General features: G+C 40.9%; 3 protein-coding genes and 1 long non-coding RNA gene across 5 annotated transcripts; 2 read left to right on the plus strand and 2 right to left on the minus strand.

Annotated features, from left to right (window-relative positions):
* The first annotated feature begins 24,149 nt into the window (after positions 1-24,149).
* On the plus strand, positions 24,150-49,758 carry LOC137891100 (uncharacterized). The gene is made up of 4 exons (XR_011105331.1): positions 24,150-24,444; positions 36,808-36,841; positions 49,281-49,505; positions 49,675-49,758. It is a non-coding gene; the product is annotated as an uncharacterized lncRNA (long non-coding RNA).
* Positions 49,759-50,654: 896 nt separating this feature from the next.
* Positions 50,655-62,220, minus strand: cndp1 (carnosine dipeptidase 1). The gene is made up of 12 exons (XM_068735536.1): positions 62,125-62,220; positions 61,564-61,674; positions 60,263-60,406; positions 58,202-58,364; positions 57,382-57,470; positions 54,305-54,502; positions 54,079-54,163; positions 53,095-53,255; positions 52,840-53,004; positions 52,574-52,715; positions 51,397-51,544; positions 50,655-50,926 (listed from the first exon to the last, which is right to left on the minus strand). The coding sequence occupies exons 2-12, from the start codon at positions 61,672-61,674 to the stop codon at positions 50,848-50,850; spliced, it is 1,485 nt and encodes a 494-aa protein (XP_068591637.1). The 5' UTR covers positions 62,125-62,220; the 3' UTR covers positions 50,655-50,847.
* A 23,173-nt stretch (positions 62,221-85,393) lies between these two features.
* mc2r (melanocortin 2 receptor) lies at positions 85,394-87,041 on the plus strand. Its single transcript, XM_068735845.1, has 2 exons — positions 85,394-85,746; positions 86,480-87,041. The coding sequence occupies exons 1-2, from the start codon at positions 85,394-85,396 to the stop codon at positions 87,039-87,041; spliced, it is 915 nt and encodes a 304-aa protein (XP_068591946.1).
* A 2,200-nt stretch (positions 87,042-89,241) lies between these two features.
* Positions 89,242-118,331, minus strand: LOC137891295 (melanocortin receptor 5-like). Of its 2 annotated transcripts, XM_068735843.1 has the most exons (5): positions 118,258-118,331; positions 106,303-106,531; positions 104,939-105,045; positions 97,725-97,913; positions 89,242-92,570 (listed from the first exon to the last, which is right to left on the minus strand). In XM_068735843.1, the coding sequence occupies exons 2-5, from the start codon at positions 106,468-106,470 to the stop codon at positions 92,000-92,002; spliced, it is 1,035 nt and encodes a 344-aa protein (XP_068591944.1). In that variant the 5' UTR covers positions 106,471-106,531; positions 118,258-118,331; the 3' UTR covers positions 89,242-91,999. The 2 variants fall into 2 exon arrangements, with proteins under 2 accessions (XP_068591944.1, XP_068591945.1); XM_068735844.1 differs by lacking the exon at positions 118,258-118,331 and having other exon boundaries at positions 106,287-106,330.
* Positions 118,332-144,179: the final 25,848 nt, after the last annotated feature.

Here is a 144,179-nt window from a genome sequence, read left to right on the forward strand (position 1 = left end):
TTTTTAAATGCAATACACACTGTTGATGCCAGTAAATTACCCAAACAAACAAATGGTGGAGGGAGGCTTCGGCAGACTACGTTGATGCAGCGTGTGGGAGAAGTATAGATAAACAAAAGCAAGACAAGCTAACAAATGCCACAGCGAAGTGGATAGCTACAAACTGCAGACCGACTAATATTGTGGAAGATGTCGGTCTGAGGAACGTTCTTAGGATCACAACGAATGACGGCACGTATGAGCCTCCTCAAGACGCACCATCACAAGAAGAATCCACGAGTTGTATGAAAAGGAGAGGACCACAAAAGCGACGGCGTTACAACGTGCACCAACTGTTGCTCTCGCTGGAGACTACTGGACATTGCTGGTTAACCATAATTACTTCGGAGTTACAGTGCATTATATTGATGAACAGTGGGAGCTGCATTCACATGCTCTGACTGTCATGAAAACAGAAGACAGTCATTTTGCTGAAACGTGCGCGGAACATTTTATTCATGTTGCACAGCAGTGGAACGTTTCAAATAAAGTCGGCACACTTAGCACAGGTAGTGCAAGAAATATAACTGCTACTGTGTAAAGGGAATAGTACTGTTAAAAAGCTCCTTATTTGTTTAAAGTGTTTACAAACCAAGTGTTATTGCACTTTTGTTCATACAGCAGCACTTTTAAAATAAAAGTGCGCAATACACTACTTTTGAATTCATTATTGAACTTTGCGCATTACAATCGCGATTAATTGCAGAAAATCATGCGATTAATCGCGCTAAAAAATTGTAATCGTTGCCCAGCACTAATTTAAAGTCTTTAGGTTGGATCTGGACACCTTACAAATGTTATTCTAGGACAACGCGGCCATTCTACAGCAAGGATGAATAAGTCCTACATTTATTAAATCACAAAAAGTCCATCTTCATCTTACTGTGTTCTCCAGCCACAGAAACTTACTGGAGGATGTTGTTGTTGATGATGATGATAATAATAATGATGATAGTGATGATAGTGACAACCAGGCTGAATCCCACTGTATGACTGATGATGAAACATGCACGAACAGAGGCTGGTGTGCTTACGACACTGAAAGAGAACGAGAGAGTGAGAGATGAAAAGACCCGGCTAAGAGGGGAGGCTGACTCACCGGTAGGTAAGCAGGTAAAGGGGATGACAAGTGGACAGCTGGTGGCTGGTGTCTGGTGGCTGTCATATTAATGACGATGGAGACTCAGAGACAGAGGAAAGTTCCACTGGCAGTCTTCACGGAGGGGTGTTTGCGGAACGTTTTTTTTCTTATTCTTTGATGACGGCGAGTGCAACACCGATTACAAAGACCGGTAATATTGATGGGGAGGAATTGGTCCTTGTTAAGGGCCGGGTCGGTTTAAGCACCAGGGTCAAGCTGATGTAATTCCCTTTGTTTCTCTGTCAGCTTTATTAAACCAGCTGTGGTCACACTATCCTACCGGTGGTATAACACAGCATTTCCACTGTAGTAATCTTTCATTAAGCTGCAGTGTTATGAACAATCATAAAACATATTTAAAGGCCTGAATGTAATGAACACATTTTATGTTAACCAGAAGGGCAGTTATCTACATGTGCTGATGTGGCTTAGAGACCACGGTGTTTCCACTAAGCCCTTGTCAAACAGCCTACTGCAGTAATGTGATGACCCTGCGGTGGCTACTTTTCAGTGCAAATACATTACACATATACATACAGCTGCACCCCCACTGTTAGGCCTGTGGGAGCAACTTTATGATCCCACAGAGAACTTTAGTATCTTGTTCTTGCTTTAAACTAAAGTGTCTTGATAGCTGTACTTAGGCCTGCTTTAAACTAGCTTGCTTTAAACTGTCTCGATAGCTGTACTTAGGCCTGTCTCAGTGGCCTAAGTTGTGAAGTGCTTTCTGAGTTTCTGCTTGTTTGAGCAAGCCTTGATTGCTGATTGCAAAGGCGGAGCTTCCACCTCTCAAGGATATAAGTCATCCAGTTTGAGTTTTAACTTCAGTGTATCCATCTCCTGGAGGAACAGCTGAACTTCTAAACTGACCTGCATTTGATAAGTATCTTGTTCTTGCTTTAAACTTAAGTGTCTTGATAGCTGTACTTAGGCCTGCTTTAAACTAGCTTGCTTTAAACTGTCTTGATAGCTGTACTTAGGCCTGTCTCAGTGGCCTCAGTTGTGAAGTGCTTTCTGAGTTTCTGCTTGTTTGAGCAAGCCTTGATTGCTGATTGCAAAGGCGGAGCTTCCACTCCTGGCAGACAATGAGCAATCAGTAGATAACTGTACTTAACCACTGCTGGAAGCGTCAGCTTTCAAGCGTCTGGCAAACGAAGGCAACAGGCCGACTTCATCAAGCCCGACTTCATCAAGCTAAGACTTCTCGAGCGTGTACTATCATGTGCTTGCATCATATTTCTGTCCGTTCCTCTGCCCGGCGGTCATGTAGACATTGGGCAGCTTTCAGGAGCCGTGACCCCACTAACCTCATCTATCCTACTCTCTCAGCTCGGGGCAAGCAAGTGGTGGCAGGGGGGCTCAGGAACTGCCAGTCGGCAGTGCCGAAAGCTGAGTTCATCTCAGGTTACGCTTCCTTGCTCTCCATTAACTTTCTTGCTCTAACTGAGACCTGGATCACACCAGAAAACACCACCACACCCGCAGCTCTGTCAGATGTGTACTCTTTCTCTCATACTCCCAGAGCTGCGAGGCGGGGTGGTGGTACTGGCCTGCTAATTTCCCCAAAATGGAAATAGTCTCTGTTCCTCAGTTCTCCCCGTCCTCTTTCAAATTTCATGTTGTTACTGTCACTTATCCAGTCAAGCTCACCATTGCTGTTGTGTACCGCCCACCAGGGCCTCTTGGTGAATTCCTGGAGGAGCTCGACACATTAGTCTCGCACTTCCATGACGATGGCTCGGCACTCATCCTGCTCGGTGACTTCACCATCCAGACCGATAAGCTTGAACCTCTTCTTTCCTTCCTCTCCTCCTTCGACCTTTACCACTCCTCTTCTCCTCCTACCCACAAGGCCGGCAACCAGCTGGATCTTATCTTCACTAGGCACTGTTCTACTGCTAACCTCTCTGTCACTTCCCTCCAGCTCTCTGACCACTATTTCATGTCCTACTCCCTCTCCCTATCCTCTTCCCCATCACTTCTTCCACCTACCCACATGGTTTCTACCCGGAGTCATCTCCGCTCCCTCTCCCCTGCTGATCTTTCCTCTTCTGTCACCTCTACTCTCCCTGACCCTGAATCCTTCTCTCTCCTATCCCCTGATACTGCTACTGATCTTCTCCTCTCCACCCTTACTTCTTCTTTGGACAAACTCTGTCCCTTCACCTCCAGGCCTGCACGGCCAACTCCACCTGCCCCATGGCTGTCAGACTCAGTGTGTACTGATAGACGCAGCCTAAGAGAGGCTGAGCGTAAATGGAGAAAAGGCAAACTCCCGGAGGACCTTCATAACTTCCAAGCTCTTCTTTCCACTTTTTCCTCCTCTCTATCTACTGCTAAAGCTGCGTTCTTCCGCTCTATAATCCTAACCTCTGCTTCCAATCTTAAAAAACTCTGTGAAACTTTCACTTCACTCCTCCAACCCCCACCCCCTCCTCCTACTTCCTCCCTTCTCCCTGATGATTTCGCCAACTTCTTTGACAAGAAGGTAAACGATATCAGATCCTCCTTCTCTCAGTCCCTCTCTCCCTGTCCACCCTGTCCAACCCTGCCCCCACAGCTCTCCCTCCCATCTCCACGCCCCATCTTACCCTATCTGGCTCCTCTTTCCCCTAACGAGGTCCTCAACCTTGTTACGTCGAACCGTCCCACCACGTGCTCCCTAGACCCGATCCCTTCCCCTCTTCTTCAGTCTATTGCGACTGAACTCCTTCCTTTCCTCACCCACCTCATCAACACATCTCTTGTTTCAGGATGCTTTCCCACGGCCTTCAAGACTGCCAGAGTCACCCCCCTTCTGAAGAAACCATCACTTGACCCCTCTGATGTCAAGAACTTCAGACCGGTTTCTCTTCTACCCTTTCTAGTGCTGCCTTTAACCAACTGTCTTCCTATCTCCACCAGAACAGCCTTTTGGACCCCCACCAGTCCGGGTTCAAAGTGGGTTACTTGACAGAGACTGCCCTCCTTGCGGTGACAGAGTCGCTTCACACTGCGAGAGCTGACTCTCTCTCCTTTGTCCTGATTCTCCTGGACCTGTCTGCAGCATTTGACACGGTGAACCATCAAATCCTCCTCTCCACCCTCAAGGGGATGGGCGTCTCAGGCTCTGCACTCTCCCTGTTTGCATCCTACCTGACGGGTCGATCCTACCAGGCCCCCTTCTCTTCTCGCTCTACACAACATCTCTAGGTTCTGTTATTCGCTCGCATGACTTCCCCTACCATTGTTATGCCGATGACACCCAGCTGGTCTTGTCATTTCCCCCCGGTGACACCCAAGTGGAGACGCGCATCGCTGCATGCTTGGCTGACATCTCGAAGTGGATGACGACACACCACCTCAAGCTCAACCTAGACAAAACCAAGCTACTGTTCCTCCCGGGGAAGGGTTGCCCGCACCTGGACCTGTCCATCACCATTGATGATACCATGGTGACGCCAACTCGGACTGCGAGGAACCTGGGTGTGACCCTGGATGACCAACTGTCATTCTCAGCAAACATTTCATCCGTTACACGCTCCTGCAGATTCCTGCTCTACAACATCAGGAGGATTCGTCCCTTCCTCACTGACGAGACGGCGCAGGTTCTCATCCAGGCTCTTGTCATCTCCCGCCTGGACTACTGCAACACTCTACTCGCCGGAGCCCCGGCGACGGCCATCGGACCTCTGGAGCTTGTCCAGAAAGCCGCAGCTCGCCTGGTGTTCAATCGCCCCAAGTTCTCCCACACAACTTCCTTTCTCCGTTCTCTACACTGGCTACCTGTAAAAGCTCGCATCCAGTTTAAGACTCTGGTGCTAGCCTACAGGGTAGTGAAAGGAACAGCTCCTTCGTATCTCCAGGCCATGGTCAAGCCCTACACCCCCGCCCGACCACTTCGCTCTGCTGCCTCGGGGCGATTGGTCGCCCCTTCGCTCAGAGGTCCTGGCGGCCGATCGACCCGGTCACGGCTGTTTTCTGTCCTGGCCCCACAGTGGTGGAATGAACTTCCCACTGACGTCAGGACAGCGGAGTCGCTGCCCATCTTTCGGCGCAGGCTGAAAACCCACCTCTTCAGGAAGTGCTACCCTGAGCCTTCCACTTAGCACTTATTGTATTCATACTAGCTTGTTGCACTTATTGTATTCGTATTACTTATAGCACGAACTGTTTTTCTTGTTTCTGCACTGTACTTTGGCTCTGAGTTATGCTCTGCTTCATGCTCTTAGATGCTTGTTTGGAAAAGGGAATGTACTTATGACTTCTGTTGACTAGTAGTTCTTTTGATTACCAATGTTGAATGCACTTATTGTAAGTCGCTTTGGATAAAAGCGTCTGCTAAATGACTGTAATGTAATCTTGTAACTTTGCTAGTTTTGAACATTTGAGCTAGCATGGATACGAAATGTAGTTATATGTGGCATTTTTAGTAGGCAATTTAAAAATTACATTTCCTGTCAATAACTCCAGAGACACCTGTCGCCTGGACATCGCTGCTCTGCGACGTTGTCGGCAGCCATAGACTGTATGAAGATAGTCGTGACGTCACTCATTGGTTTGTGGACTGTTCTTTTTTTGCTGTCGCTATCTTGTTTTTTTGCAAACAACTACACGTCACTTCTCTGCATTCCAAATATGGTAACTTCTGTTCATTGGATACAAAAAAAGATTACATGGCGACGGCCGTAATCCAAGATGGCAATGGCGAAATCCCTGAACTCGAGGCTTCAAAACTGCAGTCCACAAACCAGTGGGTGATGTTACGATGTCTACGTCAACTTCCTATACAGTCTTTGCAACACACATTATTATTCTGGTGTACGGGGGGGAACGCTCGGGGCTTGTTGGTATTTCCTTAAACCAATCACAATTGTCTTGGGTGGTGCTAACTGCAGGTTGCAGCAATGGTGCCCTTGCAATATAGATAGCGCAGTGTTGGGAACGAAAAAGAGCGTGTTTGAGTTATCCAGCATTTAAGAAAACTAAATTATTGACATCAATAAAATTATTAATGTCAGTAAGATTATTAATAATAACTGGGCACCACCCTGCGAACAGGGACCAATAAACAAACGATAAACTAAGTCTCATAATTAGTATTCACTCACAATGTCAATCGTCAGAATACTATTTCACATTCAGAGTGAAAGTGAAGGTGTTGCGTACGAGCACAGACCTCATATCCAGCTATAATCACAATACATGCACAAAGTAATCACAGACAGCTGCTCTTTAAATATAACAGAGTTTATTAAGTTCCAATAATAATGATCTAGTCAACTAATATCTAAAACTAACAACAACTATACATTTATGAGCACGCTATCTACAATCAACAGACTATGGAAAGGGGGGAGGGGGGGATATGTGTGTGTGCGTATGGGGGAGGAGCGAGAGAACAGGTCAGATAACGTATGACGTAATCTGAAACGTGGCGACGTCTCTCGCCAGACCACAAGATGGCGGTAGACAATAGAGCTCTCGTTAGCTACACGTGTCTGAAGCAGTTAGCTAAACCCGTAGCTACATTAGCTTAAAGCTATATGTGTGTGTGGGTTAGTAAAAGAAGAGAGAAAGCAAACAAAACTAAATAAATCCTTCAAAAACAAAGATTAAGATCCTCCACGCCGCGTTGGGATACGGAAGATTGTTCTCTCAGCCAGAGGCACACAACTGACGACTCTTTGATTGCACAGCCGCGGTTCTGACCTCTGAACTGATGAGAAACAACCTCTGGCCGGTCTAGCTGTGAATTATCTTGACACGATTTCCGTAGTATGAAATACACAGTAACTTCTACACAATATTAACAATTTTGATCGTAAATCTTGGCGATTATTGAGCACACACCACGTTATAAAAACGACAGTACTTTAAGCAACACGAAACAAGATAATGAAACACAATATCTAACTCTGCCCAGACTCTATTCTCCTTACTGTGAGTCGCAATCGTGGTGATTGATGCGGTTCTCCAAGTTGTCGGTGGAACTCAGTCAGCGCTGTGATAAAACTCTCTGTGCGTCAGAGAGTTTCTTCGGCTCGGTAAGGGAATTTCAGTCCTTACGGCTGGAACAAAGTCGACTTGGGTGGAGAGGAGAAATGTGGTTCTCTCTCTCTGAAGAAGTCAGAGTTTCTTCACTTCTGCAGGAAAAGTGTTCGCTTCCTCGTCCAGGATGCGAACAAAAACAAAACAAACAGTCCAGTCGATTTGTCCAGCGAATATAAAACTGTTTATAAACCTAGGAGTTTCTTTAAAAGCAGCAACGTTGCAGTCGTGCTCCCTTGTCGACCGAGATCAAGGGAATACCAAGGAGCTGAGAGGGGGAAACTGTTTTATGGAAACAAGGCAGAACTGCAGGGGGTTGATTTAGATTTAACAAACGCGTTGCGGTCCAAAGGGGCATTTTTCAGACCATTGGGGTTTGGGAATAATAGAACAAATCTGATAAATTACTTGTTGTATTCTAAAAGACCCTTGATTTTGGCAACGTGACTGTGTGCATGCACTAAGTTGACTGAAATGCAGCAATGCCCCCCAGGCTTCCTGGGGAGGGAGATGAAACTAATCTCAAGCAAACTCCCCGTCATTCTGACATCATAGCTACGTCTGCGGATGATGAAAGAAAACCTGCTGCTACAGCTGGCTACAGTGGAACGGAGAAACTGGGCAAGTATTGTGGACATTACAGATATGCAAATATGTTTTAAAGGGGACATCTTGCTCATGCTTCAGGTTCATACTTGTATTTTGGGTTTTATTTGTTAAAAAAACACATCTGGTGGTACTTTGGTGGCAGAGCAGAATGTGGTATGTAGCGGGTCATTGACTGCAGTTATGGTGGCTATAGCGTGCAGTCCTAAAATATCATCTCTTGACTAGAGTGCTGCAGGAATGACTCCCAAAGCCTGGAATGAGTTAACTTTTTTTTGCACTTCCGGTACCCTTATCTCAAAGTCGATGGGTCTTTTGAATGGGTATTTTGGTAGGATGACTGAAATAAGGTCTGTGGTTAACACAAGTTTCAGAGATTTTAACATTTTGTTCTACGATATAAAAAAATAGTCAGTTGATACCTCTCAGGAATTTTTAAGCTTTTATGTCCTAAAAAGTGGCTAAATGAGACTACTAAGCGACATCCTCCCGACTAGTTCGCCTTTACAGCCTCATTGCGTATACCCACTCTCATTTGACCGGTGTGTAGTTTGTTTATAGAATAACGTTAACTAAAAACTATTATGTCTTTCGGGAATGACGTCATGGTGACATCTGTACATCTTTCCATGTACAAACGATCACAACATATTAAGTCCACAATCAAAGATTTAAAAAGATTCTTCCTGTTAAATTTGCATACTGTTGAGCAAAAAATACTTTAAACTACTTCATTTCAACTCCTTTACGATATTGGGTTCACAAGACCACAGTGCGTTAAGTGAAGATTTGTGTGTGAGGTGAAGTGTGTGTTTTAGCATATTAATACAAGCTAATTAATGGTGTCATTACTAATTTCTGATTCATATATCACTGTAGCAGCGAAATATTAGGCAGTTCAAGTCCATTATTTTTCTCATTCTTGAAATTGGACAGGTAGAAAATAAAAAACTGGATGAAAACACCCAAATAAAAGAGAAATGCAGCAGGGTTTCTTTGTTTCTAAAAGGCAGACATTTTGTTTTTGCACAGAGGCTTCAGTAAACCAATATGGCTAATTTCAATAAGAGAAAACCTTTTAGACTGCTTTCAGTAAACACAATAAAGGCCAGGAAACCAATTTGAAAACACACTTATTTTTTTACTCAAAAGCCACATTTGAATGTGGCAAAGTCACATAAACAGCCCATCATCAGGCAGTCTATCATTACAGCGTTTGCGAAATCTTTCTTCATCTCGCTGCTCTTTTCTCCGTCCCATTAGCATTGTTGGGTATGCTGATATAGTGGCTATCTTATGTAATCATAACACAGGCAAAGGAGTGGGATTACAGCCTCCTAATGGCCTCATCAATGCAAATCTCCTGGATAATAATAGTTAGAAGATGAAATGTGTGGACACACAAGTTAATGCTGCACATTAAGAACAAAATGATTGACGCACACACAACATGCTTTGGTCTTCTGAGTTTGCCCACATGCATACTTCAACTGAAATACTGATATTTCAGTATACACAATTTTGTTGTGATTTTGTGTCAGATTTAAAATCGTCACATCAAATCTATATTAGAATTCAATGAAAACATATTGTAATGGACTGAGTGACATGTAATGTTAACCTGTTATGTTATAAGCGTTATTGTGTTTACAAGAAGAAGTTCCAGATAAGATTGGTTATTGGATTTACGGAGGTCAGTGAAGATCTCATGCCCTGTGAAGCTGTAAAACCTGTCAATCATTCTAGCTACCTATGGGGGTGGGTGGCACACATGACCGTACATGGGATTGGCAGAGAGAGTGTGGGTAGATGTTGTTCTTTGTGCTGCTAGCTGGTGGAGAAGCAGACTATGAGCGCGAGCAGATCGTTAAGCAGGTTGTGCACATTTAACGGTGTTGACTGTTGTTTGGCGTAGGCTACGGCCCACAGTAGCCTGTGTACTGTCCTCTAATAAAAGACACAAATGTACAGTAACGTCTCGTAGCTTTCCTTACCAAGGGTCGCTACAATATAGAAGAAAACCATTGTTGTTGATGGTTGGTTACTATACAGTGGCTTGCAAAAGTATTCATACCCCTTGAACTTTTCCACATTTTGTCACATTACACGCCACAAACATAAATATATTTTATTGGAATTGTATGTGAAAGACCAACACAAAGTGTCACACAATTGTGAAGTACAAAGAAAATTATACATGATTGTAAATTTTTTTCACAAATAAAAAACTGAAAAGTGCAGTGTGCAAAAGTATTCAGCCCCCCTGAGTCAATACTTTGTGGAACCGCCTTTTGCTGCAATTACAGCTGCAAGTCTTTTGGGGTATGTCTCTACCAGTTTTGCACATCTAGAGACTGAGATTTTTGCCCATTCTTCTTTGCAAAACAGCTCAAGCTCAGTCAGATTAGATGGAGAGCGTTTGTGAACGGCGGTTTTCAGATCTTGCCACAGATTCTCGATGGGATTTAGGTCTGGACTTTGACTGGGTCATTCTAACATGAATATGTGTCACAACTTCAGCCAGGCTTTAGTTTTTCATTTGTCTGTCTCCTGTTTTGCCACACTAACTCTCATGTCATTTCAGAATCTGCCACTCCCCCCCGCTCTGCACTAATTGCTGATTTCATTTCACCTGGCCTGCCCCACCTCCATACTCACCTGCTCCTCATCAGCAATCAGCCACTCAGTGTATATGTACCGGTCCATTTCCCTCAGTTCTCTGCCAGATTGTCTAGTGTGTTTCCCTTGCTATCCAGCAACCTGTCATTCCGATTCTGATCCTGATTATTTGTGTATTGACCTGCCTTTTTGGACTTTGGACCTTCCCTTTTGCCTGCTCCCACTGGATTTGTTTGCCACGCGGGTTACTACCTGGTTTGACATCTGCTGGTTATTAAACCCGGTTTCTACACCTGAACTGTTTTCTGTGTCGTGCTATTGGGTTCTTGTCTGTCGTTTTGTGATACCTGACAGTACAATCTGGCCAAAAATGAACCCAGCCGACATGGAGAAAATAAGGCAGGAAATGGCAGCACAAGCTGCCGCCCTACACCATCATGAGAAGCAATTCACCGCTATGGCGACGGCTCTCCAGCAGACTTCTGCACGCCACAACCAACATTTGGAGGCTCTGAGCAATCAGCTTCAGCAGCTCATACAGCCCAGACAAACGCCAGCGGTTTCACCACCCACCAGTCCTTCTGTTCCCACTGTTCTGGGTCCAGAACCCTGCTTAAGTGCTCTGGAGCGCTTTTCTGGAGCTCCAGGTACCTGCCGCTCTTTTCTGACTTTGTGCAAATTGACTTTTGAACTTCAGCCTCTCACATATCCCACTGAGAGGTCAAGAGTGGCTTTCATGATCACCCAGCTTACTGGGCGGGCTCGGGACTGGGGCACCGCTGAATGGGAGAAGCAGTCGGCTTTCTGTTCTTCTGTGACTGCCTTCTCTGAGGGTCTTCGGAAGGTGTTCGATCATGCTACCCCTGGTCGAGAGGCTGCTCGTGGACTGTTAAACCTGGTTCAGGGGAACCGGAGAGTGACTGATTATTCCATTGAGTTCCGGACACTTGCTGCGGAGAGTGACTGGAACGCTTCCTCCCTGACTGACGCTTTCTACAACGGCCTTTCTGATGGCATCAAGGATGAGCTGGCGGCTCGGGATCCTCCGACTGATTTGGACACGCTCGTCGCCACGGCCATCCGCATTGACGGGCGTCTCCAAGAAAGGAGACGAGAGAGAGCGCTGATCAGTACTGCCCGGAGCCTTCCACGTCCTCCATCGTCGCCTCCCACTTCAATGTTTTCTCCTCCCGCCGGTGCCTCTGGAGACCCGGTTGAACCCATGCAACTTGGCCGAACCAGGCTGTCAGCGGCTGAACGACAGCGGCGCCAAAGGGAGAACTGCTGCATGTACTGTGGGCAGGGAGGTCATTATGTGTCTTCCTGTCCAGTAAAAGACAGGGCTCACCAGGAATCCAGAGGGCGCTGGTGAGCCATATCATGAACTCTGAAATGCCCTCTCGTCCACTACTTCACGCCCAGCTCAACTGTAATGGACAATCACACGCTGTCTCTGTCCTCATTGACTCCGAGGCCGATGCCAACCTTCTGGATCGTGGTCTTGCCATGCAACTGGGTATTAACCAGGAACCCTTGGTCGAGCCTATCAAGGCGACTGCTCTGGATGGGCGCCTCCTCTGCACAGCAACCCACTGCACTGTTCCTCTTCATCTGGGCATATCGGGTAACCACACTGAATCACTTACCTTTCACCTGATAAATACTCCTCAGCACCCAATCATCCTGGGGTTTCCTTGGTTAATAAAACATAATCCACATATTGACTGGGGGACTGGTTCCATTCTACAATGGAGTGAACATTGTCATGCGGTCTGTCTGAAATCTGCTTTGCTACCTGCCTTCAACACCTCTTCCTCTAATGAGCTCCCAGATCTCTCAGGTGTCCCATCCGAGTACTATGACTTAAGGGAGGTGTTCAACAAAGTACGGGCCACATCGCTTCCCCCACACCGCCCGTACGATTGTGCCATTGACCTCCTCCCTGGCTCATCACTGCCAAGGGGGAGACTCTTTTCTCTGTCAGCCCCTGAAACCAAGGCCATGGACGACTACATTAACAACTCACTGGCAGCAGGCATCATCCGTCCCTCTTCATCCCCTGCTGGAGCCGGATTTTTCTTTGTGGATAAGAAGGACAAATCCCTCCAACCCTGCATCGATTACCGCGGTCTGAATGATGTCACCATTAAAAACCGGTACCCCCTCCCACTCATCTCTTCTGCATTTGAACTGTTACAAGGGTCTTCTGTGTTTACCAAGCTTGATCTCAGGAATGCCTATCACCTTGTTCGCATCCGGGAGGGGGATGAGTGGAAGACGGTGTTCAACACCCCTAGAGGCCACTATGAGTACCTGGTTATGCCTTTCGGACTCACTAATGCTCCTGCAATATTCAAAGCCTTAGTGAACGATGTGCTCCGGGATTTTCTCAATGTGTTTGTGTTTGTATATCTTGACGATATCCTCATCTTTTCAAAGACTGAACGGGAACATGTGCAGCATGTCCGCAGTGTTCTCCAGAGACTCCTAGAGAACCAGCTGTTTGTGAAAGTGGAGAAGTCTGAGTTCCACGCCACCGAGGTGTCGTTCCTGGGATACATCATTTCAGTTGGACGTATTCATATGGATCCCACCAAGGTTAAAGCAGTGGCGGATTGGCCGGTTCCCACCACTCGGAAGAAGCTTCAACAGTTCCTTGGGTTTGCCAATTTCTATCGTAGGTTTATCCGCAACTATAGTTCTGTGGCAGCTCCCCTGACAGCCCTCACCTCCCAGAAGATAGCCTTCCAATGGTCCCCTGCTGCAGAAAGGAGGTTCAAGGAGTTAAAATCACGGTTCTCTTCTGCTCCCATTCTCATCTTTCCAGATCCTGAACACCAGTTTGTTGTGGAAGTGGATGCGTCAGACTCCGGGGTGGGGGCAGTCCTGTCTCAGCGGACCAAAAGTTACACCCATGTGCTTTTTTCTCCCGCAAGTTGTCCCCAGCAGAAAGGAATTACGACGTCGGAAACCGGGAGTTACTGGCTCTCGAGGAGTGGAGGCACTCGTTGGAGGGGGCAAAGCATCCGTTTGTGGTGTGGACAGACCACAAAAACCTGGAGTACATCCGGTCAGCCAAACGGTTGAACTCCCGTCAGGCCAGATGGGCATTATTCTTTAATCGTTTTGATTTTACCCTGTCTTATCGCCCAGGTACAAGGAACGTCAAACCAGATGCCCTGTCCCGTCAGTTCCAGTCAGACAACTGTCCCACACAGCCTGAGAGTATCCTCCCCACTAAGGTGGTCATCAGCGCAGTTACCTGGGACATTGTGGACAAGGTAAAACAGTCCCAGGCCGACCACCCGGCTCCCAGTGCCTGCCCTGATGATCGTCTGTATGTGCCTGTGAGTCTCCGCTCTCTGGTCCTCCAGTGGGGACATTCTTCTCGCCTTGCCTGTCACCCAGGGGTTAGGCGCACCCTAGCTCTGCTAAAGCAACGTTTCTGGTGGGCTTCCATTGAAGAGGACACCAAGGAGTTTATCGCCGCTTGCCAGATTTGTGCTCAGCACAAGACTGCTCGCCATGCCCCTTCTGGTCTTCTTCAGCCACTGCCTATTCCTCATCGTCCATGGTCCCATGTCTCACTTGACTTTGTCACCGGACTGCCTCCCTCAGAGGGTAACACCACCATTCTGACTATTGTGGACAGATTTTCTAAGTCTGCTCAGTTTGTTCCGTTGCCTAAATTACCATCTGCCAGAGAAACAGCTGAACTTATGTTACATCATGTTTTCCGTCTGCACGGCCTCCCCTGTGATATTGTCTCAGACCGGGGGCCACAGTTCACTTCTCGTTTCTGGACAGAGTTTTGCCAGCTGTTGGGGGCCACGGTCAGCCTATCCTCTGGGTTCCATCCTCAATCCAACGGACAGACGGAACGGATGAACCAGGAAATGGAGACTGCCTTGCGTTGCATTGCATCCCAGACACCGACCTCCTGGTCCAAACAGCTTCTGTGGGTGGAGTATGCTCACAATACGCTTCCAAGCTCAGCAACAGGGCTTTCTCCTTTCCAGTGCTCTCGGGGATATCAACCTCCACTGTTCCCGGAGCAGGAGCGAGAGGCCAGGGTCCCATCTGTCCAGGCGTTCATCCAGCGCTGTCGGCGCACCTGGTGGTGGGCCCGTTCGGCTCTCCTGCGTTCGTCCAACCGGTACCAGAGAAATGCCAACCGCCGTCGGATCCCTGCACCCTGCTACACTCCTGGTCAGAAGGTTTGGCTGTCCACACATGACCTCCCACTCCGGGTAGAGTCTAGGAAGTTGGCCCCAAGGTTTGTGGGCCCGTTCTCCATCACTAAGGTCATCAACCCTGCTGCAGTCCGTCTCCGCCTTCCTCGCTCCATGAGAATTCATCCCACCTTTCATGTCTTCAAGATCAAACCCGTAAAGGAGAGCCAGCTCCAGCCCTCCTCCAGACCCCCGCCACCCCCCCTGCTCATTGACGGGGGTCCTGCTTACTCTGTCCATCGTCTCATCAAGTCACGACCGCGGGGAAGGGGTTTTCAATACCTGGTCGATTGGGAGGGTTATGGCCCTGAGGAGCGCTCATGGGTTCCAGCTCGTAACATCTTGGACCCTGACCTCATCTCAGCTTTCCATAGGGACCATCCTGACCAGCCCGGTGGGACGTCAGGAGCCGTCCCTAGAAGGGGGGGTTCTGTCACAACTTCAGCCAGGCTTTAGTTTTTCATTTGTCTGTCTCCTGTTTTGCCACACTAACTCTCATGTCATTTCAGAATCTGCCACTCCCCCCCGCGCTGCACTAATTGCTGATTTCATTTCACCTGGCCTGCCCCACCTCCATACTCACCTGCTCCTCATCAGCAATCAGCCACTCAGTGTATATGTACCGGTCCATTTCTCTCAGTTCTCTGCCAGATTGTCTAGTGTGTTTCCCTTGCTATCCAGCAACCTGTCATTCCGATTCTGATCCTGATTATTCGTGTATTGACCTGCCTTTTTGGACTTTGGACCTTCCCTTTTGCCTGCTCCCACTGGATTTGTTTGCCACGCGGGTTACTACCTGGTTTGACATCTGCTGGTTGTTAAACCCGGTTTCTACACCTGAACTGTTTTCTGTGTCGTGCTATTGGGTTCTTGTCTGTCGTTTTGTGATACCTGACAATATGTTTTGTTTTAAACCATTCCATTGTAGCCCTGGCTTTATGTTTAGGGTCGTTGTCCTGCTGGAAGGTGAACCTCCGCCCCAGTCTCAAGTCTTTTGCAGACTCCAACAGGTTTTCTTCCAAGATTGCCCTGTATTTGGCTCCATCCATCTTCCCATCAACTCTGACCAACTTCCCTGTCCCTGCTGAAGAGAAGCACCCCCAGAGCATAATGCTACCACCACCATGTTTGACAGTGGGGATGGTGTGTTCAGGGTGATGTGCAGTGTTAGGTTTCCGCCACACATAACGTTTTGCATTTAGGTCAAAAAGTTCAATTTTGGTCTCATCTGACCAGAGCACCTTCTTCCACATGTTTGCTGTGTCCCCCACATGGTTTCTGGCAAACTGCAAACGGGACTTCTTATGGTTTTCTTTTAACAATGGCTTTCTTCTTGCCACTCTTCCATAAAGGCCAGATTTGTGGAGTGCACGCCCAATAGTTGTCCTGTGGACAGATTCCCCCACCTGAGCTGTGGATCTCTGCAGTTCGTCCAGAGTCACCATGGGCCTCTTGGCTGCATCTCTTGTCAGTGCTCTCCTTGTTCGGCCTGTAAGTTTAGGTGGACGGCCGTGTCTTGGTAGGTTTGCAGTTGTGCCATACTCTTTCCATTTCCGGATAATGGATTGAACAGTGCTCCGTGAGATGTTCAAAGCTTGGGAAATCTTTTTATAGCCTAACCCTGCTTTAAACTTCTCCACAACTTTATCTCTGACCTGTCTGGTGTGTTCCTTGGACTTCATGGTCCTGTTTGCTCCCCAATATTCTCTTAACAAACCTCTGAGGCCGTCACAGAACAGCTGTATTTGTACTGAGATTAGATTATACACAGGTGGACTCTATTTAGTCATTAGGTCAACATTCAATCATTCAGCAGTCATCAGGCAACTTCTGAAGGCAATTGGTTGCACTCAGAGAAAAGGGGGCTGAATAATTTTGCACACTGCACTTTTCAGTTTTTTATTTGTGGAAAAATTTTAAAATCATGTATCATTTTCTTTGTACTTCACAAATGTGTGACACTTTGTGTTGGTCTTTCACATAAAATTCCAATAAAATATATTTATGTTTGTGGCGTGTAATGTGACAAAATGTGGAAAAATTCAAGGGGTATGAATACTTTTGCAAGCCACTGTGTGCATGTATGCATAGCTTAGACTGTGCTTAAAAATGGACATCATAACAGCTCCCCAAAAGTGAACCCTAAACATCTCGATTGCCCCCTGGTGGTTAGCTGCAGTGTTGATCTCAGACCCCGCCCCCTCCATGTTAGCACATGGGACATTGGCCACGATTGACAACTATGATTCACAACTGCTCATAACCATTAGGACTCACTAGTCACTCAGGACCACCAGAGTGTCAATTTCATCATAAATATATTCATAGAAATATCATGGTGAGTCGTTGCGTCTCTCTAGACAAACAGCTACAGTGGTGCTAACATAGTAGCTAGGCTAAGAAGCTGCAACGTTGACTCGGGTGGGTGTAAGGGCGATACCTCAATACCACTCGGCTTCAACCCCCGATTGCTACTGCACAGACTCTGGCTCCAAATCCAAAATATCGTATCTGGTATATTTTGGCTTCCCTTTTATACAGCGGTATGAAGTTAATATGCGTCTCCATCTACATATACAGTCTGTGATGGATGGAGACAGACGCAGAGCGACGGTGAGTGTTAAAGCTCTGTTTATAAGTGTATCAACGGCCCATTTCAAATTAAAAGCTCTTCAACTGCAATGGCTCCATTAGAAATTTCACCACTTGACCTCCATTTTACATGATTATTTAATTGTCCAGACTTTGCTACACTTGAAAAAGATATTTGTAGCTTTCACAAATTACAATTAATACACTATCAATTGTCAGTCAACCACCGATGACATGCAACAGATTCTTAAAGCTTAGATGCTCGCCTATGGTTAAGGTTTTTTGATTAATGAAAGCACAATTCCGTCATTCAAGTTCATATTTCCTTACATAAATCTCTTTCATTTACCAAATGCCTGCTACTGAGTAAGAGGAGTATTATAGTGTGTAACTTACGCTTCACCTTGTGTGTGTGTGTCGAAGCGTGGTCTGCACAAAGAGAATCGTGTACACTCCCCACCATCTGCATAATTCTCTGACTGAGACAAAGACGGCCGCTGTGTGGATGTGTCAATGTACATGTGTGGACTTAAAGCTGTAGCATTTAAAATGTAGCAGTACGTAAATAAGGAGCAGCTTCCATAATGGCATGGTGTTTTTATTTTATTTTTAACATTTTTATACTGGAAATATAGCATTTTAATTCTCTGAGAAAATGTGAAGCACGCTTTGAATTCTGCGGCACAATGCAGTCTGGAAGGGAACACAAAGTACATTTAATTTGGGAGCTATGTTCATTATGTTATGTTTTTACCAATCTTGAACAAATGTATGCATTTTATATTTAATATTTTTACTGTTATTTTAATTACCTTACCTTACCTTACCTTGTTATTATTAAGTACCATAATTGCTGCTGTAGCGAAAGATTTTTCCCTTGCGGGATTAATGAAGTAACTATCTATCTATCTATCTATCTATCTATCTATCTATCTGTCTATATATGTATCTTTGTGTGTGTGTGTGTTTCTGTCAGTTCAATTGGAGTTGGAGGGTGGGGGGGCAAGGACCAGGCAAACATATCTGGAGGCTCACATCGCATGTTGTCATATATGCTCATATCGCAGCTATGCACAGACATATACCAGTACCGTGCATACACCCACACCTGGTTGGATACACACTAGGCAGTTATCTAATGTGAGGATGAGGGATCAGGGAGCGCCTCATCTCACTGAGAAGACAAAAGGCTGAGAAACAGCAGCAGCTACACACGCTCCGTCGTCTGTCCCAACGTTGTGTCAATTAATTTAAAGCTTTCGGGGAAAACGCTTCACGTTATCAGAGCGGAGAACTGTGTTGTCTCCATTGTGGAGAGTTACTTGGCTCAAAGTGCTGCTCGTGAAGCTAAAACAGGATCAAACAAAACTATTTATTTTTTTACGCGAGAGTAAAGCAGTGAAAAAATGGGTTTTCTGAACTGCGCGGGTTACTCCACTTGGGCAGCGTGTAAATGAAGGCCGCGCTGGAAAATATGGCTCAGTCCTGTCTGCGTGGGCTCCTCTGTGCATCTGTCAATCACGCAGCCCATCGGAATGAGCCCCGGAGCCTATTAGCCTCGCCGTATGGTACTAGAAGCTGCAGGAATAGGCTCTGTGCATACTTGTGTGTGTGTGTGTGTGTGTGTGTGTGTGTGCAACATACACACACACACACACACACACTCACGCAAGTATGCACAGACGATCCAATCTGTCCACCTGGTTTCATCTTAGATATAAAAAAAGAAATAGAGCTAGCTTTTCGTCTGTTTATCTACCGAGTGTGATTGCTAACACTGAAGCTAAAACCAGTACAGTTAGTTGATTGATTGAAAATTAATTAAGATTTTTTGATAATCATTTATGTTGTGTATGAAGCAAAATGCCACACGTGCGCTGGCTCTAGCTGCTCACATGTGACAATTTGCTGCTATTCTCTTGATTGGAAATTGGATTTATTTGGGTCATTTAAAGATGTCATGGCATTGAGATGGGACTCATTTTGGACATTTTATAGACCAGACCATACTTTTTAAAGTATTTTAGTAACGAAACTAAAATGGAAAATAGGAGTGCCTATGGTGGAAATGCATTTGGAATATTTGAATCAAATTCAATAGGAATTTAGTAACAACATGTTGTCATTCCCAACTCAAAGGATACTGATGCTTGGTCAGTGGCACTACCATTCAAACTATGATGCTCTAGGTTCCCCTCGCGTGTCAATTTCTGCTTGTATGCATGGTGTCTTTTAAAATTCAAATTTCCAATGAGGGTTACTTAGTTTTACGGTTTACTTAGTTAGGATTACAAAAATTCTTAGTTTTGGGATCGCAATTTGGGTTAATAAAGTTGGCTTGTTATGCAAAGAGAGTAGGCTTGTTACCTTACATATGCAGCTCAAGTTAAGCACATAAGTTACGTATCAAAAGTAATGCAAAGTAGTCAACGATGACTTGGTTTCACACGGGACACTAACAGCAGTCTCGAGGGTGTATGTCCAGTGTTGGTTTCACCAAATCATCCACCCTGGCCTCCTCCCCACGCCTGGACTTTCTCGCTCTATCGTGAGGGCACATGGTAGAAAGGTCTGTGAATCCATATCTGGCACATAGGTTTGATGAGTGATATGTCTTAGGTAAATACATTTTTTTAAAACTGTCACCGCATATTAGCAGGTTGAAAAGAATACTTCATTATTGAAATCCGTTCAGGCGGGAAGCCTTCTGCTTTGATGAAGACTTAAATGGTAGATGTAGCCGAGGAGGCTATGAGCCTATCCCATTTCACATCTTTTATCCAACACAAAGGAAATAATCGTCTTTTACCTCAAAGACTGTTTGCTTATGTGTTCTCTCTCCACACTAGACAGTTTAATGCCTCTAAGACTATTTTTAATGTATTATGTATGTGATGAAATATGATGAACTGATTATTTCAAATGTATAATTAGAGGTATTGACGAATTAGTCATTGACGGAAAATAGATATACATCTGATGCACAGCTTTATATTCAAAGTCTGTTTTATACACTGTCGCTGACAGGCAGAAACCTTGTATTTCAATATTTCTTATTTCTTTTAAAAAATCAATGCTATTGGTCACCCTTTACATCTATGTTTGTTGTTTTTTACCCATATGTAACTAATGAAAAGTAGTCAAAAGAGCTTGTGACCAAATTTTTGTATTTTGTATTTGTAAACTGTTGCCAGAACCTCATAGCTCCACCCTACCTCCTTCTTGAGGTGGCGTGCTGGCCAGCGATGTGACCTCATCAATGACAGAAAAAAACCACGTGTCTCGACATTATGTCGAGACAAAGACTTCGTAACTCCGTTTGAGCTTGATTTTGGTCAAATGTAAAAAAAAATAATGACACATGCAAGATCTAACGAGACACAATCGCAACTTTGGCGACACAATTTTCAATTATTTTTCACTTCCTGAAAAGAAGAAAGTTTCAAACAAACAAGGTTTGTGCCTGAGAGCGATGATAAACGAAGAAAGTTTCTTATTTTATTGAAGGCGAAATAGTATGAAACGTAGAAGCACAAATTCTCCAGATACATTTGTGTACAATGTGCTATGTTGGCGTTTCCGCCGATCCGGCCATTTTGTCTGCCCTTCGCATTGAGAACACTTAACCAGGCAGACAGTTGAATCCAGCTGGAGAGAGCAGCTCAAGACTTCTGACACACACACACACACCTTTGGCTCACCTTCCTTCATGGTTCAGTGGTTATTCATTTCGATCACACCGGCTTCGCTCTTTCAAACACGCACACATACACATGGGCACATTGACACAGCCACGTCAGCATATCCCACTCTAGCATAGAGTCAGCCTCCTATAATGTATAGGTAAACAAACTCAGTCAATTACAGGACATTAGAATGTGCTTACATTTATCTACATGGGCAGTAATGTGGAGCTCAGTAGGCTCTGACCCCATTCTCCATGCTGCATTATAGTCTATTGAAAATGCATGAAAATACAACAGTATTTCAAAGAAGTATAAAAACATTATGCACAATTTCAATGCCAAATTATCGTAAGTCTGAATTATGCAGAATATTGTGTACCGCATAAAAATATCCATGGCATTGAAATTCATGTGAAGTAGTATTAAGTGCATATTTTATGTTTATGTTTATTTTATGTTTTATGTTGTATTATATTTTGTCTGAATGAAGTGGACTGCTCAATGGAGGATAAGGTGTCGGTGCTGAAAACCAAGTGCTGGACGGATAGTCAAACAGCGTATGAAAACCTTTCCCCCATACCTGTCTTACTTGGAATTGGGTGGGCAGGTGTGAGGTGAGACCATAGACTGTATATAAGAAGTGGACGTAGTCATTTATGACATCACCCATTGGTTTGTGGACTGCCGTTTTGAAGCCTACATGTAGTACCATAAAGTATACTCTGCTTTATGGTCTATTTTACTCTACATGGACCATAACTTAATAAGTGAACATCATGCTGTATTGAAGACGACTTGAAACTAGAGATTGAGACCATAAACTCATATTTACAATGTTTACTGAGGGAATAAATCAAGAGAGAAGTAGAGTCATTTTCTCATAGACTTCTATGCAATCTAAATTCTTATTGCAACCGGAGGAGTCGCCCCCTGCTGGTCAGTAGAGAGAATGTAGGTTTAAGACATTTCCGCATCGGCTTCAGTCGACAGAACCGGACAGAACAAGGTATTCAACGTCTTCTCTCAAGCTCTCCTTTTTATTGTCTTGTAAAGGTGGAAAACCTCTCCTTGCAGGAGGCCGTGGACCCCTCACTCTGATGTTCCCTTGAGCAACGAAGTCGCACCAAAAAGTCAGCTGTATCCGGTTTACAATAAAAAAGTATTTAATAATTCACAGAAGCTAAAAGACAGTTACAAACTGAATTACACTATCGATAGAAGGATTCGCGAAGCCAAGTTCAAACACTCCCCAACAGCCCGACAAAAAACAGCTATCTGTAAAAGAGGATCGCCAAGAAGTAAATAACTTCTCTCCGAACAATGTTTTTATACCCGAAAGTCAGTGGTTTACTTTCAAAATCCAGTATCAGCTTCAGTGACTGGCTGAAATTCAATTGTCTCCTCCTGGCCTCAGACAATGCTCACTATTGGTCTAAGTGATGATCTGGATAATGTCTGAATAGTGTCCGCTGGTCCGACCTGTCCACCTCCTCGTAAAACTGATGCACCCAACACCCTTGCTTGACCACGGTCCTGTCTACACTTGATGCCGATTCCACTCCAAATCATCTTAACTCCATATATGGTCATGATAGATCTCTGAAACCCTCGCTTTTCCTTCTGACTCTAAATATTCAGTAACTATACTTCTAATCTAATGAATTCAATGGTTATGATTTTATGGTTTAACACTTCTGTAAGTAACATATGGTACACATATACTATCCTCTACAAGTGAATATACTGTAAACATATAATACATTCCATAAGTGTATATTTTGTGACATTTTTATACTTTGTGATATTTTATATTTTCTTCAGGTGTGCTTTTTATCTTACTAATATACTTCTAAACTTAAATTCCTCACAGTCTTCATACAACTACCTCTGCCACTTTTGGTGTGTACACTATGAATACTATAGAGAAGAGATCATCATTATACCCATTTGAACAATGATCGCGTCTTGCTGCTCTCTATGCCGCAGGCTTCTTGTGGCCAATGGGACAACAGCTACAAACACGATATTTCCCTTGACATAACCAAGCATTTTAGTTTCCTAACTTGAACCGTGGCTTCACCATAAAAGTTGACTTATTTGTCAAGCAACTTTCGCACTTAAGTAACGCCACTTCCGTAGTTATTTTATCCCAAACCCCAATCTTATCCTAAATCTAAACAAAAAACTTTTGTTGCCTAAACACTGGACATTCATAGGAGAACTAACATTGTTTTAAGCATTGTCCAAGTATAACTTATAGGGACAATATCAATTAATTGAATTTCTCAGGAATTTCTTTGATTGTATGCACAATAAACAATTATTCATAATTTAATGACCATAACCACAATAAAATCCTTTAATACAAAATTTTTCTAGTTTGAATATCAAAATATCGTCTTGGTGGGTTACTGAGTGTAGTGAACCAAACCATAGTTGCCTTGGGCACTTGGTTGGGCAAACCTCTCATGTCCAAAACTGTTGAAGAGTGGCATCTGATTGAGGTGAAAGCGAGGATGAATGGACGGCAATTTGATCATCTGTGGGAGGGACGGCGGCGAGGCAGAGCGCCGGTCATCCATCCTCAGACCTAACCTCCGTCTTTCCCTGGCTCTCTGTTCTAAACACACACACTTACACACACAGTCTGTGGCGCCAACTGTGCGGCTGGGTTGTAACCTAAAGTATACAGCATCACAAATTCATGACCGAGCTCTTTGTTCATTTTTGATCATCTGTTTGATTCTTTTTATACTTTAAAAATATTTCCCTGAGCTAAGAGGCTTCATTGATTTGGTCTGCAACCCTTCAAGGCATCCCTCCTCACCCTCCCTAGCCACCCACCGCTCATCTTCCCTTTCTTTCCCACACTTCCACTCCCAATCTCTCCCTTCCTTCCTCGCTCCATTCCTTCCTCCCCTCCCCTGCTCTTTTTCCTGAAGCCTCAACGCGCAAGGGAGGATGTAGCGAGGCGAGACCTCCCGTTGTCGGTGGGAAAAAAGGGAGAGACCATCGTCAATGCAGACAGAGGGGGACGCAGCCAAAAGGTATAGGGTTGGAAGGTAGCAGTATGGGGCCCGCTCGAGTCCTTCCCTCCCCCTCCCCCGTTCTCTGTGCCAGGGTGGTACGACCTGCAGGATTACAAAACAGCCCTCCCATGTGTCTGCCTGCTGTCTGTGCCATCCGAGAGACAAGCGACACCAAGCTCTTCCGTCGGAGTGCTGGTGAGGGCGATGGAGAGGAGGGAGGAGAAGAAAGGGATGAGGGAGGGAGGGAGATGAGAAAGAAAGAGGGAGAAAGTAAAAAAAGAGTAAATGCGAGAGAGGAAGGAGAAAGAAAGAGACACAGAGCACAGGGAGACAGGAGAAAGAGTGAGTCTGGGAGCAGAGAGTTTTGAGCGATAGCCAACACGCACCGTAGATGAAAGCGGGACGCCGAGAAGCACCGGCGCTGTCAGAGCATGTTCAGCCCTCAGGGGCAGCCGGAGGGGGGGAAGGTGGTAAGTCACACACTACTCTCCGCCAGACATGCAATGTGTGCCTGATACTCACACACTCATTCATGCATTTACTCGCTTAGGCACCCAAATATATGTCCACTGCACCCCTTTTTCTGCGAGACCTAGAGGCTAAAATCAACACGTAGTGGACACTTTGGACAATCAGAGTGTAGCAGATGTATATTTCTATGGGATGATGATGATGATGATGGTGTTGATGGTACAGCTGCTCTTATCCGGCCAAACCTGCAGGTCAAAGGCTTTTTAAAGAAAGAGGATCTGAAAATAGCGTTCATGGCTGGACTTCCACTCCAAAAGTGGTCCCCCCGACCTTTTTCACTGCACTTTTTAATGTCCTTTTTAACGTCCTCCGCTCTTATCATTGCTGGACCCCTTGGATGGTTCGAGGTGGGCTGTTTTCACAAGGCGATAAGAGAGACCGGCCGAAGGAGAGCGGAGTTGTCGGGGGATACGGATAAGGGCGTAGGAAGGGATGGGGGAGCTTTTGGCTTGTGCGGAATCAATTTCATATGATGTTTGACAGGCTGTCATGGATTCATTATGCAACCCCCCCTCCCTGGAGACAAAGGGATGCTTTAAGAGGCTGTGTGTTTGTGTGCGTCCTTGTGAGAGTTTGGGTTTGCACTTCGGCCTGAATACGCCACTCGTGCATTCCCGTGGTGCACAATCGCCCTCTCATTTTTGCGTTGTCCCAGCAATTGGGCCCTTAACCAGGTTACAGCGGCCAATCCAAGAATTTTCTTTTAAGGGTTGAGTTTTCTCCAGGCTACGAGAGAGAGAGAGAGAGAGAGAGAGACAGAGAGAGAGAAAGAGAGGCTCCAGTTCCACGGGAAATGTTCGGGTGATGTTCAGTAGCACTGTATACTCAATTGATTTACTGTGTCGGCAGGCGAAAGGTTGCTTCACAGGGGAGGAACCGTGAGGATGGAGTGGGTTTTATTGTCTGAATGAAAAAGCACTTCCTCAGGTTTAGTCGCTTTAATCCCCTTGGGGGGGGGGGCTCGGCAGCGGCCATATTAGCTCCGTTAAAGGTCTCGGGAGGACAGCTGGGTGACAGAGGTCGTCATGGCGAGGGAGGGGGGTGGAGGCCATGGTAAGTGGTTGCCATGGAGATTGCGGGGACCCCTGCGGATGTCGCTCACCTTGTCCGAAGGGAGCATTATTATAATTTTTTACCTGCAGCTGCTTTTTTTTTTTTTTTTTGTTAACTTCATTACGTTCCGAAGTTCATTTCTCTTCGAGTGTCACACAAAAAAGAAAACAGTCACTCCGCCTTAAAATGCGTAGTCGGATGCCAAAAAAGGCGGGGTCTGAGGTTTATGCAAAAAGAATAAGAAGTGTTAACATAGCTTTGTCGTGCGCTTATTAATCCACAACTAAACTGAATTATGCCCACGCTCAAGGCTGCGCTGCGTTCATTCCATTAACTTTGGGCTGCATTCAGGCAAAAAAAACAACGTTTTTTAACCCTCCACAGAACAAAAAAAAAAATACGCACATCCGTTTGAGCATACGAGGGTTCTCATCGTAAGGGACATATGATTAGTCTTTGTGCTGAGGTTCATTCGGCAGTGAAATAGCGAACATGTTCGGAATGATTTTGTGCTTAAAATTGCCTCATTTGCATCGAGTGGCAGAGCCAGGAGAAAGTGTGTGTGTGTGTGTGTGTGTGTGTGTGTGTGTGTGTGTGTGTGTGTGTGTGAGCTGCCATTACAGAGAGTTGCAGCTCATTAGCAGGCCAGGAGGGAGCCGTTACTGTATATGTTCCCCCGGTCCGTCCCCTCTGTCTGGGTATTTCTGGACTCACACACATGTGCACACACACACACACACACACACACATACTGTCTTATCTTGTTTTCTCTCCATCTTTAATCTTAGTTGATGTTAGTATACCCCCCCCATTTACCAGCTTTTTTTAGGTGCTAATACATACCCAAAGCTTTGACACTCACAGCACGTGAGTTTTGTGTATTTGCTCTGTTTTTTTTAATGGCAATAATTTGAATATCTAAATGCCCGAAGCAGTTACTACACGCAACCGTGTAATTCAACAAACTGTAGAGCATTATCAACACAACCTCCAAACTCGCGCTGTAAAACATCTGTATATCTCTCATGAGTTCATCTTATTCTGCTTCTTATTCATGCAAATCTGGGATCCACGTTTTATAAAAGTCTTAATTTTATGAAAATGATCGGCGTCAAAGCAGCGAAAAAAACGTCCCCAATTAAATTAGTGTAGTGCGATTTGATCTGCAGCCATTCATTCTGAACGCTTGGTCATTCTGAGCGCTTGGTCATCCCTTGCTCGCGGCCTCATCGGGTTGGGGATGGTTTCTGTCTGCAGTGAATCATGTGAGGATACAGCAGTAGAATCATCGCACACGCAGCTCCTTCTCAGGTTTTTACACGAGCAGTGTGTGCGAGCTGGCCATGGAAGGAGAGGGGTGTAGCGTGCACATATAGTGTGCACGAGTAAAAGGGCCATTGGGTGTGGCGTTCGCTATATAGCACGGCAACATATTTGTGTCAATTGCTGTGACACACAGGTGTGTTTAATCGGTTGATTTGCAAACTCTAGTCACGTTTGGTCTGGCTTGTATGTTACATAAGCTGGAAAGAATCTTCATTATGTTTATACATGCACTTCTTCAGATGAATAGGCTTGTTGAATTCTAGTTTTTCCAGATTTATAAAATGCATATTTGTGAAATACTATGGTCCATTTTAATAATCTGGAAACATTTTGTAAATCAAACCAGTCTTGACACAAATACATACGTTGGTAAGTCATATTTTTTCATTGTGTCTGGTAACAGTTCCTAATCTTGGCTGTGCTGAGGTACTTTAATGCTAATTTGTTTTTCACTGCATTCTAACAAGGATAGCCATCAACAGTGTCAGTTGTATATTTTGTGTTTTAATGTATTTTATAAAATATGACCTTTTATTTTCAACATTTTATTCATTTGTTTTTTTAAGTACAAGAGATGCAACATTTTTTTGTATTTATTTTTATTATCTTTTTGGGCGTTTATGCCTTTATTTGACGAAGGATGGGGGCTGGCCCACTCAGCCGTCGCCATGTTGAGAGCCGCATGGAGGCAATAGCTGCGCTCTGATTTCCATACAGAGAACCTTTTTCACGATTCTTAACCAAAAGTAAAACATTTCACATGAGCTCTCAACTGCAGCTCTTATCAACATATAGCGGACCTTGAGTTTCGATTTTTTTTTTTCCAAAGTTCTATTTCCCCGGTCAGTAATGACGTCTCATACTCAACATGTACCTCAGTATTAGCAGAAAGAAATTAACAGTATGTTTGTATTTTTACACTTCAATTAATTTCCATCACAGTGTCTTTAAGAAAGAAACCACCATGATGGTGAATAAACGGTACATCAGCTGCTCAATGTGAAATGTTATTTTTATGAATACATATGCAAATACTGGAGCGCATCAGGTCCATTAACATTAACATTACACTTGTTCTTGTTTTATGTTTCTTCGTTGTTTTGTATTTTAGTAGCTAGTTGTTCAGAGTCTGGCCTTTTCAGACAAAGGCAACTGGGCTATTGTTTTAATACAAGAAAAAATAAATACAAGTTATGAATAATTCCCCTTCACCAGCAATATAACGCACACATCAGACCGCGCGTGTGCATATGTGTGTGTCACTTAGAGGACGTTTAAGTCCTTTGTTCTTCATCACAGAGTCGATAACAAAGACAGTCCAGTTTAATTAGATTTTTAATGAGCGGTTTAACACATCGTCAATTGCTTCAGCGGGCGCCGAAACATGTTGTAAAAGTTGTTTAAATTTTAGTCTCATTGCCTTGTTGCTGATCGCAAATGGGACTTAATTTGCAACCTTTGATTTTAATTAATGACATATCCTTTGAGAAGTTGTTTAACAAAACTATTAATGACGGTGTGAAAGCATATCAGCTGGAACTTTAATTAATTTAGTCTCATAATTGAAAAATACAATTAAAACATTGCAGCTGGTGAAATATGATTTAATTTGAGGCTTCAAAGCGGCAGTCCACAAACCAATGGGTGACGTCACGATGACCATGTCCACTTCTTATACAGTCTATGATCATAACCCTAACTGCTACTTGCCTAATCTTAAACCTAACCGTGAACTTAAACCAATGTGACTGTGTAAACAGATTTATGTCCTCACAACTAGAGTAATAAACACACACACACACACACACACACACACACACACTTAAATTCTCACATGCTAAAAAGAAGCAGTCCACTGTTTTTAAAGATTTATGTAGAATTTAACTGTTGACACCAAGTGTGCATAGTCAGAAAATACAGACAGCTAACTTGGCGAGTTGGCTGGACTGAAACACCTACAGTCAGCAGGAAATAACTGGCCTCGCTCAGAGCAGCACAACTTCTCATACAGTGTGATTGCCCTACTAAAACATGTATTAGCTTCTATCTTGTAGAAGGCAGCCTGGTCCAGTATTTGGCCCACCAATATAATACTAATAGTATCCTTCATTCCTTGTTAAAACACCTCCCTCCCTTCTTAAAGAACAGAAATTGGCCAACCAGGCCCAGCGGAGCTTAATTCCTCATCAGCTTTGTGTTAAAACATCCTCCAGCATCCTATTCTGCTGTAATGGCACCATTACCAGCCATCAATAATGCAGAGGGGGTAAAGTGCATGTAGCCGTGCTGCCCCCACGGGATTAATAGAACGGACGAGAGCTGTTTTCCTTCCCGATGGCCGGGCAGAGGGGTTGTAATGGTGCCTGTTTGTTTATCCTGACGCTGAACCCCTTTGGCGAAAAACCAACATGTTCTCACGCCCAACTCATCAAATACCGACGCACTCAGTTTAAACTGTGACGCTCTAGGGACGACGTGTCAGTTCCGTCTCCTTTCATGCATAGTGTCTTTTCAAAATAAACTACCGTGTTCACAGGAAAAGTAGTTTTGGCTCGTTACATGCATAAGGTGTTTTTTCAAAATAAACTTCCAAAGTAGGTTTAAGATTATGGTTTGGGTTAAAATAAGTATGTTTACTTAAGCAAAACACACACACTTAGCGTTGTTTTTGGACGAGTCAGGGACGTTTCGTTACATGCATATTTTCAAAATAAACCTACATGTTCAAAGGAAACGTTACTTCTGCTTGTTATATATTATGGTGTCTTTTCAAAATAAACTTCCAACTACTTAGTTTTTAGGTTTACTTGATTGGGTTCAGGCAACAAAAAGTACTTGGTTAGGTTAAGGAAAAGTTTATGGTTTGGATTATAATAAATATGTTTTTTACATATCTTACACAACACACATATTTGCATTAGTTTTGGACCTGTCAGTTCCCTCTTGTTACATGCATACAGTGTTTTTTCAAAATAAACTTCCAACATAGGTTTACTTACATTACATTACAGTCATTTAGCAGACGCTTTTATCCAAAGTGATTTACAATTCAGATTCTATCACATAGCACAGCTACGGGAGCAATTTTGAGGTTAAGTGTTTTGCTCAAGGACACATTGACATGCGACTAGCGGAGCCAGAGCCGGGGATTTAGTTTTGACATAGTTTTGAGATTTACTTGATTTGGTTCAGGCAACAAAAATTACTTGGTTAGGTTAAGGAAAAGATTATGGTTTGGATTAAAATAAGTGTATTTGTTACATAATTTACGCAACACACATACTTAGTGTCAGTTTTTGGACGTTTCAGTGACGGCGTGTCAGTTCCTTCTTGTCACATCCATAGCGTCTTTTCAAAATAAACTACCGCGTTCAGAGGAAAAGTAGTTTGTGCTTGACACATGCATACGGTGCCTTTTCAAAATAAACTTCCAGCTTAGGTTTACTTAAAAAAAAAAAAGTATATTTGTTACATAACACGGCATTAAGTTCCGTAACAAAAACACGGTAAAATAAGTCAACGTTGACTTTCGGTTTTAATGTTTGTATGACCCAACCATCCACCTCAATCCTCCGTAAATGGACTTTCTCACTCTTACACTGGAGTTAGTTGAAAGCCAGTGTGTCTCATATAGAACCTAAAGGGTGCCTTGGTGCGTCAGTATCAGACGCCGCGGGCCAATTGCAAGATCATCGGTATTTGCCAGGTTGGGAGAGAGAACGGGAAGGAAAGACACACGCACTCACATACCCCATGTATGAATATAGTATCAATGTGCACACACAGGCATTGTGTGTAGCCATGCACACATGCACGGATGACACAGACACATCAGACATTACAGTACACGCAAAATAGCTGATGAGGAACAGGCAGTGGAAAGACATGCTCAGACCACATGCTCTCACATGAATGCATGTCTCGCGCATCACATGATCGCACAGTCCGTGAGTGGGAGTCTTTGTGTGCCGTGAGCATATACGAGTGGAGAATGAGTGTGTGTGTTGGAATTTCTGGAGAACAGGGAGGTTACAAGAAGATAGACTGTCGATGCTGCATGTTTTTTAGCCAGACACTGTAAGATTATTTCTGTGTGTGTCTGTGTGAGTGTGTGTGTATGAGTGCTACTCCTACATGTTTCCATCCAGACACAGCTACACGTCCGCGTGGGAGGGGTTATGAGAACAATGATGGGTTCCCGTTTCTCCCTGCTCGCACACGGTGTGTGTGAGGGCATGGGAGCGCATGTGTGATGACCGTGTGTGTGTGTGTGTGTGTGTGTGGGAAAAGCAGTGGACTCACACATGTGGCTGTGGAACTGAAAGGTAAGCCCTTTTCTTTTTCTTTGTCTCTGTGTCACTGGATTCCTTTAGTGATTGGCTGAATTTGATCGCGACATGGATTTAATATATATTTTCAACACTTAGATTTCTTCTTCTACTGTCTCTTTCTTGCGTGGATATACCAAAATCCCAACTATCAAAGTGATGGATGATAACTGTACGCTCATGTTTCTTTGTTCCCATCGCCCGCCTTGCGCTTAGCGCCCTGCTAACCTCTATCTACTTTGAGCACTTTGGTACTTAGTGTGGCTTAAAGAGCTTATTGGCTCATAGCAGCTCCATCATCCACACCTACCATTTGTCATGTGTCAGTTTGACGTGTGTGTGTGTGTGTGTTTGCCGTGGGCTGCGACAAACCCTCGGAGACAACATGCCCTCGGTCCCAATTTGTCAAAAGCTGCTTATGACAGGGTTCCCTGAGGATACACCCCTCCATTTTTCATTGTCTTCCCACGCTCTGCTCAAACAGACACAAACACACACACAGCAGCGCACACGCATAGCACATATGTATGCATCCCGCACGGCGGCATTTCCATATCAAAGATTGTCTCCAAAAGCAGCTGTAATGGGCGGTAAACTTTCCGTTATAATTTGTAGCTGCTGGCTGTATGTTGGGAGTTGGGATGACATGTGAGGGACAGAGAGGGAGAGCGTGAAGGGGGGGGGGGCTTTGAAAAGAGAAGAGGATGAGAAGCAAAGGGTTGAGGTGAACACGTATGAAAACAGAAAAAGATGGAGGAATAAAAGAAATAAGAGCACAAAGGAGTCAGGATGAAGGAGAGAGGAGGAGTATTTTTTCACACGCCTGGTTGCTCCCTGCAGACAGCACCCCCCTCCCTCTCACCCCCACTCCTCGATCCGCACACAGAGCCACATCTCTGTCCTACCTCCCCCCCACCAAGCCCGGTTGTATGGACGGCTGGCAGGCAGGCGTAGCGGCCCCTTTGTTTGACATATAGCCGCACACAAAGGCACGCCGAGCTCAAATAGTGGCGGAAAGACAAGGCACTGTCTCACACGCTCACTCTCATCAGGACCACTTCTGATTGGTTTACATCGCGGGCTCGATGCAGAGGCCAGAGAACACTACGTCCGTCGGACAACGCTTTTGGTTAAATAGTTAATTTGTCAGTTGGCTTTCTGATTACAAAAGAGACTCTTTTGTCGTCACTTATGATGATGCTGCTTCCAAGAGCAGCTGTATAGCAACCTTTCTCCTCAGACAAAAGACGTGGTATCGACTCCAGAGGCGATGCGGCTCGAGTGTCTTCAGGAGTCTCGTGGAGACACGGCATGAGTCGTTGCAGCGATCAATTTTTTGTTTCCAGTTTTGTATTCAGAAATTGGAGCTGGAGCGTCTGTTGCGGAGGGGAAAGAAAAAAGATTTGATATGTATAGATTCTCAATAAACGCAGCATTTTAGGGCTGTATTTGGTGCAGTTTGCAGACTGGAACAATTGCAGAAAGTTTGTGCTTAATTTGGTCAGAGTGAGAGCAGAGTAATTTAATGTGATTGATGCACCAGCCTGTGTTGTTTGATCAGGTCAGTCATAGGTTAAATGCTTGGTACATTGCCAGGGCCTGAGTGCAGTGGCAGCTACACTCGCGCTGATATAAAAGACATGATAAACCCCTCACTTACGCTTGTTAGTGTTCCCATGCCCCTGGGGACCAGGGCTGCATGAAGTCTTCCGACACCTTTTATGAGAGATTAACCCTTCTGTGACAGAGCAGCCATCTTTGTTCACTGCCAGGAGACACTTCGTTCTCACAGGACATTGAACAAGAGACAAAGAAACAGACTGAACTGAAAAAAATGGGAGAGAAATATGGCAAGAGAAGAATATCATCCTTTTTTTTGTTGTTGTTACATCTACAGTGAAGGCTTCTCCCATATTTCAGGGGGATCTTTTTCAATGAGATGACAAGCTTTCTGCAGGAATCTGTTGTAAATGGATTTCACACCGCGCTCCTCCTAACAGGGGATTTAGGGCGCTGGCGGGCAAGAGAGCAATATCTGCCACCGGAATGTCAGCACTTTCCAATCCGCCAATTGAACTGCAAAACACTGTGGAAAACACTGTACGAGACAGTTTAAGGCATTAGCTCCGCTCGGCATCATGGAATGTTAAAAAAAACATATATATATATATACGTATATATATATATATATACGTATATATATATATATATATATATATATATATATATATATATATACGTATATATATATATATATATATACGTATAAAACAGCATGCTGGTATTTAAGCATGATAAATACAACTAAAAAAATTATGTCTTGGTTTCAGTCTGGAGATATAAGTGTAAGGCAATTCTATTTATAAAAGTCTTTGTGAACACGCAGAAGCCCAATCTTGCATTTTTCAATATGGAAGTTATTACCACAGCACCTAATCCCACACACTCTGCTTAGCTATTTAGAGGGCTGTGGGGTGGGAATGTGTGTGTTGGAGGGTGGGTAGAAAGAGGTGAGGCATTAATTCCAGCTGAGGATGGCAGGTATGTTAAAACCAGATAAACCGAGACATTAATTGAGTGACAGAGTTTGCTTGTGGGTTTTATCAGAGGGTGTGTGAGTGTATGCGTGCGTGCAGGCTACTGTGTGTAAGAGAGAGGATTTATGCTTGTGGTCTTAGCAAGTCCTCCTCTCCTTCTCTGTCTCTCTAGTTCAGCCTTTCTCCGCTGGTTTTCTCCCGGTTTTGGTTGAGCCCCGTGTCCTGTGGGAGGCTGGAGGGTGAGGCAGGATGAAGCAGGTGCACGGTCACATCGGGAGCGTCGGCGTAAATGGCTTTCTGAAAAGCCTCTTGATTCTGACAGAAAGTTGAAATCAAAAGGATTTGAGAAGGGGAGGAGGGGCTTTATAAGGAGCAAGATCCCTTGTTTGTCACTTTTTTAAAGACTTGAATGATTTCTGTCAAGATTCTCAGATTCTCACACAGTTTGGTAGAAAGAAGAGCAAAAATCAATCTTTTCATAGAAGAATGTGTGTGATGCCTGAATCGAGTGGTAGTTTGTGAGTCAATACCGAAATGCTCTGTCACTTCAAAGGGATGCGGTTGAAAGCTAATGCATTGTGCTATTCAAGGCCTTGTGTATGTGTATGTGTGTGTGTGTTTCTTGTACGGGTTACACAATGAGGACCGTAACAAGAATGCAGACTCTTTTTTTTTTGGAAAGTGAGGACATTTTGGCCGGTCATCCCTTTTTCAAAGGCCTGTTTGTAGAGTTAAGACTTGGTTTTAAGGTTCAGGTTTTGAATTATGGTTTATAGCTGGATGTAGAGGTACAGGGATGTGTGTGAATGTGCTGTGCATAAAAGCGAGCAGCCTTTGCCTGGTGCTTTTAGCAGAGCTGTGAAGACACATTTGCTTTCATTTGAGGAGCAGACTGAGGTAATTTTGACCAGACCCCAGAGCCACAGCGCATCATATTTCTATTCCAATCTCTTTTTTAGGCTGCCCTGATTCCATATCCTCATTTCTTGTGGAGGAGGTGAGGAATTGTTGTAACACAAAGTGCAGCATTCAGCATGACTTCTCCAGAGATACATTTGAATGCAATACGCCTGAAAGTGCAAGATATATATTAAGATATACTTTATTATAGTTCATGGATTGAATATAGCTCAGTGACTTTCACAAGGTTTAAAGAGTCAGTTCACCTACATTCTGAATAAACATATTTTCTTAGAATAGTCAGTGTATTACCTGCAGTAGATGGTCAGATAGATTATATAGGGATATTATTTGGTATAAATGAGTTTCAGGGAAAACTGTGGATTATCCATACCAACTGGGATATTATATTTCAAATGAGACATTATTGTAGATCTTTTTACATATACTTTTTCAATGCTGTGAGAGCTACAAACTGAATTCCATTCACTGGATTTGCATCCTGGTGGAAGCAGAAATGTTAGAGACAGACATCCCAAACCAAAGCTGTGTACATGACAGGATAGCACTAAGTGTAAGTGAGAAAATATGCGTCATATTTGATTTGGGTGAACTGACTCTTCAACTATTAATATTAGGGAAGCATTTTCAGGTATTGAATTATATATAAATTATGTATATGGCCTAATTCATGTGTTGTTTGTGTGAACCATTTAAATGGAAAAATAAGGTAATTCCTTGTATTTTCTAAGCCAAATGTATTGCAAATATGTTAATTAAAGTACAATAATGGAAAGAGTAGACCAATAGGTTAAAATCCTATGCATTTAAATAGCAATACATTTTTGCCTTATTTTGATGTAGTATTCAGTTTGTTAAAACTCATTTCAAATTATGTAAATTAGGCAGTTCTTATGTTCTGACTTTTTTAATTATTGCAACCTATTATTTACAAACATATTGATGTTGCATAGCAGCATAAGTGTAACATGTGGTTTTATTATGTGCTCAAACAGCAAAACAATTATTGAACTCAACGCAATATTGCTAAAGATGCATGTATTTAACCGAAACCCATAAATAATCAATTTACTGTCTTTTCAGCAAGGATGCACAGAATTAGATTCAACGTTTTTTTGTCAGACCTAGGTTATATGTGTCAAGCCCTTCAATAATGATTTTTATTTTGTAATAAGTAGTTTTAGGAAATACTTTTCTTTCACATTACCACGATTTTGTACCCATGTTAATCCTTGCAGTTGAGCGTTTTCTTCCAAGTGTTATTTGCAATTATTATATTCACATACTGTTATAATATTCTGAATAAGACCAAAACCTGCACTGAGTCCATCCTGTGTGGATTTATCTACCACTGTCTCATCTCATCTCAACATTGGGATTCCATTTAGTCTCCTTTCATGCTTAAATCAATAGCCTTCGCTCGTCTGCTTTTTCACCCCAACAATCTTTGCTTCCATTGGTTCATAAGCAGCCGCTGCTTTCTTCCGAGCCAATCAATGTTCATAATCATAGCTGGGATATGGATGGCGAGCTGGGGGCCGTATGGCTGCATGATTAATAAGCTTATTATCAACGCAGAGTGGACTTCGTCACAGCCGCACCGCCTGGGAGAGAGACAGTCAATGGGGGAAGGCATGCACAGATACAATGCACATGCACATACACACAAGTAATGAACACACAACCAACCACAACACACATGCAAAAAACACAAACATGCATCCAATGCCTGTGTGTATTCACTGGCAACTCTTAGGTGATGTATTGCACTGCATTTAAAAAAGCTACAATTTATGCATGCGTGTGTGTATGCAAGTTCCTATACTTGCTACATAGTGAGGACCCGAACAAGTTTTTCTCAAAAAAATGGGGACATTTTTGTAAAGTGAAATTTTAGCCAGTACTCATGTCTTCAAAGGCCTGTTTGAGGGTTCAGACTTGGTTGTGAGGTTCAGGTTAGAATTAGGTTTAGATAAGGAAATTAGGGTAAGGGGCTAGGGAATACTTTATGTCAATGAGGGTCTTCACAAAGATAGACGTACGAGGATGTCTCAGTTCATCCTGTAAAACACACAGCACTGTGTTAATCTTAAAGGAAAACAAATTAATTACTTTGATATTTGCTTTCTTCCTGCAGGCCGGCCGTCAGCAGCCCTGGATCCAGCTGAGAGGTAAGGAATTACTGCACATGAAACTGTGTACTGCCTTTCTGTTGCCTGTTTACATCAACAGTGTAGAGACAAAGGTCGGCTTCATTTGGGTTTGATTGCGCTGATATGGTAGGGCTGAAATTAGTTTGATCTTCAGTTTCTTCTTTTCAAATTTCATTCAGAAGTTAAGCCTTTGTTTCTAACATGAAAATATTTAATTACATTTTGTTTTTAATTGAATTAAGGATGACCTTTCACAGATTAGGAAAGAGAGTAACAGGGCCTGTTGTACAGAAAAGACAGCACAATAATCTTAATCGTGATTAAATAAATTTAGAATTAATCCAAAGCCATGTTTCTATATATTTAATATAACAATTTAAACTACACACCTGTTATCCTTAATTCTTACCAAACAGGTCCATGTCACTCTTTACATGTCTCCCTGTTTATCTAACAATAAAACTGCCTGTTTTCTCAGTCAGGGCTGGTTTTCCACTGCAAATTTAGAGGTTTCGTGGCCAATAGCGTGAGGCAGCAGTGGTTCGACTTCTCTTCCTGGAAACTCATATGACTCAGCTGAAACGTGGCAGAAAATGCTATTTAAGGGTCCCTCTGACATTGAGTTGTCCCTTTATTGTTAACAAGTAACATGAATAAGCCACCTTAAGGTTTCTCAAGATGATGTTAATGGTTTAACTGTCAAACTGCCACATATATATATATATACTGCATATATGTATATGAAACTTCCCCTGTGAAATTTGTGAATTGTCTGGAATGCAGCAGTAGTAGCAAGTGGCATAGCCCTTCACATTAAATTTCCTAAAAAGTAACAGTAACACACCAGGAAAATACATAGATTCCTTAATTAGATTATATTTGTAGAACCTAAGAAAAAAACAGATTCCTTTACTTTTTATTTTTGATGACTCCCCTTTTCGGCAAAAATCCAGATTTTTCTCATTCTATTCATTCTGAGCATTTCATGTACTAAAATGTCAGACATAAATAATTTACCCAGTGAGTTGTCTGCTGTCAACTGACCCTGACAACGTAAGGCATCATGTACAGTATATGAACCTGATGCAAACATATATCCTGATTGGATTCTGGATACGATTTCCAGAATTGTGACATACATACATAGCATCGGGGCATATAGTTTGAAAATTTGATTAGCCATTTACCCTAAAATGTCGTATTTTACATTACGGGAACCTGCATTCTGTCCTCAAAAGAAATGTGATTCCCCACAACGTAGCTGTGTAAACAGATGTGTGTCCCCACAACATGAGTAATATACACACACAGTCTCTTTGGAACTTGCCAGACATCCTACACAGTTACATGTAAGTAGAGGGAATAAGCAAGCTGACTCTCAAAGGACGCCTTAGCATAAAGCTAAATAATCCTTCGCTTTCCCTCGTGTCACTAAAAGTTCTTACTTTTTTGGCCACGTATAGAACAAACTTGTTCATAAAGACTCAGAGATAAAGCTCTTGAAAATGTTTTAATTAGTTTATAGACTTCTGGGTTGGACTGAATCTGATAATCCTGCCTCTATTTGTGTGCACCTTCGTAGCAGGCATGAGTCATTGTATTCAATTTGCACCCTTTGAAGTATTTAAGCAAATTACATAATTGCATAAACGTTAATATCTTTATATATTCAGTTGCGCAACTCACACATATGGTTCCTTGTGGGATTAATCATTTAATCGCCGTCCAATTTCCCCTTTCTTCCATCGTTTCCACATTAGGATTAATATAGCAAGAGCTTTTGTCTGTCACCTGGCTCAATCAACGGCGCTATATTTCAGTCTTATTACAGATCCTATCATTTAATGTGGCCTGGAAATGACTTCAGCCACGGTGTAGCCTTAAGGTACTTAGCTCCCGTTTAAATGATTGTGGTTAGTATTAGCGACACACACTTTGGGACGCCGAGCCTCCAAGTTCACGTGGAAGCTAATTAGGAAAAGTAACAAATTTAATAGGTGCTGATAATTTGGCACCACTGGATCTGCAGATGACAACTCAATTTGGTCCTCATACACACACACATACACAGAGAAATGGAATGCTGGGGAGCATCAACTGCATAGACAGGTTTTACCAAATGTAATATCCCAGAGCGGGATATTACATTTTTCAAGCCTTATTCTCCCTCTTTTCTCCCTTTATATTTATCTTTCCATTCTTTCGTTACCTTCTTCATTTGTTTCCTAGCTGTTGCTCCTTGCATCCTCCTCGTCTTCCTTCCTGTCTGTCTGTGGATGCCAGCTGGTTCGGTGCTGCTGCAGTGTGCCACGCCTGCCAAACATTCGGTCTGAACCAGCGAACGAGTCTAGGGTCACTACTCCCCTCTCTTTCTCTCTCTCTCTCTCTCTCTCTCTCTCTCTCTCTCTCTCTCTCTCTGTCTCATTCCCTCTTTCTGTTTTTTCCCCTCTCTCTGCAGCTGCAGTACAATAGTTCCCTTATCATGAGACGATTGGTGGCTTAACATCACATTATAGACATCTGTATATTCAAATTCACATTATAGACATCTGTATATTCAAATTCATTGACATAAGTAACTGTAGAAACATCTTCAAGGCATAGAACTGTTTACCACAATAAATGCATGATTAACATAGCATCACTTGTCCTATCCCATATTTTGTATCCACTTCTTAAATTACTGACCTACGTTGTGCCACTAACGGAATTGTACAAACTTTGACTTTGCCCTTTGTTTGTCATATATTATTTTTGTCTAAATGTGAACAGTATTGTAATTGCACTATCCATGGAAATGCTTTTTTTAGTCGAAACCCAAGACAGGAACTTGAGGAACGATCGCCAGATATAATTTGATTTTGCAGAAACGTACAAGGCCAACTTTTTTTTCCTAGTGACTGGGCTGATGTAAATAGTGCATTTGTTGGGGGGCTATTTTCTGCAGTGGATTAATACACATTTGCTTCTCTAGTGAGCATTTCAGACTTTGTTACCTCTGTACATGAGATTATAAGAAAAACATAGAGTATCTTTCTTTGTAGGCAAGGTTTTGTGCGTGCATGCGTGCTCATATATGAACCTATAGCTCCTTAGTGCATCTGTAGCTTCCTCTAAGCCACAGAGACTTTGAAAGCAGCCCATGCAGAGCGACAGACACAGACCAGTGGCTTCTTCTAATGAGCAGACTGTTGTTGGTCTACCGTGGGGACCCTGCTTTGGAGCTGGCACTCCCTACAAGATTTTAAGAACTAATTAAACACTAAAAGTTGCCTTGTTACACAAGAAAGTCAAGATTTATACGGAGCTCAAAGAAAACTACTATTTTTCTTCTTCTTTTTTTCATCCCTGTCTTTCATTTGCGTTCGGATACAGTGCGGTAAGAGACTGGTTCCAGTTTGGACTATCTAGCAGCCCAGAAAGTAAAGAATCTCCTATTTATAGACATCAATTATTCCTCCTGCTCCTCTGCCACTGTCCTGATGGACCTGCAGATACTGTCATCTTCACTTTGGAAAGTAAATGCGGATCGTTCCTGATTTACAGATACTCCAAACTCAGCCTGCAGTCTGAGGAGCCAGTTGTTTGCTCAAACTTTCAAAGTGTGAGTGTAAAACTACTTTGCCTCGCATTAGTACAGGATGTGTTGTTTGTCAATTAAGGGTGCAGATAATGACTTTCATTATCAATTAATGTGCAGATTATGTTCTCATTTTCTCAGTTTCGATTCTTCACTCATGTAAAACTCAACATATTTTTGTCCATGGTCCACAATTTATTTAAATATGGTGACAAAAAACAACAAAATGTAGTTATAAAAGGGGAACTGTTCAGATCTTTCACTAAAGTAGAGGTACCAATATACAACAGAGTATAAAAGATAGTGTAGTGCAGTATAAAAGCAATATTTCAGCCAGGATTACATTTGTATTTCACAAATAGGTTTCTAATCAAAGTCCATGTAAAGTAGTAAGATGGAGTTGATGGGTGGGTCAAACAAACACAGAACCTTTTGTTCTGTCTGAGTAAAACCACAAGTCAAGGTTGACTTATTTTAACAATACATTAAACATTAATTCAACATAAGGTACATAATTTAAGTTACGTAACAAGCATACTTATTTTCTTTAGCTTAACCATACCAAGTATTTTTGTTATGTTTTTGTTTTGCTTTTCAGCTCACATAGTTTACCACATGTTTAAAACTGTGACCGTAATCCGGGAATAAATACGTTTGCCTCAAAACGTAACAGAGAATGCAGTTTAATTGCATGGAAACGTAATTATTAGGAGACAAGGTTACATTTTTTCCTATGAAATGTATTGGAGTAAAACTATAAAGGAACTTAAAATGGAAGCCTTTAAGTAAAGTACAAATACATCAAAATTATGCTTAAGTAAAAAGTAATTTAATGTGAGATCAGGCTCTCTCCGTACATCTTAAACACATTGTATCAGTCATTGAAGATGGCGGTTTCTTTAATTATAAAGATCCCATATCATCGTGCCTGTCGAGAAGCCTAATCTCTCTGTTACACAACCTGTGAACAAACGCAACACACCCAAATCTCCAAAATCAGCTGAAATTCCCTGCTCACGTAGCTTTGACTTTAGGATGACCGCTACTTTCTCCGTTCAGCTACTTTGAAACGTCTATCATTGGTCTCTTCCTCATTCCCCCCCCATCTTCGCTCTGGGAATGCAGAGAGAAGTTGGATTGGCAGGCCGGGGCTGCTGTCAGCATCATCTCTTTCACCTGTCCTGCTTCGGCAGCCAGCTGCTCCTCCTGCGATAAGACCGGAGTATTATTCTGGGGCTGAAAGTACTGGACTCAATCTGGCCGTCAGCCGATCGCTCAGCCTCTGTGTCTGACTGCTCGCAGCCCATATTCCTCGCTGTCAATCAGCCAGTCAGGGCCAAAGCTGATCAAGCTTGTTTGTAAATCTCTTTTGTGCCCCCCCCCCCCCCATTTACTTTGTTACTCAGTGGCTTTGAAATACCTTAAATTCGTACTTGGTGGTAAACTTCAATTGAAAGACTGTAATTATATAGAGTTATACATTTAGTTTATATGTAAGAAATAATGGGATTAATGAATGACTTCATTGAATGCAGCATCCCTGTCGCTCTCCTCATATCTCAAAGGTGTCAGCCACCTTCATCTTCTTATTTTCCTCCTCCTCCTTGCAAAATGAATGATGTTAAATCGATGATGCCAGCGGCAGGCGCCATCTGAATGACTGATCTGAATAAAATGGGCATGGCACCATTAGGAAACAAAAAGCTTGCTTTTATCCAGTGGCTGGCAGACTCGGCTTCTCTCCCCGGTTCTTTTCTGTTCCACTCTCTCTGTGCTGTGTAGTGCGGAGTAAGCACAGCTGTCTGAAAGCAGCATGAAGGATGGACGGCTCTAACAGAAGGGGGGAGAGGTGGGGAGGCGAGGACCCCGGGGGACGGCAGCGTTGACTGGGTGTGGCATGGCCCGGTTGCGTTTTTTTGGCTGCACTGAGAGCAGATGTGGCCAAGCTGCAGGCTGCCACTGAGTGTCTGGCTGTTGGCCACGAAATGGAAACCCTGTGACCTAGCCAGCTACACAGATGATTTTGACTTTTACCTTTACTTATTCAGGGAAAGTTTAACGCACTTCTGCAGTCCTGGTGCTAAAAGGCTCCACAGCTAAAAGATAATTCTGGTTTGTTACAACTTGGCAGTGCAGGAAGAAGTATTCAGACAACATCTTAACATTAAATTATTCCTCGAGTGCAATTAAAAGTCTTGCATTGAAAATCCAGCCCAGATGCAAAAACTTTTGCATATATGTTAACGTTATAGTGCTTGTTGCTTTTGGTATTTCAAAACTAGATTCTTATTATGTTTAGATTTAGGGAACAAAACCACTTGGATAGGTTTCATAAAACACCATTAAACGTATTTGTGATATGTGATGTACAAATGTAATGCGGGACAAAATACATTCCTTTTAAACTGTAATTGACTATTCTGTTTCATTGTATGTTCACGTAATTTTTAGGAGATCAGGCTACAAAATTAATTAATTATTAATTTTAGTGTGTTAAGTATTAGGCAGCAGAATGACCCCTTGTAATGTGTTGCATTATTTAATTACTGTTATGAATGTAAGCACTGTGTACGCAGCATTTGATGTTCTAGCTGGTCGAACTAAAGCTTATTTTTATTCATTGTACTCAAGTGTCGCTGAAATCTAGGAATATGGTGACATTACTAGCTCAACAGGGCAGGTATGGAAGCAAAATAAGGGCATTAGAATTACATCATGTAAGTTAACTGACTACCAAATTATGAAAGTTACTCACTACTCAATATAACTTTTAAAGTTTAAATATCAAAGAAACATCTATCTGAAATGTTGTGGTTTTAATTCCTCTCTTTGAATAATGTCTAGCACATTTTCAGTTGCACCACAAACCAAACAAGATTTTGAGTATTTTTTTACAGTTTGTAAATTCAAAAAGAAAACATAAGAAGTGTCCAGTACGAAAACAAAACAATATTGATGTTGCTTAAATTGGTTAAAATTAAAATATGTAATTAGAATTGGTGAATTCAGGCACCACAATTCAAGATGAAAAATTCAAACTAGAACACAACCAATTGAGACAGAATGGAATCAATCAAACCTCTTTCCTATCAGGCTACATTGAGTTAGTCACATGAAGCAAGAAAGAGAACGGGTAACGGTAAAATACTTTTTTAAAATGTATTCAACAGTTCAATTGAGTATTGACGACTTGCCATTAATAAAGATGTTTAGTGTGTAACAGGTTAAATGTGCTGCCTGTCATACACTGCTATATTCGGTTATACTGGTAGAAGGCATTTGATTTTGACTTTCACTATTTCGCCTCTATTCAATTCTTAAAGTCAAATCAAATTTGTTAAAGGAAGAATTTACCACAATATGTTGAACACTGAGGACACTGCATGTGAAGCAAATGAGCCTGCAATTAAAAAATAGTGCTTCAAAAGGATGGGTTGGTTATAGTTTTTGCTCCTACACCTAAAACGGTAAATGTCGTATTAGGCTGAAAGAGGTGTGGATCCACTTCCACAGATAAAAAAGAAAAAAGATTTACATCTGGACTGGGTGGATGTTGATTGTCATGAACCCCGTTAATAAACAAAACAAGTGCAAATAGATAAATACAAATTATACATTTGTGTGTCATCACCTCCATCAATGAAAAACAATCAATAGGATTATAGGACTGTAGAAACATTAGTAAATCCACACTTTTAACTGTAAAAGACATGCATGAGTTAGTTATTTCATGTGCCCTTTTGCAATAAATATAGCATAATAAATAAGCATCACGCTCACCTTGAGAATACATTGCTCTTCAGATCCTCTGTTAAATTAATTGACCCAGTGTTGTTGTACATTGTTGTTCGGGGGGGGGGGGGGGGTTTACTAAGCAGAATATTGTGATGACTGAAACACAAATGAAACCGGCAGAAAACCTGTTAGGCCTGTCAGGGAAAGAGAGGAACGAGGCCGAGCGGGTTTTTCCTTCCCAGGGATTAAAATCAGTGTCCATCACAGACAGACCGACAGACAGCTGGTTTGATGTGTAAACAAAGAAAAATTTGAATTGATAGATTTCTAAATACAGAACGCTTTTGACTAAAAATGTAGGAGGAATTGGAAAGGAATAAAAACATTCTTGTTCTTAGCTTGGATGCTGTGGGATTGGAAGACAATAGTTGCTCTTCAATGTTTCAGGGGGATACAGTTGACTGCGTTTTCCAAAATGCAGCGTGCACTACTTTAGTACTTTTCTATAAAAATTCAGCTCAGTTTTCACAAAAAAAAAATCGAAATTAGAAGACCTAAGTAGAAAACAGGATTCACGTTACTTTGGCATTGTGCTTTAGATAGAAACAAGACAATAAAATACAATCCAGGAAGTCTAGTTGGTAATCCTTAAATGTAAAATCTTATCAGATGCCGAAATACTGCACAGCCTATGAGGAATGATTAGTTATTGTGGTGTAATCCTTAATTTTTTGATTGCGACCAAACCCAACCAAGTTCCCCACACACCGTCTCTACTAACACCAATGTAAACCCATCAGCGTCATTGTTAGATGCTCAGTGCAACTGACGTAGTGAAAAGGGCAATATATTTTGCATTGGGTGGGTGGGAATGGAAGTTGGATGGGTGAAACAAGCACAGAACTTTCACCTGGGACACCACTGTTTGTGTCCCGGGTGAAACAACGCAGACTTATTTTACCGTAGTTTTTTTACATAACAAATGTATTGTTTTAACCAAACTATAAACTTTTACTAAACCTAATCAACTAGTTTTGTAGCATAAGTTAACCTAAAAACGTAAGTAAACCTACTTTGTGAGTTTGTTTTGAAAAGAGTCTGTAGCAAATAACAAACTGTATTTTTTCCCATTTCCTCGGAACTCGTGACCAAGCAGCTGTATTTGACCACTTGAGGGTAAGAATGTGTTTCTACCTCCGTTGCACTCCATAAATGACCTTGAAGCTGAACACAGGCATGCTCACTAAAAATAAATTTCCAGACTTGTCGGATCAAACACAATGGAAATCAATGAACACCTTTAAATAAGATATTGCCTGAAAGCTTCAAGCTCAGATCCTAAACTGCTTTCACCTTTTCTGAAACCATGATGTACTTCTTCAAACAACTCTCTGTTTCCATTCCCCAAAACACACACAGCCTGCTCCAGCTCATAATCCCTCAGGCGAGTTTTGATTGTTACTTAAATCGTTGTGCTCCTTCCCCCATGAAAGAAATCAAAAACCCTTGGCTCTGAAATTAGCTAGATTGTGTGAACTCCTTGGCGGCACACAAGTTGATATTTCCCCCATGCTGCCCAGGGACATTGACAGCCGCTCTTTGTCCCATAAACATCTCTGCCCCTGACGCCTGCTTTTAGCTAGATTGAATCCAACTCATGAGGCTATACCGCTGCCTCAAAGTCCAGGACTTTCTGCTGTAACAGAAAATGCATGTACTGTACCGTGAATATGGTGTAACTCAAAACTGGGTTGGGTCATGACGGCGGATGGTGTTGTTTGCCAACTCTATATTGACAATGGCCCGTTCCAGTCCATGGGTGGAAAGATAGTTGCCTTCCACCCTCAGGAGATTATCTGGCAGTTTTGCAGATGATGCAAGAGCATATTCTCTAGTCTAAATGTCCATATTATGGATGCTACAGTATAGCAACTCAGGTTCCAACGCCTAGACAACCTAAAATTTGGACCTTAAATAGATAGGGCAGGACTTTCCGCAAAATCGGTGATGGAAAAAGTAAAGAATAATGCAGTGAAAACAACGCAAAAGCGAACTCCTTCCATCACACTCTGAACTGAAATACAACTGCGACCCCGTGAGAGGCAGCAATGTGCCGCAAGACACCCTGTCTGCCAGAAAAGTAAAGAAGTAGAAGTACTTCTGCTGGAATTTTAATGCAGACTGCCATGTGCATTGTAATGAATCCCACTGCATTTTCTTTGCAAGACCCGCCATGTGTAGCATTCAAGCGCCAGGATTTGCCAGTCCTGATCCTAACTTCTCAAGGACAATGCCTACCCTTCATAAATAATAATTACGCTTGCCACACAGTCGATCCGATCAGCTGTGACGAATCACTTTCCAATACGTACCTACCTCTTCTGGTCTCACGTGTTTTGCACTTCAGAGCCACTCTTGCTTCCGCACCTTCTTTCCGCTTTTCCTCGCTGAAGTGTTTCTGTCCAGTGACATTCTTTGTCTGAAGGACACTGGCACTCAGCCAAGAGCTTCTGCTGGGCCGTTTAATTGAAACAGTGTAAAGAATTTTCTTTTGGCACGAAAGCTCGACCAGAAAGGCCAGCAGACCTGATAAAAAGGGATTAGGAGGAACGCGTTGCAGGGAATATTATGTTGAGTGTGACGCGGCAGCTTGTGGAGGAATTAGTAAAGGCCTGACCCACCCAGGATGGGTCAGGCAGAAGGACAAACCAATGATTAATGGAGTGGTCAAAGGCTACACTTAAAACCCATTTCACAACAAGAGCTGTGGAACATTAAACACTGGTCCACCTCGGCACCACCAGTGGTACAATAAACCACCTCACTCACCTGCAGTCCGACCCAGTACTGTCTGCAGAGATCATCACAAACAAACCTCAACAGCACAAATCTTGAATTCATGTCATTATTATGTCATAGTTAGATTATTTTTATATTCATATTGGGTTTTTTGTACTTTTGCATAAGGTTGAGTCTAGAAAATACAATTTGCTAAATATCAAATTTCAATGGTTGAACTTAATTAAATACAAATCCAATAAATAGCTTAGTGTCTGCTAGATGTGCGATGTATTGGCCAAATCTTCTTTATGAGGAGAAATATAATAATATATATATAATAATTTATTTACAGTGTTCCGTTGCCCCTAAGCAGTTAAAAATCTATTAATGCAGCTTAGCAGTTTTTCACAATTGCTAAAAAACTATTTTGGAAACTATAGGGCCCTCTTTGTCGAAGCTCTACAAACAAAACCCCCAAACATTTACACAAAATGTCTTCTATTTTTTCACCTCATTTGAAACTAAATAAACTCTTCTAAAAATGGTATTTTTGCATCAGAACTTTACACACAAACATTAAACAAATAATAATAATAATAATAGTAATGCATTTTATTTGTAACACACTTTTCATTCAGAGAATCTCAGAGTGCCACAGAGCCAGTACATAAGAAAAACATAGTAAAAACATAGTTAAAACGTAGTTAAAACAAACTATAATAAAAAACTAGTAAACATAAGCATAATAGAAAACAGTAAATGAACAGAAACACAAAATAAATAGCTGACAGTGATTTAACACAAGGTCAGAAACACCTTCCTGAATAAAAAGGTTTTTAGGCCAGTCTTAAAAGAGTCCAGTGTCTGCGTTGCCCTTAGGTGTTCAGGGACTGTGAACACGTATGCAACATGTTTATCCTCAATACTCCCATACTCATAACAGTATCAGACTTTAACTACTTTAACTCAAGATGAAATGAACGTAGTTACTGTATTGTACTAAACAAAATACAGTATATTGCCGTTACAGTCCTCTAACTCTCTCCATTGATGATCACACCGAAGAGCAAACATAAATACTATCTATAGTGCTCAAGCTCTGAAAGTGATCTAATTGGTCACAGGTGTGTTCCCAGGTGCATTCTGGGTGCAGATGATTGCTAATTGAGTGTGCTATTTCAGTGGCAGTCTTTAGCAAACAACACACGTAGGCTTTTAGTTTTGAATGGTGTATCTAACGCGTGTTGTAGAACGTCAAACGAGCAGAGAGTGTGCTCAAGGATTTAGCAAACCTGGTCAATAGATTGACCACATGAGTCAGTGCTTTCAATAATTGTGCCACACTTATCAGGTGTTTTTCCATTTCATGCTACTTTCAGCAGCAAATAATGCTTTTTTTAGTCCCCTTCATTTATTTCACAGTTACTGGACAAACAAAATTTGATTAGTTTATGAAATGCAACAAAAAAAAAAATTCTACTAAACTACCTGATGGTATGTAAAATAGTAAGTAGTGCCTCAGGACTGACGGGATGAATCTTGGGGGGGGGGGGGGGGGGGGGGAGTGAAAAAAACACTTGATACGTACATGATATGTAGAAATGTAATATATATGCCAGGATCTATTTTGCATACTAAATATTTTTTTTCTTTCTTATATTTATTTTACTTGTACTAGAGTCATTTTATATTGTGTTGTTGGAACCAAAAACACTAACGTGTACTAGTTACAATCTTTTTTTAACTGATTCGAACAAAACATTTTCATTTTCATGGAATGACTCAAAATGAAGATTTTTGACACAACTTTATTTTGCTTGTTAATTCAGGTCGAAAATAATACCAGCCTGATTTCCAACAGACCAGTTTGTCCACAATCCTTCCACTGCTCATTTCAGTGGACGGACCCATTAGTGAATCTATTCCCTAAGACAACGCGTTACACTGAAGTGAAACGTGGCTTGAAGACCATTTTAGTGTAAACCCACATTACCGTGACTCCATTTCAGTTTTACATACACAGCGGGCTGCTTCAAGGTGGATTAAGGCTTGCCGCTGTGAAACTAAAGTTATTCTCAGCCCCATCACGGCCCTGTCCTCAATACCAAAGCACTTTATAAATAGGCAACCAAATAGGGCACTGTTACATCTGAGCGCTGCCTTGTGTCGTGCAGTCACGCTGACTTTTTTGTTGAGAGGCTCCTTAAAGATAATCACAGAGAGCATTTTACAGTGATGTTACTGAGTTCCATGTGATTTTTGCAGCTCTCCATGGGTCAAATATTGCAGTTTATAAACCCTAGTTTTCCAACACCATGTTTACTTTAAAGCTAATTTTCCAGCTTTCCCTGTTTTCTGCAGGTGTGTGACCAGCTTGGCATTGATTCATCAGTCTCAAAAGTGAGTGAGCGGAGAAGAAAATCTGCTGTATTCGAACTGCCCTCCAGTGGAGACATCGTGTACCGCACCCACGCTGTTCTCTGTCCCAGCTCACCCTTAGCGTCCAGTCGGTGTGTGTCTTACTGTTGACTACCTCCACCACTACTGCAGTCGGATAGCAGAGGACATGTGTACGAAGGAGAACAGGTGAGTATTCGCAGTCCACCACTTTTAATGCTAATAAAGCTGATTTATGGTCAGTATCTAAACGGTTCGAATAATAGGTGGGTGAACTTGATTTCCTTGTGTGGCTCTGCTGTGTCAGCTGCCCTCTTGAGTTAAAATAAAGTAACTATTAACACTGTGTCCTTTTCAGCGGCTTGTTTCTGTCACTGAAGATGAACTCCTTCCTCCGTGCCACACCACATTGCCGTGAGTGTGTGTGTGTGGGTGGGGAGGGTCAGCTGGTGTTGTGAATCAGGCCGCTGAGGTGTCGAGACACGGCTTCTTCACAACACCAGGGTTCCTCCCCACCGCTTCCTGCTAAGATGTATGGTACAAGTAAAAGTTGTAAGTAACCGCGATCTGCAAAGTATTGTATTTGTAGGAAGTGGATACTGTTTCTTTGTATTATTTCTAGTGTGACTACGAATTTTCCGTGTGCCATAACTGCGTAAAAATGTGTGTGCTCATTTGAGTCCATTGCAAATTCATTTTTTAGTCAAGCTTATTTTCTGTCTTTTGAAATACCAATGACGTCACACACAATGTCACAGATGCTCAGTGTTTTTTTCTCCTCACTTTCTTAAAATATGTGCCAGCATCTTGGAGTACCGAGGCTGATGAAAAAGAGGCCAAGAAGGATCTTGATTCTAGAAACAAGCCTAATGGTTAAGGCACATGCCACATCACCATTTTATAAGAGCTAAATTCGAGATTACAATACTTGTTGAGATGTTTTGCAATATTTTGATTGAACAATGTTGACATGCATAGTAAATCATATGCATTTGGCTGAATAGGGCTTTGTCTTGGAAGAGTGCTCTAGCATCAGACAATGGTTGGATTCTGTCCATACATATAGCGACTGCTGGCAGCACCACATCCTTCTGTACAGCTTCGTCCACCTAGATTTTCAGTCTTGGCTCTGAAATCCCTTTTCCTATAAGCGTCTTTAGTACTGTAAATGTTTGAGTGGTAAATAAACGTCTTGTGACTGAAGGAACAATATCTGTGTCTTTGTCTCATTATTAACTCTCATCAAGGAACATTTTGACACTTTCTATAATTAAAAATAGTACACAATTGTTGCATTGTACAGCTTTTACTAGATAGATAGATAGATAGATAGATAGATAGATAGATAGATAGATAGATAGATAGATAGATAGATAGATAGATAGATCTTTTACAGATGCAGATAAATATAAGCTTGGCAACACAGAAAAATGGATGAAAGAGAGTGAAAATATAAAAACATTCTTGTGTCATTGACAGCTCACATGTAGCTGGAATGTTTTAGGGGTTCATTTAATTATGAAATGAAACATCACACACTGGTCTTATTAATTTGGGATACTTCATTCAGGTAGGAGATGAATAACTTGGTTCCCTCAATATAGTTGTACCTGGGAGAAAAAAGTTTAAAAAAAGACAAGGGTTAATAAGCAGAATTTTTTACAGACAAAAATCAGAACATTGGACTGGACAATCTGCTGCATTGATGGAGACATTCAATGACAAAAGCATATATGGAACAACCTGCAAGTCTCATTTATATCATATTCTATTTAGTTGTTTTTGCATGTCTACCTTTAATTATATTCATTTTATCCTGGCCTCCCTATCATCTTGCAGTCATAACGGTGAATATTAGGTGATCGGATTATTTCATTTCATGCGGATGATTAAAAGATAAGACGCGTGAGCCCTGGAGGTCCACATGCCTGCATCTTACCTACTGATATAATCACACCTTCTCTCCAGTAGCTTGTGCTCATATTAACACTCCAACAGACCCAACAGGCAAGATGAACTAATAAAGGTTACATTTAAAACTTGCTGTAAAAATGAAATGGAAAGGAAATATGTGTGAAACCTGCTCATTTTCTCATTCTGAGAGTGCAGCCCGTCGTCAAAGCCACCAATGGGCATCATGATGATGCTTTTCCCCGTCACATCCTGGAAGGTTCTGGCGATAGGAATGGTCCCACCCTCACGTATCAGATCAGGATCCATGTCAAAAACTGGGCAAGATAGGACATTTTATATTATAGTGTAATGGACATGACTCAGTTATCTACCACAGATTAAAACAAAGCAAAGGACTGAAATCAAACTATAGAGGCATATAACACGAAATATAAAAGCAATGTAAGAGTCATAAAAGAGAAGACAGAAGCAGTAATAAATGGCAACAACAGAAAACCACCTCCATAAGATTTTGGTGTAAGGTCAGATAACCGCCTCGAGAAGGTTGTGTCAAAACTTGTTTTAATACATCTTTTTCTTTAAAGGATGGGCCAGCAGGGACCTGGCCAATAATCTCAGTCTACATTGCTAACATGAAGTTAAAAGGTCAGTGATGCAGCTTTATGCAAGACAAAGTCAGAGTCTTAAAGGGACCAGTGAAGCCTTAAGTGCCAAGGCAAGCCAAACCCAATGTGGAGGTGGTCACTGTTCGAGAACTTTTGATGACTGTGCCCTGATTGCTGACTCAAATGAAGAAACTATTGGCTAGTATGGGCCACTTCTCCTCAAGTTCGGCCAAATAATTAAACATAAAAATGTACTGTACCAACCTGCTCCTGGAAAACCTTACACTGAGCCCACTATCTTTTTAAACAACAAGTTGAGTTACCTTGGAATGGTCTTGTGCTGTTGCACCATTAGGATTGTCAAGGCTTGTGCAGCTTTTTGGACGTCTACGTAACTAGGTATGGGAAAGGACCGGCATCAAGCAGGAGACAAAAGTGAAAGTCTACCAGCACCATGCCAGGAAATGGAGATGTCTGAGGTAACCATTGATGATCAAGTGGCAGGCCAATATTCCCAGCATCCCCGCCCTGCTTGCTAAGGCACAGCTCAGACGGACTGGCCATGAGACCAGAATGCCCCGCACGAGACTATGATCCGGCTAGTTTGCAGATTAAGAAGTTCATACTAAACTTCAGTCACAGCGCTATAAGCTTGTAAATAGATAACCGGTGAAAGATCTTCTGAGGATTGTGATGCGGTGGTAGGACTTTAATGAGAGGTGATGGTGTGTTCTGTACCTCTCTTTACAGCAGCCTTCCCAGCATCATAGAGAGGATGCTGAGTGTCAGCCAGCCAAGGCTTCGCCCCTATCACCATTGTGACTTTCAGCTTATTGGGACTCTTTCGCTTGGCAAACACCGAGTGAAGGTAATCTGTTACCTAAAGCATCAAACCAACAAGATAAGAGCAGAAGTACTTTCTGAGAAAAAATATTGGCTTGTTCTAAAAAAACAGCATTATTTGGCTATTTTTTTCAAAGCAGAGAATTCACATCCTGTTTTACCTGTTTCTTGACCATAGCGGGGTCCATGTTGGGAACTTGTCTAATGGAGAACTTAGCGGTAACCTTAGCAGGGATGACAGTCTTTGTGCCAGGGTCGGAGAAGGCCCCCTCGATGCCATGGATGGTGAGAGTGGGGTAGCGCCACATGTGGGCCAACAAGTCCACCTGCAGGAAACAAAAAATGACCATCACACATCTTGTTGTGTCCACCTTGCCTTTAACGCAGATTATTTCTACAGTTTTCGATATTCTGACCTTATTGGTGTACATGAGCTGGCTGACACCAATCTTGGTCTTGTAGTTGTCCAAGTCAAATTGGATGTCCTGATACATTCTCCATTCCTCATCAGAGAGGGGAGCCACGGCCTCCCTGATCCCTGGAATCAGGATCTTACCGCTGGGGCTGATCAGTGTGTCTAAGACAAAAAGTTACAAAAGAAGAATTTTGTTGTGATTTTAACCCTCATCCTTCCAACATATAAAGACTACCGACTGGGAACCCCAAGAAAAAACTACTGTAAGATACAACCGCCATTGCAAAATGTTAACTTATTTCTTCTCAAAACAGTCATGTAAAAACAACATGTCGAGGGGTTTAAAACATTTAAATATCTTACCTGACTTAGCTGTAGTTGTAATTTAGTATTAGAATATATTTGTCCATATTCATGACTGGAAGAATCTTGTAATGCGATATCAGACATCCCTAAAGTGGACCATACCATTCTTAAACTTGATGTTAGGTCAACGTCTCTCCCGCTGTAGGTGAATGTAAGTAGCACACTTTGTTGGTGACTACCAACTACAAAAGTTGTTGTGTGGTCCGTGCCCCATTAGCTGGTGTAGTAGGTTTGATTCATTATCATCTACAGAGTGGTGACATTACGTTACACTAGATTTATGTCTTCAGTAGGAACCAGTGGGCTTTGAGCTGAGTGCCACAGACAGGGTCAGGAAGTCAGGAAGTATTGAGAGCTGTTTTTTTTCATGGTATTTGTTGACAATAGGAAATATGCAAAGTAATGCTAACCTTATCCTGCCTTTCTGGTCAGGTCTTCATAAAGACATGATGCAAGTCATAAGATTTACCATTTTAGATAAAGATTAAAAAATAGAATTAAAATGTTTTGCCCTGCGGGTACCTGGCATATTGTCAAGGCTTGGTCCAGAGTCTTATCTTCTTGTGAGTGACTGAATAAATGAATGTATGAATGTGCGCTACCTAAAAAATACACTCACCAAGAATGCCAATGAGGTCAGTCATCGGTTCAATCACGGTGCCTCCGTAAACACCGGAATGTAAGTCCTGTTTAGGTCCTTGAACCTGAAAATGCACCATGAAAGAGCTGAATGACACACATGTGACCAAAGAATTAGGAAATACGTATTTGAAAGTAAACATTTCAGTTTGGATTTGTGTTTTGTTTTTTTTGTGTGCTTGTGTGTGTGTGTAATGCTACACAACCTCAGCAAAGAAGTAGCAGTTGCCTCTGGTGCCGTAGGTGAGGGCGGGCCGTCTGCTGAGCCAGCCGCAGTCTGAGATGATGATGTAATCCACGTCAGAGAAGAAGGTGTCCCTCTGTGCCAGGATCATGGCGTCCAGGCCGTTAGAGCCCGTCTCCTCCATGCCCTCGATGACAAACTTCACATTTACCGGCAGCTCCTGGTAGACAGATGGGACAGACAGTGCTACTCCGTCATGAGCTGTTGGAGGAGAATCTCATCTGCAAAACTCTAGTTCTTCCGAGTGAAGCCAATGTGGAAGTGTCTTAAAACTTGCATTCTCTCTACTGTCCAGCAGGGGGTGACTCCTCAATTTGCAAAAAGAAGTCTGATTGTATAGTAGTCTATGAGAAAATGACTCTACTTCTCTCTTGATTTATTACCTCAGTAAACATTATAAACATGAGTTTATGGTCTCAATCTCTAGTTTCAAGTCTTCTTCAATACAGCATGATGTTCATTTAGTAAATTATGGTCCATTTAGAGTCAAATAGACCATAAAGCCGAGTATGCATTAGGGCGGGCTTACTGTGATTGACAGGTGGCTGCCACTACCAGAGACGTATAAGGTGTCTCTATGTCACGCCTTCGCATTCCAAATATGGTAACTTCTGTTCATTGGCTGCAAAAAAAAAACATGGCGACAGCCGTAATCAAAGATGACGACGGCAAAAAACGCCCAAGTCGGGGCTTCAATACATCAGTCCACAAACCAATGGGTGCCTTCACGATGACTACATCCACTTATTTTACACAGTCTATGTCTGCAACAGATTTTATTTTTGACATTGCCTTTTTAAAAATGTGTAATGGTGTTTCAGCAGGGTTTGCAGACCTAAAATCCCGAGCCACTAGCCACGTGTGAAACTAGTCAACACACACACAATTTCTCTCTCCTTAATGCATCCAGCATCTGGCTGAGGCCTTTTGATGTGCATATTCAACTCTGTGTTGTTTTTTTCACAAGATAAAATGGCAGCGAGGATGGTGGGAACAGACTGCTGCAGTGACTTTGCAAAAAAAACGCAGTGACTTTGCAAGTCAGTCTGGTCAAAGCTCAGCTCTTCTCTCTCACAAGCCTGAGGATATGCAGTTTATCCTAGCAGTAACTCTTTCTGTGACAGCCATGTCTATAATGCCTTATGAACATACTTATGTGCAGAGATGGGCAAAAATACATCAAAATGTATTTTGATACAAAATACAAAATACCCCTCAAATAAATGTATTAAAATAAAACACAAAATACTGGTGCCAGAAAATGTAACAAAATACAATACATGTATTTTGTATTTAAAATATAGGAAATACTTTTTTCTGGATTTTCTGTTTTCTCACAATTTGGTATAGCAGAGCATTCAGGTTTATGCTATATATATATATATATATATATATATATATATATATATATATATATATATAATGTACACAAAGCTCTGGTGAACCCCACAAAAAGGAAGAACAGTCACAGCATGTCAGTGTCACTAAGCAAAGCTATTAAAAGACAAAAACTTGATTGATTATATATATATATATATATATATATATATATATATATATATATATATATATATATTGTTAATGGGACTTAACACCCCATAAACTTTGGTTTTGTATCAACAAGAATAAATAAATGAATGAATAAATATTCATCACATATGAATAGCATCACACATTAGGCCTATGTATACTATAAAAGCAAAATATAGAATTAAAACCAGTTGTACACAGGTAAGGAGCCTATATAAATTACCGTACTGAGACATGTTGTCCACCTGGCCAACTGTAGAATGTATGAAATAATAAAACTAAGAATACTTTCATAATATGCCTTTTAAATAAAATAAATTGGATATTTAATGTTATTTTGTTTTTTTAACAAAAGGACATCTACTGTCATAGCCTGGCTAACTGAACTATATTATCTGCCAGTAATTGATATGGCATTATGACATTCACATTGAGAAGATACAGCATAACTTGTAATACAGTGAGATTAGATGGTCAGATGTCTCTTGATAAGGTTATCATGAACATACAAGCTCCCAATCTCCCTCTTCCTATAGCTAGCTACTCTACGGATAAGTTAACTTGCTAAACACTGGCTATGCACTAGCCTAGACAGCATGCATTAGCATGTTAGCATTGATCGTTAGCTTGATATTATAACCATCACCATGTACAGGTATATACATTAGGCTATGTAGCCAGACCCAGACATACATTATACATCAAGCTAGTTGACATCTGTCACACTCAGATAAAATATTTACCTTGACAGACAATCCGTTGAACTTGAAGATCTGAAGACTGAACTCGTGAATTGTTTTTTGATTCGTGGAGAAAGTATTTTGAGTATTTCAAATACAAATTACGTTAGATTTTTATCGGCCCTATCAAATACAAATTACAAAATACTCAAAAGTAATTGAAATACGTATTTCAAATACAAGTAATAGAAATACTGCCCATCTCTGCTTATGTGTTATAACTTGCTTACAGCACTGTATAATTATAGATGTCATAAATATCCATGATACAACAATAATCATAATACTTCAGCATTGTTATTGACAGATTCTTTTTTGCAAGGATCATAGTATATTTCCCATAGTTGTTATATATCGTAATCATTTTATAATGGATTATAATCACTGTTATAATCCTTTACAATTTGATTTTAAATTAAGATTAGTGGTTATTGTTTCCTTTATGTGAGGTAAAGAATTATTTTAACATATTTAAAAAAAAATTCACATTACTTAAAGCTAACAATGACCACTTAAGAGTAACTCAAAATCACATTATATTGCATAAAACTGTGATTTTAAGAAAGTGTTAGCGTTCTCGCTAGTCTATCTTGCCTCTCTCTGTTTCAATTTACAGCGCTTTTGCAAAGGAGTGCTCTAATCTGTCCTTTGGTCTCACTTGAGGTCACATTGCCTCTGCAGCTTACACTCCACTCACACATTTGATTCTGTTATCTGCGGAATGCAAAACTAACCCAATACAACGGCGGTATTGTGAACTTTCTCTCACCATACTAAGGGCGTGGTATGCCCCCACAGCATGGATCCAGGCTAAAACTGGGGCCTTGTTGTCCGACGCTCCTCTTCCATACAGGTTACCTGCATGCACAAGAATCATCATATAAGTATGGGTGTGCTTTAAGACTTGTGCTCACATGAAGTGAAGTACAGAATGTGACAACAAGCGGTGAAATTGATTACGGAAAAGCTGCTTATATATACTGTATATATAAAAATGTTTGTAATACTGTTTTGTTGCGTGGTTGATTTTTCCTGTTTAGTTTTGGATGTAACACACTGTTTGCATTACACTTTTGACCAAAATCGAACATTAAATTATTGAATTTATCTAGTCTAATCTAACCACTTGTTATCACGTGACTGAAGTTCCATACGGAGGTCATAATGACAACAGAACAATTTCATTGACAACTGAGGGAAACTATCCACTGCTGACAAAAAGGAAGGTCTGTAGTGGTTGCTTGCGTATGCATTGTTTTTGATGGCAAAAGTAGCACAGCAGCCACTGCAATGGACCCTACTGCATCAAGCCATACACTGCCATCCACTGGCCAGCCGTTGTAAGTGCAACACAAATTCCTCAAAACCAAGATGGCTGCCAGATGGCCAGAAAGGCTGAGCAGCTCAGGAATATCTTGCCAGTCCCTCTTCAGCAGATGACTCTTGCAAGTAAATGAATGATGAGTATGCCTGTGACTATGTAGGACATGTATGCCACTATGCTATGACTTCTGTGGGTTTGTTCAATGTTTGTTTGCACAGCATGAGTTGGTCATGGTGTGCTGAGTAGCTTAATTAAAGGCTGTTACCATTGATGTCAGTCAGGTTGTAGGGGTCCGTCGCCCAGCCGTCCTCCAGTTTAGCCGGCTGGACGTCCACATGGCCGTAGATGCATACCGTGTGTTTGCTTGGGTCACTGCCAAACAGAGCTGTCACCACTTTAGGCAACGCTAACGTCTGCCCGTCGGGGAGCTGCGGACAATTTAAAGGTGAGTTAGCATCAGCACGAACTGCTGCAGTTTCCCTCAATCATTGGGATTTTCACTTTTCTCAAGTGCAACAAGTGTTTCAACAGTTGTATACCACCTAACTAGTACTCCATTAGCTACACAATCTCAATCTGTGTGTATATTTCTCAAATCTCTCCCTAATTAAGTTAGGGAGGTACCTCAAAACATCAAGAGAAGCTATTTGAGAGCTCCATTTCTTGGAAGCAAAAATGTTTTGTATAATCCCGTTTTATTTTGGTTTGGGTGTGTGATGTTGGGAGATACCTGTGTCTTTAAGTATGATGGTAATATCATTGGTTTGTCGAGTTTGCGCAGGCACCCTGGGACTTTACAGACGTTGCCATGCTTCAAGTATATAAGATGCTGCATCTGAAATGCATTCAGACGGGCTACGTGGTGGAGACAATCAGGTCATTCTCCATAGATTTCTCAATGTTGGATTAAACCAAACAGGTAGGACAAGTTTGTTTCCATGAAAAATCGAGCTCTGCAGTGGTGGAAGAAGCACTCAGATCTTTTACTTAATGAAGTAAAAGATCTGAGTGCTTAGAGAAAGAAGCAAATCCACAATATAGATATAATCTGTTACAAGTAAAAGCCGTGCATTTCAGATATACTTAAAGTTTCAACAGTAAAAACACTTATTATGCAGAGTGGCCCTTTCAGAATATTCTATATTTTATTATTGGATTATATTGTTGATGCATTAATGTGTCCGTCACTTTAATGTTGAAGCTGGTCAAGGTGGGGCTAATTTTAATTACTCTAGGCTATATGCCACCAGATAGTTTGATCTATAATAATACATCATAACTTATTAGTTGGTTTCTTTTGTATTAATAATCTGAATCGGTAAGGTAACTAACTCTACAAAAATAAATTTAGTGCAGTAAAAAATGTGGTATAATAGAAGTATAAAGTAGCAAATCAGTGACAGATTTCTTTTAAATCACTTCATAAACCGCATTTTTACAGACTGGCCTTTATGTGATATCGTCTCTTTACTGCTTTATTTTATTATTCATTTTACTAAATTATTTTATTTTATTTATTTATTTGTTTATTTTTGTTGCATCGATTGGTTTTATCGTTTCATATACTGTACTGATTTATCAGGGTTTAACTCTTACCTTTTTTGTTTTGCCTTGCTGGGCCTCACTGTTGAGCTTTCTGTTTTATTGCCTTACTTTTGCTACTTTGTCTGTCAAAGCGCTTCGTAAACTCTATTTTCAAAAGGTGCTATATAAATAACATTATTATATAAAAGTGAAATGCTAAAAGAGAAGTACTTCAAAATTGTACTTAAGTTCAGTACTTGAGTAAATGTACTTAGATTCCACCACTGAGTAAATGAGAACTTCTCACAGGAATTTTAAGATCTAGTTAAGTCAGAAAAATAGGGCAAATATTTTTTCCTTAAGTGAACGCATTAAGCTTCCATAAAGAAAAGTGCTGCTGCTCAGCACACTTTTTTTTTAATTTATCTGAAAAGGTCATCAGCTACTGTTTTTACTCTTCACTTAGACAATATACTGCAGTAACAATGCATGCTACGTTGGTCCTTATTAGTGGCGAGAAGCTGAGGATGTTGACCTCTCGTTCGAACCTCAAACATCATAAAATGCGTAATGAGTTTTGGAAGCAGCTTTCATGTGTCTTAGTCAGTAATGAGGAGGTGGATTTAGTCCTGACCGCTCCACTTCCTTTTTGAAGTTACCAGCTTGTTTGCCTGCTATCGCCCTCCCGGATGAGCCAAGATCGCTGTTTGAAATACAAACTATTTACCAACTAATTATAGCAACGATTACATTGTAAAGCTTTAATATCTCACTAAGGCATAGAGTCGGCCCTGTCACTGACTTCTTGCTCTCCGATGTCCACCAGTTCGACAGTCCCTCCCATGAGCCTCAGCTTCTGAGCCACCACCTCCATCATGCGGTGCAGGTCTGGTCTCTTCAAGACGTTGCTGGAGTCGCTTTCGATTGCAACCCAGTCCCGCAGAGCCTGAAGCACACACATGCAGACAGAGCATTCAAAACATCAGCGGAGAGCCTAATCCTTCTGCCATCTTGTGAAATATACTACATTACTGCTGCACACTACGAGGGTCCAATGATTAAAATGTGTTCTTGATTTAGTTTCAGTCAAGCAATCTAAGATCAAAACAAAACAAAACAAGAGGCAAAGCTGTACAGTATGTGCCCTCTTGTTGCATTTAATACTGCCACCTTTTGGCTGAGAGGGGCTAATGACTCAACTGCACTTACAACTGATTACAATTCTGCTTTGATAAAAGCAAATTAAAGGGGACAATTCATGAAAAACTCTCCTTTTCAATGCTCCGGCACATACATTTGGGTATATAAAGTGCCTACCAACCCAAAAACTGTGAAATATGACAATTATACCCATCATACAGGTATATTCAGGTAGACAAATAATGTGGGTTTTTTTTAAGCGTGTAAACATAGTTTAAACAAGTTGGGCCCCTCTCCTGCAGTATCTTGAGACAAGATGAATGTGTTTAAGCCACCATATTAATGAAATGTTGTAAAGATGATCATGTTCTGTTCATCTTTGTAAAAACACAATATTGTCCACCCAGCTTTATTTTTCTATTTGACCATGTGACCTTTCCGAGGACAATAGCGGAAAAAAGGTATTCTATTAAAAATAAAAATAACAGAAAAGTATTCATGTTGGAAATGAAAAGCCCTTTAATCTTTTTTTAACATTTATTTAATTTTCTCGAGTTCACTACTCATTAATGTTGCTTAATTAAGAAGTACAATACACTCTAAACATCACGTCAGTTATATTTGTATCACAGATCCTAGTCTAACCGATATAAAGAGAAGTGTCATCTTCCTGCAGGAATCACCGTTGTCTGATTGTGAATAGCTAAATTCTTCTTTTTATCTTCCTGCAGGAATCACCGTTGTAAAAAACGGTAAAAAAAACGTTGTATCACAGATCCTAGTCTAACACATGAGTGTGTTTGACATCAATGCGGTATCATTTTCAGTCACACCATATCTGGTTGCTCTATGGGACTAACAATCTGTGGTGTAAATTGGACGTCTCTAGTGCTTGGACTCTGAAAGTTCAGGGCTTGGACTCTTAAACATATTGCTTAAGGAAGAAGAAGAATTATATTGTACCTCCACATATTCCTCTTGATGGCTGTCAATGTATTGCGCAAGCTCCGTATACTGGAAGGCATGGACAGTAGAGATGACCAGCAGTATGGAGGGCAGAACTGGAAGATTCATCTGTTGGGAGAGTCAGAAAGTGAATTATTGACAGAGCAGATGGCTGTATTATATCATCTGAGTATATCTTACAACAGAATACTCCCCCAGTAAGGTAAACACATCCAGAGCTGTAGAAACAATAAGGTCATGAGTCCAGATCCCCTCAATGCAAATGCAAAGATAAAAGACGACATGGCACCAAACATTTGATCTCTCTACTTGACATTAGGATGCAGCTAACCACTTTATTTAATTTTATTCATTTTCAAATATTGTAAAATATTAGTTAAAAAAAAAAAAAAAGATAGAAAAAAACCTCACAATTTCTCAAGAGTTCCAAGGTTATGTCTAAAACCCAATGATATTCCGTTTACAAGCAATGCAGCAAATCTAGATTTAAGGATATTCAGTCTGAATAGCGAAAATTTCAAAGTAAAAGTACGCTCACTGGAAGGCCTTCCGTCTTACCTTGTCTCTGCTGGAGGTGTGTGTGTGTGTGTGTGTGTGTGTGTGTGTGTGTGTGTGAGTGTGAGAGACAGTCTCCTACTGCAGGCAGGCTGTGGCACGTTTATATACCCTCCCTTTGGTGTCACACTCCTGCCGGGGCCCCAGAGGTCACACAGTCAAACATTTCCTGACACCATGCCAAGACTGCTGACAAATTAATTCTATTTTTCCGCTGACAGGCACAATAATTACACTCAATCTATTGATCCTGTTCCAAGAATGCACAGTGGGGTTCAGCAGGGGGAAAAGCAGCGCTTGAACAAATTCGCTTGAACAAATTCCAGTTGTTTGTGGTTTGGAATCTACAAGTAACCCCCCACGCCCCCATTGTCCCACTGTGCTGCACTTAACGCTGAGCTTACCTGTAAGCATTCCTAAATTAGGTTTGTCTGAAAATGTTTAATCCCATCACCTCTTCATGTTCATTGGATAAATTGTCCCTGGTAAAAAAATGGACTAGAGCCTGCGGATTTGTCACAGTCGCGTGACAGGGGTCAAAAACCCAAAGTTGGCAACTTGGCCTTTCATTTTGTGTGCATGTTTGCTTTTGAGTTTGCTCTGTTTGAGTTTGTGTTCGCCTGGGTTCAGTATTCCAATTTCTAAGCAATTTAGCTTGTCATTTTAGCAGTTGTGTACGTTAATGCAGGGTTTGATGCATAACTTATTTCTACTTATTTTTTACTCGGCCAACCAATTCTATATCCCCTCTGATGCACTTCTTCGTCATAGATTGTTTGAAGGAACTACAATGTTAGATAACTGGACACAATCCTGCTAATGTACCTCCTCAGGTAGTGGTTATTTTTCTCATCTTGACAATCTAACTGCCGACAACGCATATTTCATAGTTTGTTGTTTGGAAGATTAAACTAACATAGAAAAGCGTTAACATCAGTTATTTTTTCCATTAGATTATTATCTGATGGTTGCTCTTCTTCCAGCGCTGCTTCCAGTGCAGCTTGTTTTAAGTAGCTTTTATCCAATCAGATATAGCCCCTATTTCTCTAGGTAAGAAGAGAGGCCCGAGGCCCGCTAGGAAGCCATTGCAGTTTAAGTAAATGGGGACGATATTGTTGATTGTTATAGTCTTCAACCAATCACATTTTTAGTTTGACATGTTGGGCGTATTCTTTGACGTGCCAGAGCTTTCTAGGTGGCCTACAACTACGTCAGCATTAACGTGCAGCTCAGCATTAACATGTGATTGTTCAGTGGGCTTGCGTGACTGTTGTGAAGCTGAAGCTAGCTAGCAGAACTTAGTAGTAGTAGTAAGAGTTCAAGATGAAAGATATGTAAGAAGTTATGACATTGACATGACATTTTTAGAGTTTTGCTAGGTGTAGATTCTTTTTCTTTTTTTTAACACTCAATGGCTGAAGGAGGAGGAGAAACGGATTTCTCGAGAAGTACATTTCAAGAAAAGCTTCAGCCCCAGCCAGGAAAAGGATTTGTGCGCCACTTTCAGTCCAGCAACTACGAACGGTATTCCTGGCTGACAGCGTCGGAGAAGCGTTGCACATTTTATGGCTGGGAATGTGTTTTATTTGCGACTGAGCGTCTTGCTGTTTGGAGCTACACTACATTTGCCAACCAAGGCAGCAACAAGACACCATAGCACGACAGGACACTTACAAGCTACAGTGCTTTGAAAACTTTTTCAACCTGAGTGGATCTACAACTCAACGAACACGTTCGCAGGATGACCACTTACTGGAACTGAACCGCACCACTGTACTGTACAACTGTATTAAACTCTTTGCAAAGAAAGGAGGATGGACTTTGTCTTTAAATAGTGAACAGCAGCTTTGGTAAGTGAGCTGCTTTTGTGTTTTTACATCTGCAGTAGCGTTACTACTGTATTAATTTGTCTATTGTGTCGTTTTTGTGATATGGTTAATATTGTTCCCTTTGATGTGAATATTTGAATGGCCCCTGCTCTTGAGTGTGCGGTGGAATACGTGTTTTAGCGCCGCAGGTTTGATTGATTTGTCATGCTTTGTTGTCATATAAATACTATATGTATCTTTACCCTGGCAATCATATTTTTAAATGCAGCTGTCTCTGTCACGAGTTTGAGACATTCTGTCAACGCAGGCGTATGTGGGCTCTTCCAGTTTTGCAGAATAAGCCTTGCTGCCACAATGAAACCTGTTCATGACAGCCTGATCTCTGCTTTGGTAAGGCCTGGTGTCACAAGAATTTGTCTCTGAGTAAACATAATTAAACTTTATTGTGGGGATTCTGATAAAGGCTGTTTGAGCCACCCTTCTAGGTTCTTCAGTACCACCTGCCAAAAAGGCATCACCTTGGAACACCTCCACAGAGCACCCCCAATTTATTTCTACTACAGAAGCTAAAGCTGCAGCGCTGTGATTTGGGGAACTTCTAAAACCTCCGTCAGAGCTGGAGACGCAACGGAAGCCGTGTGCGCAACTTGACAGTTGTCAACCTACACAGAGCAGATTGACAAGTGTCTGTCAGAGTTTGACAAATGCTTTCAAGACTTTGCTTTACTCGAGCCAGTCGCTACATTTATGTGCTGCACATTTCGGGAAGATATTGAGGTGATTCAAAAATTACAACGCTGTTTCACCTGAACTCGTCTGGAGTGGAGGATGAGATTTTGACACTACTGGCTGACATTCAGCTAGGGCTCATGGACAGTTTTGGAACTTACTCACAGAGGAAAAGTACCCAAACATGAGGAAATGTGCTACCTTCTTGACTGCATTATTCGGCTCTACTTTATCTGAGTCAGCCTTTTCCCACATAATGAATATTAAGTCCAAACACCGTTCCACCAAGACTGGTGATCATTTTGAAGTCTGCTTGAGGCTGGCTACCAGCAGCTACTGTCTGGACTATGCAACCCTGGTTGATTCCATTCAGTGCAAGTCATCAGAGTAAGGTATGATCAAATATGTACAGAATTGTATTGTGTCATAAGGATTCATGCAGTTATGCAAGGTACGCCAACATATATTGTAAATATAAAGTATACTCAGTGTGTGTGTATATATATATATATATATATATATATGTATGTGTATATAACCACGATCCATGGAAATCCTGTGAGGTGAGAAAGCACAAAGACTCCAGGGAAGTAGCAAAGTTAGTAATGTGCATTAATGGTATCGATAATAGAATTAATAATGTTCATCCATCCATCCATCCATCCATTTTCCTCCACTTATCAGGGGTCGGGTCTGTTTAAAGGAGGAAGATCGCTTCTAACGTTTTTTGACTGTTCTTCTGCTCTCCTGCCACGCTGAGTTGATCCTCGGGAATTCACCAGCGCGAAGAGGCCGATCCGGGTGGTGCCACGGAGCGCACCGATCGAGGTCCTGTTTGTTCCCCTGTCCGGACTGTTTCCAGATGTGAGTTCGGTGGAGTTTCCCTCCCGACTTCGGTTCGCTGGACACGGTGCTATAGTTTTTGTTTGTGTTTTTCTGTTTCAAACTTGTTTTTGAAATAAAATCCTTGGCTGGATTTAAACCTGCTGTGTGAGCGTGCGTTTGGGTCCACCTACTACACCACATAACACTTCGCCTCTGGCTCAGCTCCCTTTTCACAAAGACGGTCCGGTACAGCACCTGCTTTACTGCTACAGCCGCATTGATCCACCTGATGATCGGTGCGCTATCTGCACTTGTCAGAGTTGTCCCCCCCCCCTCGCTGAGAACAGCCTGGGGTAGGCCCTGCTTTCCCTTCCTGAGCCGTCGAATGGTTCTCCTTGAGGCCAACCGAAAGTCCTTCTCCATGGCCTCCCCGAACTCCTCCCATGCCCGGGTTTTAGCATCCGCGACCACCGCAGCTGCAGCCCTTCTGGCCTGCCGGTACCTCTCAGCTGCTTTAGGAGACCCCTGAGCCAACCAGGCCCAAAAAGCCTCCTTCTTCAGCTTAACAGCTTCCCTCACCCACCACCGGGTTCTCAGGTTGCCGCCACGACAGGCATCGATGACCTTACGACCACAACTCCTAGCGGCCACATCCGCAATAGAAGCTTTGAACATGGTCCACTCGGATTCCATGTCCCCAACCTCCCTCGGGATGTGTGACAAGTTCTTCCAGAGGTGGGAGTTAAAGACCTCCTGGACAGGGTCCTCCGCCAGACGTTCCCAGTTCACCCTCACTAAACGTTTGGGCTTGCCAGGTCTTTTCAGCCACCTCCCCCGCCATCTGATCCAACTCACCACCAGGTGGTGATCAGTTGACAGCAAGTTAATCATAGATCTCCGGCCTAAGGTGTTCTGGTACTATGGAGTCGGCTGGCGGCGCCCTTTCCAGGACCCCTCCCACCGACTCCAAGAAGGCCGGATACTCCGAAACTGCTGTTTGGTGCATAAGCACAAACAGAATAAATAATGTTAATAATAAAAAATGGTGGGATCAGTAGGTGTCAGCATGGCCACGGCAGGAGGCAAGACCAGGGTCCAGATATAACCACGATCCATTTAAACCTACGAGGTGATTATACAATTAATACACAAATCACATCAACAAATGAACAAGCAAAGAAAATAAACAATGTGGGGCTAAACTGCACTATCAGGGAGGTCAGTGTAGAGTTATGAATAAAAAAATTAATTTGATGAAGATGAGCAGGGTCTTCTTCATCAACTTAGACAGGACATTGATGATCCACATCCACCACAGCCCAACCACCAATATGCATCTCAGTACAGAAACATGATCTGTGCCTAAATTTAAGGACCGTATACACCTTAACACTACTTTTAGTTAGAACATTCTTTACACATTTTTGTGAACTGGTGTGCAGGATGCCACAGGGTGATGGGAGGCACTTCCGGTCAAACGCAAAGTAGAAATTGCCCTTGTAATATTTTAAAGACATTCCCTTTTTAATTGAAGTGCCTTTACATCATCAAGACTTATACTGTGCCTCCACGTGGCAGCTCATGGTAACTGGGTGCAAGAACCCAGGCAAAATCAGCAGGGGATCGTCAAGTAGTGGTTAGAAAAGTGGTGTGGAATGGACTGTCCCTGCAGGTGCACTCCCCACCCCAGAGCCACCAAATATTTCATTAATTTGCTGTAAAAGGACAGGAAATTAAAAACAGGATTCCATTAAAAATCAGATGTACAAAGTGGTTATTTCAAGTTTGTCTGCAGAGATACAACTATGTTACATAGTGAAATTGTAGGTGGCAAAATACTGAATAGGGAAAATGGAAGATTGATACTCAGAGAGTCCAACTAACTAAGCAAGCACTTACCAAGTAGTATTCCCAGGTGATATTGCCCTCTCCTGTTGCCCGAGATCTGTCTTTCACCCTTTTATACGTTGTCAGCATGTTTCCCAGTTTTTTCCTAATTTTTTCATTAGTGAATTTGTAACCTTTGGTATGGAAGGCTTGTTCCAATTTTTTGTAAAATTATTTTTTTTCCAGTGGTACAAGTTTTTGTATTTCATTGTCAGGTCAAGTAATAATAATGTGGAATTCTGTAAAAACATTAGAGTAATGTTGAAAACATTCATATTTTATTATAATCCATTACAAAACAAGACACTATACCTATCAGAGATTCATGGCATTCTGGCTGCAAGGATGGCAATGAGCCCAAGCTGTCTGCAGAGGAAAACTGTGGTGGTTTCAGGTTTGTTTCAGTGGGGCAAGGACTGAATGTGGCTGCTGGCTGGGTCCGAACCTAAATAAATATACGTGAAGATAGTGTCATTTCTAAATCATACAACCATAAATGTATGAAATTTAAAAATTTAACCAACAGTCCAAACATCACAGCTACATAAATAGGCTCCACACGGAGGAAAAGCAACACTGCAAGTTTCCATCAGTGACAATTGTGCTTTTCTTTTAATTGTTTTCTGATGCTTCACAATCGTCAATGGATGGACACATTTCAGTGCTCTGAATGGAACATTTTTTGACATCAAGTTGGATGTAGGCTTTCTCAATAAATATCTTCATTTACAGATGCTAAATAAATAACCTTATATATTTTAATTGTTATTATCAGCCACATCATTGCACAAAATGAGACTACTAGCCAACAATCTAGCATTAAGTATTACCATTGCACAGAAAATTAGGATTTTCTACTTAACGTGTCGTTTGTTGTCAAATCTAAGAACCAATCAGCTCTTTGATCCAAAGACAGCCAGAAGTTTCCCATTATGCCCTGGGGTCATGCAGTCGATGGAGAGCAACTGCAGCACCTGGCTCTAAAATTTGCGTCCGCCTCGCTCTCGTGAGGTTATCGTTGCCCACGTGTTCATGACATAAGAGTAAGTCCCATTATGCCCTGGGGTCAAGCAGTCGGTGGAGAGCAACTGCAGAACAGGCAATCAAACAAACAGGACCAAATATAGTATTCGCTTCATACAATGTGTTCAGTTTATGGGGAGCAGTTCTGTGAGTTGTGTTTGATTTTATTTGGTCTGATAGAAAATTTAAGGCAACGCTTTGGTCTGTTTGCCACAATATGAAGAAAAGAAATAGAAGTCTCTGATGACAAATTAATATAATAATTAAATACAGGCTGAAGTTGGTTTAACAACTCATAAGAATAAAAGAAGAGACAGATTTTAAGGAGCTGGTTGTAACTTCTATGTGATGTTCTGCTGCTTTTCACTCAGACTCTGATATGAACTCACATAGTGAATACTGACTTTTGATTTATCACAACATTGTTTTAATTTAGTGAAGAAACTTTGTGATTTAAATGTACTTTCTTGGTGAGACCGTATTTAATAGATGTAGACCTGCTGATTTTATTCTAACAGATTTAATTCTGTATTTGTCTTTAGTAAAGAAAAAATCCATCTAATACTAAGTTTAGACTTAAATTTAGACTGACTTGATATTTTATTTATCTTGTCTATATATTATTTAATGAGGTTTGGTAAAATAACTTTTGTACTTGTCTTTACAAATCTTGATTCTTTTAAAAGCTGGTGATGTGAATTATTGTTCTGATGAAAATAATCTGTTGGTGAAGTCATTTAAACAAAACCCTGTAAATATGCCTTATATTTTTAGCCACATTGTGTTCCCATACATTTCAAATGTATGACAGTGGTGATGAAGTTATTAATAATTATCAAAAGTTAACAACTTCTTTAGATTTTTTCTCATGTAAGATCATCACTTTGTGTTTAAAAGTCATCAATTTGGGTCTTTGCATGAAGAGGTTCTTGATATGTTGTGATAACTGAAATAGCAATACAAAAGCAATAATCAAATATTGTAATAATAACCCAAATATGCATACCTAATATGTAAACATAAAACAATTATGTGTACAATTTAAAGAAATGCTTGTTTCTCACTGTATAATAATAAATCATCGTGTCTGCAGTTAGAAATGTTGGCAGTCATTAATAAACCATCTTGAGTTTCTCAATTCTGAATAAGCCATCATTAAAGTCAGTCAACCACAATATTATTTACTAAATCATTAATAAAGAAATCTGTAACATTTTATATGAAGGTCATGTCGATAATGCTTTATAAACACGATCATAACACATAATGTATCTAGGAGGCTTCATAACAAGGCATCCTATAGGATAATCTCATCATTGGTAATCAAGTCACCACATGTATCACCTGCATTAACTTAACCTGTGAGACCAAATCTGAAGAAATTAGAATGTCTTTAAGATATTTTTTTTCCGCTGGTTTCATTAAAGACAATGCATCTTTCTCTGGTCTTGTTGTAAGAATCAATTTATTGAGAAGGAAACACACTTTTTTGGAACTTGTTATTTTTTAAGATCCACTAATTTCATATCAAAGTCTCTTTCAATTCTTCACAATCCATAGGTTTTGTGGGAATACTTGTATGTAGTGTTTCAACATTTCTTATTAATTTAACACCTAACTTAACACCTAGTTAAGTTCAACTGTTAGTATTTAGTTTGGATACAACTTGTTGTATTTTTTATTTCAACCACAAGATGGTGTCATGATATGTAAAGCATACACAGGCGACACGTTATGGCTTGATCACCAGTGATTTGATTCTATTATAGGATGCCATGTTATGTCTGAACATGCTTTTGGAAATGTATATGAAAAGTTCTTTGTAACTTAATAGTTCTTGCTCGGCCGCTGAATTAGACACATGTAGAAATGTTTTTTTTTTTAATTCAACACAAAGTTGTTGAAATAAATAGAGATTGATATAGTGAACAGGTGTGTGTGTGTGCTGTTCTCCTCCTTCATCCAGAGAAGAGTTCCAGCAGCAGCACAAGTATGATGAGGCTGAGTTTTTTCTGTGTTTAAAATGTACAAGGTTTTATGAAACTCTTGTTAAGGGTTATAAAGAATACAAAGTGGTGGACAAATGTTTTATGAATTCAGCGTTCATGATGCTTTGTACCTCCATGTCAAAATGACAACGATGTTTGAAAAAAGCCAGAGGACAAGAACAGAGACTGCAGACCAGTTAACATCATTCAGTCAGTAGATGAGAGAACAGCTTCATGTTAATTTGTGTGTTTCATTTCCAGGGAGACCAGTGTTCTTAATAAGATCTAGATTTGACTTTGGAAGTGTCCGTTACGGATCAGCAGCAAATTCTGTGTGGATCTGGAGTCACTTAAATTCATGCACAGTAATTAGACTGTTGAGATTTTTACAGAGGGATCAACGGACCAGCAAAGAGATGCAACAGTGTCTGATGTAGCTGTGCCGAACAAGTGGGATTTAAAAAGAGAGCAACTCATTGCTTTAATGCCTATACTATTGAATTGGAATTAGACCGGAGTGAGTAAATTAGTTGCATCAAAAATTTTAGCATGTAGTCATTCAGTGTCAGCCCTCACAAGCTTTAATACAGGAACAAACAGAAGTCATGAGGAGCTGCTTCATGAAATCTCGTTCTATAACTCCAGAACGGTTAGACAAGAAAACAACATCTGTTTCATGTGGATTGACATGAGACAGTTCAGCAAATCCTGTTATCATGCAGGACAGTTACACAAGAAAGAGACCAGAGACCCTAGGATTAAAGGCTGGTAACACCCCTGTATTCATTCTGCATAATTTATTTTAGATAAGATAGTCTTTCTGCTAGTGTTTTGTTCTCAGAGGTAGGAGTTATCCATCTCGCTTTGTCCTATTAATTTCTATTTGTTTGGCACGACCACTTTCTCCCGTCTTCCCCCACATTTTGAGAATTTATGAATTTTAGCATTTATGTTTACAATAATCTACGAGTTGGAAATAAATCCCTTTAACTTTTACTTCTACTCTTCAATTCTTTGGTTGTGTCTGAGCTGTGGCAAATCATAGGAAAGGAAATAAGAAAGGAAATAAAAGAGCAAATAGCATGAATTACAAAAATATTAATGATACTATCAATAATAATAATATCTGATGACAAATTAATATAATAATTAAGGCTGAAGTTGGTTTAACAACCCCTAACAAAAGAGATAAAAGAAGAGGCCGATTTTAAGGAGCTCGTTGTAACTTCTATGTGTTGTTCTGCTGCTTTTCACTTAGACTCTTAAGCTATTTCATCCAAACCTGTTGCACTTCAATCACACATCATGTAACGTGGTGTGACGTGTAGCGTAATGAAGGAAAAACTTAGTTGTCTTAGTACAATAGTCCCTCTTTGTGTTCCTATCCCTCCACTGCACGCTACTCAACATCCTCTTTTCGTTTTCAAAGTGCTGAAGCCTGATATTAGCTCTGGCTCAGTTGTCCCCATCACGTGCATTGGAATTGTGTTGAACAAGGAACTTTTTCTGGCCAATATGTTTTGGAACCGATCTGGAAAAATGTGAACCTTAAGTCTTAGGACTCTGAACTTTATATATTACTGTAATAGAACCTGACAGTCTTTACTGTAAGAACGTTTTTGTTTTAGGTTTATTGTTTATAACTCTTTATTTCATCATATTCATCTGTTTCATTCTTAATTTTCTTCCAAGAGTTCATGTTTTCCTGCTTAGACATATACCAAGGATTTATCCGATTATAATGTGTTGTTTATAAATCATTACATTGTACAATAAATCATTCATGTTGGAAAAGAAAGAGGGCTCCATTATCACACCTCTTAAACCTCGCAGTCGTCACTAGAGGGCAGATTTATACAGAATAACTCGTGACTCTGTATGACTCATTGCTCTTGGCTTTTGGGCAAACAAAAAAGCTTGAAAGATTGAATTTGTCACATGAAGTGTAACAGGATTTTTCACAAGCATTTATTGCTTTTCTGGATTGATTGATACTTGTATTTACTCCAAAGGATGGATGGATGGATGGATGGATGGATGGATGGATGGATGGATGGATGGATAGATGGATAGATAGATAGATAGATAGATAGATTTGCACTGAAAAACATTAAGGCAGAGCACTACACCTGTCCGCCTACATACAGTGGGGAAAAAAAATATTTAGTCAGCCACCAATTGTGCAAGTTCTCCCACTTAAAAAGATGAGAGAGGCCTGTAATTTTCATCATAGGTATACCTCAACTATGAGAGACAAAATGAGAAAAAAAGAAATCCAGAAAATCACATTGTCTGATTTTTAAAGAATTCATTTGCAAATTATGGTGGAAAATAAGTATTTGGTCAATAACAAAAGTTCATCTCAATACTTTGTTATATACCCTTTGTTGGCAATGACAGAGGTCAAACGTTTTCTGTAAGTCTTCACAAGGTTTTCACACACTGTTGCTGGTATTTTGGCCCATTCCTCCATGCAGATCTCCTCTAGAGCAGTGATGTTTTGGGGCTGTTGCTGGGCAACACGGACTTTCAACTCCCTCCAAAGATTTTCTATGGGGTTGAGATCTGGAGACTGGCTAGGCCACTTCAGGACCTTGAAATGCTTCTTACAATGCCACTCCTTCGTTGCCCGGGCGGTGTGTTTGGGATCATTGTCATGCTGAAAGACCCAGCCACGTTTCATCTTCAGTGCCCTTGCTGATGGAAGGAGGTTTTCACTCAAAATCTCACGATACATGGCCCCATTCATTCTTTCCTTTACACGGATCAGTCGTCCTGGTCCCTTTGCAGAAAAACAGCCCCAAACCATGATGTTTCCACCCCCATGCTTCACAGTAGGTATGGTGTTCTTTGGATGCAACTCAGCATTCTTTCTCCTCCAAACACGACTAGTTGAGTTTTTACCAAAAAGTTCTATTTTGGTTTCATCTGACCATATGACATTCTCCCAATCCTCTTCTGGATCATCCAAATGCTCTCTAGCAAACTTCAGATGGGCCTGGACATGTACTGGCTTGAGCAGGGGGACACGTCTGGCACTGTAGGGTTTGAGTCCCTGGCGGCGTAGTGTGTTACTGATGGTAGCCTTTGTTACTTTGGTCCCAGCTCTCTGCAGGTCATCCACTAGGTCCCCCCGTGTGGTTCCGGGATTTTTGCTCACCGTTCTTCTTGGGATCATTTTGACCCCACGGGGTGAGATCTTGCGTGGAGCCCCAGATTGAGGGACATTATCAGTGGTCTTGTATGTCTTCCATTTTCTAATAAATGCTCCCACAGTTGATTTCTTCACACCAAGCTGCTTCCCTATTGCAGATTCAGTCTTCCCAGCCTGGTGCAGGTCTACAATTTTGTTTCTGGTGTCCTTTGACAGCTCTTTGGTCTTGTGAAGTTTGGAGTATGACTGTTTGAGGTTGTGGACAGGTGTCTTTTATACTGATAACAAGTTCAAACAGGTGCCATTAATACAGGTAACGAGTGGAGGACAGAGGAGCCTCTTAAAGAAGAAGTTACAGGTCTGTGAAAGCCAGAAATCTTGTTTGTAGGTGACCAAAAACTTATTTTACAGAGGAATTTACCAATTAATTCATTAAAAATCCTACAATATGATTTCCTGGATTCTTTCCCCCCATTCTGTCTCTCATAGTTGAAGTGTACCTATGATGAAAATTACAGGCCTCTTTCATCTTTTTAAGTGGGAGAACTTGCACAATTGGTGGCTGACTAAATACTTTTTTTCCCCACTGTATGTTGGACTCAACAACATATTGTAGGAGTATGGAGTAGAGAACTACATGTAATCAAACTAGTAGTTTAACTAGTAGCATTCAGGTAGTTCAACTACAATCAAATTTGCAAAGTGAATCGAGAAGTTGACATTTTTTTTTTTTTTTTTTTTATTTTCTGTGCAAACATTTTTGGGCACACTATTTTAGAAGTTACCTGACTGAGTAATACTGCTTGGTGCAATACCCCCACCTGGACTCTTTGTAGGCATTTCTTTTGCAATAAGCTGAGTGGTATTTTTTGCTGGCATGTGCCAAAGTAGAATTTTATATAAAGTTTTTTAATAATTTCGTGTCATAAGTACAATTTGAATTTGATGTGGTTGAAACTACTTTTTCCAAGTAGTTTTACTAAACCAAATTAGATTTCTTCCTAAAAGCTATAGCTTTACTGTAGAACAACTTCTTGTGTGAAGTAATTGGTTGCTCGTGAAGTTATACGCTTTCAAAGTAGCTTCCCCAATGCTGCATATGAGAGCAGCAGAACATAGAAACCTCATCTTCCCTTCAAACCAAACATCCAGCAGTTGTCATGCAGCTGTGAAACTTCAAAGGAATCCATGGAAAGTGAAACCTTGTGTAGTTCTTACGTTTTCCACGAGGAAAATAGCAAATTAATCATCTCTTTCGACAAAAGAAAGACCCTGAAGCCTTAGGAAAATGTTTTATGATAAATTGTGTTTAAAAAAATGTAATTATAGAGCAACTAAATAAAAATGAGTCTGGATTAACCTTTGTCCACACAACAGCGTTTTCCATGTATGGTATCAAATATATGAAATGGTTACCAAAGCTGGCGTGCATGCCTAACAAGATAACTCACTGTTATATTTTTGGAGCAAGGTCTGAGGTTTCACACAAAATATGATGCTTTTTCTTCATCATCGCCTTGCAGCTGTGGCTACACTCCAGGGTTCAGGTCAGAAATGTCCCAATTTATCTGAATTCACATGGAGAAAAAAAACACTCTGATTCTCTCTCAACAAACCAGAAAAACTTATGTAACTGTGCAGCATGTGAATAAACCACCCACTGATTTCTTTTATTTTCTATATATTAATTTAGTTACATTTAAAACACACATACAATATGAATTAACAAAGTATTTAAGAAAAACAAAATACCATTTAATTATCTAATTTTAATAATCTTATCTATTACATTTGCTGCACCATGCTGGATTCACCCTTAGTTAAGATGCCTTTGGTTGAATCGACAAAGAATGTTCTGTCTGTGGGAAACAAACCAGTAGAATTCTACCGGTCAGCCACCAAAAGCATCATTTAATTTCCCATCACAGTCTAGTTCTCTTCTGCCTATTTCCTTTTGTCTGAATAAGTTTTCTTTTGGGAAACTGCCTCTGGCCCATTAAGAGCTGGTGCTGGATTTGAAGAAGTGCTTTTACACTAATCAGTTTCTTATGAAGAAGCAATATGAAGGCTCAACAGAGTCTCCCAAGTGCAATTTTCTAAATATTCTCTTAAGATGTGTTGTTTGTTTCTATCTGCTTCAAGCTACTTCTCATTTCTTACATAATAGCCTCTCAACTAGGTCCTGCTTAGCAACTATGCAAAGTAATCTGTTTGTTTCTGAACAAAGTTTACTGGCTAACTGTGGCCTTAATAAATAGTTCCATAGGCTTTTTCACCCTATGAAAATGGTTTCAACGAATGGCGAATTCAATTTAAAATACCCACCTATTCATATTCATCGCAATCATCATTACTTATTCATCTGTTGGTGATATCTGGCTCACTGTCACACCGTCATGGCTTACTGGCACTCTTCAAAAGAACAGAGCCATCATTAAATGAGCTGTTTTTAACATTCAGAGCATTAACTTAACAGCAAACAACTATTAGCTATGTAAAGATAAAGCGGAGTGATGCCTACCTGAGCCGAAAACAAAGTCACTCTCCCATTGTGTGTGTTGTTAGCCGATCTTCTCTTTGCTTTGTTGACATTTTGCTGGCCAGAAGCGTGTGCTACAGCGCTGTTATCACTGTTAGCACAGTTAGCTATGAGCCACTGGCTCACCTAAACAGGGCTGCTGACTTCAGAATTATTCTTAGGCTCATTGAGTAAATCAAGCCTGGTACTTTATTGATTTGGACTGCATAGCTGTTTGTTAGAAAGGCTCACATCAGGCCTAGCCTGATGTAGAGTCCGGGCATGCACAGGCTTGTATAGGTTACCAATAACCAAGTAGAACTCCTGCCTAACTGACCTTTCGCTAAGCACCCCTCCCGCTGCTACTCCGTCATGCTGTCAGAACTACCAGTGAGCCCACACTGTCACAATTTGCATTCACTGAAAAAATATTATCTAACTCTTGGAAAAATAAAAAAGCCATTTCAGAGATAAGCAGACAGAAGGGTCTACAATATGTGTATGAAGGACATATCCAAGATGTCAAACTGATTTAGCAGTGAAGACAGGTAAAAAATATAAAGATAGAAGCTAAAGCTATAGATCCAGTGAACCACCACATCACCTGGAGATCGAGACAGAGGACAATGAAATTAAGGAACAACACTCATTACACACAGCCATTAAACAGCAAAAGCAGCATGTCTATTCATTCAGTATACCTTCAGAAGGTAGGCGTAGCATAGAAGTACTAACACTAGTTAATGATGTTCTAACGTACTCTGCTAATGTTAGCTCCACAGGATTTTTACGTAGAAACGTAACGCTTTAGAATCGTATATCCCCTTTCAGCCTCTCTGGATAACAAATATCACTATTACACAACGTTTAACCATGACTTGCACCAAATACAGCCTGAAAATGAAGAAAATCTGAAACCATTGCAATAGAGTCTATGGGGCAGAACCTGATAGTTGTCAGACCCAGATTGGAGCTGGCCGATGCTACGCTATGAATGGCCAGTCAGCATTCAAGGGCAGGACTTAGCATAGGGTCAATTAAAGACACAGTGAGGAGAGAGGAACATTTCTGCTGTCTATGAACTCCGACATGGACAGTTTTACCCTTCTCATGTTTGAATATGACCAGGGCTGTTTCTAAACTTTTTGCAGGCCTGAAGCAACATCTTTCACTTTTCTTTTCTTTTTTACCAGTTATCTTGAGAAAACAAACTTTGCTTTCTTGAGCTAACAAGATAATCAAGTTGTTATCTTTCCTCTTATTAGACATGCATGGACAACTGCGGTCAAGCTGTCACTCACATGTCCCTGCTCAAATTGGCTGACGCTAAAGTTGAAGTCCACTCATATACTGACCATCATGGTAAATGCATTTAATTATGCCTGACAATAAAAGTTGATTTACATTTAAGTCCGGTGATACATTGTTCTTGTTGTCAACAAATCCCAAGAAAAGACCAAAAGCAACAATGAATGTATCCTACTAAGAAGTATCGTCCAAAGTCTCAAGTATCTTATTCCTCTGTACCATATTATTATAACAAGTGACCCTAATATGTATTAATCCATCCGCAGATGAAAATAATTACTAAAAATGTACGAATTTACTCGTGTTTGAGCATTGTTTGTTATAATGAACAGCTGTTTAAGGAAATGACTAAGCACTTTTTAGAAATGTATTAATGTAGTGGGTACCACTGGGCCTTGGGACAGACAAGGCTGCAATGTATTGAAGTCTTGTTCCTTACTAATTCCATGTAATTCATATAAATGACAAGAACCCCTCTCTTGCTTTTTGCAAGTGATTTGTATGCCATGCGGTCTTTACATACTGCAATGTAAATGCATCCGCTCTATTATGCTACACGCTGAACAAGTGACATATGACCTATGTAGTATAAAATAGAAGAGAGGGGTTGTGTGAAGAAGTGGATGGCCCAAACAAACACAGGATCTACAACCAGAGGACCAGTGTTTGAGACTGGTGCCCTAAATTGTTGTTGTTTTAAGTTACGTTAGTGACATGTTATCATATTACGTTGTTTACATACGCATTTTATTTAGTTTACGTACTTATTTTCCCTCCTACCATAATGTCTTTTTTTCAAAACCTCACAAAGTGGTTTTCGTCCCTCTCTCCAGCAACATTTTGCAGCTCCTCTTGGGGGATCCCAAGGCGTTCCCAGGCCAGATGAGATAAATAATCTCTCCAGCGTCCCTCTTCAAACTCTGCCTCCTCCAAAGACGATGTGTTAATCGGGTTCAGGAGTTCGTCAAAGTGCTCTTTCCACCGTTGGACAACACACCGCTAAGTTTGTATCCGCAGTTCACCTCGCTTGCCGAACACAGCCTGAGCTAAGCACTGCTTTCCCTTCCTGAATCGTCCAACAGCTTGCCAGAACTTTCTTAAGGCCTCTCCGAAACTTCCGGGTGTTTGCTTTGGCAACCGTCACGGATGCAGCCTTTCTGGTTCCCTGGTACCTGGAGATCCCTTTGGCCAAGCAAGACCGAAAGGCTTCCTTCTTTAGCTTGACGGCCTCCTTCACACAATGGTGGTTTCTGAACATGCTGTTGGATTCCATCTCTCCAACCTCCCCTTCTCCAGGAGCCGGGCCAAGTCCCATGGGTGCAGGCCCAGTGACCAGGTCTGTCAAAAGTGGGGAAAAAAAACACAAATACGTCATATTCTATGTCAAGACTACATACAGAGCCAGACTGTCACTAAATTCAGCTTTGAAACATTGAGACATATGTCAATTTACATTCATCTTTTAGTCTATCGTTTCCCACAGAGTCCACTAAGACGGGCTCGAGACATTCATGTAGCAGTGAGTTTTTTTGCATTCGCTGGTGATATAACATACGTCTGCTGAACTCCACAAAGAATATTGAGGGCTCTGTGAATTCTAGCCCTGCAGGGAGCCAAGATAAGGGAAGCATGGCAGGATGTGGAAAGAGTGTACGTTTAATGAGCCTTTATGCTATGTGTCCCAAACAAGGACAGACTCTCACATTTATCACTCACCGCAATCTCTGTAATGCCCTTCACTCAGCACATCAGCTCAGCGGAGCTATTTGCAAACTCTCAGAGAGACTTTAACAAAAACACTTAAGGAAAAAAAAGGAAAAACATACAGTAATGGGTGATGAAAATGTTACAGAGGAAGAAATACTGTCTGATGACCCATGCCTGACATACCTGAGCAAGACCGCGGACATACTGTCTGCATATCATAGCCATACAATTAATTATTCTGCAGCACCAATTCAATTGTTGGTAGTTAGATCTTACCTTCTGCTGCCAACAAAATCCTTTTGTTGAAGTAGAATCTTTACTTGAGCTTCAGAAGAACCCAGATGATTATGATGAGCTTAAATGCAGCATAGAGAAAAGGGGTAAACAAGCTGCAGTTCTGTATCAAACTTCTATATCACCATTTGCTATTTTATTGAATGAATCAAATGTACCAGAATGACAAATCTGTCTAAACAGAGAGAAAAAAGGGGAGGGTCAGTGTCCTTGTGCCGTTATCATAAATTAGCATACTGACAAAAAATAAAGAAAAACAAATAAATGGACGAAATAACATGCGCCACAGCCTTGGTGAGGCAGCCTTTCAAGGCTACAACAACAGTGTCCCCTGTTTCTCCCACATAAACCCAATCCACTGCATAAGACCCTTTCAAGGACAGGTTCACTTCGGCTCTTTATATCAGAGCCTTTTGTTGAGGTACTCTGCAGGAATTAGGACAAAACAAAAAATGACAAATCATCTTCTAAAAGGCCTCTAAATCAGAAGGTTGTTTCAGCAGCTGACATCAGTGCGAGGAACAAGTAAGGCTTTTTACATTATTCTTCATTTAACTCAAGCTTATACATTCACAATGTCTTATCAAGGATTCAGCAGGGACACTCAAACTAAAGGTTTGCCTATGTTTTGTCTAAGGATACAGAATATAGGAGTGCATTACTGTAAGTGCATGCTCACATATAGCTGGAGGCAGCAGAAACCCCGGGTTCTGAGTTTTTAAACCTAATGTAGCCACATAGTAAAGTGCTCAGAATGGCATGTCTGACAATGGCTAACTTCACAGAGGAGAACAAACCAATCAGGCTTACATTAGGAGAATCTCCCGCTAAGTAACATTTTATCTTAAAATATAGGCAGAAAATAACAACAAAGGTTAGCTGTGTAATAAAAGGACGGCAAACAGAATAGGACGGACGCTCTGAAGCGTTACTGGATGTAACTCAAGCTTCATACATTACCATCTCTGCTCCCACTTTGTACAGCTCTGGCAGATTCATACGGCTTTGATCATCTTTCAATGGGAACTCACGGATAAGTGATGGGTCTTCCATCGTCATGGCTCCCTCTAGCAACCGTAGGAGTTCTAATAGTTCTAACTAATAGGAATTGTGATTTATTTAGGAAATAGGAACAAAATAAACACTGTTTTTTTGTATTGCAGTCCCTTTCAGAGAACTGTACAATGTTTCAATCATATTTGTGCCAGAACTGTGTCTTGTGCTTTATATGCACACTTTTTCCAGCAAATTACATTAAGTGCGGCTAAACACAAAATACATCGGTTAAGGGCTACCACTGTGCATACTAAAGCTCTTTATCTTCCTCATTATGCAGCGTGGGAGGATAGATCATATAATCATGAGGCACATCTAATAGCATAACAATGTCCGTCCTTGTAAAGCCAGCTGTTTGATCACCAGCACATTAAAAAAAGAGGAGCAGAAGAGGAGAAACTAGGAAGTTAATGAAGGAGAAGACATGCAGCAATGTTTAATAAGAGAGGAGGAAGACAGTGCAGATAGGATCTGTGGGTTTTGGCTTAGTGAAAAGGGATGAGCAGAGAGATAATGGCCTGGGTTGGAAGGAAAATGTATGCATAAGTAGCTGTGATGAAGGCATGTTTGACTTGATCACATGTGTTTCACCTGTCTTATATCATGTCTGAACATTAGTAGCTGGGAAACAGTATATGGCCAACGACACGGTTTTACATGGTTTTGGGATCCGATGAACAGAAATCTTAATGCTTCAACATGAAATATTTCAGTGGCAGCAGGCTAAGCAAGATATTCCTGACGTCCCTCTCTCCAGCAGCATTTTACGGCTCCTCTTTGAGGATCCCAAGGCGTTCCCAGGCCAGATGAGATAAATAATCCCTCCAGCGTCCCTCTTCAAACTCTACCTCCTCCAAAGACGATGTGTTAGTCGGGTTCAGGAGTTCGTCAAAGTGCTCTTTCCACCGTTGGACAACATACCGCTGAGTCTGTATCCGCAGTTCACCTCCCTTGCACAGCTTGAGCCAAGCACTGCTTTCCCTTCCTGAGTCGTCCAACAGCCTTTTCCGGCGAGGTGCTGCTGCTCTTTTTTGCTACTTCATATGTTGTCTGTTAATTGTTCCTAGTCTGGCCCCCAACAATGCAGCTCCCAGGGTCACAGGGACACGCATAACCCTCCACCATGTTAAGGTGGAGATTCTTGGTGGGAGACAGGGTTAGGGATAAGGGTCAATTCAGATACAGTGGTGCCACGGTTCGGTACGTTTCAGTACGTTTTCAATACAGCAAAAAAACAGAAATGCCAAATACTCGCTGGTGAGACTCTCAAGTAGTCTTTAATAATGAAAGGTACTGGAGAGCAATCCATGTTTTGTTCCTTTATATTTTATGTGTGTTATCTTGTTGTACGTAGTTGTACAGAACAAAATAAACAATAATGACAGGAAAGTCCTCCGTTTTGTGTCCGTCCTCTCTAAAGCCGCTAACCGTTACTTCAGACGGCCGCTCCGTAGGTCTGATACCTCCGATGGACACGCCGCTCACTGATCGCTCCATTAACAGTTGCTTCCTCCGTAATAACGCAGACTTTAACTGAACAACAGCTGCTAGTAAAGACAACAAGGTCAACAACACCTGTAATCAGTTCTCCATGTTAAATTAACCTGGTAGTCGATCGGTAATCAAGACTGTTGTTGTTTGTGAACATCCGGTCACGTGATAGGAGCGTGGCGAATCAGGAAAGGATAGCACGTTACGTCAGGTGGGTTGCCATGTTTGAGGGCAGTGGCATCAACAACATCAGCTATATTTTTTTTTTCAAAAGCAATTTAATATTATTCAAACGTATTTGTTCGGTTCGTAATGCGTACCGAACCGTAAGCCCCATACCGAACGGTTCAATACGAATACGTGTATTGTTACACCTTTAATATATATATATATATATATATATATATATATATATATATACACACACACACACACACATATTGTCAAACAGGATTCAAGACAACACAATTTAGCTTTTTTGGGCTTTTCCTTCCCGTCAATCTCTCTTTCTGTTATTTCAGCGTGTGTTGTGTACACTGATAATGCTTTGTAATTTTAACATTGCTTGGCGCCTTTGCTCTTAACTATCCCTCTAAACCTAGGCATTAGCATCTTGAGAAAGTAAACTTTATGCTTTTTTCTCATCTGTCCTTTACTATCACAGAAGTACACACACACACACACACACACACACACACACACACACACACACACACACACACACACACACACATACAAACACACAAACACAATCACACACACCAGACAAAACAAAATGATTTTCTAAAGTGATTACACCACCAGTGGAGATAATTCCCTTCTGTGTCATTATGTATTCGATAAATCCCTGTGAGACTCTGAACAACACGGATGACAAGATGAAGAGACCCTTTTTGCTGTTATTGGGTTGCTATTTAAAAATTTTCATTTCATTCTGTGCTAGTCGAAAGCTGAGCAGTGGGTGGGATTGTTGGCCGGAGCTCATGGATCAAGCTGATTCTTTCTTTAGTGAAAGTGCCGTGAAAGCTGAGGTACACGCTGTTGTGAGTTTGCATCTTGAATAACGGTCTAAAGTTTTTATCAAAATGAGGTATGGCAAGGTTAGTTGATTGTTCGGTCACCGCATTGGTCAAAACTGAAACATCTTGATAAACAAACTTTGGTACAGATGTATTTTCCCACAGGATAAGTTGTAAACTTTAAACAAATGAAGGTCTAGCGTCACCACCAGTGACTCGACTCCATGGGGGAGATTTACCTTGCAGCTCAGGGCAGATGCCCCCTGATTACAAATCTCCGTTATAGTTAATTTACCGTTGCCATCTTGGATTTGTTGATCCAATTTGTTGTTTTTTTGCACCAAAGCATACTCATGCTTAATGGTCTATTTTACTTTAAAAGGGACCATCATTTACTAAATGAACATCATGCTGTATTGAAGAAGACTTGAAACTAGTGATTGAGACCATGAACTCATGTTTACAATGTATTTACAATGTTTACTGAGGTAATAAATCAAGAGAGAAGTAGGGTCATTTTCTAGACTTTCATGCCATCAAACTTCTTTTGACAAAATGCAAGTTTTAAGACACTTCCGCATCGGCTTCACTCAGTAGAACCAAAGGTTGCCGCCTTGCTAACACGCTAAACACGATCGTGGTACCCATTGGCTAATAAACATTAGTATGTTAGCATCGTTATTATTAGCATGTTGCCATGCTGATGTTAGCATGTAGTTCAAAGCACAAATACAGCCTCACAGAGTGTCCTGTAGGCTCCAAAGGGAAACTCATTGTATTTTGTATAAGCCCATCAGGCAGTGGCATCTTGGTTTGCATCCGCTGCAATGCCCCTCGCCAGAATATACCACTGTTCAACAGGCCTTTCTCACAGCAGACATTTTTATTCGTCATTGCACAGGTGAAAGAAATATTTTAACTCAATTCTCTCAGTAAGCCATGACAAGGAGCCAGAATGCACCAGTACCCTGAAATCTTCTCACCTAAATGGAATGCAGTCGTCAACTGACACTAGCCCAATCTAGTTAATTCTCTCAAATTCTTTGTGTTGCTCTTCAGTCTTGTTTTGAATGTAAAGTTAATCCTCGAAAATTTAAAGCATCTGACAGGAAACGCTAAAAAACAGGTAGACTCGTGGGTGACATTCAGTTGTATCCCTTCAATTAGCCTTTTTTGATTTTCATGCCCCTCTCTCTCCTTTTGCTTTAGAAGTAAGGAGGCAATCAATGGAATGCTGGGGGAATTCATGGTTGTGACACAGCTGCGATTTTATCTGTAAGCACAGTAAAATCTGAGTACTACTTCACTTTCTGCTTTAAATTTCTGGAATGAGAAATTAGTCAAAGCTTGTGTCAAAGATGGTGATGAAGGGACAGAGTAGTTAAAATGTTCTTTTATGAAGATTATTGATTATTCTGAAAACACTGAGACGCTTTGCGATTGACAAGAAAAGAGGGATCAGAGAGTTTGGTTAAGAGCTTGATATAATTATTATAATCATCCTCAGTCTGCGGCCTGGCAGGTGTTCTCAAACACGGATCACAGAGTAGTTCCTTAATTTGAATTATAATGATGAGAAAATATTCCTTTTGGCATGAGTTTCATAACTGTCCAATTACAAAGGAGGAACCAAACATGTTCAAGTTGAAGGGCAAGATACTCTATCAAATGAGCTGTTAGATGTGGGAACAAAGGTGACACTACTCATCAAAGAGAATGTACAGGTGCATTACAAATGAAGGACTCCAAATGCTACACTGGATGGGAGGTTGTTCTAGTCAAAGCATTCAACAGAAACAGGATAACTACCTCTGGGATTATAATGAATTTAAATTAATTTCACTTTTGTCTTTCCGCAGGTGATGCGTCTAGAGACCAGCTGACAGGATTCGTTCAACATATTTCAAAAGACCAGCAATCCAGACCTCCACTGCAATTTCACTTGGCAATAACTGACTTTCTGTAATCCTGGACAAACTCACCATCTGAAGAAGCACCAACAGAAAAAAATGCCTGAATGTACCTTGTGCAAACAGCCAAAGAGAGGCAGATGGCTGTAGATAATGACTGAGCTGTGTCAAAACTCCTAACCCCCAACTCCCCAGTTGTAAATAGGACGTGCAGTGGGAGAAAAGGACATTTTGTGATGAGATGCAGATAGTAGCCTTTTGCCACCATTCCTGGGTGTTCAATTAATCACACTGTACCAACTGACAACACCACCACCCCCATTTTAGGGCATTGCTGGTCACATAACTAAGATTAAAGGCAAAAATAAAAAATTGAGATACTCTGATAGCCTACTGTAGGCTAACATTGACGCAATCCAACACTGAAGATAATACTTCTCAAACGGTTCTCATATCTTGAGAATGTAGCATTAACATTAATGTCTAGGTAGCTGTAGTGTCCATGTTGATTACCTTCTAAATCTAGTCAGAACTATGGACACTGCCACGGCGAATCAGTCGGACTGCCCCGAGGTGAAGGTCCCTGTCCCTCTCTTCTTCACCATCGGTGTGGTAAGCCTGGCCGAGAACCTGCTAGTCGTGGTGGCCGTCATACGTAACAGGAACCTCCACTCGCCCATGTACTGCTTCATTTGCAGCCTGGCGGCCTTCAACACCATCGCCAGCCTCACCAAGACCTGGGAGAACCTGATGATCATGTTGGCCAACGTGGGACACCTGGAGAAAAAAGGTCCCTCTGAGACGAACCTAGACGACGTGATGGACTCCCTGCTGTGTATGTCGTTTGTGGGCTCCATTTTCAGTTTCCTGGCTATTGCTGCAGACCGGTATGTATGTAGCACAGTAATCCTTTTTTTTAAATAAAAGGTGAAAGTGGCTTCAGTGACTTTAAATATAACCAGAACCATGGTGGGTATACAAAGGATTTATTTGATCTGTTTACTGCTGTGCTGGCTGTTTTGAACTGATTCTCTGTGGATTGTGGACCCTATAACCAATTATCCTCTGCTCATATTTAAATTCAAAGCAACATGTCTCACTAACTAGGACTCTGGGGAGAATTTAGAAAAGTCTTGAACTCTGGGCTCTAACTCATAGATCCACAGCTTATTAAAAGACCCACCAATTTTTCCGAATGCTTTACCCCAAGTCATGAACATCACTTTTAACACCTCTCGCTTCAGGTCATGTCAGCATGGTATGACAGCATGAAGTTACTCAAAACGTGGCTTTCATCCATCACAGTAAAAAATTATATATATATAAATATAAGTGCTGGGCAACGATTACAATTTTTAATCGCATTATTTTCTGTGATTAAACGCAACCTTTTTTCGATACAGCCAATCAATACTTGCATAAAGTGTGATAACATAGGCAGAGCACATATAAATAGAGAGGGAGTAAAACAGACATTCCCATTCAAATCAATGTATCAGGATGGTCAGAGCGCCGGCCATTTTTATGAGTACCGTTGCAAAAAGCGTGGCTGGCTACTTTTATAAAAACTTCTGTATAAAGCGACTTTCAGATGACAAAATTATTTGTTTTCACTTCCAGTTACCTCAGCATCTTCCATGCCCTTCGCTACCACAACATTATGACAATGAGACGCACAAAGGCCATCTTGGGTGTCATCTGGACAACATGCGGGGTGTCTGCCGTGCTCATGGTGAGGTTCTTCGCTTCCAAGTTCATCATGATCTGCTTTGTTGTCTTCTTTGTTGTCTCCCTGGCAATTATCTGCTTCCTCTACGTCTACATGTTCATGCTGGCACGCATCCATGCCAGGAACATTGCGGCTCTGCCCGCCGCAGGCGGTGGGGGGAAGTGCCGGCGTCAGCGACGGTGGGGCAGCGGCATGAGAGGGGCCCTGACTCTCACCATCCTGTTTGGGGTGTTCGTGGTGTGCTGGGCACCGTTTTTCCTCCACCTCATCATCATCATGCTTTGCCCCGCCAACCCGTACTGTGAGTGTTACCGCTCGCTGTTCCAGCTGCATGTGGTGCTGCTGATGAGCCACGCCTTCATCGATCCAGCCATCTATGCCTTCCGCAGCGCCGAGCTCAGACACACCTTCAGGAAGATGCTGCTTTGTTCAGACTGGAAGAGGTGCTCATAGACAAGATCTATTGACTTTTATTTCAGCCTTTGATTTAGTGCATAGTTACCCTTTACCTGCAGACAACAATACACCAGTAGTGGGCCGTCAGGGCCAGCAAGGCCTTCTCTGCTGGCCTTGACAGAATCATAAAGTTATAGCTATTTTATAATTTAACTATTTTTCATAAATACACTACATGTATTCGAAATATTTTTTCCCATTTGATTATTATCTCATTGTAGAGCTTTTATCCAATCCGAATTTGCCCCTATGTTGTCTCTAAGTAAAAAAATCTGTGAATCCCTTTGCAGTTTAAGTAAATGGGGACGATATTGTTGATTGTCATTGTGTTCAACAATTCAGATTTTTAGTTTGACATATTGGGCGTATTCTTTGACATGCCAGAGTCTTCCAACTGACCTAGCCATACAAGATTGGTCAGTGGGCTAGCGTGACATGTTGGGCGGTGACAATCCCAATATCTAATGCCTCTGTCGAGCGGACATTTTCAGCCCTCAAACGCATTAAAACGTATTCAAGAAATACAACTGTGGAAGCTTGACTGTCATCACTGACGTCCATGGCAATCGACAAGGACTTCTTACTGGAACTGAACCGCACCGATGTACTGTACAACTATGGCATTAAACTCTTTGTAATCAAAAGAAGGATGATGGCCTTAAATAGTGAACAGCAGCTTTGGTAAGTGAACTGCTTTTGTTTTTACATCTGCAGTAGTTCATTTTTCTATCGTGTCATTTTTATGATATGGTTAATATTGTTCCCTTTGCCCTTTGATGTGAATAATATTTGAATGGCCCTTGAGTGTGTGGCGGAATGCGTGTTTTAGCGCCGCAGTTTTGCTGGAATGTGCAGAGGCCTGTTGAATCGTGTTATTTGAGTTTTATGTTATTCTACCTGTTTTGTTGTCATATAAATAACAAATAAATAATATAACCCGTAGCTGTGGCATCATAATGAGGTTATTAGGAAGTGATTCAACTGTAGTAGGACAGCACTGAAGGCCCAGGTATAAAATGCATGGCCCGCCACTGCAATACACACATCTTCACTGCCAATGAACAACTGTGGGTGGTCAAGGATGTCACACAAGGAAAAAAGGTTCACACAAGGTCACATTTTCCCACTTGGTATTTGAAGATGCCTAAATCAAGGCTACTGCCATCAGAACATTTAGTTTGAATGACATGTAATTTGTGTTTCCATGCACCTGGGTTATGACTATAAAGGATCCCTTTTGTGAAAATATGACGTCATGTTTTCGGGCTGGGGAAAAAAACTAAGTTGGAAGGGATCGGAGTTCGGAAATTAAGGTGTAGCGTAAATTCAGACAGGAATACTATACTCTTGTATGCTTAAGCCTGTAGTTTATTTCTCATACATCTGCCAATCAATCCTCACGCATGCTCACTCATTATTTAGATCAGCTGGTCTCCTTTATCTAATAGAACAGCGAAACAATTACATCTTTAGCCTATCATCTTGTTGCTGTCTCTTTTAAATATGATTGTCTCTCTACCTTCAGTACGTGTATGCTGCTGTTACGCACCCCTCCACCTCCCTATCTCTGCCCAATCTTCGCAGATCCATCGGCTTCATCATCTCATCATTCTATCAACTCATCAGCCACCACCAGTGTCTGGATTTATCTTGCTGCTGCTCAGGGCAGACGCCCCTCGATTACAAATCACCCAAGAGTAGAGTCCGAGCGCCAAAGACTCTGTCAAGACTTTATCATCACATATCATCTGTTAATAATAAACTATTATCTTTTCTTTATCTGACTTGTGTCTCCTGATTGAAATGGCTGCAGGGCTGCCTGCTGAACGTAAACATGCAAACAAAAGACCGATCCTTTCTATAGCCATAACTATGCATCTCTGAGTGTTTCTCTGTTTTTTTTTTCATTTGATAACTTGCCATCTTTATTCTGCCTCGCTGGCTGTCTAACCATCCACCCCTCACCCCATCATCCGTCTCTCTCAGGACTTGGATGCAATCTCATTTCCCCCCCACCCAAATGCCAATCTCTTCAATAATGATCACGTAGGAACATTTCTCAGAACCTATTTTACTCAAAGGACGTCACATGGATCATCCATAACCTTGTGACTTCCATCATTCGCAGGACCACGGTTTACCACAGCTCCTGGTGCAAACAATAATGTGAAAACAGCTCACCATTTTACCTTTTTGCTTTTATTGCAGACTCACATAAATAAAAAATAAATAATTTGAAGCAACGTGACCGACACTGGCATCAGCCGTTTCATTTGAAGCTGACATTTATATCTTTACCATAACTAACATGAACAATGTTTACACAGATGTTAATATGGTCTCACTGTACATAAACATAGGGCTGAGCATGGGATTAGCATATGGGCTTCACCCCTGTCCAGTGTCACATCACATTCAGTGTTTTTGCTGATGGTTCTGTGGGAATGAGAACTGAACTTCACACTCAACAACAACAACAATAAATCACTTTGCATAATTCCACAGATATGTCATGTTGGAGGTGGATGTACAGTGAGCAAAATGAAAATCACTGTTTTTCTCCAATAAATAAACCTGTAGGGAAAAGAATATCATTGCGTTTTAATAAAAGCAGTTTCCATGTGTGCATATTCATACTGTATGCTCTTGTTTTGATCTCACAATTGCGCAAGACTTACAATAAGCATGTATGGAAGCAAAGTTAAGGCAATTTACAACACAAAACATCCTTTTAATACTGTTTTCATTGTGATTTTTCCAAAAATGTCTCTTGTCTCGCTGTCTATATGCATTCAAAAAATGCCATGGATCATTCTCAAGACACAAATAACACAAATTAGTTTTTTTTGGTAATAAATATTAGAATGTAACACTGGGAAACAAATGCTTAGAATCCACCACTAAGAAATGATGCAGAACAGCAATTTCAGACAGATGGTTGCATTCTGTGATAAAGTTCTCTCAAGCTTTTCAGTTGGGAGGAAGGCGCCACTGACACACACTTACAGAGAGCACTGTAAAGCGGTATGTACATTCATTTTTACATTTCAAGTGTAAACTTATGACATCTTTACATCTTTACATATTACAGACCATTGGCAGGGATGCAGTAAGAATTGTCATACATCAGTGGGCACATTGACAGAGCAGCTATAATTAATATGAAAATACAGACAAGAGAGTGACTCCTTATTCAAACCATAGCAGAAACGGCTGTGCGACTGAGCCTTGGCAGATTTCAGGAAGCTGTTCATTAACTATCCCACTAATGCAGCAGCAGGGAGGGTTCAGGCATACCGCAGTGGCAGAAAATTGGCTGTTGTCTGGCAATGCCATCCAAAAGCTCAGCAGCAGCCTTCTTTTCCCCACTTACAGATAACAAACAAGCAGTGGAGAAATGTCAATGCCTTCAAGGTATTCAGAGAAAGCCCTGGAATCCTCAGATAAAAAAAAAGTATCTGATTAATTCTATAAATAAAATTAAATAAAATTAAAATTACGCTGACTTGTTTGTGTTGTTTTTTTGTGCATTCAAGTGGTTTTGTGTTGAAAAATAAAATGCAACCAATCTATTAATATTTTAAGAGACTAAAAGAGTCTCTGGGGAGAAAATTCACCATCCAGGGTATTTTATGTCTTTGATAGAATGCACTGACAATTGAACGTAATGAGAGCATATGTTTGGATAGACAATTTGATCAACCAATCATATTTGGATTAGTAGCCAATGGGCGTATTCTTTCAGAATTTTCACGGTTCCGGGATTTTTTAGAAGACCCGCTCACGACACCTAGTTTAGTGCTAATTTGTGATTGATAGCCAACGCCGAAAATTGCAACAGGTGGAGATAGTGCTGATCATATCTGATCATGATCCTGCTGATCATATCAAACCTGGGCAACTTTGAATTTTGCTTTTTGCTTTCAACTCTTAACGAAATGTTTACACATGCTGATGTGCTCTTTGACATCTTACAGTATAAGTCATTTGACATGCAAAAGCGGCCAGGGACGCCCTTATTTTAGTCATTTTTTTATTTGTGGCGAGGTATAGAAGGTTCTGTTCTGATAGGTTCGATTCGCCACTGCGAACAAGGCAATACATCTGAGGCAAGAGTTGTGATGTTTCTTGGGTTGGTGAAAACAGCAATGATCTGCTCAACAGTGAACCATAATAACTTGATGTTGGAGTAAATATTGTTTTTAAAAGCTCTGATAGACTGTAAGCTTGTTGTGATTTGCTCCCCTTCCTCTCTTTTATTCAACATAAGATTGTCTTTGTGGTACTGTCTTTTTTCGCTGCGATCACCATTTTTACAAGTCCTCTGTACTGAACAACAAAGAAATAATGTTTTTGAATTTTCTCCCAAAATGACATGTAAGAGCATTTTTTTTATCTGACACTAAAGAATACATCGGTACATCGGAATTTCAAGCCGAGGGACACTGACCAAGCAGCGATATTTGACGAGTCGGGAATGAAAATAGGTAGCCATCATGCTCACGCCTACGAATACAGTAGTTGGCAGAAAGTATGTCCGGGCTCTTACACAACATAATTTAAGATAGACAAAAGATAGTAACAAAAATGTAAATATCCTGTCAATAAAGTGTTGATTTAAAAAAAGATAAGGTCAAAGCAGAACAATCAAAGAATTGTCAGCTAAAATGAAAGGCAGGACACAAAGTGTTTTCTGCAACGCACTTTCAAATGGTCCTGGCTGTTTGTCCAAGTACCGAATACTGTAGCCACATTGCAACAACATTAGGAGATAGTAGCTTAACCTCCCTACAAATGGTGGGCGTCCCCTTTCCAGTTCATAATGGACAGAAGACAAAAATGTGCTTGACTGTACACTGTAGTGGCTGAAAAGTGCAATGAAACAGTTCTCGGAGTCTCTTATGGTTATGCTGCAGTCGGTTCATCCTGCCATTGGCCTTCTGAGTCTGTCTCTCTCAGTACTTACCTGTCAGAGCGCAGATGTTGGTGCAGGCATTTCTCAGGCTGTAACAACAGATGATCTCCTTAAAAGTCTTCCTCATCTCCTGACTCCTGAAGGCATAGATCAGCGGATCAATCACCGAGTTGCACATGATGAGGATGAGGTACATGTTGAAATGGGACATGAAGCACACGCAGTAGAGGTTGCGCGGGCACGAGATCATCAGTATCAGGTGGAGGAAGAAGGGAGCCCAGCAGACGATGAAGATCCCCAGCAGGATGGTGAGCGTGATGGCCCCCTTCATGCTGGCCCGCTGGTGGATGGAGTTGTAGCCGGGCAGGGCGGCGATGCGCTTGACGTGAGAACGCGCCAGCATGAACATGTGGCTGTAGAGGGAGGCCATGATGAGCAGCATGGCAAAAAACATGGAGACCAGGCAGATGATGACGGGGGTGGTGTCTGAGTAGATGATGAAGACGATCCCGCAGCCCGTGCAGAAGGTCCAGATTCCCCCAATGATGCAGCCGGCTCTCCTCACTGTCATGATGTTGTGGTACCTCAGTGCATAGAAGATAGTGACGTACCTGTAGATAATGACATAAATTAATTTCTGAGGTAACCTGTACCCACGGAAGACATTTTACAACGGCATTCACAGGCTGAGCAGTACTAACCATGATGAGTAAACTAATCTCTAAGACCGCTTTCAGAAATAAACAGATTATAATATTGTGTTTCTCATTGGGCAAAGATTAGAGAGGTTGTTGATTTCCTGTGGAATTTGAGTAAAAAAAGTTTGCACAAAGGATGCGTTTCCAGGAATGTTCTCCTACCCTCCTCTTATTTTATTTTTTTTTACTTTTTATTTCTTTTCTTTTTTACAGTTGCTGTTTCACTCAACAAAAATCACAACAAAATGATGACAAAAATAAAAATAGACATAAACGTAAAAGGAAAAGGAAAGTCACCATACATTCTTTTCAACCTTTGATCTGTACTTTTTGGACCAGCTGAGAACACTACCCATCTTTTCTCTTGTATATTGTCCATTTTCCCCAGCGTTGATCATGGATCCCTGCTTTGATCCTTAGGTAAATAGTCCATTTTTCCATAGAGTGTATTTCCTCTACAATGTCCAGCCACTGTCCTAGACTTGGAGGGTCACTTTTCAACCAGCTCCTTGTGACGGCCTTTTTACTTGCAAGTATCAACATTTTAAAGAGGTAGATATCCTTCTTTTGGATTATGTCGCCAGGTATCAATCCCAGGTACACAATCCGGGGGTCCCTGGGAATCTTGTAGTTTAGAATCTCCTCCAGAGTCTGAATAACCCTGTCCCAGAATGTTTGTATTTTTATACATGACATTTTATACGTGAGTGATTGGCATTCATCTGCCCACACTGTCTCCAGTATTGCTGCTCTTTACCCAATTGTTTATGTTTGTATGTGGTGTAATAAAAAAGCGGATTAAGTTCTTCCAATTGAATTCCCTCCATCTTTTAGAGCTAGTGGAAGTTTGTTGCGTTCAACAAATGGAATGCCAATCACTCTTCGACAGTTTAATGTTCATTTCTACTTCCCATTTCAGTTTTACATATAGTGTGTTTCTTCCGTTTCGTTTTTGTAAACGCCTGTACAGTTTGGAAACCAACTTTGAGGGAGTTTGTTTGTATGCACCTGTCAACAGTTCAATCACTTCATTACCTTCTGCTGAAATTCCTTTTTTAATTTCTGTATCATAGAAATGTCTTAGCTGTAAATATCTGAACAGGTCCCCATTTTCTAATTTAAATTGTCCTTTGAGTTTTTCAAAAGTTTTAAAAGTTTTTCCCTCTATGAGTGTACATATCGCTGTTATTCCTTTTTCTCTCCAACGTACAAATGTATTATCTGTCTCTCCCGGTCTAAACCTGAGGGTCTGAGAAGGCCAAATCAGAAGTTTACTGTCTCCTTCCAATTTGTATTTTTTAATCTCATTCCAAATTTTCAGTGATTCTTCTAATATGGAATTTTCTCCCTTTTGGTCTGTATATTCTTTTCCACCTAGCCTGGCCTGAGGTTGAGATTGGCCTAGATTTAGCTCAATGTATTTCCATCCAGCTTGATACTCTGGGGAGCACCAATAAACAATGTATCTCAATTGAGCTGCGTAATAGTATTCTCTGAGATTTGGCAGTGCTAGGCCTCCATTTTCCTTGTCAATTTGGAGTGTCGTAAATTTGACCCTTGGCCTTGCCCCTACCCAGATAGACCGGGATATCTGTTTGTTCCATTCTGTAAACTGAGATTCTGGGATTCTGACTGGTTGTTATAAAAAGAGGTACAGCAACCTTGGCAATACATTCATTTTCACCACCTCAATTCTAGAACTAAAATCCAGTACTAGTTTAGACCATTTTGTTATATTTTTCTGTATCTTATCATTTATTAAATTGTAGTTTGTTTCATATATTTTGTTAATTTCCTGAGTGATTAACACTCCCAGGTATTTTATTGATTTTGCTTCCCACTTCAATTCATATTTCTGCCTAATTGCTTTACTTTGTAAGTAGTTAAGGCAGGGTACATGTGTTTTTGTGATGTTCAATTTATAGCCCGACATCCGACCATACAGTCATAAGTTTGGGAATTGTTGAGTTGGGATTTTGGAGCTAGGTAATAATGTCATCTGCAAAAAGTCCTATTATATGTTCCTCCTTTGCTATATTGATCCCTTTCAGCTCTTTGTTTTGTCTGATAGCTTGAGCCAGAGGTTCTATGAATATTACAAAAAGGGAGGGGCTAAGGCAGCAGCCCTGGCGAGTGCCTCTAAACAGCTTAAAACTGCCTGTCAGATGGCCATTGATCTTTATTCTAGCTGTTGGGTCTCTATATAAAGATTGTATACACCTAATGAATTTGTTATTAAAACCCAGCCTCTCTAACACTCTGTACAGAAAAGGCCAGCTGACTCTATCAAAGGCCTTTTCTGCATCGAGACTGACCAGAGCTGCACACAGATGTTGTTTGTTAGCCTGTTCTATAATGTGTAGGGTTCATCTGATGTTATCCTGTGTTTGTCGACCTTTTATAAACCCTGTCTGATCTTCATTTATTAAAGTGGGCAGAAAATGTTTAATTATTTTTGAGATTATAGATGTAAACATTATATGTTTATAATCTACATTCAATATAGATATTGGACGATAAGATTCAAGTTATACATGGATTTCAATAGATAACAAGAACTAACTTGACTCATTTCTAATTTTACATTTTGTTACTGTTAACTGCTGTCACCTCTCAAGGCCCCCCTTCACACACACTACAATGCAGAAAATTGTGCTGTGTAAGATGGATGGTAAAACATAGAAAGGAAGTGTTGAATAAAGATGATTACATTGATTTCAGCTCCTTAGTGTTTGTTTGGATTTGTTTGGTTGTGGAAAACAAAAGAAAAATTCCCACGCTTCAAATTCACATTTGCAATAGCTTTTGATTATTTTCTCATGCTATACTACATACACACCGTGTGGGCCGTCAGGGCCAGCAAAGCCTTCTCTCTGGCCTAAACAGAATCACAAAGTTATAGCTATTTTATAATTTAATAATTTTTCATAAATACACTACATGTATTCTAATTATTTTTCCCATTAGCTTATTTTCTCATTGCACAGCTACTGTCTTCCTCAGTTGCTCTGCTTCCAGCCTGCAGCGCTGCTTCCAGCCTGCAGCGCTGCTTCCAGCCTGCAGCGCTGCTTCCAGCGCAGCTTGTTTTAGGTAGAGCTTTTATCCAATCAGATTTCGCCCCTATTTCTCTCGGTAAGAAGAGAAGCCCGAGGCCCGCTTGGAATCCTTTGCAGTTTAAGTAAATGGGGATGATATTGTTGATTGTCATAGTCTTCAACCAATCCGATTTTTTGTTTGACATGTTAAGCGTATTCTTTGACATGCCAGAGCTGTCTAGGTGGCCTACAAGTACATCAGCATTAACGTGCAGCTCAGCATTAGCATGTGATTGTTCAGTGGGCTAGCGTGACTGTTGTGAAGCTGAAAGCTAGCAAGCAGAACTTAGTAGTAGTAAGAGTTCAAGTTGAAAGATATGTAAGAAGTCAGACATTGACATTACATTTTTAGCGTTTTGTTTGGTGTAGCTTTGTTTTTTTAACATCCAATGGCTAAAGGAGGAGGAGAAACGTATTTCGGAGTTACTGGCAACGCCTTTCTGGAGAAGGACATTTCCAGAAAAGCTGGACATTGTAAGAAAGGGTCGGCCAACCGCACAGCTAACAGCCCTGACCCAGCCAGGAAAAGGATTTGTACGAACGGTATTCTTGGCTAACACATTTTATGGCTGGGAATGCGTTTTATTTGCGACTGAGCGTCTTGGTGTTTGGCGCTACGCTAGATTTGCTAACCAAGGCAGCAACAAGACACTATATCACGACAGGACACTTACAAGCTACGGTGCTTTTGAAAACTTTTGCTGAGTGGATCTACAACTCAATGAACACGTTCGCAGGAGGACCTCTGGCTGGAACTGAACCGCATCGATGTACTGTCAATAACTGCGTCATTGAACTCTTTTGTAAACAAAGAAAGGAGGATATACTTTACATTGATTTTGACTACATGCATTGTCCGTCAATGAAGAAGCATCCCGCCTGTGTCTATTCATGTATCTGTTTTCTTTTACAAAGTAAGAATTATGGTCTGGAGAAATGGGCATTGTGTGGCAATTTCTTTAGCCCTGTTTGAATCGGTAGGTAACAGCTGCCTAAACGCTGCGGGGAGAGTTTTCAGCGTGTGTGCTGCTGTTGGTTTTCCTGCTAAGCTAATTTAGCATAGTGTGTCTCCCAGAACAAACGTGCATCAGCAGAGTACAATGTTTTTCTTCCGTGGTGTAAGCACGTTGGGTGGGTTGCCAGTTTGAGTGCAGTGGCTCCACCGAAAGAACATTATATTTCCCATAATTTAAGCTTCTGCATTTTCCAAACGCACTAGTATTATTCAAACATATTGTTTGATTTGTAAGCCTTGTACCGAACAGTTTAATACAAATACGTGTATTGTTGCACCCCTAGAAACAAATAATAACCCATGGCTGTGGCGTCATAATGAGGTTAAAAGGTGGTTCAACAGTAGTAGGACAGCACTGAAGGCCCAGGTATAAAATGATAGGCCCGCCACTGATACACACATTTACAGTAGATATGCCAATAAGAAAGGTGAACGAAGATGAATCTTCATCTGCTTTCTGTGGGTGTTTTTATAGGAATGTGGATCCTTCAGACCAATTTGAGGAGTGCCTCAAGGTGGCATCTTCCACATGTAATCGTAAGTTTGTCCTGTAGTGTGGGACTTGCACCGGTCTGGTCTTGGCTCAGTCTCGCCCTGGCTTTGTCTTGACTTGGTCTCAAACCCTGAAAGTTTTGGTCTGCAGTCTGGTCTTGGTCTTGACTTGGTCTCAACCCCTCATAGTTTTGGTCTACACTCTGGTCTTGGTCTTAACCGCTCAAAGTGTTGGTCTACATTCTTGCCTTGGTCTTGATTTGGTCTCAACCCCTTAAAGTTTTGGTCAACACCTGATCTTGGTCAGGACTTGGTCTTTACTCCTCAAAGTCTTGGTCTGCACTCTGATCTTTGTCTCGACTTGGTCTCAACCCTTCAAAGTTTTGGTCTACACTCTGGTCTTGGTCAAGACTTAGTCTCGATTTAGGTGGTTTTGTCTACAACACCGTCTCCCTCCATCATTACCTGTCCACAGCGATGGCCAGAAGGCTACACATCGATGCCACAACAGAGATGCAGATCATGGAGTCAAACACATTGTCCATCTGCCGGATGAAGTGATCCTCCACCACCAGCTGTCTGTTGTTGAGGAGGTAAATGATGATGGTCTCCCAGGCGTTGGACACACTCACCAGCATGTCCGCTACTGCCAAACTGCAACAACCAAACAAGTTAGGTTAAGCTCTGATCCTATGCATAGACATTCACAAATATGTACAGGAGCCCAAAGAGTAGCTGTCCCAGTCCTCCCCCTGCATGATGACACATTCATATCACAGTGAAAACCAACAATTCAACTAGAATGCATTCCTGCACAATGCATTAAAGCACTGCTATAAATGCAGAAATGTAATATGAATTGCACTTGAATACCAAATGAATTGCACTTCAGAACCGCTGACCTTGCAATTCTCACAAGGTGTATGGAAATTGTTCAATGCTCTAACCCCTCTGCCACTACGCTCAAATGGAGAAGGCATTCATGGTCTTAAAGATTGTATAAAGGGGAACTTCTGTGTAATAATGTTGTTCTAACAGAGACTGTACGCTGTTTACCCGACAACAAACCTTGGGTTTGGGTCACCAGGGACATCAAAGTCTTCTCGAATGAGAAGAAGAGGATCTTTAGAGACAGGAACAGGGATGCTGTTATAGTTATAGCAAGGAAGGCCTTTAATTTATACTATGTTCAATTATATGATTATTTATAGTAGATTTAATCTCCTGACATGTAGGACGTTTTTGAAAAATAAAAAACTTTTCTTTATATTTACTGCCTGTTTCTAGTTCTGACAGTGCTTTTCAACAATGCCCAGCTGTTGCTGTAGTCCTTTTTCAGTAGGAGACTTTAGAACCACGTCACCAGCACAAATGGCAAGTTCATTTATATATCTATAAAGTCGAACTTAAATTGCAACCCTGACGAAGATCTCTTTACTGGGTGAAGAATTCAGTTTGTTTGTCTCTCACTCCCCCCCCCCCCCCCCCCCCCCCCCCCCCCCCCCCCTAAAAATAACCTACGCTTTCAAAACGAAAACCTACGCTTTCAAAAAAAACCCCTACGCTTTCAAAACTAAAAGCTACGAGTTGAGTTTGGACATAGTGGGCAGGGCACATGCTGCTGAATGAGCCAGGAGTTTCTATTGGTGGGTTCACTTGGATCCCGGCATCTGCCTCCACTGTAAACACTGACGGGAGGTTACTGTGATGAGTGACATGGAGGTAAGTTGACATTATATTGCTTTGTTTTGTCAAAATTATTTTAAATGTAGCAGCACTTCACTTTGTTCTCATGTTGTTAGTGTCGTGGAGTCTCTTTTTTTAAAGAACAACATGGAGGGCTGCTGTGTTGACATGAAGCCTCACTTATATATAAAACATTTGTAAATGTACAACTGGAGCTAGCCAGGAGCTTTGCATATTAGTTTACATTTAATTATTTAATTAGTAATTTCAACCAAGCATATCGATCTCCACTGTTCGCACTTTTCTTCAGTTGCATGTCCCGATGGCAGGCGGCAAATCTGATCATTGTTTACAACCGCGAAATGAAAAATCCCGCTTTCAATACGTCACCAATGTGGGACAAAGTAAAAGCCCGCTTTACACGTCATCAACGTGGGACAAAGGTTTTGCTCAGGAACTGGTACAGAAGCGCACTTACGCTATGGAAAATTGCGACTTAAGTTGAAAGGGCGTGCGGACCCGGTCCAGAAAGAATGACTGCTGACGGGCCTCCAATGCCCGTCAGCAGTATGCCCGTCAGTATGTTTCTTAGTTCGCTGGAACGTAGACATTATGGAGGATGAGAATCTAGCTAGCCTTCCAGCTAGCAAGTGACTAACTAGAGGTCTTGAGGCGACGCACGCTACAGCGTTACCTCCGTTGTAAATAGAGCAATCCAGGAGACAGTTGGCTAACTAGCTGTTATATGATAACGACAATGTTAGATTATCATTTATCTGTTCATATGAGTGGAGTGAATGCGAACGCGTTTTATATGCAGCAATGTTCTCCTGAAGGAGAATCTGTTTGTTTTGTTTTTTACATAAATGAATGGCTAAGAGGTTTGTATTTACGAGTATATTGTTTGCATCTTGTAATAAATATTGATATGTTCTTGATCACTTTGTGTTTTGTCTATTTGCCTTTTCTGTTGAGAAAATAACTGAGACGTTTGTGGGTTTTGAGGCACTGATGGCTTTTCAATGTAATTTATAAATGTTTTGTAAGGCATAGATAGTCCTCACTTAAGATGAGGTGACACAAAATACTTAACTAATGACTATTAAATACCTGAATTAATCATGAATTGCACTATTAATACACATTTATAAAGCATATATTAACATAGTTCATAACCATTAGTGCATATCTAAATCATTATATATATAAATGCATGAATAATGCACAACTAAATAAGTTCTTAATCATTTATTAACACTTTATAAATGATGTAATTAATCATCTACAACTCCTTAATAATTGGTTTGTAATATATATAATACTTAATTTACAAATGGGGAATCCATCATTTATAAAGTATGAAAACACAATCATGAAACACATAATAGACAAGTGTATTAATCAAGATTAAAACATTTATAACTGTTATAAATTGTATACTAATGAGTGTTAATGTAGGAACAATGCTTTATAAATGATGAATTAAGTGTTTACTCATACCTAACTAATGCTTCATAGCATGGAGTTATTATAAAGTGTTACCGTAAAGGGTACTGTGATTGGTCAACATGAGCCAATGAGGCACCGGCAACAAACATTTTTACATTACATTACAGTCATTTAGCAGACGCTTTTATCCAAAGCGACTTACAATAAGTGCATTCAACATTGGTAATCAAAAGAACTACTAGTCACCAGAAGTCATAAGTACATTTCCTTTTCCAAACAAGCATCTAAGAGCATGAAGCAGAGCATAACTCAGAGCCAAAGTACAGTGCAGAAACAAACAAAAACAGTTCGTGCTATAAGTAATACAAATACAATAAGTGCAACAAGCTAGTATGAATACAATAAGTGCTAAGTGGAAGGCTCAGGGTAGCACTTCCTGAAGAAGTGGGTTTTCAGCCTGCGCCAAAAGATGGGCAGCGACTCCGCTGTCCTGACGTCAGTGGGAAGTTCATTCCACCACTGTGAGGCCAGGACAGAAAACAGCCGTGACCGGGTCGATCGGCTGCCAGGACCTCTGAGTGACGGGTCAACCAATCGCCCCGAGGCAGCAGAGCGAAGTGGTCGGGCGGGGGTGTAGGGCTTGACCATGGCCTGGAGATAGGAAGGAGCTGTTCCTTTCACTGCCCTGTAGGCTAGCACCAGAGTCTTAAACTGGATGCGAGCTCTTACAGGTAGCCAGTGTAGAGAACGGAGAAAGGAAGTTGTGTGGGAGAACTTGGGGCGATTGAACACCAGGCGAGCTGCGGCTTTCTGGACAAGCTCCAGAGGTCTGATGGCCGTCGCCGGGGCTCCGGCGAGTAGAGAGTTGCAGTAGTCCAGGCGGGAGATGACAAGAGCCTGGATGAGAACCTGCGCCATCTCGTCAGTGAGGAAGGGGCGAATCTTCCTGATGTTGTAGAGCAGGAATCTGCAGGAGCGTGTAACGGATGAAATGTTTGTTGAGAATGACAGTTGGTCATCCAGGGTCACACCCAGGTTCCTCGCAGTCCGAGTCGGCGTCACCATGGTATCATCAATGGTGATGGACAGGTCCCAGTGCGGGCAACCCTTCCCCGGGAGGAACAGTAGCTCGGTTGTGTCTAGGTTGACCTTGAGGTGGTGTGTCGTCATCCACTTCGAGATGTCAGCCAAGCACGCAGCGATGCGCGTCTCCACTTGGGTGTCACCGGGGGGGAAATGACAAGACCAGCTGGGTGTCATCGTCATAACAATGGTAGGAGAAGTCATGCGAGTGAATAACAGAACCCAGAGATGTTGTGTAGAGCGAGAAGAGAAGGGGGCCCAGGACTGAACCTTGCGGAACCCCTGTAGTCAGCATGAGTGGTTTCGACACGGCCCCCCTCCAGGTCACCTGGTAGGATCGACCCGTCAGGTAGGATGCAAACAGGATGCAAACAGGGAGAGTGCAGAGCCTGAGACGCCCATCCCCTCGAGGGTGGGTTTTAAAACTCTGCAATCCATTTAAACAACAGACAAATGTGAGTAATTTATGTATATTGAGTGTCACATTGAGGAATGTGCCAGCAGCGAGGGAAGGATACGTGCTGGCTGAGTGAGGCGTCTGCCTAGAACAATGGGTCATAGGCCAAGGGGGAGCTTATCAGATTTCAGCCAATCACTGAGCTGATCGATGGTTGTGAGATGAGAACTTTTCAGAGACTTTGGAGGGACAAGAACTGAATTCTGGGCCATCTTCAGACCTTTTCCGTCGAAAGACGCAGAAGTGGGAGACATGCGTCCTTCCTTTGTCTAAGAGAGTTGAGACCCTAACAGAAATTGGCGACCACGAAGGGACGGAGCACGGTCAGATGGAGCACGGCCATTTTCGGAGTGGCCACGAAAAGAAGGTACACAGAACCATTTCAATAAAATCTGTATAGGTAGACATAGGAAACCTAGCAGAAAATGTCTGTGTTCAACGCCTCTGAAGGCTGAGCCCGAGGACAGGCCGCAGGAAGCTGGTAAGGTACTATTGACCTGAAATTTAAAGTAAATTTAACAGCTGAAAGACTGTATGAAATACGGAGGCACATTTGCAAGCTGAATTACAAATATTTGTGTGTGATATTTACTGCGCAATGGTTTGTTTGTTGTCTTATTTTGTATTTTAATACCAAACCTCGTTTGGTACGGTCAAAGAACGCTGCGTTCAGGGGCGTTAAACAGTGTTTTGTTATCTTTAAAATCCAAGCGGCTCGGTTTGTTACGCGAACAAAGTGTTGAGTGACTCGAGCGGACCAGTGATCCTGAGAGCTCGGAGAAACAACACTCTAAGTGTGTGTGAGAGGGGATCATTTTCTTTTAAAAACCAACCGAGTTTGGTACATTCAGGGGGGACGTTGCGTCCGGGACGCATTAAAAGTGCTTGTTTTTTTAAAAATCTGACAGAGTTCGGTCCATCCCGGGGACGGCGATAAGAGCCCAAGGCTCAGGAGCGCTGGGTTGTAAAGTTGTTATATTTTGTGTTAAACATTGCTGTGTTGTTGAGATTACGTGGTAGTACTGTGTGATTAAGATATACAAGGCAACCAGTTATGAGTAGATGATGCATTGATGGACACAACTGTTTAATAAACTGACTCTGAAGAGTGAGTTAGGGGGGAATTGTGAGGAATTTATACAAAACATAAACACAAAAAAATTGGAATAAAACACTAAGAAACGGGCTGACAGTGACACATATCCACTGAGCCAAAGAACTAGAGTGAGCCGCTGCTCCGCGAGCTAACCCAGGAGCACTAGAGCTAACCCAGGAGCACTAGAGCCAACCCAGTAGCACTAGGGCTAACCCAGTAGCACAAAGGCTTACCCGATAGCACAAAACACACCCACAGAGCCAATGAACTAGTGTGAGCCGCTGCTCCGCGAGCTAACCCAGTAGCACAATTGGTTAGCACAAAGGCTAACCAGTTGCACAATAGCTAGCTCAGCAGCACAAAACACACACACTAAGCTAATTAACGCAGAAGCCAATTCTAACTGAATCAGGTACTTTTGTGACAGCCATTTTATTTAATTGTGGCATGTAACAAAGTTGCTTATTTATTCTTATATTTTATATATAGTATATACATCTTAAGAAAAGCTAAGAGAGCTTGTGTGATCTGCAGCGATCTTCCAGCTGGAGATGTGTGAAGCTGAGTTCATTGTCAAGAGTGATTCCAAGATACACCATCTCAACTGGCTCACTGTTAATGGAGCTGTGGCAGTGGATTTATTGCAGGTCATAGTGACATAGAGAAAGATAGCAATGCTCTCATTCTACAATAACCCTCTCTTTCTCTCCTCTGTCACTCCATGTAGAGATACACTCAAGTCGCCTCAGAGAAATCATTAAAATACACATGAATGGAAACGTAACCTTTGCTGACCAAAAAACTCTACAGTGACCTGAATGTCTGCTCTGTCTTCGAACCCGCTGCTGGCGTGTCAGCTGAGACTCTTTAGATTTGGTTTTGAGCAGGGGATTAAATCTGTCACGTCATAAGACTCTTTATATGAGCGTCACCGTCTCTTTTCAATTGTTCCCATTGAGGATAGTGTGTAGTGTACATGACTCTTCCTAGCGCTTCTAGTTGAAAGACATCTCTTTTTAAAGATAGAGCCCTGCCAGTGAATGTGTCCACTATGTGGACACTCAGTCTGACTGGTGTTGATGTCAAAACTGAGGTGCAAGTCATGTTTTAATCCCGTCAGGTGCAGTCATCAAATTGGTGACTTGTGATACTCAATCCAACTGATGTCTTTTGTCATGAATCCAAATGTCTGCAGTACAATCACATGTATATAAAACAGGAAAAGCAAAGTGTGTTTCCATTAACTAGAATTATGTATAAACTCTGAGCAGAGATTGTAAGAATCTCAGAAAGGCCTCAGGCGGACCACATGGCATTTTATTCTTTCACTTTTAATTTGTGATTTATGACCAGAATTGATTTCTTTCCTCTGGCAACACATACTGTTTGATATTTTTGAAAGCGAAATGAATAGGCAGAGACAGACCCTGCATCACAATATTTAAAAAATCAGTTTCTGTCAAGCTCCAGATGTGCAAATTATCTTCACTTTTAGAAATAAGCCCACTTTGACACCTCTGAACTTTACTGTGTAAATGAGCTTTTATTTTTATATGCGATGCTTTCATTCAGTTTCATTCAGTTCCAAAGTGAAGCTACTTCTGTAGTTATTTTAACCCGAACCACGATCTTTTCCTGAACCTAACCAAGTAGTTTTGTTTCCTAAACTTTGCAGGGGTTTGTGCAGATACACCGATCGGTCGTGTTGCTGGACATTTGTAGGAAAACGCACGACAAATAACTAAATAACTTCTCATAAGATATCGTACAAATCATATAAGGATTAGTTAAATCCTGCACCGCTGGTATATTTATGGGAACATGTAACAGCATGGACTCTATTAAGATTGTTTTGAGTCTATTACATTATATATTCCATGGTGTGTGTTCAACAGCTGAACCGTTTACCTGCAGACGAAGAAGTACATGGGTGAGTGGAGGTTCTTGTTCTTCACTATGGCTGTGATGACCAGGATGTTCTCCAGCAGGGAGATGATACCCAGGATCAGAAAGACCTGAGGAGAGCAGAATACTGTGTAAGAGAGAAGAATTGGAAGAGTGAAGATCAGCAGAATAGTAGGCTGGCCTGAAATGGAGTATGTTTCCCAACCCGGGCGTTGTTTTTGTTTTTTCCTGAAGTATTTTAACACATCAGAACTTTGAAACTATTAAAAAGAATCAATACGAGAGGGCCAAGTCACTCTTGTGACAAAAAAAGGTTGGGAACCAATAAGTAACAAGGTAAGAGTTACAGTAGAAAGGTGTAGTAATAGTGAATGGGCAATTGAGTGTAGCAGAAAATAATGTAGTACAGTAGAGCACAATAGAGTATTGAAAAACAGAATATCTATTTTTTTCACGCACTGGTCAATGTTGAGATTTTGTGCTATTTAGCTTTCATAACATTTATTCTTTCAGACTAGTGAGGAGAAAAAACAAATACACACGTAGGTGCTTATTTTACTTCTTTGTCTGTTTGCGTCTGTAGATTTCTCCCCAAATGTACCAGAATTAAATAATGCTTGATTTGCATATTTTATTATAACCTATAGAAAACTTGTGACACACAATAATTGTCTTAATGTCACTAATCAACTGGGTAAGTGTCATGGCGATACCAATGTAACTTACTTACTATTACAAATGTTTTACGATATTCACCTGTTGTGTTTTCAAAATGTCATTTTACAAAACATAAAGGCTGTTTTCTCTAAATTAGTTTTTTCTCAGACTGTGATCCAGAAATCTCCACTTCAGTAGCTCTTACATCCACCAAACTTTCGAGTTTCATGTATCTCTATATTCTGAAGGTTTTTACAGAGGGTATTGATCATATATCATTCACAGCCTGATTTATACAACATTTTAGTTCTAAAACATGGCCAAATTTTGTATACTTTTTATGCCTGTTGACAGTATTTTTCTGATTTATGGTGTGATACAGAGATATATCCAAAATCATTATAACCGTTGACTCTAATATGTCAACAAAATGAAAGAAGAATTTTAAACCTGTTTTTTTTCAATGTTCAGATTTTGGTTCTGGACATGTATGCAGATTAGCACATATTGGATAAGATAATGCCACATCTGCGAAAAAATTAAGTTCAGAAAATAATTGCATGTCATGTTTCAAGTTTAATTATAATATGTATAGGTTAAAGTTTTGACCAGTATTCAACAGTAGAGTCTCATCTGAATTTACATTAAAAGAAAATTATACAATAAACAAAAAAAACATTTCGGTGATCAGTACCATGTGTACTGTTTACCTCTACAGCGATGTGGACCTGCTCACATGCTGCAGGTTTGGAAGTGCTGGTCTTGTCTGGATGCAGCGGGGGGGCGAGTGTGTAGTTCTGGTGGTAGTAGGAGTAAGCCAAGGTGAAGTTACCCAGCAGCAACTCCTCTTGGTGGGAGGACTCATCAGACAGATTCATCCCTGCTGTGGCTCTGTCCAGATCACTGCTGCTCTATTGCGGATGCCATCTTTCAAGCAGGCTGCAAAAAAAACCACATGTCAAAACACATGTCGATGTGAGACAGTGTCATATTCCTGCGGGTTTTAACTGCAGCTCAGATAAAATACGGAAGTCTCTTAAAACTTGCATATCTCTACTGACCAGCAGGGGGAGACTCCTCCGGTTGCATAAAGAAGTCTGATTGTATAGAAGTCTATGAGAAAATGACTCTACTTCTCACTTAATGTATTGCCTCAGGAAATATTGTAAACATGAGTTTATAGTTCATCGTCAGTTGCAAAAAACAGACAAACATGGCAACGGCCGTAATCCAAGATAGCGACCTCGAGGCTTCTAAACTGCAGTCCACAAACCAATGGGTGACGTCACGATGACTACGTCCACTTCTTATACACAGTCTATGCACCACACACACCTTGCTTGCTGTTTAAATTCGCAGATTGATTGATGGATGGATATCAAGATATTATTGAAATTGATTGGCACTAAGCACGCATTACATTTTAAAACAAGTTATTGGATTGTGTGCATATTGTTAAAGAGGTGCACAATACGACAAGGGAAGTGGTCTAAAAGGGTTTAAAAAGCATTTTTCACTTCATCCCAACTTTAAGTTTCCACTGGTTACCTTGCAACTCCACTGTGTTCACAAGACATATCTCTTTAAAGGTGCTTTGTGTAGGATTTGGTATGGCGGCGAGGTTGCAGATTGCATTCAGTTAATACTTCTTCTGTGTGCCAAGTGTGTATGAGAACTAAGGTGACTGATGCAAATGTTTGAAAACGCAAATGGCCCTTTCTTAGCTGTTGTAAGACGAACGAGTTGGCAGCAGAGCAGAAGAGTTTGTGCAGAAATAAATGCTGCAGCTCCTCAACCCCACCAGAGGTTTCCCGTGATGTGTTTTCTGGCCCTGGAGAACAAAACTACATTGTCTTCCATATGTTTTCTGTCCACAGTTGGGAAGCTGAAGCAGGTTGGTTTGTCCATTCTGGGTTACTGTAGAGACATAGCGGCCGGCTCCGTAAAGAGGACCCTATCCGTATGCAGATACAACCGATTCGTATTAATATTATATTCCATTTCTGCCAATAGATCCCTCTAAATGGTACACACTGCTCCTTAACCTAAGGTGTTAATGAGTGTGCTTCAGAGACGCTGGTAGGCAGATTTTGTACCAGGCTAGCTATTTTCCCCTGTTTCCAGTCTTTATGCTAAGCTAAGCCACTGCTGGTGGTAGCTACATGCTTTAACGTTTTAAAGCATGTAGGTAAATCTTCTCATCCACTTCTCACTTGTTCCTTTGAGACTAGACTTGACAGTTTTACCTGCCGGTTTACACAACACACAAATCTGTCAAACTAAAATTAGTCAGACTGTTGCAGTGGATTTGGTCGGATGAATTGTATTATCGGGGATCAATATTTTTTTTGAGAAATTTAAGATTTCTAGGTAATTCCCTTTATGAAATGATGTAAAACAGTCAGACTAGAAAAGTGCACTTGTGCAGATCTCCATCAGGTGTGTCTCCCTCTTCCCTCCCAAATAAAGAAGCTGAGTGTCACTCAATTGTCCCTCCACAGCTCCCTTATACTCAAGAGGGACGCGAACATAATGAAAATAACGCATTTTGCCTAGATTTAGTGGATCATAATCAGATGAGGAATTAATCTGCAGACGGTTGGAGACAACTGGTTAAGAAAAAATGTTTCTATGGATGCCAATTTTTGAGCCACAACAAAGGCCCCTGCAACAGACTAGGTAAAGCTTGTTTATAGCCAAGCAAATTGCAGTCAATGCCTTTGGCTGTTGAAGCAGTTGTTGATCACTTGCTGCCCCTACCAGCCTTTTAAGAGGAGCAAGGAGTCAGCATTTGATGACAGTATATAATAACGGTTATACAATCCGCGAGGACGATCACACGGACATGTTGCATCATTTATACCGGGGGTATTCAATTAACATTCCAAAAGGTCCAAATTGAGAAAATCTCCTCGGGCAAAGCTCCGGAACATTACTTGCGCTATTTAGTGCCATTCAAGAAGCCTAGTAATAGTAATAACATCTCTGTGTAGCCAACATTACATGACAGTCATTTAGCAGACACTTTTATTTATCCAAAGCAACTTACATTTCAGTATCTATCTATACACCGTAGGCACAGCTACGGGAGGAATTTTGGGGTTAAGTGTCTTGCTCAAGGACACATTGACATGAGACTAGCAGAGCAGGAACCGGGGATCGAACCGCCAACCCTCTGATTGAAAGGTGGCCATGCTCTCCACTTAGCCCAACCCAACAACTGTCAAATCAAATAAAGAAAGTACACATCAATTATATTTTAACAATTATTATTCTCAGTTTTCAAATTTAACTGGATGGATTATAAATAATACATAGAAATACATAAATAAATGTTCTTCTCATCTCAAGTAAAATAACCCTCGGGTGTATGAGGTTAATAATCTTCACGGTCTCTGAACATATGAGACACACTGGTTTTAAACTGTCCGTGGAAAGAATTAACATATAAGAGTCTGGTCATTATTGGTTAAAGACTCTGGTCTCTATGACTTCATGTGAAATAACTTCTCTGACTCACGTAATAATTCTCCTACTCCTCGTTCTCATTCCTCATCTTCCCCATGTGTGTGTACATCTCACTTGAGTCAGGAAACTTGTCAGAATACCCATATTTGATTGGCTGAGCTGCATCACGTGACGTGATTTACGCCGCTGAACAAGTGCCATAAAGGCTGAAAAAGCTGCGCCGGTTAAAATAAAAGCGTTCCGTCAAAATTTAATAATTCTCAATTATCTATCGGTTTTAGGTCCCTGGTCCAGATACAACGGCGTCTGAGTCCGGACCCGGACCGCGGTCCGCCTATTAGCGACCCCTGATTTATACTCTGTGTGGGTCTCTCTTTGCAGCAAACAGACATCCACAAAGCTCCTCAACGTTTTCAAATTTCTCCGCCCATCCGCATTGATGTAGGTGTAAAATGTTGGATGTGCACGGAAGGGGCAGAAACCTGCGTAGGGGTGTGTCCGATGATGTGATGTCACTTTGGCCATGTGGACTTTGCGACCTTCGCGGATGCGGCAAGTATAAATCAGGCTTGAAACAGTCAATACATTAGCTTATACCAAAAATTGTGAAAGACCGAAACCTTGAAGGGTCCTCGAGCACAGTTTATTAGGCTAATGGGTCCAGCAGTATGTGAGATTAGCCGTGGACAAATGGACAGATACACGTACATTCGCATTATCTTTGCAATGAACCAACGCAGAGAGGGGAGCAGAAGCGCTTGTTGACCGGCACCAGACATGTTCTGGTTCAAACAGCGATACATTGGGGCACTTCCGAACTTGTCGCATGCACATTTAAAGAGTTTAAAGACTAAGAGAGTAAATCATGCCCACACAGGTGTTGACTTGCAGAGATAACAATAAATGAGAAAAGATGTTCTCCGTGAGAATATTTGAAAGCAATACAGAATGTCTGAGAGCCTTACTCCATTATAATCCATTATATTTTATATTTTGAATCGTCACCTGGTGCCCGAATACGTGTTTTCCTTTACATAAATAAAGACATTTACACACTGCATTCAAATTATGTGCCAATATACGTCAGTGAGTCTCAGCTGAAACTAAAACAAAAAAAGCACTGAAGTTTGTTTTCGACGTTCCATTTTTGGTCGCGACACATTGCGAATGGGACACAAGGAAGCCTCAGTGTCCTGGCCTCAGCTGACGAGATGTGATGAGATAAGCTGTAAATAGCTTTAAAGGAATACTTCTCCCACATAATGACCATTTGTGTATCGATTAATCACCCCATGTTTTTCTCAGTGTTTGGGAAGAAGTGAGCATATGATTAGATAAAGGAGACTTGGATTATACGGCACGAGTTGTGTGAGAGATTGTAAACAGCTTTTTTTTTTACACATTTTTCCTGTTGGTTAATAAATGCACTCCCATTTACAGCTACTTCAATTCGTCAACACTTTTTCTTTTTCTTTGTTCACTGTGGAGGCAAGGCAATACGGCGTGGGTAATAGATTCACAAATGCTAATTTTGTGGGTGACCTATTCCCTTAACTCTTCACTTAACTATTAGAGTTGCTTATATGTTTGCACAGGGGTTATATAAACTTTTTTACTTAATTCTTCAGTCATGTGGTGCACGTCACGTTTCTAGGACAGGAGCTGCTGCTGAAAGCTGATAAAAAAAAACATCAAGAGTGGATAGCCAACACAAAGCCATACAAGCACAAGTTGAGCGCTTAACTTAATTCTCCATTATACCCACCATAACCTGTCTCACGTCTGTCTCAAGTGAGCAGAATGTAATTATCCAAATCCCATTACAAAGTTACACGAGCAGTACATTAGTTACAGCAATTAACCTTTGCTGCATGGCCAAATGAAAAAGACAGTATGTTTGAGTAGTTATGACAAGTTGCCGCTGTTATGTATGCACTTTCAACACAATAATTGCAGGAAATATGAATCCTATCAGCATAATTGGAATTACATTTTTCCTGGCACTAATTGACGCAGAAGTTATCTTAAGCTGTTTGAAAGACGAGAAGTCAAGACTCAAGTATAATTTATGTTGAAGCTATTTGCAAGTGCCGATGACGTTCAAATCCTAGTAGTTCGAGAGATTATATTTCATTATAGGCGAGTCTTTTCAGAGTGTATAAACAGTTTCTCACATCCGTTTATTATCTTTTAATAATAGTATCACGTGATGTTCTTCCAAAATATACAGAACACATCACAAGATCTGTCCTGTTGGAATGACTGCTATCCTACTTGTTGATGTTTCCCATATATGATTCTGAGTGATGGCAGGAAAAGAGCGAAAAATCATGTGATGCTTAAAGTAAAACATGGAAAAGAAAATGCATTCTCTTTTTTTAAAAAAGGTGAAAATAAAAGAATTGTTAATTTAGACATTGCACTGTAGTTCAGACTTGTCAGCTTTAGACAGAGCTATGAATTAAGATTTGTTGCATTAGTGGCACTGGATGGATTATGTTTTTTAAGAGACCAGTATTAACATTTCTTGTCGTGAAGTGACAGTCTTTGTTTAAAGATTGCTTCTTTTTTGTTCCTGATCCCATTCATAGTCCGTTATTAGGCGCCAATGAGTCTGATTATATCTTTATTTGAAATATATATTTTACTCATAATATAGCAACTTAAAATTAATTGAGCCAAAATAAAAATTAGTAGCGCAATCTAAATTTATATAGTATGACAGCTGGGAATCTGCCACTTCGGTGAAGTCGGTCCATTTTATGAGTGACATCACCTACCGCAGGTGTCGGAGTCATCAACCTCCTCAACTCTCAGAAATGTCCCGATGATAACAAGGAATTAGGTGGTACATGGCAACATGTCCACAGATAAAAGTTGGACAGCGCTGCGTGTACAACTGATTTCACGACGTGAATCACGGTAACCAGCACATGGCAGCTTTTCTGGTTCTATGAGGTTGGAAAAGCATGCATTGCACCCTTTTATTTTATTAATTCTTGTAAACCCTCCTGATACGGATGAGTCATCAAACATTTGAAACCACTTTACAGAAGAGAAAAGAGTTGATGGGGATTTTAATGTAAAAATACTTTTCCTGACATATATTTGGCAAGAAAAGAAAAGTTCATGTTACATTTTCTATTTACATTTTCTTTGAGCTGTGACAAAACAGGTTGGGAGCAACAGCCCTATTGTGTTTTATGTATTATCCCTGGAAAGAAAAGATCAGTGTGGGGGACCAGCTATGGTAGGAAGTTTTTGCGAGGTTTTAAACAAGGTCTTCACCTCAAGCATGGAACAAAATATATGTTTAGGTGTAATACTTAAAATCTCACAAATAAAGATGGAAACTGATCAAGAGCAACACGACTCTGCCTGCGGCGGGGGTCTGTCTTTGTGGAATTTTATGTATTTGTGCCCAGGGGCCCATCCTCTTATAATCAATTCATCCTCAGATGATGCAAAATAGCAGTAGCTGCAAGTCATAACAGCATGACACTCTTTGAAATATTAACCGAACAAACTCAGCTACCAAGAAGACATATGAGGGGTTGCTGCTTTGTTTTTTGTCAGTGTAAACCCATGAATCCCCTCCAGTAACATTTTGTAAACTTTTCACATTTATATGACTTCATAGAGCATGCTGGCAGACGTCAAAGCATTTTGTTCATTCTAAAATTGTATTCTACGCCGATTAATTTCAAGATAAACACCGTGACGAAACCAATTTTCCAAATGTTTTGTTGCAAATGCTTCTGGCTGCGTAAGAGAGGGCTCTGTTTGTAATGGAAACATACTTGGAAATCTATCCCCTGGCATTTTTGTTGTAGCGAGGTCAACAACACGACCCATTATGGAGATATACTTCTTCATATTATTCTGCAGATGGTAGCCACCTGTACTCTCTGCTGTGGCGTGTCTACACATCTCGCTATACGTTTCCTGCTGCTGTGATCCGACTTGTGTTGCTGTTTGAGGACGTGATGCCAGAGACAGAGGGCACCGTGTGATGTGTGGCTGCTCCCATGTGAAGATGCATGATATCGTACTGCGTAAATTGTGCTCTCAGTTACGATCAATGTCATGTACCTAAGCATCATTCACTCTGGCTGGGACCTTGTAACTGTCACAAATCAGAATGGAAGACCCGCACCTTGATCATAAAGATCAAAAAGAAACACATCTTGAAGCTTCTGACAACTAATTATTGTCAGACTTCAAAGGTCCGCCATTGATCATTGATGCACACTATCAAAACGGGTTCTAAAAGTAACATGTGGACATGTTAAATTGTGACGTAAGAGCTTATATAACTATGCTCTCAGCCCACGCATGCAGACTTTTTATTATTGTGAATGAGAAGGCTCACGTTGTGGAATAAAATAGAACACATGAATAGCTGTTACATTTATGAGCCCATTTTGGGGTTAATTTCAATGGGAATTGAAATCCCCCCAAAAAACCCAGAGGATCCCAGGTGTAGGTTTGTGTTTGATGTGCCCTACATTATTCATTCAGATGGCAGGAAATCATCAATTATGCACAGCACAACACTGTAATTATACATAATCACTTGGAAATATTAATCAGACCAAAGGAACAACTTGTGAGCAAGGGCTGTTTGCACATCTACCACAATACAGTATATGAAAGGAAATGAGGTAACTGTTGTATTTTTCCTCAACAAACCGGCTGGTTGTATGGTACAGTCAAAATGTGGAGTTAAAAGTAGCCATTAGACATAAGAATATACTAAGATGGAGCCCCGACTGATTAAATGTAATGAAAGGTTATCAGAGAGTGAAGAACATAACTGGAGTGTAATAAATATATACTTTTACTTTAAAGTAGCAATTATTCGATAAAATAGATTTAAACCTTTGGACTTTATTGTTCTATTTATCTTTTAAATTTCCTAGTCTGTTTTGCAAAATATGTCATTTATATTTCCAGTTTTCCTAATGCTGATGATAAGAAGCTAAGCGTGGCTATAGGCAAGGTAGCAACCTTCGGATCTGAAAAGTGAAGCCAATGCAGAAGTGACTTAAAGTTGCATTCTTTCTAATGGCCATCAGGGGCGAATGACCCATACTGAAAATGACCCTACTTCTCACTTGATTTATTATGTCTTCTTCAATTCGGCATGATGTTCATTTAGTAAATTATGGTCCCATTTAGAGTCAAATAGACAATAAAGCAGGGTATGCTTTAGGGAGGGGCTAACTTGTGATTGACAGGATGCTACCACGGTGTGGTCCGGTCTGGGAGTTGTCCGCGTTTTCGTCTTAGGACTTTAACCCTTTCAGAGTGTGTTTTCAGTTCATTGTAACATTATGGTCGCCAAAAATGTTTTATTCAGCGTTCAGTTGTACTTTTTGTTGCAAAAACCAAGATGGCGACGGCCAGAAACCAAGATGACGATCGTCAAAATGCCCAAATTGAGCTTTCAAAATGGCAGTTGACAAAACAATGGCTGACATCACAGTGACTAGGTCTGCCCACAGAAGACCCACATTGGAGCCCTAAAGAGCAAAAGTGCTGTGAGCTTGGGCCAACTCATGGGGGACCCACATGGAATTAGTGTGGGTTTGACTTTTTTATTTTCTTTGACACAGTGAGAAAAGAAACGTCAAATCACACACATCTAGAAAATGTCAATATGTCACAATAAAGTTGTATTTAAATTAGGGTCAGGGCTGCCAACTTTGTAAATGAGTTAATGAGATTCGGTATCGGGGAAGTCGTACATTCTGCTGTGTGTACCGACTGCAGGGTCATCGCTCCTGATGATGAAATTGGTATGCGTAATTTAGTTTTTGACAGTATTATATTGGGGACTCTCCTGACAGTCATCTGAAAGGCAGCAGGCATCCGTTCCATCTGGAGTGATGTTGCACACTATAAAACCACAATGACGCACAACAGATCAGCTGGTTGCATTTTTGGCATCCAGCATCAGCACGTTGTAATATAACCACAGAACACCCCGTGTTTATGCGCACATCAAACGTGTCGTATAGATTAATTATTCTACACAATTTCTTCTTTACATCAAAAGGCATGTTGGAGACTGACACATACAAAACAGTTCAGTCACAAAGCCCCACTAAAAATTGTGAATCACTTAAAACTTCTTGCTCCGCTTATAACTCACTCGGGCCTGTTCTTTGTGATCCCACCCCGTGCCCAAGTGCACCACAGGGACACCAAGGGAGACTGGCTACAAAATCAACGATAAAGGCATAAGGTGTTTGGGAACTTTTACAGTTAGTAGTGTGAGCTAGCTAACTTTTTAAGCGTTAGCTTGCAAACTTTTGCTACTGTTTCAAGACTTTTATAAATATATATAATGCTACAACAATATGCAATTTATGGATGATATACACTGCGTTCCATTTGAACTGGGAAGTTGGAAATTCTGAGTTCCCAGTTGGAAATTTCAACTGGAACATTGATTCCGACTCCGAAAGTCGGACGAACCCCACCAATCCCAACCTCAAAATCCAAGATGGCTGCTCTGAGCATCAACAGTAAAATATATGTAGTAATATGCTGTTTATTTGCACTTCTGTCTTTTTTGTGTCTCAGTAAATCAGTCATAGATACAGTACTGTCCAACTTATATGTGGACATGTTGCTGCATTGTTTGTATGCCCAAAATACTGGCGTAATAACAATGGCTAACCTGGCTTGAGTAAACCCCATTACATTTTTTTAAACTTATTGTGCTTAATGTGACATGATTCCCTGCTCCAACTTCCAATTTTCGAGGTAAATGGAACGCAGCATGCCATTGCTTTAACTTCAGCTTGGTAGCTAGCTGAAAAGGCAATCTTTAGCTATCTACCCATATGATCACAAGAGCTAGCTAGCCACACGGTCCTCTGGATGACTCCACTGATGTCACACATACATACAAAGGTTTTATTTTATTCTATCAACTGATTGGCGCTAAAGTAAAAGAATAAAACGCTTTGATTATACATTTTTTTATTTCTTTTTACACTTAATTTGACTTGTATAACTAAAGGTAGCCTATTATTTGATGTATTCAATATTGATTGATATTGATATATATGGGGCTCCACATACTACTATCTATAAAAGCCTATTGCAAGTTTATCTACTTGACATTTTATTCTCCAATTTGCTCAAATTGAAGTACAGTCCTGCTGACTGCCTTTTGTCTGTCAGGATTTTAAAAGCTCAGTGTAGCAGAGAGCGCTGCTGAGCCTCCTCTCACACTGATCTGCGTGGGCAGCACAAAGATGATCCAACACATCCATCGAATCTCAATCTGCAGCCGATCTCATGATGTGACTGTATCCAATGACAATGACACGGACGATAGCAAAACATTATATTCATAATCACCTCTTCAAAGGTTGCCATGGCTACACTATCACAAACACAGTATTAAACGGCATTTACTTTTTCTCCGAGACGCAGCGGCGCAGACATTTTTAATAGGTGTGTCCAGAAGGGGCTACAGAAAATCCTGAGGAATCCATAACTAATATTCAGGAATTATGTTGTGCTGTTGTAGTATATAGGCTAGTTGAAAACTATTTTAATATGAAAGTAAAGGAATTGCATAATGATACTTTATGGTTTCTTATATATGGTCAATGTTACAAGTTATCTGATGTGCATAGACTTATGCCAGTACAGTTAACATTTTAAGGTCCACAACAGTAGTGTTTCAATGTGTTCTTAAAAAACAGTAGGCAAATATGCATCTTAAATTTGAAGAAGTACATTGATTGTAAGGAACAATACATTTACTGGGAACAAGCTTATACTAATCCTCATTCAAGTGATGACTACGCTTTTCTTGGCTTGTAGTCTAATGGTAATTAGTGGTTGGTGGTTGCCACCAACAGCAACTTGGTTGCAATTATCAACAACAAAATAATTACATATAATGTGAAAATTTCCACAAAGCTATGACAAAAAAAGAACAAACTAGGACCACAATATAGATACAAATTCTGTAATCTTATATCATGATACCATCATATATGATGATATTTCCTTGAAACCCATTAGTGAAACTGTTATTAACAAAATACCAGATAGTAATGTGTGTTGTTGGCTCATCTTTTGGATTAACTACCTGACAAATTAAGGGAGCTGGAGACCCACATTGAACCGATGCCATTCTGTTCCTTGCAGCTGTTTTCCAATTACGCTCTGTTCAAAACCAGCGTGCCATGAGTCACTATTTACATGAGCTATAATAAAGTGACTTGCCACACATCTCTTCTTCCGCAGATGCCACAGAGAAGCGCACATACTTGTCACAACGAACACCAAATAAACAAGCTGAAATGAGGCGAGTTTTTGTTCCCCCAGCAGGGGATGTGTTTATCAGGAACCAGATTCAGGTCAGCGCCTACAAAGCCAGCTCCTCTACTTGCGCAGAGTGATGCTCACTGCTGTTGCTTTGCCACTGTGGTGACTAAACACCGTGTTTCCTGCACAATGGGTATGGCATTTGTTAGATTTTCTTAATGCCAATAAATGAGGGGTCTCTTACTTTTCACTGTGTCACTCATTTGCACTGTTTTTGTGCCACACAGTCTCACCCATGAGACCCATTAAACTGTGTGGCACATCAGCACATGCTGCACAGCTTCGAGTCCATCACACACAAAAAGCTATTAAAAGCTGTTTTATACCCCATTTGAATCATTGTTGTTGGTTACAAGAGTAAGACGTGCAAAATTCAAGTGTTAGCCCATAAGGTTTGTTTATAGCCTTGTGATGATGTGGGGATTTATAAGTTTAGAATAAAATTCATACAAATATAGTATGATTTATAGGTTTGTATGAAGCTGTTAGTAGTTGATCATGACATATTATTCTGGTCAAACAGATTCGTCAAACAAAAAGTAGAAAATAAATATATATATATAAATATAATCTAAATATCACAAGAAAAAAACCTTAAAATATCATGCAGCCGCAACATGTTCAGCCATGTAATCCAGAAAGAGACAAGTTCAGTGACAAAAAACGATAATCAATTATGATGATGTCACTATAAAATTGCTCACACTTCTAGCCAGTGTTGAATCAGATCTTCTATAAATGACAGTTTTGAAAAAAAAAATTTAAGAATGAAAAGAGGTGGTGAAATTCTGAGGTAAAATCCATCATGAGAGGAGAGACAGAGATAAATAATGACTCACCTCTCGCAGTAGCTGTGACTGAAAGCCTTCCCACAACTGGCTCAGATGAACTAGATAGTGCCTCTGTAGAGCACCGGACCAGTGGATTTGTGCATCGTGAGAGTGGAGATAAGATGAGAGAAAGAGAGAGAGGGGGAGGGAGGGAGAAAAGGAAGGAGGGAGGGAAGGAGGGAGGGAGGATTCCCCCTTTTAGATCTGACAGTGTGCATGCAGCTACTTACAGCAATTTTTAACCATCTCCCTCACAGTGGGTTGAAGGCAGCAGCAGCCAAAAAGCACAGAGCTTCCTCCATGTTGGAAACATTCTGCCTGTGAGGAGCTCCATCTTAAAAATAATTTAGCTCGTTAGGTGTGACTTCCTGTCGGGTAGAATTCCAACCTGCATTACAGTGAGGAACAGAAAGAGCAGCAAGAAGAAGAGCAGATATTTTGATACAACTTTTGTGTGTGTGTATGTGTGTGTGTGTGTGTGTGTGTGTGTGTGTTAAACTCCTGAACAATTTCATACCAATATGTTTGCTCAAGTGGAAAGTTGCACTGTTAGCAACACAACGTTAATGCTGTTGTTCTGAATGTGTACAAACACATATCCTGCAGTAAGAGACCAAAACTGCAGCTGCGTGACCTTTGAAATTATTTAGCAAAATATAGCAAATAAACAAAAAGTACTAAATTCATCTTCAACTCAAATAAGACGTTTATTTTTAACGGTACTAAATTAAAAATTCAGAGCACAATTGAGGATTTGCTTCCGCACTGCCCTCAACATGGTGTCGGCTAAGCAGGCGGCTAACAGCTAACGGCGCTTGCAGCGCTAACAGTGCAAACAATGGCAACAGTGCTGACAGAGCTAGCTGTTTAGGGGAAGAAATATATTATAAATATAATTGTTTAAGAATATTAATAGTAGTATTGGATTTAAACAAAAAATGTACAGTGTGAATGTTTATTTTATAATTAGTGCTGGGCAACGATAACAAATTTTAATCACGATTAATCGCATGATTTTTTGCGATTAATGGCATTGTTATGTGCAAAGTTCAATAATGAATTCAAAAGCAGTGTATTGCGCACTTTTATTTTAAAAGTACTGCTATATGAACAAAAGTGCAATAACACTTGGTTTGCAAACACTTTAAACAAATAAGGTGCTTTTTAACAGCAGTATTCCGTTTACACAGTAGTTCAAATACAGTTATAATGATTGTAGTGTGTAATAGATGCAATTTGAAATACACACCTTGAAAACTGCAAACCTATCTACTTATTTTTTATGTTTGTTAAATTCTCAGTAGCGATAACTAAATGATATGCTTATTATACATATTCCAACAAAAAAAATGTAAAACTCGACAACATTTTGGTCAGACACATATTACACTGAGTACCGTGTAATATGTGAGGTATTTGTTATAAATGTATGTTGGTACATAGTGGGTGATAAGAAGTTGTACATGCAGGGACTTAGGACCCAGGGGAATGTAGGTGAAGCACAAGAGTTGCAGTTAAGAGCAGTTTGTTCTCACATGCTTATGTGTTTATTTAAAAACACATATATTTTAATATTGTCACGTTTGATCTTGTAACGAGACGGTCGCGCGCGTGCGTGTTTGTGTGTTTGTGAGACAGAAGGGACCGACGGTGACGGGAGTGTAGGAGGGGTTCTGGAACCGGCGTATCACGCCGGGTGGGGGGGGGGTGATCACCGCTCACTGCCCGGTTCTTGTATTAAAAATGTCCGCTTAATAATAAAAAAAAAACTGCGTTAACGTGCGTCAATATAATTGTCGGCGTTAATTCATTAATGTGTTAACGCTATAATAACGCGGTAACTTGCCCAGCCCTAATTATAATATAACCTCCCAGCATTCTATGGAGCAACTGACTCGTGGATATGAGTCTCATTTAATGAGCTACGAGTGAGAACAGATAACGAAACTGAGGAAACGAGTGAGAGAAGTGTGTTGACCACATTTATGGACCCATAATCTAGTAAACTATTATGTGTAAGTGTTGATTTTAAAGTAAGTTTGAGAGAGAGAGAGAGAGAGAGAGAGACCCGCTGCATCTAAGTCTGAAAAATAAAACTTCTAAAACTTTCCACAAAATGTGTCTTTTGTGATTTTCGATAAAGATTAACAAAACCAAACAAACACAATCAAACACAACCTTTCAGAATACTACAACTTACTCTGTCGTAGTTTTTTAACTAAGCAACCAATCTACTTCCTGTTTACACCGGCACCCGCCTGCATGCCCAGTCACGTGATATTCGTTTTCAGGCGTTTTAGTCTGCATGGAGATCATCTCGAAAACGATGCTGAAACGCCGTGTGGACGGAGATCATTTTTGTTTGTTAAAACAATGTGTACACACACATATCCTGCAGTAAGAGGCCAAAACTGCACCTTTGAAATTATTTTGCGGTATTACCACTGGTATCAAAGACAGATTTGGAAGATAGCAAATAAGCAAAAAGTACTAAATGCATCTTCAACTCAAATAAGGCGTTTATTTTTAACGATGCTAAATTAAAAATTTAGAGCATGATTGAGGATTTGCTTCCACACAGCCCTCAACATGGTGGCGGCTGAGCAGGCAGCTAACAGCTAACGGCGCTTGCAGCACTAACAGTGCAAACAATGGCAACAGTTCTGACAGAGCTAGCTGTTTAGGGGGGGAAATATATTACATTACATTACAGTCATTTAGCAGACGCTTTTATCCAAAGCGACTTACAATTCAGTATCTATCTATACACCGTAGACGCAGCTACAGGAGCAATTTTGGGGTTACGTGTCTTGCTCAAGGACACATTGACACGAGACTAGCAGAGCAGGAGCTGGGGATCGAACCGCCGACCCTCTGATTGAAAGGTGGCCCTGTTCTCCACTTAACCGCAGTCACCCCACATTGTAAATATAATTGTTTAAGAATAATAATAGTATTATTGGATTTAAACTAAAAATGTATAGTATGAATGTTTATTATATACTGACCTGTTCATGGAAAACAGTCCATGAACAGTATACCTTGTTAGCCACCATATTTTTCTGATAAGATGAAACCTATTCTTTAATATGACCCAGACTGTCGACAACAATAAATGTTCTTCTTATAGAAAACTGATGTAACATCACACAGATTGTAGACTCACAACAGGGGTTGAAAATGACAATTAAAATCAATGCAGAAGAGGCTACAATATCCTGACTTTGAGTCCATAGAAACCTAACATACAATTCCCATGATGACCAGCCCCAGTCTACTAAACTGACTAAATGTTTTATCTCCTACATGCAGCAAAGGAGGCTTTAAGCACAAAGAGGCAAGGATGTTAATTACGGGTCTTCACAAGCACAGTTCTATTCCTGCCTGCCTTTATTGTGCACAATTCTTTAAATTTGTTAACTGGACAATGCATGTTAGTGTGTGGGGTTTTTTCTCTTCTGTTTATGTTCTTTATTTTGTCCAGAAGGCCCAGTCCCTTTAGAAGCTTCATATATCTTCTTCTTTTTTTTCTGCTTCTCCTTCGTGCCCTTATATGTTAGTGCTCTTTGTGCCGGTTATATTTGCTTTGAACATGACAGTCAGGGTGGGCAGTAAATTGCCGCGAGAACAACCTGTTGGACACAGGGCAGACATTATTACGAGATGAATAATGCACTTTGTCTTCGAAGGCAACGCAGCTCCTACATACGCAGACCTTTAAAAAGCATTGCATGCACAGCCTGAGGTCGGCTTCCCCGTCAGTAAAAGTATTATTTCCCGCAACAAAAACTCCCTTGAAGATACACAAATGTCACTCTGTTTCAGAAAAAAAAAATTAAAAATTTCCCATTGAGTTGAATGATGCTGAGCTACCGGATGACAAAGAATAACATTGACTTTGGTTTAAGCGCTTTAATCAATTGAGTGCTTTTCTTTGTAATTACTTTATCTTCACCGGCAAGTGAATCATTCAGTTGTATTTTCTGATTACCATTGTATATTTAGATATTATATTTAGCTGAACGCTACTCAGATTATACTTACTTTTGATTTTTTTCTGCACTAAACAACACAAATTTTATTTATGGCAGGGCGTCGATTCCTCAGGGAATTACTGACCTTTAACATCCTTTGAAAGGTCTGTTGAACAACAGCATTGTTATGTATTGAGGGGGAAAAAACAGTGACTGCACCCACACACTTCTTTCGCATTAATTTGCATTTGCATATTATGTGAGGCTGGAGCATTGTATAGTGAATGTCCATGGTGTGTTAGGCTTTTGGCTTTGGATAAGAACCCAGTGGTGACATAACAAGCCAAAATAAGGTTTACAAGGGAGGCTACATTAACCATATTTGAGCATCCCGAGTGGCAATTAGATCCGGGAGAGCCGAGCGCAATCTGCTGCCAGACCTCCCACTAATCTGTTTATTCTTTTAAAAACAACTAAGCACCGAAGAACCACCGGAGCAGTTTAATTATCTAATAGCAGAGGAGACACTTCAAGTGTTGTTGTTTTTTGTTTTTTTTGTTCCTCTGGTTTTTCAGTTAATGAGTCATCAAACCTAATTTCCCCTTTGCATTTTGTATCACGGCAACAGTGAATGTCAGCACAGCAGTAATGAAAAGCTCAATCTTACATCTTCTATGTTCTATGTTCTTTAGTCCCCTTTCGTCCTTGATATTCCTCTCTTGCCTCACTTCTACTAATGGTAAATTGTTATCTGCCTCAGCTGAGGCAAAGTCAGGATGGCATTTCATCATGTCTGCAGGAAATAGAAGTTTCAAAAGATTCATAACTTGAGGGCACATTAAAGTGAAAATTCTTTTATTTTGATATCAAAAAATCCCAGCTTGAAGGCTTGAAAGGCGGCTGAGAAAAGTTTGTACTTCTTCACATACTGTAGAAGTAGCTGCATTAAGCTTTATTAATTCTACTAGATGCCGATGGTGTGGCTGAGATACAACAAGACATTAGAAATGTCTGGAATCACTTGTGTCATATAATCCATTGAGCATGCTCACTAATCTCGAGACAGCGATCGTTGTGCTTCTCGCCACGCTCTCCAGCTACAAAGCACAGTTGAAATGGCTGAGCAGTAAACAGACAGCAGAGATTACATTAGACAGTTCTTTTAAGATTTGAATTTTTTCTGTTACATACATGTATCACTATTAGAATAACGTCCCTCTGTGAAAAGGCAAACTGCAAACCATTTAAATGGCATCTTTCAAGCTTAAGGAGCATCACTGTGCGAAACACTGGTGGTCCTGGGGTGCGGGGATGGGTCTAAAGAGGTCTCTTGAAAAAACCTTTAAAAAACAATTTGTCACTTTCATTTGTCACTGAAATGTCTATGTCTGGCAGTATTCACGATTCAAATTTCACAACATCCATTCACCATTATAAACAATAATTACACCTGTGTTCACCCAGCTATGAAAATGGCTGCTGTGAGAAGTCCTATTGTGGCAGACCGGCTGCACACATGGTGTAAAGTTGACATGTGTGCGTGTGTCGAGTTGAGAGAGAGAGAGCAGCGAGTGTGCTATGTGTATTCTGTTGCAGGGCATCATTGTTGAGTGGTTCTGTGGATGGTTGATTAGTTAGCGGTTGTGTGAGTGGCCTTAATGTTCAAGGTATTGTGAGTATTTCTATTGTTATTGTATACACTCTGGATCGCTGCCACGCTTCATTCAAAAACGTCCACAGGGCGGAATCGCTACCCATGTTTTGGAAAGAGCGCCTGTATACAGTGTATATATTATATACCGCCATATTGCTATGGTCAAAGTACGTAAACAAACTACGGCGCATGCCACCCAGTGACTCGAGAGGTCAGGAAATGGACTGTTGATGACTCGCCGTTTCTAAAGTTTAGTGGCAGGAGGAGAGGGGGGCTGGCTACATCTTAAATTTTTGATCTTACAGTGGCATGACTAACCAAAATTTGTCAAGTTTTTTGCATTATAGAGAGGGATTTTCTAATTATTTTCAACCACTTTCTCAAGGAAAATTGGCAAGAATAAAAAGCTTTTACTTGACTCACAAATACTAGACTATAAATGTTTGTGTGTTTTTAAGAAAATTATTCCAGCAGATTTTATAAAGGTCAGTGTCCCCTTGTGTTCCCCAAGTTTCCCCCCCTGGCTATGATACCTGATGCTGTCTCTAATTAGAGGGACATAAAAGATGATACCTGAGGCTGACCAATGCTAATTTAACAGCTACATATTCCTTCATAATGAGATCACAGTTTCCCACCGAGGTTAAACACAGAACACATCAGGTGTCTCCCTGGCAAGCACCCTCTTCTATGCCCGCTACAAGATCATTAATGTCGACCAACGAGTGGTGCTTGAAATCAGGTCTCTGCAGCGCAGCGGATGAATGAACACAGATGTTCCCAAGGTCCTACAAAAGCCCACACCAAATCCACCTCACAGGACTGCTGGTCAGCTCCCTTTTGAGGTTGGTAAAACAAGATTGTTAAAAAACCGAGCCAAAGAAAGCCCTTGTCTTAGTCTTGGAATGAAGCCTGGGGCTCTTCATAAAGTTGAAGGCCAAACTTCACCTATCTTTAGTTGGTATTCCAGTGTCTCGCCCATTAACTTTTCTGCAGATTCAGTGCGACTCTAGCAGCACTTTCATCCCACAGGATGCGTCCAGAGCTTGGCTGTAAACTAACCAGGAGTTCCTTTGGTGTGCTACTGAGGGGGAAAAATGCACCTCTTAACACCGATCAGAACATTCAGACATCAGATGTCATAACCAAAAGTAACACGTATCTATCAGTAACCTGGAGTCTGCTTTTTTTTATTTAGGCCTCATTGCAATCTGAATCAGTAATATTGACTGTAGAGGCACTCGGTTTGACTCGCTTACATTGCTGTTTATCTGACACTCCGGAACTTTCTATTTAACATTTAGTTCAGTCGTTAATAGACCAAACAAGAGAAGAACCAGCATGTTCCGCTAATTGTTGCTGTAAACATACAGACCCAGAGCAGTAGTACAGTTAGTGTTAGATAGCCCCACACTGTCTACTTTACCATATGTATTTCTAAACTTAATGTAAGCAATGCACATGCTTAGTGTATTATCCTACTAAATTCTCAAAAAATGAATGTATCAGTGTAGGAATAATGTGAGAATATAGTGATTATATGCACTGATTATTGTTGTGTAGCTTGTGAGGTACACAAAATTTGTCATTACAGAAACCTCCTGTCTCAATTTAGGATGAAGTTTAGGATTTTTGCAGTTAGGACACGTTTCCTTAGAGAGGCCTGCAAGGAAGTATGGGGCTCTGCCAGTGGTCATACAGATTAAAACATTTAAAGCCAATCTCTTTTTTGTTCATGATAGCAAGCCATATACCCAGTGACAATTGAGAGCCATTGATATTATGGCTTGTAAAAATCTAATTTATAGTTAAGATAGGAGGTCTGAGATAGAATAGGACACAGCCAATAATTTGTATGCTTCTTTGAAAAGGAAGATTTTTTCTATTTTTGAAACAGATTTTCGATGTCCATGTCCATGATCAGCTTCTTTGACTCTTTGACTTTTGTTAAAACTCAATACCTAACTCAATAACTGTTATCTATCTGACTCGTGGTGAGACACCACAGGAACTCAGTAACGAACACCCACAGAACACAAGAGAGATTGGAATTTCTTCAGTTCACGCAGGTTCATTTGCATCACACAGTGTACAAGTAAACCGAGCTGTCTGGAATCAACTAACTTCACAATAGCATTGTAGATCACTTTATACCTCCATTCTTTATGTACAGCAAAACCTAGACTCCCTGGCCCTTCCTAATTCCTTGGCTGTCATAGATTACAGCTCTCGACATACATATTTCCTGATTTCCCCTATACCTGTCATCAATAGACGCTCCACTAATTGTTGTCTGACAGTCCCCCTTTCTTTCACCCCCTGACAGAGCATCCTGTTTCCCATACACTCAATTGTGAAGTAGTTGCTTCAAAGACTGAACTTGCTTTACCTGCGTGTCAAAAGGTTACATTGAGGCGGCTAAAAGAGCACAAACACCCTGCCTCAGTGACGTGAATAACATATGTCAATGATACAGGCCAATATCACAGTATGAATGTGAATATACAACATTCAAATTATGGATATGATTTTACACAAATATATTTTAAGACACAAATACATTTTTCTCCCACACTCCCACCACAAAACTTAACTTGAAGGTGCTAAATACCAGATTGGAAACATTTCTTTTGCCGCTCTCAACATGGCGACGGCTGAGCCCGCGGCTCGCAGCTAACATTGCCAACAGCGTTAACAGTGCAAATAACGGCGATAGTGTTTACCTTGCGGGGAACCGGAGGGTGAGCACTGCGACTTCGTGGCAACACCTTCCTATCAGCTGTAACCGCCACATGAGAGCGGTGCAGAGCGGTGCAGAGCGGTGCAGAGCGGCGGCCACTAACCAGTGGGGCACGCTCACCTGCATTAACATGCACTAAAAGCACACCCGTCCAACCAAAGCTTTTGGACAGATCAGAGCTTTGCTTTTCGTTATTACCGATACACACTCATCAGCTTTCCAGAACGACACACTGTGAAGCTAAAAATTATGCGGACGCTTCGACGTTTTCCTTGAACTTTCCAGTCCCTCTTTCATATTTGTTTTTTTAGCTTCGTTATTCATCTTAAGTAAGTCATGGTTGCGTAGGTGATGAAATAATGATGTTTTTCACAGAAATGAAAAGCGTTGTGGGCAGAAACACAGGATCAGGCAACCAAATGTGATTGACTGTGGGGTTAGACAGACATGAGGGAGATGACAGCCACCCGCAGCCCACTTAACTGGGCCTGTCACCAATGCATAAGCACTGTCTATTGGCTGTGTCGCAGCCCTACGTGTATGTGTTGTTTTTATTTTTGTCTCTCCAAGACAAGGCATCATCCTTAGCAAGTTAATGAGTTTAAAGCGTAGTTTATACTCGCTGTAGTGAAGCCGGCATGAGGTGCGTGCAAGAAATGCTTTAGAGAGTGGAAGTCTTCAAACAAATCTACATTTGAGTAAATATCTTGCAGCCAAATCAAATTGTTCACAGGATTTTCAGCCTGTTTCTTCATAATGCAATTAATTTTTCTTAACAGGGCTTTTATAAAGACAATAAAATAGTCCATAAATATGAGATATGAGTTTACATTTAATTACAATCCCTCCGTGTCATTGTGGAGGTTGGTTTAAGACTTTTTGGTTGTTAAACTTGTTGTCTTTTGGATTCTTCACAGTGTATTTTGTTTGTACGCCCTCTGCCGATTTTAGAAAATAATATAAACACCTCCGTGCATGCTGGTAACTCGCACACCATTTGCGGAGGCTCGCGCTATACGGTGCATCCTAGAAATGTGTTTGTGTACAAATAAAGACCTTGCTTTACATTTAATTCAGCGCCTTTTGCAATATATACCCTCGAAAAGGCCTATCTCCATCATGGTTTTAATTTTTTGGAGGGTTTATTGTCAGTAGTAATTTATACCAAAATGATATGGTCAAAAACAGATATGCAATGATTGCTGGGTAATATGTGTGTTGATGTTATCCAATGTCAAGTCTCATGACATTTGACATGTGTGACAAGATGTTATGAAGACGTTATGAAATTCAGTTTCAAGACTAACAAGCTGAGCACATCTGCAAGCCGGTCGAGCAATAATGCCTTTCACACGTAAAAGCGGCAGTAATGACCATATAATAATGACCCATGATAATAACATACGCTGGGGGCCCATCATAATTACCTCACGGCACTACCATAATCCACTGAGTGACGGCTGCTCAATTGCATGGTGATGCATTAATACAGTCCCTGTCAACGACCTCAAGGTATTTGCTAGATGGTTGCCTTTATCGTCACAACTTACTGGTGAGCACATCACGTGAACTGGAAGCCACTTCATGGTGTCAGCGATGAAAAACCAGGCAGCCTGGACCTGCACTCTGTTCTCTGTACACAAGACGCGAGTGGTCACAACTTGTGCTTCAAATTTGGATGTGTATTCTAGGACTGGTATTTGAGAGTAAGCAATCCAAACTCATCATCATCAGAAAACCTCTTAACACCTTCAACAAAATGTTGAGATTTATGTGAGTGTCACTCTGGGATATCTTCCATATAAATGTCTCATTCATTGCATGTCACTGAGTAGTAAGCAAACTAAGGAAAACCTTTCAAGTTGATACGGTAATCAAGATCCCCTCTGGATCTCACTGGTAAACTAAAAAAAATCCCTTCATACCTTCAATTCGTATTGAATTTGACAGCAAGATGAAAAGGGTTAACTGCTGTAGCCTCTGCATGTTCTGTACTGGCAGCAAAGTTTAGAGAAAAAAAAGAAGTGTGTTGGAAAGGAAATAGCAATAAGGTGTGAATGCACACCACTGCGCTTCTCCCACTAATTAAAGCAATGTTTCACCTTTCAGGCCTGGCTGACTGGCCACTTTTTATTGCGCGGAGAAGCAAATAAGAGTGATTGTGAATGAATAAGTGATGTTGTTCATGTGTGTATTGAGATTTTTTTTCAGTTTTTCCTGAACAATATATAACAATGTTATAACAATAGCCTATACGCACACTCACATTTCCGGTCAGCCAGCCCAGTCACTTCATAAGGGTCAATGGTCAATGACGTTATTTGCATTTTTTCAGGCATTGTGGCATATGTTAGGAACTAAAAAGGAAGAGGGCTTCAAACTATACATTTCAAGTTTAATACACAATTACGTAATCCAGACGTGTTGTGGTAGCCCCTCATGTTTGTGTACTAGCCAAAGCTTGTCTAACGCCATGTGTCGACGCTGTTGTTCTTTCACTTCTTTTACAAATGTCCTGTGTTGTTTTAAATTTGTTAGATGAGATTAATAATGATTTGCAAACATTTTTTGCTTTTAGACATCATTTAGTGTGAATGATCGGTAGTTATTGGTTCATATTTTTCTTGTTTTCTCCAGACTCGCTCACTGTGACATACTCATGTAATCACCTTCATTGCAAGTTCACAAATGTATTGTTTGAAATAAGAATGTTTAATTGCACTTGCAGCAACTACAGTATGTATTGTAACCGATTTGTGTATTGCTGCCAGTGTACCTATGTGGCAGCTACAACAGCTTTGTGCAACCTTGTGGCAGCACTGTAGCACCAGACTAATATAAATATTATTTGAAATTATTCCCAAATGAAGATCACCTTTGTTCCCCCAATACACCGCTGTAGACACTGATCAGAAGTGGTATAAACCAAGGTAACTACATTTTTTTAACATAGTACTTTGATTTTATTTATGGATATTTGTTTCTGGTTGCTCAAAAACCTTTTCCATCACTGCCATCTCATGTAACCCCCACCCCCAGTTTCCAGCTTCCTGCCCCCCGCGGCACTTCATCCCCAACGTGCCTGTCTGCCCGGGGATATGGCCATCTTCCCCTATCTCCTAGCGGGCAAGCTGATGGTTTATACCAGGGGTCGGCAACCTTTGGCACGCGTGCCACGGTGGCACGCTGCGGCATAAACACTGGCACGCTGGCACCTCAGTGTTATTACGATCCTCACTTTATCTGTCCCGTTTTCAAAATAAAAGTATCTGCCTCTGTGTCTGTGAGCGTTTGACTGCCTGTATGTGTGACTGTGTCCTGCTTCTTTACGAGTCGGCACTGCGTGCATTTGATGTTGGAGTGTGGCCATTGGTCAGTTAGGTTGCAGGCGTGCAAATTTCAGATCAAAGTGAGTGACCAAGCGCGCTGTCTGATGTCTTCGTGCTGACATATGAATGAATGACAGAGCATGATATTGTGAACAATGGCAACGCCGGCTGCTGAAAAGGCTAAAACTAGGGCATTCCAGTCCTGCTGGACACAAGAGTTTGGTTTTATATTTTTGAAGGACCGTGCTGTGTGCACTAACTGCTGTGAGAATGTTGTGTGCCGAACGTCAAGTGTTAATCGCCATTTTGAGACGAAGCACAATAAGACCTTCAAAGACCAAGCAGACAAAGCAGAGTCAATTAAACGTGCTGTGTCCAGGTATGAAAAACAAGCTAGCTCCTTCAAGGTTTTTACCACTGCTAAAAATCACGGGACAGAAGCAAGCTATCGCATTGTGCATTGCATTGCAAAGCATGGGAAGCCGTTTACGGATGGCGAATTTATTAAGGAGGCTTTTCTCAGTTGCTCAGATGCTCTTTTTGAAAGCTTGCCAAATAAAGAAACGATCAAGTCACGAATAAAGGACATTCCCACGTCAGCTAGAAGTCAGCAGGTGTTCTCACACATGAAACATGTGCTCAGCCCCACCCGCAGTCGGTTAACAACGGAGCACTCTGAGGCATGTTTGCATCTCAAAGTAACTAACTACAAGCCCCAGATCACAGAGCTCAGTCAAGCAAAGCAGGGCCAGGGATCACACTGACTGTCTGGTAGGCATCTGATCATTTGATGTTGCCTCAGCCTACACTTAGTTTTAGTTTAAATGTGTAGCTGTTTGTTCATGTCTTTGAAATGTTGATGTGGCTATTTTGTTAAGAATACAGATATACTGTTATTGTTTTGAGATGTGCTCTATGGATAGAATAAAATTCCAGGTATATTGGAAATGTTTTTGTATTTTGTGTCATAATTTAACCTTGCGTTATTGTTGATAATGGCACACTAGATGAGAAGAAAATTTCAAACTGGCACTCCATGTCACAAAGGTTGCCGACCCCTGGTTTATACCCTCCATGAATCTTCTTATCAAAATGTATGATCTTGTGTTGCATATACATAAGAGAGTATGTATTTTTATATATATATATATATAAAATATATATATATGAATATCATGAATCATGAAATTACATTAAAAGATAAACGTCACTGTAAGAGCTTCCCATGGCAGTTATATGTAAATTGGTATATTTTTTATCTCTGAACAATTCTGGTACATCTTAGTTCTATTCAGCTAATATTATTAGTGACAAATTGTTTTGAAAACATTTAACTTGTATTAAATGTGTATTCACATAAATTGCTGAATTTAACAAACGTAAGTGAAAGTTAGTCGTTAAATGATGAAGTTATGTGGAAAGAATTTTTTAACTAAACTGAATCACAAAATTGGTTATTAAACGAAATCATCATTTTCTAATGCTATATGGTCAGCATATTTAGTAAAAGCTAAAACATATGGCATGCAAACTGACAAATGTCAGTGACGTCTAAAAGCCACGATAACAGTAGCCCCCATAAGCTACTGGTCAGACCAAGTTTAAGGTTCAAGGCTCATTTACTGTAACTCTACAACACAGTTCCACAATGAAATGCAAGTTGTAGTCCCTACACAAAACAAATTGGAGTGTGGAGGATGAGTTGAAGAGTCTCACTTCTTCTGAGGAAAGAAGCTGCTCTGTAGCCTGCTGGTATGACAGCAGATACTTCTGTATTGCTTGCCAGAACATGCAGTAGGGTGACAAGATAACAAACACAGGACCTTCACCCAGGAGACCGTTGTTTGTGTCCTGTGTGAAACCTAGTTTGAAGTGTATAGAGTATTTGACCAGTTGGGAGTGAGAATGTGTTTGCTGTGGCAGGGGTTGGTATTGTCTTTTAACATCATTTGGGCTCTTCGCAGGCACCTCACTTCATCAATATCTGTGATGCTCGGTAGATGGGTGAAAATTATGTTCTGGGCGGTTTTAGTCCTGTCCTGGGCCGCATACAAACCATGCCAGTTTGTAATGTGTCCAGTCAGGATGCTTTCTATTTCCCCCTCTGTTAAACTGACTTAAATATTGCGAGCAATAGGTTAACCTGAAACCTTTTCACCTTAGACTTGATGACCTCTAGTGGCATTTAGGTGATTTCTACAAAAAACCATGCACTTTGGAACCCAGCCTCTCCAAGGACACAGAAGAGGAGTTTTACTAGAGTGTACGGGATTTTTTCTAAACAACAACCCAGGTTAAGAGTTGCTTTCATTTTAAACGGCACAGGACAACAGTCCCTCGTTGTTTGTGCCATATACAGTATATGAGCCCAGCACACTTTTGACCAAGCTTATCATTTATTTAATCATTTTGTGTTTTCAGCATATTGGGTGCCATTTGCAAGATCAATGTACCGAAAAGATGCGCAATTGCTAAAATAAGTCACTACGGATAAGACACGGGAACAAAGCACAGTGGGTAAAAAAACACAATAGAACCCAATAAATGGCAATATCAACAACACAAGAGAGGAACGATCCAGTTTCATAACTTGCATCAGTGGACACTGAAGAATATGTCCATTCACTGAATGGCTATTGTGTATAATGTCTCTTGTGATACTAAAGAGAGGCCAGAGCTGAAACAAGGACGCATTGAGCCGTTTATTCACACAACATTATGTTACACAGTGAGATGGCTCATCTGTTTTCAGCTGACATGAGAAACAAATGAACATGAACTCAAAACTATGCTCCCGTGATGTTCAGCCCATTTTCAGTCCTGAACAGGGATCCCCCCTCAAATCACAAGGCTTTGCTTTGTGCATGCTTTGTTTAAGTTTGATTTATATAGGACATGCCATGCCTATATGTTTGCTACAGTTGCTGAGTGTCTCTCACAGATATATTCTATCAAAATATACTGTATTTCTGCCAATAACGTACAAGATAGTATAGTATAGAAATGTCAAAGATATGTTTGAGGATGTTTAGAAGCAGTGCTTTTGTTATGTAGTTTGTCCTCCAAAGAGTACTAAACTGTTTTCAAAAACTTAATTTTTTAACTAAAACAAGCAGAATACATCGTGAGCTATATCCTATGATAAGCAAATACATTGAATCTTTTTTCTTTCTTTTTCTTTTTATGGGCTACTCCCGGCTCTTGAGGTGGGAGTGACACACTTCGCCTCAGAGGTCAGACAAAGTAATTTATTCAACAAAAGTAACTAAATTATAAAAGCATAAAAGGGCATGGGATGTGTACATCAGTAGTAGGTAATTAGCACTGAACTACAGCTGAGGATGATAGGACTGGTGGTAAACCACAGTATTTCACAAATTAAAAAATTTGACCTGATGATTTGACCTCATGGTCTCACAAGAGCAAAGGTCAGGGGATCACAATAGAATTAATTAATTAATTTAGGGGACACGAATATCTGTGTGATTTTCTGTGTGTCTGCACCAAACAGGCAGAAATTGCCGCGTAGAGCTGTGCCACTAGCATGGCTTCAAAACAAATATTGGCTGATTTGTTTTACTTTCAAATGACGTTATTGGTATGAATTTCAAAAGAAAAGGCATAGAAAAATAAAATGCTTTTTTTTTTTAAACATTAAAAACAAATGGACTGCCTGCACTCTGCTTGTGTGTCTATCTTGTTTCTCTATATACCACTTAGAATCTTTTCAAAGCTGCCCTAATTCATATTTCGGTATGAGCAATGGATCAAACACAGAATTATCATCCAACTCAGTTCCTCTCAGCTTTATCAAGCTTTTTAAACCTCTTTATTTCATTGTTTTGGCTTTACAGAGAGAACTTTTACATCTTTCTTTCACTCTCACTGCTATCGTCAGCGCCGACTGCAGCAGCAGGGAGCTGTTTTTGGTGAAAGAGCTCTGATAAACCTACTGTACACTACCTGCCCAGAAGACACATACAGTTAGAGAAAAGCCGGGGAAACACAGTGCGGCGTTTAGCAGCTAAAGAGCCAGATATATATTTTCTCAGGAGCCGGTGTAGAAAAGAGCTGAAAGGAGTGTGACTATGGACAGAAACATAACTGATGGCAAATAACGTCAATGTTGCCTCTTTGGCAGCTGGATGTATAAATTGCCAACTGTTAGCCATATAGAAATAATGAGTCAGGCCCCTAAAAGTGTTTGTGATTGCCAAAGTAGCAGCTTGTGTCTCGCTGCAGCACTGACAACTTGTTGGTAGGACACCGCGGTACTAATAACTGTGAAACAGCCTGAAGGCAGAAGCCATGGTGCAAAAGGGAATCAAGCAAACTGAACATTGAAAAACCTTTCATTCACATGCAACGGCTTGGTGCCTCAGAAAATATCATGAACAACTCTTGAATTCTAAAGGTGCATGTCAGCAAGTGATCCATGTTTACTGCTGAATGTAATCACTTCACAGGAAATGGTGTACTCGAGAGGTAAAGCCCGCTGGAGTGTGTATGAAAAGAGGTGACAGACACTTTACAGACTCATCTTGATCCCATTGTGCATCGTTGTCTGAACAACCGTAACAACAATAATGCTCAAATCCAGTCTCTGATTGTTTAGACTGCCACTTCAAAAAAAAAATCCATTTTCACTTTTTAGATTGCATATCACTCTTTGAGTTCCTCAGCCATCATCTATTTGCTGATAGCTCCGGGAAAATCCCTCTGCAGCATCAGCCTCCTTTTATAAGCAGTGCTTGTTAGTATCAGCTGCTGGCAAAATTGGAAAAAGAGCAAAAGAACAAACTGAAAAGGGCAATTATGGAAAACATAAAGTGTTAGCAGCAGTTTTCTCCCCTTTTTTCATACAAGCAACACTGACCTAATGTGTTTGCTTTTTTTCTGGCAATTACCCTTCTGAAAGATTAGAGCTGGCGCCAACCATCTGAGCACGCTTCACCATTTAAAAAAAAAAAAGTTAAGTCTGAATGTATGGAAGTCTATGAGAAAATGACTCTACTTCTCACTTTATTTATTCCCTCAGTAAACATTGTAAATATGAGTTTATGGTCTCAATCTCTAGTTTCAAGTCTTCTTCAATACAGCATGATGTTCATTTAGTAAATTATGGTCCATTTAGAGTCAACTAGACTATAAAGCAGAGTATGCTTTAAGGCGGGAGTTGTCTGTGTAACTTTAACGCTTTCATGGTGTGTTTTCACTTCATGAAAGCTAATTGTAACATTTTGTAATTTGCTTTCAGTTGTATTTAGCTCCACCCTCTTGTGTCACGTCTTGTTGCAAAAGAACAAGATGGCGACGGCCAAAAACCAAGCTGACAATGGCCTAAATGCTGACCTTGAGGCTTCAAAATGGCTGCCCATAAACCAATGGGTAATGTCATGGTGACTATGTCCCCTTCTCATACAGTCTCTGCTGCAGCAGGCTAAGTAAGGTGGCCCAGGCATCGCTTCACACAACTATGTTCTCCAATTTCCTCCTGCAGGATACCAAGGTGTTCCCAGTCAAATAGGATGTAAAATCCCTCCAGGTTGCTCGCTGTGTGTCTACCTCAGGCTCCAATACAGGGGGCATCCTGAGCAGTTGCCAAAACATCAACTGACACCTTTCAATGTGATGGAGCAGCAGTTCTAAAAATTGACTAAATCCCGCGGTGGTCACTTTGAGATTTTTCTTTAGTGTAGAGGGGTAATAAATGGGTACAAAAGTAATTCAGTACTGGATTTTCACAAGGTTTCAGGCTTGCAAGATAACAGTGGTGGGTCGTGCATTTTATACCTGGGCCTTCAGTGCTGTGCTACAGTCATTATGACGCCACAGCTATGGTTATTATTTGTTTCTAGGGGTGTAATAATACACGTATTCGTATTAAACCGTTCGGTACGAGGCTTACGAACCAAACAATACGTTTGAATAATACTAGTGCATTTGGAAAATACAGAAGCTTAAATTGTGGGAAATATAATGTTTTCGGTGGACTGCGCTCACGTAGGAGACAACGGGCTGTGTGACCTTTTGAACCCGGAACAATAACAAAAAACCGCTGAGGCACCTCATGTGTGTATATGACAACAAAGCATGACAAATCAACCCAGCAACACTGCGGCGCTAGAGCACGAGCCATTTCTTATTATTCATAAAAACAACACGATAGACAAATTAACACAGTAGTAACGCTACTGCAGATGTAAAAAAAACAGAAGCAGTTCACTTACCAAAGCTGCTTTCACTTAAAGACAAAGTCCATCCTCCTTTCTTTGTTAACAAAGTCAGTAACTCCCAAATTCTCCTTCAGCCATTGAGTGTTAAAAAAACAAAGCTAGGTAAAAAAAAAAAAGAATCTACACCAAGCAAAACGCTAAAAATGTCATAATTTCTTCCATATCTTTCAATTTGAACTCTTCTACTCCGACTAAGCTCTGGTGGCTACCTTAAGTTTCGTTTCACAATAGTCACGTGCTCGCCCACTGACCAATCACAGCACAGACCTTAATACTGAGCTGCATGTTAATGATGACGTACTTGTAGGCCAGCTAGAAGGCTCTGGTACGTCAAAGAATACCCCTAACATGTCAAACTAAAGATCTGATTAGTTGAAGACTATGACAATCAACAATATTTGTCCCCATTTACTTAAACTGCAAAGGCATTCACTTGTGAGTCTGAAGGACTCGGGCCTCTCTTCTTACCTAGAGACAGCATAGAGGTGAAATCTGATTGGATAAAAGCTCTACTTAAAACAAGCTGCACTGGAAGCAGAGCAACAGAGGAAGACAGTAGCTGTGCAATGAGAAAATAAGATAATGGGAAAAATATTTGTATAAATTATAAAAATTATTAAATTATAAAATAGCTATAACTTTGTGATTCTGTTTAGGCCAGCAGAGAAGGCCTCGAAGGCCCTGATGGCCCACCACAAGATACAAATTATTAAAAGAGGTCAAAAGCTATGACTGTTAGTCCTGAGTATGTTTCAATCCCAAAAAACCTTTGAGAGTACATTATCCAAGCAGGAGGTTTTATCAGTCCTTCCCTGATTTCTCCTTACTCACAGTTTGTAACACATTATTTCTATTATACATGTGTTTTGGCCCCTTGCCCAAGCTAAAACAACCATGAAGACATCATCCGGGTTATTTTCTAAGATTTAACAAAGCACCTCCTGAGTCACTGAAGACATTACATAACCGTTTTCACAGACTGAGCCCTCACAATGACTATTAAACTAACTCGTATGTGTAAAATGTATTCAGTTCCTCTTTCAACCAGCACGTTTAACTATATTTTGAGGCACATTTGCTAAATTTACAGGTAGAAATCCCAGTCAACTAGAATAATTTCTGCTTGCTCGCCCCACTTCCACTTCACGTTGTCTTTTTTGGCCAAGGAAGATTTTCTGAAGGTCTGAGAATGTTGAATTTAGCCTTAGAATATGGAACGAAAGTCACCTCTGTTTTCACCCCGCTCATACTTTCCGTAGGACAAACAAACACAGGACTGTCACCTAGCAGGCCGCTGCCTGTGTCGCATGTGAAACCAAGTCAACTTTGACTTATTTTACCTTACTTTTGTTCCACAACTTCAGTACTATGACTAACCAAGTACCATTGTTGCCTAAACCTAGGTAAGGTAAGTAGTTTTGTTGCATAAGTAAACCTATGTAAGAAGTTAATTTTGAAAAAACACTTTGCATGTAGCAAGCAAAATCTGACACGCCTTCTCAGACACGTCCAAAGAAATTTGAAGCATCAGGCCACTGAGCAAACGTTGGTATTTAGTAGCTAAAGAGCCAGATCTTTCCTTTCAGAGTTGGTGGAGACCAAACAGAGCTAAAAGTGAAAAGGTAATAGTTTGCTAATACGTTAGTTATTACGACTATATTAGAAATGTTAATATTGCGTTTGTAGCTTGTTGTGTTGCCCCAAGTGGTCAGAGAAATCTGTTGTTGCAGCTTTAAACAAATGTAAATGAAATAGAATGACTTGATTTTATTTACTTTATGCTGATGCAAAATGTACAATCTCCCCACTCTTTAGACTAGAAGATGCTGACAGTTGGAGAAATGTTCTATTTTCCTAAATAAGCACATCCCGTCCTTGGGAGCCTGCTGAGTATGTTTTTTTGTAATGCTATTTAGGGCCATAAATGCTGCAGCCAATATTTCGTATTTTATCATCAGATCGCTGCCGCCAGCTCTCTCATCGATCTGCTTGTTGTGATACACTATAGCTACCTAAGAACTCCCCTGGAGGGATGAACAACAACATTCTTCCAAATGATATTCTTTCATTTGCTGTTTGAATGATGGCGGTCTAACACTTGGTGACTGTGAAGGCCCTTGATATTCACATCCATTTCATACTCATCAAAACCTTCAGTGACCCGTAATGCCCTGCAATTTGGGACGTTTTCTGTGTCAAATATGTTCTCTGCCAGTACAAAGCTGTTTAGGAATGATTACCAAGGTCTTCCTGGCTTGGAATGACGAGATCAGGACAAAGGTTAAAGCTTAAAAACACTTACGAAAGCCTGACTGAACTCTCATTGCCATCTTTACCAAATTCCTGCACACCACAACACACTGTGCATTAGCAGTTGGCATCTGACCAGCAGTACAATCACATATTTCTTTTTCTTACTGCCCGCATTGCACCTCAACCAAACCTCATCCCATTGATCACCTCCACCCCACTTGCTCTTCCTGGAAACCCTCCAGTCACGGGTTAGCCTCTTCAAGCTAATTATTTTTACTGTGTGACTGGGATTAGCACAATAACACAATACTGGATGTGTTGTGTTTTCTGCTCACGATCATGTCAGAAAACAACTACTTCCATTTAAAGATGGTACGAGAAGTTAATGTACATAAAATGTGCCCGGGAACCTATACAATCTAAAACCTTTAAACTATAAAAACAATCATCCTTATGTCACAGTTGGATTGTATAAAGGCAGTATCTGGGCTACTTTGTGTTTGCCACCGATTTTCCAGTTAATTAGAAAATAAAACCGACTTTGTGTCTTTGAAGGTCTCCCTGAGGACGTACATGGCAGAACCAAGACTCTGTTCATCTTCACTTTTGTCACAATGTCTGTCTTGTTTGCTTGTATTTTACTCAGTATGCCCCTTGGTCCCTGTCTCACACGCCTGTCGCAGTCAGCTGGATCACACTACCACCTGCTCACCGGTTTCCACCTTCCTTCATCAGCCATCTGAGCCCAAACCCACTTTACTATTAGCTCATGTATCTTCAATTCAATTTAATTTATTTTGTATAGCCCAAAATCACAAATTTTCCTCAAAGAGCTTTACAATCTGTACACATACGACATCCTCTGTCCCAGAACCCTCCCATCGGTACAGAAAAACCCCTTTAAACCTCTTCAACTCATAACTGAACATGTTCTTGTTCTTGTGCATTTGGGTCCTTTCCCTGTTGCCTCACACCCCCACCAACCTGAAAAGTTCGTCTTTACAGTTGTCCCCGTTGTGTAATTGTGCAGTACTCTCTGCTCGCCAATGCATAATACAATACTTGTATTATGACATATGTGACAGTAGTCCCTGCCTTCTGCTAATGCAATTAACGCAAGGGTACATGCTGTACTAAATGCTCTATTTGTTCCATCTAACATTTCCCCGTAAGCCTCTTCAATGCTTGTTAGTATAAATTACTTTATATTTTAACCTGCATTAGTTGATTTATGCCACTTGTAAGAAGACAGTTGCTTATTACACATCAAGTAGATATGTAGCTACATGTATGAGTATTATTTCTATTTACCTGATGAATGTAAGCCTAATATAAAAAAGATATCTGGCTTTTTAGCTGTGAAATGCAACACTATGTTTATCAGCTAGTTGTTTGGCGTAGAGCTGGTGGGTTACAGTCGTTTTTTAGAGCTTTTTTTATTGAAAACAACTGCTTTCTGTGGCTGTGAGCAACACTGATGATACTATGGATTCAACACCAAGAGCAACACCTTTCAGATTACACATAGTCAGTTCATCCACTGTTAATAGATGCTTTAAATATGTCAGAGAAAGAGAGAAAGTTCATTTGTAGGTGTATTAACATGTGACATAGGAGTTCAAGTGCTGTACTGTCCCAGCACTCAATCGTGTTTTTGCAACGCGACAAACATCATAGAGGGTGTTAACATGCGCACTAGTATCCTGGATGCTGTTAGAGTCATGTAAACAGGGATATAAATAATCTGGTTGCTCATGAGCCATGTAAACATCAAATCTCAAATGCCAATGTATGCACTGATATATGGAATTCCGATTTGAAAGACTAGATTGATCTGATCTGGTTCAGCCTGTCAATAGATCAGCGTTGGTGACTCTCTAAACTGGGATGATGTGTGTCGAGTCCCAGGTGGGCTTGGAGCTCAATGAACGATTCATGGTTGTTCAATTGTGTGCACATCAATACAGAGAGAAATTGGCCAGATTTGGTTTTAACCCCTCTGTCAGCAGGCATCCGCCGAGTACCCAATGAATGTGACCGGAATCCTAATCAGCTTCGGGGATGATCTGTGTAACAGGTTTCATTTTTACCTCAGGTGGTCATTTACAAAACAAAAAAAAGCTGGGATTCATCATAAGTGTGATTGAAGAGAGGTTTTTAGACTGAAGTGTAACAGCAATCGCACTGGTAAATGTAGATAGATAGATAGATAGATAGATAGATAGATAGATAGATAGATAGATAGATAGATAGATAGATACTTTATTCATCCCGCAAGGAAAAATTTGTTTGTATTCCCTGTCATAAGTTCTTAATGACCTGACTATTCTTTTTCTGTTTAAACCATAGACTGTATATAAGAAGGATTTCTACTGTGCATTGCCAGATAATAAAAATAGTCTAATGTAACCAGACCGCCCTCTGCTGGTGGAATACTTGTACTGCATTTACTACTACATCTTGTGTGTGAATGGTATGGAAGCCCTTTTCCGCCACTGTGAGGAAAAAATAAAGATCCTGTAAGTCATTATAATGAGGTTCTATCTAAAAATTTCGACTTACTATCTCAAAATTTCGACTCACTAACTGAGGGCGGAGCGTAGCAGAGTAGAGAAGCCATGGTGGAGAGACAGTGAACCAGGTGACGTAAAGATAAGTTTTAACAACGCTCGTCACTGTAACTACAATACAACCTTTTTCCAGTAAAAGCCTATGAGATGAGGCAAACGGCTGTTCAACAACATGTAGAAAAGCGATATTTTCTGCTATTTTCACCGCAGTCTCACGGTATATTTTACTCAACCACAGTGCGCTGCTTAAGCTAGCAGCAAATTGTTGTAAAATAAGCTAAAGCTAAAGCTGTCTGTATTTAGCCTACCTGTTCAGCATAGAGTTTGTAACATAGTTTATATTAAAACATAGCAAATTCTTGTAAACTCAGCTACCGGCTGAGACGGCAGCCGCTCCTCTCTACTGGCAGTACCTGCACGCAGCTAATCGCGAAACGCGACTCAGTATTTTGATTTCAGCGATATTTGTTATTGTATTGACATTTTAGATTTGTGTCCGGTAAGAAATGACTACATTTATATAGACTGTCTAAGGTAAACATTACTGTTGCTGCTCTAGAAACTATTTGACTGTAGAAAAAGTTTGTTTAGTTATGTTTTAAATATTCTTCAGTTCTCATCCTGTACTGAATTTATTCTTTTTAAATGACTTTATTTTTTCATATAGCGATTCCTTAGTTATGAAAAACAGATGTTTACGAGAGGATTGTTCATGTTTGCAAATTTAGACGGAACTATCAGGAGCCATTACAATGGCATGTGTTTTTTTAATTGAAAGATGAAAGTTATCCTTATAAAACTACACTTACACTCTATATACTATATAATAATATTTCTGTAGTTCATACTACACCATTGATGATTGCATTAAGATAGTAAAAGCAGTTATTGTTATTGTTACAAAAATGTATTTGACCAAGACTTTACTGCAGTTACAGCAGCACTGTTTAGTGACTCGCCTTTTGTATGCTACATTTACAGTATCCAACCTGTATGTTTCAATGACTTTTAAATTCATATCAATATTAGCCATGATGCATTGCAGAACACAGTAGTGGTGTCACAGATGTAAAAAAAAAAAAACTACAAATGCCAGATGAAGAATTAAAGACTTATTTGCCATCATATGGTGATCACCTAGCAGTGTTAGGATTTTGTAAGCGGAAGGAAAACAGCCACAACACTCGAAAATCAAAGCTTTTTGAGTGCCTGAAACACAAATTGGCCAAAAGAAAACCTTGTGATGAAGGAGGCGGCAGCAAAAACCATGGGGAGCATTTACAACGAAAGAAATGCTCTGAAGACAATTAGAAAAATAGAACTAGGATGGATGCATTATGATGATGAAAAAGAGTCTTTCAAGCAAGTGAGAGTCAGACGAGGAGGTAGAACAAGAAAAGTCAACGATTCAAAGGATGCTCAGAAAAGGGATTTGATTCAGGAAGCAATTGGCCTGTTCTTTCCAGACAGGAGAAATAGTCTGGGGCCCTTAACAGATTTTGAGTCAAAGATCTCAAAGATTATCAAGACAGTTGACAATGTAATTACGGTTGGACAACTGTACACTGACACAAAACTCAATCTTCTTAGGTTTTATTTGACCACACAGAAAAAAACAATGGACAGTCCATACAGTCAGAGCGCGGGTTTGGCTCCATCTTTGGGGAGACAAGAGAGCTCTCAGAATCAGACCTCCACTTCTTCTCTCAATGTTGCTACAGCCCCACCATCTGCTACATTTGAAACAGTCAACCCTGATGTGATATTTCTTGGACAATTTTGACTTTGCACTATATTCCACACCGGGTGGGAGTAAGGATCTTTTTGAGAGTTTTTGTAGGAGACAGGAGCAACAGAATTTGGATTCAACACACTGCCTGTTTCCCCACAAACCATGCCATCCAGAGAGAGAAGAGAATATTGGTTGTTCACCAGTTGTGGGCCGTCAGGGCCAGCAAAGCCTTCTCTGCTGGCCTAAACAGAATCACAAAGTTATAGCTATTTTATAATTTAATACTTTTTCATAAATACACTACATGTATTATAATTTTTTCTCCCCATTAGTTTATTTTCTCATTGCACAGCTACTGTCTTCCTCAGTTGCTCTGCTTCCAGCCTGCAGCGCTGCTTCCAGTTAAGCTTGTTTTAAGTAGAGCTTTCATCCAATCAGATTTCACCCCTATGTCTCTATGTAAGAAGAGAGGCCCGAGGCCTGCTGGATAGCCTTTGCAGATTAAAGTAAATGGAAACGATATTGTTGATTGTTCAACCAATCAGATTTTTAGTTTGACAGGTTTGGCGTATTCTTTGACATGTCAGAGCATTCTAGGTAGCCTACAACTACGTCAGCATTAACGTGCAGCTCAGCATTAACACGCGGCATGATTGGTCAGTGGGCTAGCATCATTGTTGTGAAGCAGAAAGCTATCAGAAGTTAGTATTAGTAGTAAGAGTTCAAGTTGAAAGATATCTACGAAGTTATGACATTTTTGGCATTTTGCTTGGTGTAGATTCTTCTTCTTTTTACCTAGCTTTGTTTTTTAACACTCAATGGCTGAAGGAGGAGAAACGGATTTGGTGGCGGAGTTACTGACAACGCCTTTCTGGAGAAGGACATTTCAGGAAAAATAGACATCCAACCCCACAGCTAGCAGCCCTGACCCAGCATGGAAAAGGATTTGTACGAACGGTATTCCTGGACAGCGTCGGAAAAGCGTTGCACATTTTATGGCTGGGAATATGTTTCATTTGCAACTGAGCATCTTGGTGTTTGGAGCTGTTTGGAGCTATGCTACGCTAACCTGAGGTGGCTAACCAAAATGACACCATAGCACAACAGGACACTTACAAGCTACGGTGCTTTTGAAAACTTTTGCTGAAACCCGAGTGGATCTACAACTCAACGAACACGTTTGCAGGAGGACCACTGGCTGGAACTGAACTGCACTGATTTTATTTACATCCGTGGTATTACACTCTTTGTAAACAAAGAAAGGAGGGTATACCCTGCTACAGCACAACATGTGAGGAAACAACACATAGGCCTATAAAACGTTTTTCAATATTATGAGAAGTCATAATTATGAGATAGTATCTCATTATTATGAGATGCTAAGTTGAAATTTCGAGATAGTAAGTTGAAATTTTTAGATAGTATCTCATTATAATGACTTAC

The sequence above is a fragment of the Cebidichthys violaceus genome, unplaced genomic scaffold, assembly GCF_023349555.1.
Source record: "Cebidichthys violaceus isolate CVI_PGR_0920_01 unplaced genomic scaffold, fCebVio1.0.p SCAF_7, whole genome shotgun sequence".
Classification (NCBI taxonomy): Eukaryota; Metazoa; Chordata; class Actinopteri; order Perciformes; family Stichaeidae; genus Cebidichthys; species Cebidichthys violaceus.

Excerpts from the sequence above, each read along its gene's own strand:
- mc2r (XM_068735845.1), top strand. The coding sequence starts at position 85,394 with ATGGACACTGCCACGGCGAATCAGTCGGACTGCCCCGAGGTGAAGGTC. Across the intron at positions 85,747-86,479 it reads CTGGCTATTGCTGCAGACCG|TTACCTCAGCATCTTCCATG; the intron begins GTATGTATGTAG and ends TTTCACTTCCAG.
- LOC137891295 (XM_068735843.1), bottom strand. The coding sequence starts at position 106,470 with ATGAATCTGTCTGATGAGTCCTCCCACCAAGAGGAGTTGCTGCTGGGT. Across the intron at positions 97,914-104,938 it reads ATGTACTTCTTCGTCTGCAG|TTTGGCAGTAGCGGACATGC; the intron begins GTAAACGGTTCA and ends TGGTTGTTGCAG. Across the intron at positions 92,571-97,724 it reads CTGGCCATCGCTGTGGACAG|GTACGTCACTATCTTCTATG; the intron begins GTAATGATGGAG and ends CATTATCTACAG.
- cndp1 (XM_068735536.1), bottom strand. The coding sequence starts at position 61,674 with ATGAATCTTCCAGTTCTGCCCTCCATACTGCTGGTCATCTCTACTGTC. Across the intron at positions 54,503-57,381 it reads CATACCACGCCCTTAGTATG|GAGCTGCCGGTAAATGTGAA; the intron begins GTGAGAGAAAGT and ends TCTGTCTACCAG. Across the intron at positions 54,164-54,304 it reads ACTGCTACTTCTTTGCTGAG|GTTCAAGGACCTAAACAGGA; the intron begins GTTGTGTAGCAT and ends GTGCATTTTCAG.